Raw genomic sequence first — 144,179 nt, 5'->3', positions numbered from 1 at the left:
AGAAAGTATAAAACAAAACATTTCTGATGTTTCTATAAAGTGTAGCGGTGAGGAGAGTTGTTCACATAACTCATTCCCAAGTACTTGGTTTAGATATCATAACACGTGGTTAAATATAATGCAGTCTAAATCATCATGGTACACAAATCTTATGTGTGGAAGAGGCTCCTTTAGGAACAGGAATCTCCTCCCATAACTACAAGGTGATAAATTAAAATTAAACTTATCTTCACAATTTTTTTTCCACAGCCTGACCTAGATAGTGGTAGGACTTGCTCGTCTTCATTATCTCTGCATTGAATATCATATAATATAAAATCAGCTGTAAAGGTACAAATCTTTCATTACTCTTGAAGAAAGGTTAAGATATAAAAATTTCATTAAGATTGATTTTGGACTTTGCCGCTCTTTGAGTTAATTAATTAAAGGCAGAAACAGCTGAAGGATACATATTAATATTAATACCCTATCAGAAAAAACTTCCTTCAGTCAACAGAAGAGGACGAACCAGAGAGACTTCGCTTAAAACGTCTGACTTGGCCCTCAGGCCGTATCACAGCACTTCTTGTAACATTGCTCACTGAGAGGAGAGATTTTCAGGCTCACATCTAGAGGATCAGCTGCCTTAACATGACGTAACTACAGCTCCTGTTTTGCAATGATTCTCTTGTTCATAATGAATGCTTTGCAGTATTAAACCTAGATAAAATGCACAGTAGTAATAGTTTCATATTCAAGTAGTATGAAAATAGATGACCTCTTGTATCAGTGTATCATAATGCACTGATGCATGTTGTGAAATTTCTCCCATTATATTTCATGCCTGATTATATACATTGGAATTGGAATAAGCCCAGAACAGCAAAGTTTATGTAATCAGAATTTAGTGAACAGGAATATAATGCAGAACCAAATGCAGGCATTGTTGGCAGGCATCCTCAAGCCTTACCTAAACTGCTGTATTTTCCATCTTGAGGGAAATAGTATACCGGGTGCCTTTAGTTCACTGTTGAGAATATTTATTTCCACAGCTGATGAAAAGCTGTGATTTTCATGGGTAAGATAATTTGAATGACAATTTTATGTATCAATATAGAAAACTTCATAACATTTTTTTCTCCAAAGAAATTCCCTTGTTTTGATAGCACCAGGAAAGAATAATACTAAGGTTTTTATGCCTCTGGAAAGGAAATAAAGGGAAATCAAATCCAAAGTTATTTTTTTCCATATATTAGTTAAATTACAATTTAGGATAAATTAAATTTGATTTGATTTTAACTGCAGTTTCAAACTTACATTTATACTATATTTTTAGCTGTTTAGAATCACAGTAGAAGTCCTTCAGTAAATCACTGAAAAAAAAGAGACAGTTGTTTTATGTACTTATATCACTTGCTTTATGCTAACATATTTTGTTTTTTAGCGATAAACATTTTATTCTTTAGGCAAAGAAAGCATTATCCAAGAAAGATTGAGAGGTTCACCTTAAGGCATTTTCGAAGTATGTTTCCCTTATGTAAGATTCGAGGGAAACAAGAAGGAGATAAACTAAATGTCATGAAGACCTGCAAAGCACACAAATCTGAGGGAAAGAATGCTTAAATGATAGCATACTATCCCTAAAGTCTCCTGTATGGTAACTACTCCCCTAATGACACAGATCCTTCTGCCCAGCAGGGAGCAGGGGGGGGCACATGTCCTACAACTGCTTTTTCATAAGAGGCAGAGAAGCGTACATGAACATCTTTGCAACTGAAGAGTGTGATTATCTTATAGCACACTCTTGTCTGGGTAAGAAACTTGCTGGATGGCCCGGCCCAGAGAGTGGTGGTGAATGGAATTAAATACAACTGGTGACCAGTCATGAGTGGTGGTCCCCAGGGGTCAGTACTGGAGCCTGTCCTCTTCAATATCTTTCTTGATGACCTGGATGAGGACTTTGAGTGCACCCTCAGTAAGTTTACAGATGACACCATTGGCTGGAGTTGTCGATCTGGCTGGGGGTAGTGAGGCCCACAGAGTGATTTGGAAAAGTTGGATATAGATAATGGATATTTGGGCTGAAGCCAATGGGATGATGTTCAACAAGACCAAGTGCCAGGTCCTGCAATTCAGCCACAATAGCCTCAGGCAACCCTACAGGCTTGGGGGAGAGTGGCTGAAGACTGCGTAGAGAAAACCAACCTGGGATATTGGTCAATGCTCAGATAAATGTGTGCCACAATGTGCCCAGGTGGCCAAAAAGGCCAATGGCATCCTGGCTTGTATCAGAAACAGTGTTGCCATCAGAAGCAGGGAAGTAAATATTCCCCTGTACTCAGCTCTGGTGCGGCCGCACATTGAGTACTGTGTTCAGTTTTGAGCCCCTCACTGTAAGAAGGACATTGAGGCCCTGAAGCAACGAAGCTGTGAGGGGTCTGCAGCACAGGCCTTATGAGGAGCAGCTGAAGGAGCTGGGATTGTTCAGTCTAGAGAAGAGGAAGCTCAGGGGAGATCTCATTGCTTTCTATAGCTACCTAAAGGGAGGTTGTAGTGAGCTGAGGGCTGGCCTCTTTTCTCTTGTAACTAGTGATAGGACTAGAGGGAATGGCCTCAAGTTGCACCAGGGGGGTGATTCACACTGGATGTTAGGAAATACTTATCTGAAAGAGTGGTCAGGTGCTAGAATGGGCTGCCCAAAGCAGTGGTGAAGTCACCAATCCAGGAGGTATTCAATGTTCAGATGTTGTGTTGAGGAACATGGTACTATTGAGGAGCATGGTACATGAGAACTATCGGTAATAGGTGGATGGTTGGACTAGATGATCTTGTAGGTCTTTTCCAACCTTGTGATTCTATGATTCTTTGAAAATGTCTAACTTAGTTCTAGGCCACTCAGAGATCTGAGCACTCAATGCAGAGAGATGAGGGAGAAGCACAGAGGGGGTTATGGTGTGGAGGGGAAGGGGAACCTTTTTTGGTTGCTGCTCCCTCTGCTTTTCTCAAAATCCTCACCTCTTTCGTCTGCTCTCATCTGCATTTCCTGTCACACAAACAACAAAGCTGTAGGTTCTTAGCATGTATGAGTCTCAGTGTGGAATTTATACCTTTTAAAAATATTTTTTATGCATGGAATGGTGCTAGTTTCATCTAACAAAATTGATTTTAAACCTTGGCACATGCAAGTATTTGAATTAATCTTTTTCCATCTGGACAAGGAAAAACTGTTTGTTGCTTCATGAACATATTCTGTATGAGCCTTTTCTTAGAGGAAAAATAATTTCCCAGTTAGGCTTTTATACATGTCCCAAGAGGTCATAGTTATTCTGTGTAGGTGTGTGTGTGGATGCACATGTGTAATCACTTCAAAAAAGAAGGCAGCCTGGTTCTGGTATCTTTATCATACTGTAGTCTATGGTCAGGTTACTGCTAGCCTACAGAGTAATACTGGTGTTTTTTGAGTGCCATCTTTATTTTGAGCACTGAGGTGCTTGGAGCAATAACTGAATTAAAAACCTTCGTGGCCATACATAGTGGCCATAAACATTTCCTCAATCTCAGCCTTTACATGTTCAGTTTTTCTTGTACAAGAACTGATTTAATTCTGTCTTCCCTTGCCAGAATACAGCTGTTTTCTTATCTTTGACTCACAAGGTATATCCGTTCACCTTTTGAAACAAGGATGAACATTTCTTACGTAGCTATCCACCTCCCTTTACAAGTCACATCTGCATTTTGATGCTAGGTGGCAGTCTGCTGGTTTTAAAACATCTGCAGTGGATTTTGCTGTCATGACAATTTTAAACTGATATAACTATACTGACATTAATGGACTTGCTCCTGGTTTATGGTTGAGTAAGTAACAATAGACTTTATATTATTTTAAAGTTGTAAAACCGAGAACAGCTTACACTGGAAACTTAAGCAAATGATGGTTTTAGTGGCCAAATTGGGATTATTTCATTAATTCCTGACAATGTGAATATAGCTCATTTCATAGAAATGACCCAATGAACTGATGAAATGAACTGGAGTCTGAAATTCATAATTGTTATTTACACTCAGAAGTCTGCATAGAAGCAGATCCATGACTAGTGTTAAATAGGATGGGTGTATTAAAAGCATTACTGTATGTGTTAAAACTAACTTCTTCACTTAAAATAGGTAATACAGGGGTCCCATAGAAAAATATTTCTATTTTCTTTTACATCCATGTGAGCACTCAAAGTATGTAGAAGTTTTCTTTTTAAATTTCAATACTATAATGTTTTCTAGTGATTTTATGAAAAATGCTATTGTATATCATCAATAATTTCTCTGGAACTTTCTTGTATAGACTACCCCTTTTTAGTGCAAAATACAAACGGTGTTGCTTATCCAGAGCTCAGAAATGTAAAGGAGTCCAATAATGAAATAATGGTTTTTTTTGTTTGTTTTGTTTTGTTTTTAAATGCTAGCTAAATATTGCAAAGTTTTATATGCAGTTTGGCTTTGATTCAGACTTAGTAAAGGAAATGAAAGTCCTTCCCAAATGAGGTGAAAATCAGATGAAATGAAAGAGTAACAAATCAGACTCATTTTTCTTCTGTGAACTGATATGGAGATAAAATTAGAGATAAGGACAGCAACAGTGAAAACTTATCAGAATTTTTCCTTGCATTCTGTGTCACTGTATGAAAATCCCTAGACTGCATTAAGGTTTCAAATCAGACAATGTCTGTGAAGGTTAGAGATTTCTGGAAAATATCTCTGTATAGTGGAGTGGCATTAAGGAGTGATCTAACAAAGACAAGCTGATGTTGCATGTTCCAATTATCGAGAACTCTTATCAGGACTTTTTGCAAAGCACTTAGATTTCTAGATAAATAAGGCAGACACAGTGCTATCTGTTATTGTAATTGTTAATGACATTGATTTCTTAGCATGACAGCCAGGAAGATACAAAGACAGACTGAACTGTGTGCCATCTCTGCTTTTTACAGTGGTAGCATTTTGAACGATTTCAGTTTTCTGAACTGTACAAAATAGCCTCTGAATTATCTCAGTCTTTATACTACAGTGTAGCTTCAAGGAAAGACAGACACTTCTTGGAAAAGTCAATGCGGTTAGTGGAAAATTTCATCACAGCTTGGAAATCTAATGCTATTTTGCTTCTTCAATTCAGAATGATATTGTGATATAAAATTCTCTTCTCAAATAAAGTGCATTTTTTTTGTGGCTGAAATCAGTAATATTTTGGATGGTTTAGGGGATTTGATTTGATCTCAGTACTCCTCAGGCAAATTTTGAGTGCACTGACTTCTATATGCCAGCCAAAAAACAAAATCTAACAATTACTGGCAGTTTATGTTGAAAACCTTGCTAAAAGTGCTTATCTGTGAAGAACAGATAGAAATTAAAATATTTGACCAGTGTAATTTTCTTTTTCTTCAGCTCTTTATTTCTTTCCCTTTCATTGTGTTTCTTTATTTATGAAATGCTCTTGAAATGCTGCTTAGACTTACTCAGCTACATGTTTGTTATTGTCTTTTGACTCCTGAAGAAAGAATATTAAGATGGGCAGTATAGAACTAAATAAAATAGGATTCTAGACAGCTACATCCGTAAATCCTCTTAAGGATTATGAATTCTTATTTCCTAAATACAATGAGTGGGATTCTATACTGCATCATTCTAAAACACACTTCACAGCCTGAGGGAAGAAAAGAGATCTATACTGATGGTAAGCTTGTCTTACTATTATCTCTGGTCCTGCTAGTATTTCCTAAAGCCTGAGGAAGCAAGTAGCATTTCTGTCTGTCCATTGGGATGCAGCACTTTGGGGAAACTCAGCTCTGCAGAGATGACCATAACCTAGCTCTGGCTTCACCTGTATGTTGTTTTGCTTAGTGAGTTGCTAACTTAAAAATTATATAAGGATTTCTTTCCTTCAGTTCCTCAGCTAAAATTAGCCTGGACAAAATAGACTGAAGCACTGGAGACCAGATAGATCATGCTAAACTTCTGCCTGGCAAAAGAATAAAAAAAATTAGGGGAGAAATATGGGATAAAATTTTACTCAGATTTTTAAGAGGACTACTAGTTAATAAAGCTGTTTTAATATTATTTATTTTCTCTGAACTCAGCTTGTTCAGAATTTGGAGACATTTAAGTGTTTCTTGGCTCTTATTTATTGCACAGTGCAGTCTGAAGTTAAGTCAGCAAACTCAGATCACTGGCCCACTCAATATAAAAAGACAACTAAGAGACAGATGTTATGAGTCGAATGAAAAACAGTCAAACTAAAGAAAAGTATAATGTAGTGGTGAATGTTCTCCAGTAACATTATACATTTTTTGCTGAAATAAATAAATGTGGGAGCTGTCATTATGCGAATACCAGCTTATTCTACCTGTCAGTGTGGAGAACATGTGAGAGGGAAAAAACTCTTTAAGAAAAAAGAAGTTAGACTATAATTGGTAAAATTATCTGTTACCTTGAAACTTGAAATGGACTCCATTCCCTGAGAAATAGGTATATAGCATGTTCGAATTATTAAAAATAAAATAAAGTAAGATAAAATATAGAAAGGCAGCCAGTGAAAGTTGCTGGGATATCTTTTGACTGAACGACAGTCAACATTAAACACTGTCAATTTTAAACGAGGAAAACTTAAAAATTATTAAACTTTAAAAAGTTAGCAAGCTGAACATCTGATTGCATGTGTTCAAAAACCCAGTTTTATCCTAGAAGCATTGAAAGTGATGAATCAAGGTTCAGTGTGAAAGCTATGGCACTTCTTTGATTACCTATGAAAGAGCTGATCAGAACCAGAAGATTGCGATTTTCCTATTAGTTACATGATATTCTATAAATAAATAACAATGTATGTCACTCCTGCATCAACCATTAGTGACAAACAGATGAAAAGAGTTAAAATTAGTTCCCAAGTGCACAGAGGCATATTGGGATTAGAGAATGTATGCACACCGATTTAGATACCTACTTGCTTTATCTTCAAACATAAATACTGTGAAGTTAGCAAAACCTATTACATAACATTCTCCCTTCTTCTTTTACAAGGTTAATTTCATTTGGGCAGAGATGTTAACTATTTACCTAACAAATATTAAATCTTAATTCACCAGCAAATTTTGCCTGATAAGTAATATTTCACCAGAACAGCTCCGAACTCAGCTTAATGGAACCCTTGAGCATCCAATATATATGGACACTTTATACAGGGACAGTGATGCAAATCATCAAAATAGATCACTTTATCTACACCATCATTAACTTTAATAAATATGTACTAATGTACAATTTCTGAAAACTTGGCAATTCTGTCCATGTTTATTAAAACACACTGTTGATACCACCTTAAAGAAAGAAAAGGTTTAACAAGCAAGTATTCTTATTATGTACTGTGAGAAGCAAATACTTAAACAACTTAATTCCTGATGCCTTTTGTTTCTCCCTTTTCACTAGTGTATTTCAGAAACTATTGACAAGACTGTAATAAGTAAGAGCACTCAGTTTCAGCCTCCTTTAACAACTATATTTCCATTAGTGGTTGCTCTTCTGTTTACTGCCACAAGTGAGCTATTTATTTTTACAGTACTTTTGCATTTCATTATTTTCTGTGAAATCAAAACCAAGGACATTACCCTGATGCTCTAATTAACCTTCTGAATTTTTTGTTTAGTCTTTTGGAGCCAATTGTTTCATAATGTTTATACACCTTCATTATACACCTTCATGTGGCATTCTGTGGCAGTTATAGAAGAAAACTACTAAATCATAGCATCATACAATGGCTTGGCAAGAACCTTACAGACAACCTCATTTCAACTCCCCCATTGTGGGCAGGGTTGCCACCCTCTTGATCAGGTTGTCCAGGGTCCTCACTGGTGGTGAATTTCGAATATTTTCCTAAATAAAATAATATTAGTAAGGGCCAACTGTGGTACAGCTGTTAATGTTGTACTAGCCTGTCATGGGATACATTCATAAGAGTGAATCAGCAATGGATTTTGTTGCTATAGAGATTTAACAAAGCTTACAGAACTTAACAAGAGCAGTGATGACAAGGCCCCTTGATAATGTACTGACTAGAGCATTTCCACATAGCTTTAGCATGAAATTAGAAGAAAATCATGAAGTTTGTACTGGAAATTTATACTATCTATTCCGAGTGAAATGGCAGAATCTGATCACTGTTTTTTAAATGCATTATTTTTTCACTAAGTGGTAGCATTCATTCAGCTACACTGCTTAATAGATAAACTTGTGGGAATGTATTAGTTCAGATTTGACCTGTGCCATTTGTTTTAATCGTAGATTTATAAATTAGATGTACCAATTACTAATTTTGTTTTCTTTATTTTTTTCCAATAAAAATGTTACTGTTTTATGTGTTATTATAAATACTACTAAAAATCAATCTGAGCAGAACTATTTCATAATTCAGACACTCTGCATTGCAAGTATCATATTTAATAGATTTTCTAGGATTCTGTCATAATGGTCTACAGTTATCTCCTTTACCTGATACCGTGGTTTAATGCAGCACGTAGCTCAGCACTACACAGTTGTTAGCTCACTCCACTCCCTACCTAGTGGAATGAATGAAAGAATTGGGGGAAAAAATAATAATAAAAAGTAGAATTTGTGGCTTTGCTATTTACTAAGATAGAGAAAAAGAAAACAGTTATGACAATATATATGAATATATGCAACTCAAGCAATTGCTCACCACCAACCAAGTGATGCTCAACTAGCCCCCAGCAAGTGGAATAGAGAACATGAATTCCCACTCTCTTCAGAACTCCTTCCACATGAGGTCCTAAGGTATATGATATCCCAGATTAAGTCAGCTGTCCTAATTCTGTTCCATCCCAGCTCCTTGGTCCCTTTACTGGGAATGTCCTTGGCTCTATACAACACTTCTTAGTAGCAACTAACATCTTTGTTATCAGCATTGTTTTTCTCCTAGAACCAAAGTATAGCATCATACCAAACTCTCTGAAGAAAAAAAAAATTCAATCCCAAATAAAACTATGACAACTGAAAAAGAATAAAATCACATTTTGACATTCCAAGTAACATTTTTTATTGTTGTTATAAATATATTGTCTTAAGGTATTAAGGAAATGGGGTGCAACACCAAAGCTCCTAATCATCTAATCATTTCATGAGTCTTTAATATTCATCACCACAGAAAATGTCAGACTCTCTTTTTTCTTATATAGTTCTAATTATTGATGTACCTAATGTTTATTTTATATCATAATCATGCAAATTAAAAAGTATATGAAACTTTAACACTGAATCTTGCTTCCTGTGGGAGAATAGTGAGGTACAGCATGTGAATTTAAAAGAAATAAGCATATTCAAATCAAAATCTTAAGTTTGCCTATAGCTTTCAATTTATTAACATTACTTTATGCTGTGAAAAAAGGTTTGTTATGTTGGGTAGGGACAGATTAGAGAGGAAATGAGATTTGAACATATGAACAATTGGTTATATTTTTAAAAAGTAATTTGGTTCAGCTGGAAAGTGACAGAACATAAGCAATCAATCCCTATAACAAGTAAATAAATAAATCTTAACAGTGGGTCTCTTAATTTACTATAGTTTGCAGGTTGCATGTAACAATGTTTACCATCAAATTTCAAGCCACTCTTATGCTCCTTTAACTACATTTCTGCTCACAGTGTGCTTGTTAATGTCACAATTTGCTCTTATCATGTACATTAACATAACAGTAAATACTAGAAGATGAGTATGATCAGCATGGTCAAAGTGAAGAAGCAGGTTTTGAGATACCTGCAAAAGGGAAGTAGCAGTGAGTGTGTTGATAGTGGAAATGTTTGAACTTATTGTTAAACACCTAAATCTTAGACTTTAATTTTCTGCACTTTAAATAAGGTATATTACAAGTATAACTACTTCATAACCAAAGTTATCCTCCTTACTGGAAGCCCTTAATTATACTTCCATGACAGTGGACAGGATTTAGGATTTTTAAAATGTCTTACTGTATTGCATAATAGACCAGTTGGAGCCATTATGGTCTACATGAGGTCAATAATCTCCATTCTGAAACTCAGCAAATAAATATTTATAAATGATAAAGAATCATTGCTCCTTGGAGTCTATCAATAATTCATATTTTAGAAGGTCTTAAATACATGATAAACCATAATGGCTCCAGTGGAACAGTCAACTCACATAAACTTCTAGGAGGAATCGCTTTTTTATTTCATGCAAACCTCCATTACTATTCTACAGAAGAGGAACTGTGCATTAAAATAGTTCTGAAAAAAGTGATATCATAGATGTGCATGATTAAGACTAATAATCCTTGTGGCTAGGGATAAATTACCATTTGGTGTAGGGAATATCTGTTTTTCTGTTTTCTATATAATAAATGTTCAGAGCAATTGCTTTTACTCCTAATAATTATTACTGTTAGTTGCCTTGCAACTGTTTTGAAGAAGTCCCCAGTGCACTGAATGCCATACAGAACATAGGAAACCTTCATCTACACTCAATTCTTGTGTTGTTTAAACTGAACAACATAAATGCTACAAGCTGCATGACATGAAAACATTAAGTAGGAATAGAAATGCTTAGACCAAACTATCTTTTCAATGTAAGAAAACAATTACACGTGCAAATTCTGCTCCTGAATGAAATCATTACATCTATGCAAAGCCTGCCTGTGGATATGGGCTGAACGGTATTTCCCATGCTGCTTACAATTTTGCCAGGTAAGGAAATCATAAGGTAAACCTCATAAAATGAAAGACTTGTGAGGACTTGGAATGACTTTCACATACTAAAAGAGCAGGTTAATAATAATAACAATGAATCATTAATAAACAGGGAAAATACATGCAGTCAGAGTGCTACATATGCGTGGTGTGGTTCTACTCTTACACTATTCACTTAATAATGTGCACATTAATGAGTTTCAGCCTTTAAGTGTGATTTTCCCTTCTGGGTCTAAATCTTAAGCTGATTTAGTGAAGCATGATACTGTGGTATTTCCTTTGTGACTCTATCCAGCATCAGTAGAAATTAATAAAGGCAAAGAAACTTATGGATTAGATCAGGAAATCAGTAGCATGGAATGATAGACACAAGGAAAAGGAATATTTTTATTATTGAACACTGAAGTTCATACCTCCTTCTCATCTAGAATGTTACTAGTACAATGAGCCCTCACAAGAACACTCTACATGATCATTTCAGTAGCTATTACATTGCCTATAACTAAGGAATTCAATTTCCAGTGTACTGAAATAAAAGATAAACTGTTGTGTCCGCTTAGTTTGGAAATAGATGTTTATTTAAATCATTCTGATTTAAAAAATTCTAAATTACTCCAGTTGTTCTTTGGCTTTGCTGGCTTTGTTCTTCCATATTTCGTCCAGTGTCAACAAGAGCAAGTTCTATTATAGGTAATCCCATAATGGAGGGGGAGCATGCAATGACATTGAAGAAATTCTTGTTTGTAGGGTCTAGCATCTCAGAAAATAGATGAAGCTGTACACCATAGTCTGAACTTCTCCCTGTCCTTTCTCCTATGTCAGTCTACACGCTTGCAGGAGTATTTACCCAGAGGAACCAATCAAATGGTGCAGGAAAATGAAGTGCTTGCAATTACTTTTCTACTAAATAAGTGATTTTTCTAAAATAATAATTATTTCTGTCACAAATGGTCGGACATTGAGTTCATCATCAGGACTTATTTACCCTGGCCATCTCTCCTGGTACCTCAATTCCCTCTCCCTTGTTCAAGAGCACAACTGAAGCTCAGGTCTGAGACCCCAGACCCAGCTGTGCTACATCATGTGCAGGTGGGGGCCAGTGCCACCCCAGAGGTTCCCTCTGACCACTGGCAGCCAGCTCTTAACTTGCATGCAGCTCCATCATTCAAATAGGGGAAGAAAAGAAAGGGAACAGTTCAGGTGCTACTGTTTTTGAGCCTTCAAAGCAGAATCGGGAAGGAGCAGTTGGGAACTGCAGTTCCTGCAGTCCTTGGACTTCTAGTCCATGCAGGATTCATATGGTGACCTAAACAGTGCCCATGAATTATAGACCTTATGTTCTCACATGCTAGCTGCACCTTCCCTCTCTATCTAGAACAGAGTCTTCAGAGAAGATAACTGTCTGCTACTGGCTAGATAAAATATCTGAAGACATACAGCTTCTTGCGAAATGCAATTGCACCCCTAGTTCTTCATCCACATGACAGTATGACATTTAAGTACCTTCAGTCACTATAGCTTGAGAATAAGGTCATTGGCAAGACAGCCCTCACTTTTACTTTATTCTTTATTTTTCTCATTTTTGGAGTAGGAAGAAGTTGCATGGTCTTAATATTCCTATTGATTTTAATTAACCTTCCCTTAGGCTCACAAACATAACAAACAGGACTCCTAAAAGCAAACAAAAATTATTGTGTTACATGGGAATTTCAAAGGATTTCTAGCTCTCAAAGCTACAATTAAAGGTTTTAGGAGGTGGCTTTTAAAGTGCTATAGGCTATTATCATGGATCACTAATATTTCATTGATCTGGCTAGCCCATAATTCAGCATCATTAAGGTCCATGCCATAAGCATCCTATAAAATTATAAAATGAATTAAGCTGGCATCTGTTTTGCAGAACAATTACATTGTATTTTTCTTGACCTTTATATGTTGTTTACATGGTTATAAACTACAATCAGAACACTTTGAACTTGAGAAAATAATTTCCACTAGATATGTGAAAACTGAAGCGGTGATACAGCTTACAAACCTAATAATACTACAATGTAGCTAATCACAATTTTTTTTCCCAACAGTCCAGCCACAGAGTAAAGTTTCTGGGATCAGAAGTAATTTTGAAAAAAAAAAAAGTAAACATGGAGATCTTGGTCGTTTTTGAAAGCCAACGCTGCACATAAATAGCTTCAGCATCTTCTGTAACAACAGCAGCAAAATGTTGGTGAGATAAGGTTACATTCTCATAAATTAGTAGAGCAGCTACAAATTTTATTAAGCTCCTGAAATGTTACTACTATCCAAGTACAAAATAGTATTTAGTATATGTTCTTCTTCTATATCATATATTTCACATGGCTTTAGCAGAGAAATCTTGCATAAAAATTATTTTAAATTACACTTTCTTTTATTCAGTGATGTAAATGTAAGTAGAAATAAAGTAAATTCAAGCACAGTTTTTCCATAGAAGTCAATTCTGTTTTTCCACAGATTGCTGGCTATCAAGTGGAGTGTAAATGGGAGTACTTGAGTCCTAACTAACACTAATTTCCTAGCTTTGATAAAATAAGTCGGGTTATTCTAGCAGCATAGTCAGTAGTAAACAAATTAACTTAATATTTGGGTAGTTTTTCATGGCTCTAGAGAAGCAGTTGGGTGATTGTACTTACCTCTTCTGTGTGCAGCTGCAAATCTGAATTATACATGGAAATTCTTTTAAAATAAAAGAATGCTCAATATGAAATCATACAGCAGAATTTCAGGTGTCACTAATGTTTCACCTGTACACTCCAATCTTACTTCTCAGAGAAGTTCAACTTAAGTGCTCCCACTGCACTATTTTTTACTGACTGATCTAGATAGCCTGCAGGTTTCCTTAAGCTGCAGTTCAACTGATAGCTCTCCTGAGTTTTTAGCTTCTCATTTACTTGGTCTCTCACAACAGCTGCCAGTATACTAATAAGGTAGCTCTATCGGTGCTGAACAACTGTGAAAGTTGGTGTAAAATGTGGTTGCTCCACCCCATCTATAATTTCATTGTTTCAGAATTGTCTGAGCATGAAGGCAGGATATCTTTTAAGATCCTTCCTATTTTTCTGCTTCAGAAGGCAAAGTCAGAATGCTGGATGTTCCTCATCTACTGACAAAACACTGCATGAACTGCTTGTTTTGTCTCAGTTTTTCATGTTTTATCCAGACAACATTCCAACTGGAAGTACTGTTAGTCTGCATTATCTCTTTTTGTTATTCAGTTTCAGGGACAACACAAAGCACGGAACTGTATGCAAATCTTCCAGATTTGTATGTTAGGATTATTTGATTATCTTCCCCTAAGTAAAATTTGATATCTCATCTTCATCCACAATAGGTAATGGAGCTGACTTGCATAAAATGATGTGCTTTTTGTGTTTTCTCATGGAGGTGACTTTAGTCTGAAAGGGACTAAAACCCTATGGGGCTGTTCTTCACAGCCTAGGAATCTTTAATGAGTGATCATTTAAAATGCACGTATTTTTCCAGTCAGCTAATTGAGTTGTTTTTTTTTTTAATTTTAAAGGCAATAACAAAACTTGTTCCTGAGATACACATTAAGAAAGCAGTACTGAAAAGGTTAACAGTCACAGTTAAAGCAATTAAATGTTTTATTTATATTTCAGGGATTAAGCAAGCAATTCAAGCATTGTAGCAAATCAAGCTGACAAGTCCTATTCACGTAAATGACAACGTGCAGACAAAAATTAGATTAATTTACAAAATAACAATAATTCTTTTACCCAGAATGCTATATTTATGGAAAGTGTTCAGAGCAATGCATCCAATTACTTCCAACTTTGCAACATTAGATTATTACAGAACAAACTTTTCTTCATAAAATCACCCTATTTTGCTGACCCATTGTACTTTTTCCATTCTTTGTATAAATGGACATTCTTCATTACATAGACACAGAAAGGATATAGTTGGAAAACAAAAGCAAGACTAAGAGGAAATGAATAGTTTTGTTTTAATGTAATCACATGTTTATGATAACTTTGCTAGCTGCATGGTTCACAATAAACCTATGTGTACTTAACATCTTACCAGATGATGCATAGGTTGTTTCCCTGGAATTAAGTAGTCATGTGCATTTATCTCACAGTAATGTCTTCTGACAGACATGCACATGTGTACAAATACACTCACAATAACACGTGAAAAATATCTGGGACCTAATGTAGTTGTTTTTGTTGTTGTTTTAGAACTGCTGTTAAGTAGAAAAATTAACAAACATTATCATAAAATATATCATGTAAGAGTGGTCAACATAGCAATGAATAAGACGTGGCAGGGGAACTATTTCCTTATAAACAACTCTTTGGTTATTGATGATTCAGTTTTAAATGACAGAATTTTGAAGTTTTTCAATTGTCATTCAGCTGTCATTTTATGGTGTTCACATTAAAAATTATGACCATCAACTCCATACCCTTGATAGCTAGGTGTTACATTAGTTCTGCTTTTAGACCTAGGTGATTACAATATTTATTAGTCATGCATAGAAGACAAAAGATCATGAAGGTGCTTTTTTAGGGAGATCTGTGCTGAATATTCATAGTAGATGGTCTTTGCCTTTACAGTCCTTATTCAGAGGTTATCTGTGAGCTTCTTTGTTGCTCACCACAATACATTCTGTCTTCAAAATCAGCCTTGTAATCACTCCTGGAATTTTGTGACTTGGTTTTATAAAGGAAAATAAAGTCCAGAAAAACTGCCAAGTATTTTTGTGTCTATGAATTTTTTATAGTCAGCGATAATACTGGTTTTTATTTTAGAAGACAACAGACAGTGACAATATTGGATTCTGTATTACTCACTACCTGGCTAACCTGAGTTGATTTGTTCATGCTGAATGCTTGTTTGTTTGTTTGTTTGTTTTTTAAATCCTGTGGACACAGAATACCATTGTAAGATTAAATAGGAGACCCCAGAGTTCCGTTTTCTTTTTCTTGACACAAGTCCGAAGAAAGGAAGAAATGCTGGGATGATTACCATTTGCAATGGCCATTTTTCTGCTTTACCTTTTCCTTTATTTGCATTCTTATAAATTATTACAAAGCTTGATATGCTAGCTAAAAGAAAGAAATATTCTCATTTTAAACCATCACACAGACAATAGTCAGATGAGTCAGATGATAATCTGAACAAAGATAAATTGTGCTTTTTCTATGAGTAAATGTTTCTTCTCAAAATCTTTTTTCTTTCCTACTTATTTTAAAAAACAGTTGTCTCCTTCTTATCTATAACAATCACAGTAGTAAAAATTATCCACTTATTTAAGGTATTGCACATCTTGGAGTTCTTGACTCACTTTTTTTTCTGACCATTTTCTTAGATATACTAAATGAACAATGTTATATATTTCTCCTGCTACATACTTCCTCTTAAGAGCTCTGTGTGCCTTTAACCCTGAGCATTTATAACATCTTTGATATTCCTATGTGATATCACTTTCATTTCAGTCAGCAATACCATATTGTGTAGAGAGCTTTTTGTACTCCTACTAAGCTTTTCAGGAACTCACTGCCTTTCCTAAACAATTCATAAAATAGATTACCATCCTATATTCTGTATCATAATAAAAGTTCTTTATCATATAAATGTGAATATAGTGGACCACATAAGCAAAGAAAAGAAAGACTGTACTTGGAAGTCTGCAATTTCTAAAGTACCTGCTCATATGCTGTAAGAGAACGATGTCCTTCATTGCCATAAATGAACAGTGGAAACCAAAGGGCAGAAAAAAGAAAAAAAAAAAGATCATGAAGCTGATAACAGTTTAAAAAAAAATGTCAACTGCAGCTGCTGAGGGGCATTACTAAAAGTGACAGATTTTGGATCTGCTCTTTTTTCAAGTCACCTATGAGTCACACTGCCATCATTTCTTCATCTGTAGGGGACAAACTCTGTCCCTTCTGTGAATTATGTCAGCAATCTTCTATCAGACACATGCAATATTGCTAGGTGACACCTTGCAGCAGGTGTTCACTTCTTCCATATGGTGCTTCACACATTTACTTGAACAATCATATCTGAAACATATTGAATTTGTTCAGCCTACAGAAGGTGTCAAGCTAGATGGACGACATTCTTTTAAGTATATGCATTCATCTTGGCTTGACAAGAGTCCATTTGACACTGAATGGAAAGTCTTTTCCTGAGAACACTCTAGAATACCACATTACATGTCACTATAATCATTGTGCTGCCATAATTTTGCAAGAAACATTTGTGATTCCCAGTGGTAAATTACTTTTATCTGTATATGCCAAAGTATAATGTATCTAGATCTCCTTTTCTGAATTAGGCAAGTATTATAAGATTATAAACACAACTTCTTAAAAAATTTTGTTTCTTAAATGAGAGTTTTGGGTTTGTTCTACTGGTTGCTTGAATAAAGTATTTTATCTACAATGGTCTCTATGTTATCTACAATGGTCTCTATCAGAAAGGGCTTTTGTTTCTTTGTTTGTTTTCTCTTTTTGATTTTTCTTTTCTAGAACACAGCCTATTGACAGGCTATGTAATTATTTCTATTTATTTGTTCAACATAATGCTACCTACAGCAATGAATCTTAACTGTTCTTCCATTTAGTGAAATAATCCAGTCTTTTATGATGTGTCTGCAACGTTTGGCATCCTGATTTAATTGAGACAGGAAAATCCAAGACAGTTTAGTAAGAGTACTTACTGACTCAGGCAAACAAGTGAAGGATAGCACAGTCCTGAGTAGTGGAATTGGAAACAGCAGGCTGAAGCTTCATTTTTAATCTACCAAAAAAATACACTCAGTAAAAGCAAGGAACCTTTTTTTAGCTTATCATATCATGAAAATAAAAATAAATAGGCAAAAATTTTGTCAGTCTACCTTAGTATGATACATATGAAAAGGCTGAGACATATGCAAAGGTGTCAATCCCCCCATCTTTACTGCTAAAGATCATCTAGCCAACTTTCTAGTATTTTTCTACACTGAACAGACTCTTGGCATAGCTCTAAAATTAATGAAGCAAACGTGTATTCTACAAAATCTCTTCAAAAATTCTATTTTTCTATATCAGATTTCACTTTAACATGCTGGTGCCACGGTTGTACTTTACTGCTATATTTTCCATTTTTTTACTTTGTTAGTTCTCGTAGCACTGGAATATTGCAAGCTGAAGGGAAAATATTCACAAATAACTTTTTCTTAATCAGAACTAAAACTGGATAGAGAAAGATTTAGACTGCTTGGTTATGGAAATCTGAGTTTTGTAATTCATGTAATTGGTGAAAACTAGATGTTTTCAACATCTAGTGCCATATAAGTGCTAGCCGTATGAACAGATTCTCTTGCACTTCCTTTGACTTCACTAGAAATCTGGTTCGTAAACAAGACCATCCAGTAGTCGTCACTGGAGGTTTTACAAAGAAACAGTTGCTCTCCAAAAATCAGTGTTCAGATTTCTCAGGCACTCCTGGCCTGTCTGCAGAAGCTGATGGTTGGGTGAACATCTGTGGGCATTTTTCTGCCTGTCTTATTCAACTAGTAGCCTTGTAGCCCTTAGAGCAGCCCATGAGAAAATGCTTGAGTGACCCATATACTTCAGTTTGCATTTTCTGGTCCTAGTAAACTGTCTAGAAGATAATTATGTTTATGGAGAATCAGATTCAAAAGTCCACTTAGCTCAATCCCCTGTCCTTCATGCTACACAGGAATAGTTTTTATTTCATCATAATGCCACTGAGCCACAGTATATTCGGAAGTCTTTTTAGAAGATCTTGCTATCAGTTTCAGTTGAGCTCCAAATAATTTATTTTTTTTTTTATTTAATGAACTTTGTCACATTACTGATCACTTGTGAATGTTTATCTGACCTTGTACAAAATCTTATTGTACAATTATGATTTCCATCCTTCCATTCTTGCCTGTGTGGATACCTCACTCATCTACTGAGTAGGCTATGGTAGCCTTTGTAAACATTACTTATTTTTAAATCTAATTTTCCCTTATGCTAAGGCCAAGTTAAACAGTAGATTACACACCATAGAGAGCTTTGCAATCTTATATTTCTTTAAAATACTTACAATGTTTTGCTATAAAGTTTAGCAATTTATTGTAAAATATATTTTTTTCTTTTATATGTTTCATTTTTTTCTTCAGTTTTAGATAGTTTATCATTGTTAGTATAAAGGAGAAAACCTCCTAAAATAAACCAATGAAAAATGTTAATTAGTCTTGCAAAGATGCCGGTTTCTTTTTGAAACATAATTTACAAATTTAGGATCCAGTCCTTTTTGATTTTAGTTTATACTTCTGAGATATTTAACAGTGTGTTGGGATGAGGAAGCTACCCATAGTTTTCTTCTCATGCACCTTAATATGCTTTTATCTTAAGCTTGTCAAAGTTACTTATTTTCAGTTCTCTCTATAAAGGCAGAGATTAGTATTTCTTAGGGACGTCTTTGTACTTGTTCTCATTTTCTAATACTTCATTTTGATCACATTGGAGTATATTGAGTTTTTTTAAAGTTATACTTAATTTGTGTGTTATAACTCTGATCTGCCAAGGTAGAATTGTTAATCTTCTACAAACCAAACAGGTCTTGTACTTCCTGACTGCGTCTTATTCTTCCTCATTATGTTCATTCCCCTTTTAAAACTAGACGTTAACAAGATGGTAATTTTCCTGGTTTCTTCCATGAAGGATTAGAAATTCAGTGCATTATTATCATTGTTATAGAGCTTTACTTTGGAAGTCTCTTACTGAATCGTGATCTGCAGACTTGTCAAAATTGCTGAAAAGCTGTTCCAGATTTTGAAGTCTCTAACAGTCTAGTTCAAGAAATAGCTATTAATGTTGTCATAAAATGTTCTCATTGTACCATGAGCATTATGAAGTTGACTCAGTCCACATAAAGTCATCATAATATCCTGGTTTTTACATTTATAGCTTCCAAATGTGTCTTAGCATGTTATCCTCCTTGTCCAATGATTCTTGTATAACCCCAGTACTATACTTGTTCCTCTTCAACAGAAAATTTCATTTCTATGTTCTCTTTTACCATACCAGCATTCCACACATATGACTTAATGCTCTGTTAATGTGATGCAATGTGTCTTCTGGCATGATTATTTCTTAGTCACAAGTATACTGTGTTTCACTTGCCGTCTTGCTTTCATTAAACTTTGGTCAAATCTGCTGTATTTCAATTAAATTTTTGAGACTTTCACTAACCTTTTGAATTTTACATTCAGAACATTTTTAAAGAAGTGCATACACATTTCATATTTTCCTGTCTATTCTTATATCTAAAATATTGCCTAATACTTTTTGAGGATGTTCTGCTGCAGGAAGTGAGAACTTCCTTCTGCACCACCTTCAGGGAATGCAGCAGTTTTCTGAGTGGATTCTGATATTCATTACCTTAAACTGCATGCTATTTTCACTATTTTACATTCTCCTGACTTCTAGACATAAAGAAAAAAAAATACCTGAAGTCTGAGTCATTATTGTTATACTCTGCTGCATTGTCAGTAAATAGCCATTTTATTGCAATGTGTTTTTCCACAGACTGTAAAGTTCTCTGAGTTCTCACAAACCATAAGCAATTCCCATGCCTTGTTCCATTACTCTGCCACAGCTCATTCTTCATCTCTTAAGTCACAGAATTACAGAATCACAGAACTGTAGGGTATGGAAAGTACTTCCAGAGATCCTCCAGTCCAATCCCCCTGCCAAAGCAGCTCCATAGCCCAGGTTGCACAGGTAGGCATCCAGGTGGGTCTTGAACATCTCCAGAGAAGGAGACTCCACAACTTCTCTTGGCAACCTGTTCCAGTTCTCCCTCACCCTTACTATGAAGAAGTTTCCATGTACATTTGTGCAGAAATTCCTATGCATCTATCTTTGACCATTTCCCTTCATCCTACTGTCACTGCAGAGCAGAGTCCAGCCTCATCCCTTTGCCTCTCACTCCTTAGGTATTTTTAGACGTGGATCAGATCCCCTCTGAGTCTTCTTTTCTCAAGGCTAAACAGACTCAGGTCTTTCAGCCTTTACTCATAAGAGAGGTGTTCCAGGCCCTTTAGCATCTTCGTAGACCTCTGCTGAACTCTTTCAAGGAGATCCCTGTCTTTTTTGTACTGGGGAGCCCAGAACTGGACACAGTACTCCAGGTGAGGCCTCACCAGGGCAGAGTAGAGGAGAAGGATCACCTCCCTCAACCTGCTGGCCATGCTCTTTTTAATGCACCCCAGAACACCATTGGCCACCAGGGCACACTGCTGGTTCATGGCCAGCCTGTCATCCACCGGGACACCCAGGTCCCTTTCCTCAGAGCTCCTCTCCAGGAAGTCATCCCACAACCTGTACTGGTGCATGTGGTTATTCTTCCCTAGGTACAAGACTCTACACTTCCTCTTCTTAAACCTAATCCTGTTCCTTTCAGCCCAACTCTGTAGCCTGTCCAGGTCTTGCTGAATGACAGCACAGCCTTGCGGCATGTCAGACATTCCTTCCAGCTTTGTATCATCAGCAAACTTGCTGAGGGTGAACTCTATCCCCTCATCAAGATCACTGATGAAGATGTGGAACAGGACTGGACCCAGTACCGACCTCTGAGGAACACTGCTAAGTACAGGCCTCCAACTGGACTCTGCACCACCAATAACAACCCTCTGAGCTCTGCCAACCTTCTCAACCCACATCAACGTTCCCTCATCTATTCAGCGCTTCCTCAGCTTTGTTATAAGGATATTGTGGGAGACAGTGTTAAATCCCTTGCTGAAATCAAGGCAGACTACATCCACTGTTGTACCCCCGTCCACCCAGCCTGTAATGACATCATAGAAGGCTACCAGGTTATTTGAGCAGGACCTCCCTGTGGTGAACCCATGCTGACTACTCCTGATAACTCTTTTTTCTTCCAATTGCCCAGAGACAGTATCCAGAACAAACTGATCCATCACTTTTCCAGGGACAGTCCCAAGCATGATAGTGCCAGGGCTATCATGCATATTTTTATTTTTGAGAAAGACTTACATATTGCCACAAGGTCTTCTGTTTCACCTTTTTATCAAATTAAAAATGCTAAAGTATATCACTGAGATATACTCAAATACTGGTATACAGCAGATAGAGCCCCACAGTCTACATAAAGCTGCTTTAGCTGTATCTAGAACTGCAGTTGCAGGTTTCCTCTCACTGGCTGGCTGGCTATCCAAAAAAATTGGTGTCGGGAACCTTCTCAGAAAATTATCTTTTTACAGTAATGAGACTGGGAAAAAATCCCATAAATTTCATAATAGAGTATTGATACCATAAAGGCTGATCTTCCAAGCTTACAAGGAAGCAGATAATAATTAAATAATTAAGCATTGTTATTATCTGCATTCCTGATGGGAATCTGGTAGTGAAACTGAACTGTTTTGTAGGACTGTTCTAAACCTTATAATTTGTTTTACTTCTTCACTTTAACCTGCATGAGTCCTTAAGAGAAGCTGAAGGGATCCAGGAAAGGCGAGAGTTAGGTACACTTTGACTGCTGCATCTATCTGCCCTTGGGAAGAGACAGAAATGTGCAGGTGGGATTCTGTATGACCCATCAGAAAAGCTAATACATTCACCACAGCATCACATAGGAATTCAAGCCCTTAGTCTCACACTATCCTGTAGTCTCCAGCACAAGAATGAATGTTGTTGCCCTAGTGATAAAAGTAGTACAAGGACACAGTGAGGGAAGGGAGAGAAAAACACAAAACTCTCATCTGTGATCCAAAAGATTTGACATAACTACAGTAACTAGTACTATGTTGAAAGAATCAAATGTTTTTGAAAACATTAGAAGAGCCTGTGTCCTTTGCATCCTCAGTCTTCTTCAGCAAACATGGCAATAACTAATCCATTCCATCCGCTCATTAACCACGCCTTCCTGTATGTTCTCCTTCTCTCCCACAAGTTATGAAAGTGAGTAGATTCTCATTTCTTCAGCAAAGTCTTATTTCTTAATTAATTTTAAATCACACATCACCGTTTGCCATGAGAGTGTATGCAAATAAAGAAAAATCATCTATACATTCTTCCTCACACACGAAGACTGCAGCTAATCAGAATTAATGAGCTGGTTTAAAAAAATGCACAAGAAAACAATAATAGCCAATATCAGGGAGCAGGATAAACTGTTTGGAAACATCTCCTAAGCACAGCTGTGGAGAAGCCCCTTCCTGTCTCTCAATTAGAGGGGAAAGGTTATATTCTGAAGCATCAAAACAAGGAAAATTTCTTTCTACTTAGTTGGATTCCAGTGATAAAAATGATGATAATTAATTACACGTGTACAATGTTTTCCAATTTGACAATACAGAAATCACTTTATTCCTACTTTGTAGAGGGAATACACGAGAGCTCACTCTTGAACTTTCTCTACGAAGTGTTATGTGCATGGAACACAATCTACATTGTGACTGATAACTGGGAAATAATCTGCTATCTCAAGAAAAGAGTGCAATAAACACAAAATATTAAATTAAATCCACAAATGCTGTTACTATGAAATTATACCAGTATTATAAATTAAATGTTTTAATCCAGTAGCAAAGTCAAGTTTTAGAAATTAACAAAAGGGAACCATCGAGCAAGTGCTAGGATATCTGTAGTTCTGATCTTAATAGAACTGATCTTGCATTTCAGAATCTGGCAATCAAATTGTAGAAAGACTGAAAAAGACTTCAAAACTTCTTGTCCAACTTACTTTTTCAAGCAATTAGACTGCCTGTTAGCTTTTTGCAAATTAGCCAAATTATGTTCTCAGTCTCCCCTTAGATTTTCTATCCTTTTATTTCCCAAAAAAGAACCTGTCAGCAGACTCTTTCCATGCTGATGACATCTCTCCTCTGCTTGGGGTGTCCACATGCAGCCTCATCAAGTACCAGGTGGAGGGAAAGATTCACTTAACTTTCACCCACAGACTGTGGATGTGGTTACTTTCAACAATGGCACACAGCTGGCTCATGTCCAACTTGCAGTCCACTCCCACTTTCTCTGACAGTGCAATATATGTATCCAGAATGTGCCAATGCCCAGCATTCTTTGATTTCCTCAGATATTTTATTGTTTTTTTTTTATTTCTCAAACTGATGTCATACATCATCAACTGTCATACATCACTCCTGAGCACTCCCTTTTGAAGGCAAACAGCTCCAAAGAAATGCTTTCAAATGTAAAATTGTCCACAAAGTGATGCTGGCCACCACATGGGGACACCCACCACTACTCTCCTAGATAAGCCAGAGTCTTATCTCATGAAATGCCTCACAAAGCGAGCTTTGAGACAAAAAGAAAAAGAAGGGTTCATACACCACAGAGATGAGACTGACTGACTTGTAGCTCCTCAGGTCCTTCTTTTTTCCCCTGTTTATAGAAGCAGCTTATGTTTATCCTGTTCTAAAAGCTTCACTGGATGGTCACCACATTTTAAACAAGTATGACAGATAGTGACTTAGTGATTTCATCCACCGGTTTCCTCGAGACCCTTGAATGCACTTCATCATGTCCTGGGGACTTATTCCAGTTCCTTAGATGGTCTCACACCTGATCTTCTCTTACAGTGGGCTGTACTTCATTCTCTCAGTCCCTGCCTGTGTCTTCAGTGTGGTTAAAGAACATGCCAGTGAAGACCAAGCCAAAAATGTTGAGTATCTTTGCCTATTCTTTGTCAGTTGTAGCCAGGTCTTCTATTTCACACACTGGGGGCAAGACTTTTTTCCTATTTTCCATTGTTGATCTATGTATTTGAAGAAACACTTTGTGTTATTTTTTATGTCTCTAGCAAAACTCTGCTCCACCTCTGCCTTGCCTTTCCTGTTCCCCTCTCTGCACTCCTAGGCAATTGCCCTATAATCTTCCCAGGAAAATTATTCCTGCCTCAGCTGCACTTATTTTGCACTTGTCTTTGTTCAACGACTCTTTGAATGTCTCATCCCAAGAAGTGCTCAAGAACAGTTTGGATGGGGCCCTGAGCAGCCTGATCTGCTGGGAGTTGTCTCTGGTCATGATAGAGGGTTGGAAATGGATGGTCCAAAATATTCCTTCCAACAAAAATCATTCTATGATACTAATGCTGACAGCGTTATTAAAGGTAAACAATACCCAATTGACTTTCCTTTGCTCTCAGTTCTACTAGTTTTCTGACAGAATATAGACAGACTGATAAGGAATGGTTTTCACATTGGAATTTTGTGATATTTGTTTCCATCTACCATTTTGTCCTTCTATTGCTTTCAAATGGCTTCCATGGACATGTTTGCAGCAACATGATATCCAAGGAAATGAGGTAAATCTGTCTATTATGAACTTCCTTAAATCTTTCTTTGGGCCTTTTTTTGGAAACAGGTGTTACGTTTCTAATAATAAGGACCCACCCTCAAAGCTACAACTCTTCCAAGATCTTGGATAGTGATTTTGAAATGTCATTAACTACATCTCCATTTTACTAAGAGTTAAAATGTAATATTAAGTAACTGAAAGAATTTGCAGCAGGATGGTCGTGGTTTTTTTTTTCCTTTTCTCTTTCTCTGTACTTTTTCTTTCTTTTTTTTTTTTTTTTTTAATTTCCTTCTTATTAACTGTCCTTAACCGAACCCAGAAGTTTTAATATTTTTCAGTTTTCTCTCCCATTGCACTGTGGGGGTTAGCCTGCTGGGTTAAGCGACTACATGTTCATAGGATCTACCACATATTCACACAGTGACATTTGGACAAAACACAAAGAGCCTTACTGCTGGTTCACAGACAGACCTTTATGAATCAAGCTTAAATTAGAGCCTGGTAGTTATAGAAATAAAATTAAATTTAAATGTAGAAAACTGCATGACAGTGTCATTTATTTTAAGGGCACATTTGTTGTACAAAAGCTGTTATCATCACAGTTTTTGAAGATATTTAAGGTCCTCCAGGCTTTGGTAGGAAGGGCTAAAGAATTCAGTTTGTTCTCTAACAGCATCATCAACAACAACAAAAATCTTTCATCTATTTCTGACTCCCTTTTCTGACATCAATTTTTTGTGTGCACACTAAAAGAAATCACTCAAGACTGTCATTGCTATTGATCCTGTTTCTCTCAACCAGATGTTCTTTTTGTCCATCTGCTCACACTTGCTTTGCACAACATGAAAAGCAACTGGAGATGGTGAGGTGATACTGCAATTAACCTTGTAAATGATTTCATTTTTGCAAATGAAGACAGCAGTTGGGTCCATAACTTACACAATTAAGAGCATTGCATCTTAGTCATTTTCTGTAATCCCCATTTAATATTTGATCATTGATTTAATGTTTAATACTGTTAAATCATTGTTCTTTGTCTTTAATTTGTTGAATCCCCTTGATTTTAAGAATAGTCAGCAAGATAGTAACTTCATTCTGCAAAGATTTTCTTGTGTAAGAACTTCAGTGAAGGCCAATGTGATTATTTACATTAATAAGTGTTTGCATGAGTAAATTCTTTTTCAGGCACCGCATCCCTGTGCCTTAGTAGGTCTCTAACTTTTATTCTTTTATTTTGGGTTAGTTTAAAACTAATTGTAAGGGACCTATTGGTGTTAATTATGATTATTTTCAAACTAAAACTCTGTAAAATTTGTTTTGAATTTTTTTCTCCTTTAAAACAATATTCTTTAACCATAGAAACTCTAAGCCCCCTGTCACTATCATTTGACATCATTTGAATGAGAACACCCATATGTTTATTTGATATATACCAAAGTGAAAAACTTATAAGCATGAACATTTTAGGAAGATACTTTGCCAATCTACCTCAATACTCAAATATTTTAACCCTTAAGGGTAGCTATCTATGTTATTCTGGACCTCAGACATCTTTATGTAAAGGCTTTCAGCATATTGGAATTCTGTGAAGAAATCATTTACTGAGAAGTAAATAGTCAGGGTCTCATTAAAATGGCTAATTCAGATGACTGGTTCAGAAGTTGCTGTTAGGCTTCCAGAGGTGAAAGCACATTCCATTAAACTATTATATCACATATATTTGATGTTATTTCATTTCAAACTAGATAGAACTGTTTTCTTACTTAGATGAAAGTTAATAGATTACTATAAAAAGCAGTTATATTATATGACAACTGCCATCTTGGTCATGACCAAAGATTGAAATATGGGTCTTCAGTTCATAAAAGCATTAGGTACTATAGCTGTAACTGCAGAAATGACCTCTGCATTTTGTTGTATTTATAGCAGCATGACCCTAAACACAAGTCAAGAGGTACATACATTGTTAAAAACCTAAAAACACAAAAACCAAACATTGTGCTAGATTTTTAGAAGATGGTTCCAGGTTGCTTGATGTAGAAGACCCTTGTTTTGTTGGAAAATAAATAGTACATTACTCAGTCAGCTATGAATCACTTTTGAAATGTATGTTTTCTCCAGAATGTCTGGGGAGTCTCTTCAAATTCAAATAGTTGAAATAATGTACAGAATATTAGAATTTTGATAAATATAAACTATTAAACAGAAAATTATTGATAATCTTCTGTCAATGTAAATAATCTGTTTCTTTTTTCCCAGTTGTTTTCCATCACCCCCTCTGAATTTATTTTATATTTTGAATTTATTTTAAATCAATGGAAAATGTTCACCAGTTGTGAACTGTAACAATAGATATTCCTTTTTCCTACTGTATATGCAAGCCTTCATTTTGAAATTCACTGAATTCTTGTCTCATTTCTAGTTGTCAAGGCTCTCAGGCATGTTGCTTTTTTACACACTACCACTTTTTATAGTACAGGTTTGGAGACACTGGAAAAAAAACAAATGAGGAAACTTCCAGATTTTTTTAAATTCTACTTTCTCTGCATGGAGATGATCAGATTAACACAAATTTAACCTGAATCTGTCATGATTTTAATTGTTATTAAATGAATCAGTTTTGTCTTCTCTCAAGAAATATTTAGTTATGAGAACTTTGGAATTCTTTTCTCATTCTTCACAAATAATTGACAGATTTGCGTCTGCTGTGTGCCCTGTGCATGCTTACATAGCCTTATTCTGCAAGTAGGATATTATCCAAGAAAAGCTATAGTTCATGCTGAATAAGCATGAGTAGTTTAGGACTACATACAGATGTAAATTACTCTATGGATGTGTTCCTGGATGATTAATGTTTAAGAAATATATATACTTCAAGCACATAAATAAATATCATCTTCTTCATGAACTATTTTTTCATAGTATATATTTTTCAGTAGTTGAAAAATGTGAGGCAAGAATGTGACTGGCAATTCTATACTGCTCTACTGTGGCTCAAAGGTAGTGACATTCAGGACAAATGAATGCCAAAGCATATCCTGATTTATTGTTACTCAACAGCAAGTGAGCTACTCCTCCACAGAGTAAAAAAATATGACCCCTTCAAAATATGTGCTGCTGCAATTAAAACAAATGAACAAACAAACAATCAAAACAAAAAAAAAGGAACTTCTTTCATTTCTTTCTACCTTTCGCAGTCCTTTCCCAAAAGTGGAAATCCAGTGCTTTTTTTCTGCTTAACCAATAAAGCAGGATTCTTCATGAATCTCTGTTCTATGTCACCACTACTGTTTGTTCCCTCACCAATTGAAGGAAAAAGCAATCTGTAAAAACTCCTGTTGGTCACTGTACCTTTTCCACTTCACTGACTTGCTACCAAGACAGTAAAAGTTGCCACTTTTTTTGCACAAGTTTGTTTATCTTTCTTTCTTTGTGCTGTCCATTTAATTAAAGGTCAGGATCTATGACTATAATCTTCTTCTGGGATAATAGCTAAACCTAATAGTGTATCTTCTTTATAACACTGACAGTCTATCACTGTTGATTCCTCTTGGTAGCTGTTCTGTGCACCTCATCATTCTGCTGGATCTTTCAACAGACACTCTCTTTAAAATCCCATTTGTACCATTTGGGTCAGGTCAAGAAGAATAATGGCTCTAATCTCATTGGAGTGATATTATTAATCTTGAAGCAGGTGAGGAGCAAGATGCTTTCTCCAGCCAAAGAACTTCAGTTCTATAATGGGTAATCCCAGGCCCACTGCATGTGACAAAATGACAAAAAGATTAAGCTATCATTTTAGTTAATAGTTAAACCTATATGCTGTATTAAATCATTTGTAGAGGACTAAGATGGAGAACGAAATTTTCCCTTCAGTTCCAAACAGCTTGTTTAATTTTTTTTAATATGTTTTCAGCAGATTATAAGCAAAAGAAAACAGGAATAGCTGTGAATCACAGCAGTATTCCTCTATGATCATAATCATATGCTGAGCTTTTTGCTTCTGGGCATAACAGGTGCATATTTGCTGATGTTTAGAAATTTGAGAAATTCACTTCACAATTAAAATGATATTCAGCAATTTGACTTGTTTAAATTTCAGGACTAACCTGTTGGTTATCAAAGACATTAACTTCAGCTGCAGTCACTACGTCTTCTGAACATTCAACCAGGATTTTCCAGAAATAAAATTTCAGATATGTTCTACATGTACATCTGTTCCACATATTCATTTTAATTGTCATTTACTTGGGGACAAATATCATTGTTTTGTGAACATGAAAGTTAACGAAGAACGAGATGAAATATCAGTATTTAGCTTCCTCTTGGTATAGGTCTCTATGCTCATTCAGTTGAAAATTTGATTGACTAAGCTCGCCATGCCTGGCCAAGGTGTTTCTGTAAACCATACCTGCATATGACAAATATTGGTAAAACAGCAACAGTGCAGCATTATTCCAAGAACAAAATCAAAATCGTCTACAAAAGCAGATGATATGTTTGCAGGCAATCTTATCAATACCCCTTCAAAATTTTTATATTTATAAGCATCTTTTACTCTTTTATTTTTGTTTCTTCTTTTGACTTTAGAAACTGGGGATTTTAATGTTCAACTGGTGGATAAATGCTGCAGACTAGGTCTTGCTTTTGTTGTGTGAACTATTATAGATAGACTGTGCTGAGAAATCCATGAGGACAGTCAGAAACTCAGTTCAGGTGTAAGCGAATGCGTTAAAAAATTGTGTAGAGATGGTTTAAGAAAAGGTGGCAGAATTTGTCCATTATGTTAACCTGTCCATTATGCTGAACTGTGACATATAGCAAAAATAAGATGGAGAACTGATTGTTTCTCTTTCTTGTTTAAGTTGGCCCATTTTATGTTTCTAATGGATGATGAAAACTTAAAAAGAAGTAGTTTTGGATAAAACATCCATGGTTCTATCTGAATCAAGTGAATTTTCAAGGAACTCCACTGCACTTTTTAAAATATATTTTTAGATTTATATTTAAAAAGAAAATAATGTAATGTATGAATAGACCACTTTTGTAGATTTTTTTTCATTAAATACTTCAATTTCTCCCTTTTAAAATTTGAGTTTGTGGTGATTTCTGTCACTGTCCAAATATACACACAGTCTTTTTTAGGTTCTCACCTGTAATCCTTCAGAACTATTAACTGCTACAAAATCTATTTTTTTCAAACTGTCCGACAACATTTTATAACAAATCTGTGTAAAAGTCAATGTTTTTTTAAGATAAAAGAAGGCAACCAATCTATGAACAATCATTCTTCCTTCCAGTTCTATGGTATAATTAAGTAAAAATTGCAAAACACTTGAAAAAAAGCAACCATTCTTCTCTGTTTACTGGGACCAGTAATTTGGATATAAAATGTTTTCTGGCTAAATATCACTTCAAAAAACCAAACCAAACCAAAACAAACAAATAAAAACCCAACATGAATTACAGATGAATAGAAAAAAAGGCAGTACATTTAAAAAAAACCCTTATCCTTAATTCATAGTGTCATTATCATGAAGCAATAGATATTAACAAAATAATAATCAAGATCAATGTAATTTGTAATTTCATGAGCTTAAATTTTTGTTTCAGACTTTATACACTTTCCAACTTTCAACCCAATATATGGACTGCTTTGGTTTCATTTACCTGAGAGGCTTCCAATTATCTTGTTGGATTTTCAATGAACTACCAGAAAGATAGACTAAGAACTTTGCAGGAAGCTCACAGAAAGTGCACAGGTAGAGAGCGAAGATGTCTATTGCATCAGACAATGAGCAGCATTTCATACTTACTGCTATTTCCATTTATGGAATTTAGCTTTTTCTCTTTGTGGTTGTATAGAGGCTCCTCCCTGTCCCATGTACGGATTTTCAGAAACCAAGGACCATCTTCAGCTGGTCACAGTTCTGTCTAAAGCTTTCTGCCCAATGACTTTTATTATCTTACTCCTAGGGATGCTTATTGGGCACTATTTGATCAGGAACTCTATTGCGTTTTGAAAACTGGTTCAGGTACGGAGTTTTTCTCTCTAAGGCTCAGTTCGGTTTGGAGATATGTTTCCTTTTGAGCAAAAAAGTAATTTATTGTATTTCTCATTGTTCTGTTGAACTGGTATAACACAAAAGAAGAATAAGCTGTTTTCTGTTCTGTTACTGCTGCTTTGTCAGAATTGGTTTGAAAGACTCAAGAAAGGGTATTTAGTAATGATAAAGAAAAATGATTGCAAATGTGAAGCAAAAATCTCTCCTTATACTTAAACTGCCACTGGGAAGAAGCAGAAATGCAGAAACCTATTGTGTACAACATATTGGAATAGAAAGCTTTTACTGATGTTAAAAACATAGGAAAAATAACTTTACAGTTATAATTCTTTTAACTAATAATATTTTCTTCAGTGTAAATTCATGTTTTAAGAATTAAGCAAGTTTACTTTCAGAGTCTTCTTTTAGTCTTTACTATATAGTTACTACATTTCTAATGTTGAAATTGGCAAAACAAATTCCCCATAAACTCAATTGAATATATATATATTTAATTTGATGTTATGTATGTTTATAATGTAAACAGAACATACTTCTTTTCCTATTATGGTAAATTTACATATGTTTGGAAATTTCAAGTTAGGTTTGCTCCAGGCTCCTGTTTCTTGAAGTAATGCAAGACTTAATCAAATTGTCTGCAAGTCTTCTTCAGTTTCCTTGATGTTCTCATTCTTCATTGTAAAGCCTCAGTGCTTATTAGGCTCTTGAGTGAACCATGCCTCAGCAATAATAGCCAAAAATGTGTCAGCAAACCATAAGGAAATTCAAACTGCTGCATGCAGATGAACTATTAAAAGCTGCTGAAGTGGGGAGCTATATTATGTATATCACTAAAATGTTATCATCTTCTCAGTATGTTGGGAAATGTGAGGAAAGTTCAAAGCCATACTGATTCAATTTTAAAAGAAATCGGGCTATTGTCTTCTATCTGTATATATGTCTCATTTATTCTTTAGAAATATGTGTATTCAGAGATTTGAATCCAACCAGAGGAGAGACAGATGAACATATCATTGAGAAAATTGTAGGGTTATTTTATTTTATAATAAATATTCTTAAAATAGCAATTATATTGAGAGGACAGATGAACCTTTGTCTGACCTTAAAATAAGTATTTTGCCCCAAAAGTTATGCCTTCTATTAAATTCCATGCAAACTACAGCAAGAGGAAAGTAACACTATCTGATAGAGCAAATTCTCAACTACAAAATCTGTTTTTCAATGTAGTCACCATCATTGGATGATTTTGAGAGGTTATAAATCCCTTTCCAGTTCATGACTTTATCCCTTTCCGGTATATGGCTTTAGTAGCAGCATAAGTATTCAAGGACTGTGTAATTTTAGTAACTTTTTCCATATAATTACTGAGAAATTAACTTTATATGCAGGATCAACAACAGATGAATATTTCATGACTGATTACAAGTATAAAAAGAATTTATTCCTGGAAGGTTGTTGTGACAGTGCTTTTAATGAATACTTGACATTATTAATACTGCAATTATTTATTTATTTCACATTGGTGTTGTACCTGGCATTTTGTAGAGATATAAAAATAGATGATCTCTGACTTGAGGATCTCATATAAGATGACAATAGGCAAAAGTGGAGAAAAAATTAGAACAAACAGGTTGATAAAGCTCTTGGGAAGTCTAAAATTACTGGCTCTGGTTGATATCCTAAAAATAATTATTATTCCTCAGAATAAAAATGGGAAATACTTTTTTTCATATCTACTGTGCTTTTGCTTTGATTTCTGAGGGGAACTGAAATATTCTTTTGATCTCATAATTTTTGGTACTGTTTAAAGAGATTTATTCAGGGATTTAAGTTATGCTATTAGTTATTTGCTATACATATCAGACTTTCTGCTCCTCCAGATTTTTCTTCCCCCTTCTCTGAGCTCTAGTCACTTTTTTCTGACCATCATAGCTGTAATAAAACACTGAGAGTTTTAGGGAAACTTGATATTTTGACAGCTGGCATTTTAAGGAAAATATCAAATAGCAAGAAACACGATAAAAATCTTGAGAGTTGACAATGCTGCCATCTAGCCCTTGAAATGTAATCAACAGGAGTCATCTGATAGAAGGCAGTGAGATTCTGAATGTCTGCACTCCCTAATTATCAGGCATCTAAGACAGTTTTCTGCAAAGACACAGCATCTTGACAATGGAAAATTTGTCCTCTGACATAGTTCTGAAGAGCAAGACTGTGTATTTCTTGACATAATGACATCAGATGTCAGAGGTTTAGAGGATGCATATCTTGGACATTGCTGGAAAAAATCTCGTAAAAATAAAATAAAATAAATAAATAAAATAAATAAATAAATAAAATAAAATAAAATAATAAAATAAAATAAAATAAAATAAAATAAAATAAAATAAAATAAAATAAAATAAAATAAAATAAAATAAAATAAAATAAAATAAAATAAAATAAAATAAAATAAAATAAAATAAAATAAACCACCAAAAAGCTAGAAAGATCCTGTGTGTTATCCTATGAAGAAGGATTATGATCTCTGGAGTACTTCATATCCTCTCAAGATTGGCTTCCTCTGTTTGCAAGTTGGGCTACTGTTCTGAAAATCTAAAATACAAAGACTTGAAAGATATGTTTCTATGTCTAATTACATTCCTCTCATTAGTATTTCTTCAGTTTAGACCACAGTTTTGGGATCTTTCATATCACTGAAGATCAAAGAGTATTCATCCTCTAAGATATATTGGTAAGACTAGTGGTAGATTTTAAATGCTGTACTTTTAAATGTGTTTTCTGTGCATACACAAATCTTTCTATGACATACAACATTCTTATATTATAGACTTTTATTAGTTATGTTTAAACTCTATTTAGGTTTTAAATGCTATATTTTTTTCCTGTTCTTGTTTTAAATCTGGCATTTGTCATTGTTTTGTTCTAGCTTGTTTCACAATAATTGATTCTGTGTTCACTTGTTAATTGGTTTAGTTGTTTCTTTATTGAAATTCATGGATTTGCTGATGTCCTGAGGAGGGTGTATTTTCACTGGTAGTCACTAATTGCACAGTGTTAAGCATTCATAAGCTTGCAACTTCTTCATAAAGCATTCAACACATTTTATTAACTTTCCGAGTCTCTGCTCTGCTCCCAGAATTTATAGTATTTGTGAACCTGCTCTTAGCTGAAAACAGGTGCCATATTTGTATAATAAGAAACCCTGTGAAATGAAAACATGTTTTATTTTTAAAAGAGTAATAACTTGGAGACAAATTGCTGTAATTATTATTGTTTACAACAGAAGTGTTGGGAGCTTCAGAATCAGAAATACATTTTGTTACAAGCAGAACAAGAGAATAAAAAACACTCTAAGCACCAAGAGCCTACACTGTAAGGTCTAAATTGTTTCTAACAGTATTAGTCATGCTAGAAGCTTAAAAAGAAAATAAATGTTTCATGCTTGCTAGCATGGCATTCCAAAGGCAGTGAGTGCCTTCTGACTAGGAATCCTTTCCTGGCAATTTCTTTCCAGTATCAGCAGAAGAAACAAGGAAATAGAGATCAAAGAGAAATGTTAGATGTCTCATTCGATGACCAAGTGTGGATAGAAATTGTTAGCGCCATGAGCTAATGTATTAAGAGTTAGCACATGAAAAGTCAGTGCTTCAGGAGAGTACCTGACTGAAAGCAGTGACACGTCCTATTACTGAGCACATCCTTGTGCCCAGTACAGCAGCTCAGACCTTGCTGAGGGTCTCAGCAGAAGCTGAACAAAATCTGATTCCTCTCACAAACTGAAAAATGGGAATAAAAATGAGACCCAGCCTGCTACTGAGGCTTCAAAGCTTTTGAAGTTTCTAAGGCTGTGCTGTGAAAGAAACACACAAATCAGAGATCAGTCACAGATTCCTTAGCCTTAGTTTCCCCTCTTTTTAATTCCACTAATTTTCTTCCTTACATCTTTGATCTTTTCCTCACAAAACCACTGTAGCTGTCTATTATCCTTCTGTAATCCTCTTAACAAGAGAAAATTTAGGCTATATTGTCTTAATATTACTGCCTGTAACATTCCCAAATCCATGCCCTCCACTAGTGGGATTTGATATTGTTCCCCATTGCTCTCTTTGTCTAAATAAAATCAGATTTTGGTATTCAGCTATATATATTCAGCTTCTATCAGCAGCTTTCTAGGTGATAAATTCACAAATAACCACTGTAATAGGTAGTTATTGCTCACCTAGAATTATCAAAGGTATATACATAAAGTATTATATTTATATTATGAATATGAGAGAGTACATTTCAGGAAACCTGGCTCAGGCTCTCACTTTAGCATAACACAGCCTTTCCCCTTGAATGATCAGCTCTTTTTCACTCTCATAGTCGAGGTGAGGACTGTTTAGCAATACTCAAATTATTGTGTAAGAACATTCTTATCTGTTTCAATAATCTCATACTTTCTATAGAGAAGTACATAGATGTTTTATAATTGTCACCTTTGTAGGCAGACAAATCACCCTAATCATAGAATTGTAGGGGATGGAAGGGACATCAAGAGATCATTGAGTCCAACCCCCCTGCCAAAGCAGGTTCCCTACACCAGGTCACACAGGTAGGCGTCCAGGCGGGTCTTGCATATCTCCAGAGAAGGAGACTCCACGACCCCCCTGTGCAGCTGTGCCAGTGCTCCGTTACCCTCACCGTAAAGAAGTTCTTGCGCACATTTGTGCAGAACCTCCTGTGCTGCAGTTTCTGTCCGTTCCCCCTTGTCCTGTCTCCACACACTGCTGAAAAGAGTCTGGCCTCACCACTTTGTCCCCCACACCTCAGATATTTATCAGCTTGGATCAGGTCCCCTCTCAGTCTTCCTTTCTCAAGGCTAAAGAGACCCAGTTCACTTAGCCTTTCTTCATAGGGGAGATCCTCCAGGCCCTTCACCATCTTTGTAGCCCTCTGCTGGACTCTTTCCAAGAGATCCCTGTCTTTTTTGTACTGGGGAGCCCAGAACTGGACACAGTACTCCAGATGAGGCCTCACCAGGGCAGGGTAGAGGGGGAGGATCACCTCCCTGCTCCTGCTGGCCACACTCTTTTTAATGCATCCCAGAATGCCATTGGCCCTCTTGGCCACAAGGGCACACTGCTGGCTCATGGTCAACCTGTCATCCACCAGGACAGCCAGGTCCCTCTCCTCAGAGCTCCTCTCCAGCAGGTCATCCCCCAGCCTGTACTGGTGCATGCAATTATTCCTCCCTAGGTGCAAGACTCTACACTTGCTTTTGTTAAATTTCATCCTGTTTCTGACTGCCCAGCTCTCCAGCTTGTCAAGGTCTTGCTGAATGGCAGCACAGCCTTCAGGTGTGTCAGCCAATCCTCCCAACTTTGTATCATCAGCAAACTTGATGAGGGTGGCCACTATCCCCTCATCAAGGTCACTGATGAAGATGTTGAACAAGACTGGACCCAATACGGACCCCTGGGGGCCACCGCTGGCTACAGGTCTTTAACCAGACTCTGCACCACCAACGACAACACTCTGCACTCTGCCAGTCAGCCAGTTCTCAGTCCACTTCACGGTCCACTCGTCTATCCCACATTTCCTTAGCTTTGTTATAAGGATGTCATGGGAGACAGTATCAAATGCCTTGCTCTTGTGTAAATCCCTCTTCAAAATACCTTCTGAGAAGGAAATATCACTGCTTACCCACAACTAGAAGGAAAAAATGGTCAGACTAAATGTAAAATTGATACAAGATAATGTTTTTCCAATATTTTCTAGACAGAGATTTCTGAGGGGAAAAAAAACCTGTATGTTACTTTTTTGAAATATCTTCATAGTCTGATCATCCAGTCTTCATGTTGTCTTGATTAAATAAGAAACTACTGGCACTGAAATTGTTGTTTTTTCCTTTGTTCCATGCACTGAGAGATCCAGTGGAAAAATCAGAGTAATTTATACCCTTCCATCCAATTAGGATGTCTATGTTCAAACTTTTTTTTTTTAAACTAAATTTTCAGTCTGGATAATACTGTGATGATGCATATCTGGACAGTGCTGGAACTGGGATAGGAAAATGCAGCTGTCCTTGTGAATTACCACTGATTCATCTGAGCATGGCTAAAATAATAAGAAAAAAACAATGCTGTGGTCATTACATATTCCATGATAACTTTCTGAAGAACGCCACTTCATACAAGTGACTATGCCCATTTTAGTTGAATTATATTTGCGTTTTTGAAAAATATTGGTCTGTATTAAGAAAGAGCTACTATCTTCAAGCCTGGTTTGACTTTATGCATGGAAAATTCACTTCATATTCTTTATTCAACTTGCAAGATTATTGTGAATCTTAATTACTGAATATGCATGAGGCATATGTAAATCCTTAGGCAAAAGATGTTCTCTATCATACCTTCTTAGATGCTAATACCTTTAAAAGCAGCTAATTTGTAGAGCGACAACAGTTATCTACTTAGACTTCATGCTATTTCATAGGTTGCTTAAATTGGTAAACTTAATTCTTCAGTTATAAAATAAATGCAGAAGAGATTTCAGCCATATGTTTATGAACTAACCTTAAATGATCACAGAGTCATAGAATCATAGAATCTCACAAAAACAGATATTTATCCTCCTATCATTTCTGTTCAGCAAAGCTGATGAATTTCGTCAGCATTTGTTTTTAAATGTTTTTTAGACTTTCAGTAAGACTAATTTTAGCTCGGTAACAGGAGAACTGGTGAACAAAAAAACAACCCTTTTCACTTTAGGAGCAGCATGAGAATGATAAAAAATCTCTTGATAGATCAGTTATTTTAGGGTGAAAACAATGAATGGACGAATATGTGTATTATTTTTCTGAAATAAATGTTAAGGCAGGTAATAGAAGAGTGAGTGTGGAGGGAATAGGAGTGAAAGGAAGAGAAACACAAAGCTACGACATTTTCTAAAAAGAATTAAAAAAATAAGCATGATCAAAACTGATTAGAAAAGCAGAGAGTTCCTTGTAAGTGAATTATAACCTTTCCTACTGTTAGCTTATTTTATGTCTTTCCATGGATCAGCAACTTCTCTTAAGTAGTGCAGCATATTTCTTAAATGATACACTTTGTCTTTTCTATCTTATCTCAAATTTATCACCATGCAAGTTCCAAATGCAACTACTGACATTGTTTATCTGTAACAGGAGCAAGGAGCAGTCTCTGTAAAGTTACTTCTCCTCTTGTACCCTTAATGTTTGATTTGATTTAGCAATTATAAATAAAATTGTCATGTGACAAAACATGGACTATTTACATGGTCTCTGCGCTGCCAAATTTACATATCTACACAATGTGAGTTCACAGGTGGAACACGAAACACACTACAGTTATATGGTAAAATGACCACTGAATATTTTATTTGAAACACTACAATAAGAAATTCTGCTGGACCAATACAAATATTCCTGTGCAAATTCAACAACACAATCCTCAGTTGACAATAATCAAGTAAAATCCTGCAAACTGTCTGCTAGCAAACCCCTTCAATCTCTAGAAAATATTTTAATCAGTTTCTGATGACAGGGTGTGGAAATGGGTGGGCAAAAATGTTTGAGCATAATTTATTTTTTAATTTCTATTTAAATCATTCCCTGTCCCCACCAATTCCCCCAGACAGCTAAAAATCAATGAGGCAGGAACTCCACAGCCCATTGGCAAGTGCCCATCATTCTTCAGAACTTCAGAACAAGCAGGGTGATTAATCCATTTAAATGTACTGCACAGGAAATATCAGAGGTGGCAGATGCTTTCCTCAGTTGTGATTTGCATTGAGAAGAAAATTAAAACTCTCACCGTAACAATAGCTGACTGCTCCAGTAAATCCAGTGTCATCTCCACCTTTTTTTCTTGTGGAAAATGTGACTGTAAATGCTTCCAGCTTTCATGACATGAAGAGGTGAGAGGCTTGGGGTTTTGTTTTCTCTTGTTGTTTTATTCCTTTATTTTTTAATTATTGATGACACTCATTTACTTGTTTGGGGTTATGATTTTTGGGGTGTGGAACCACCAGGGGATTACTGCTTTAGAAACTGATTAAAACAGTCATTAAAACACTTCACAGGCACTGCAGCAAAACTGTCAGTATCTCTTCATTAGCTCTAAGATTGGAGCTTTATATAAGTACATCTAAACCTCAGCTGTAACATTCTCCTCAGGGTATATTAACAAGTGCAGGATTTTACAACATTTCAGGACTAATTTCCTGCTTATTCAGATACTTTTTCATCACAGGGAATATACACAGCTACAGACATCTGTCTTAATAACACGCGTCACGTTAATATTGGTCTTGAGGACATTAGGTATTTGCAACTGTAGCTAGTCAATTCTCCCCATCATTTCGAAATTATCAAAAGTGAATCCTTCTTGGAATATTTACTAATTTGATTCAGTTTTATTCTATAAATTATACTTTACTTTTCTTAAAATCATGGAATGTGTGCAAGATCTATAAGGTGTACATTTACACTTCAAAGAGGAATAATCATTATGTGAAGTTATCTAACTTTAAGACACTAAAAATTGTGAACTTTCCATTATAAATCTCTCAAAGCCACTCCTGGTGTTCATTAGCAAATGATCAGGATAGGATGTACATAGTTAAAAACATATCATGCCTGACCTTCTTCCACGCTTTCATATTCTGCCCAACAAGTTATAAAACCAAATAATTTCTTAGCATTACTAGTACATATTTTTCACAAACTGGCATTATATTGAGTCAGTGGATTCTCAAACCTTTGCTGAAATAGGCTGCAAAGCAATTAAAGAAGTGGTGTCATGGGTTATCTGCAGTCCCAGTAAAAGTTTCTGAAATTATCTGTACTAAAGTGAAGTGAAAATATGTTTGACTTGTTTGTGCTCTTTAGAATTTTCCTTATAGCTACTATTGGACACAAGATACCAAATGACAGACAAGTATAGGAGACAAGTCATGACATGGCTGTTTGACTTTTATGTGACAGTTTTGTGTTTCTATATTTATAGATACACTGACTAATGATATTTTAGTTATAGTAAACACGTTCTGCTCACCATTATATTGACTGCTTACAAAGAGAAAGCAATTTAATACATATTAACTGCTAATACAGGAAATATTTAGATTGCTTCTTGAACACTGATTTGGGAAGAGGGCTTTTCAGGTGTCTTGGAATCATCATTGAATTTCTTCATTTTCTTAATGCCTGTGACCAAATGGCAAAGAAATCCTATCACAACAGTTGTGTCCTGCTTGCATTTTCATCAGCGAAATTAAAAGAAGCAGAAAGATAAAAGCAAAACAACATAAACAAACAAAACAGGCAATCAGCCATTGGGATCAGACATATGCCATAGACAGACCTGGTGAACCCAGCAAATTTTCTGACAAAACCTCAGTAGGAGTGCTGAAGAATAACCAAATCTATAGAACTGAGTGACATTCTTCAGCTCTACAATTTTTTTGTTCTTCAGTTTTGCAAGTGTCTGTGAAAATTATGATAACTACTTCTGAAAACCTGGGCTTCCTGCTTTTGTAGACATATGGAATTATCTATGTTAAGCTTTGGGTAAAAGCAGAAATAGAGAAAAAACATCATGTAATTAATCTGAGTGTAAAATTCTGTTCTGATTATTATAACATAAATAAGATCTTTACAGAAGCTCCTTTTATTAATTTAGCAGAAAGTATGATATACATGCTCCTTCTTGTATTTCATGTACAAGGACTGCCATGCCTAACAGAAGTTAAAGACCAAATGGCAATCTTAACCAAGATTTGCTCTTAAAAGCCAAAAATCAGACCTCTTTTGGAAACTTTCTCTAGTACCTGGTAGAATAATTAAATTGGCTTAGAAAATGCAACATAATCTCATAGAAACAAAGGTTTAATTTAGAAGACTTTAATAAATATTTGTAAACAATGTTAAATTGTTACATTAAAAACGATCCATTAATTATCACTATTCAGCTTATATAAATGGAGAAATAAACACACTACAAGAGTATGATCAAATAACAGAAAGAAGAATGTGGAAGAAAATGCAAAATCCCTTAAACCTCCTTAATAATTGTTGCTACTCAAAATTAGCTGTGTAAACAATTATACATGTTCTTTTTTATGATTGTTGCAATTTTTTTATTATTTATTTATTTATTTATTGTAATTCATCAGGCATGAGGAAAGACCATTGGCTATTAGGTGAACATGGCTGTTTTGCTGCTTAACTTCCACCATAATTTCTGATCTAACTGATGATGAAAATTTTGGCAGGTGTGTTGCTGCCACAGAATCATTCAAATGCAACATGTCTATTTGAACAGACTGTCATCAGTGGAGAAAAAAGGACTTCATGCCCACTTTTTCCATATGCACTCACATTGGTAAGGAGTAGTAAGTTTGGGAAAACTCAGTAAATAACTGACCTTAGTTTATAAGAGGCATAAAATGGTTTATGAGGAAGAATGAACTTACACCTCCATCCGTGCAAAACAAAATCTAGGAAAGACTGTGACCTTTAATCTAAAACGAACCTTTAATCCTTGTCCTCCTACTATACAGTTCCTTTGAAATGCTGCTGCTCAGGGCAGATATTTGTTTTCACAAGTGTGATGTCCTTATTTTCCTGACACTTAAAACTGGTAAGGAGTTTAATTTAATGTCAGTTTGGTCATCATATAACATATCCATTAATCTCTGTATGTCTTATCCAGACTTACTTTATTTATGCAGATTTGGATTTTATATTAATATATTGATTATATATATTAATACTCAGTTTTTATTGGGTAATTGCCATCCTTATATGTAAATAGTTATCTGTTGCTCCTTTGGATGATATTGTTATGAAAAAAAATGATTTTCTAAATAAAAGTGGATTATTCTCCTTAAAAAATCACCCAACAAACAAACAAACAAAAATTCCTTTCTGGTCCATAAGAATTGTTTTCAAATTAAGTATGCAATTATTGAAATGTTTTTTAATTTCTGAAACAACTCTTACTAGTTTAAGAAATTTTCTTACACACAAGTACTATCACTGAGGCTATTAACTGGTATGTAATAACTTAAAGAGGATATGGACCTTTTCTCGTGAAATGTTATATCAAGACCATGGAAAAATGTGTCGTCTAGGTTTTGGAAAGTTTGCCAAAAAACTAAAAATACATATTGGCAGCAAATCTGAGACAAAAAAAAAAAAAACAAACAAAAACAATAAAACAAAACAACAACAAAGACAAAGACAAAAACAAAGAAGGAGAGGATCCAAGATAAGGTTATCGAGGTTATTTATTATGGTATTTTTTATGGCTCTACGTCATTGTAAACTTCTGAAATAGGTATCAGCAGTCCCCATTGGCCTTTTACCTAGCCGTTGTCAGTTGGCTATTTCCAAATCATTTGGGTCTCAAGACAGGAGCTGAAAGATGAGAGGTTAATGGCTTTATGCACTAAGGAGTGCATTCTATTTGTAAAAGTGCTAAGACCCCTGTGGAAGAAACTGTCAAGTGAATAGTTTGGGGTACTATCACTGATGGAGTGGAAATGTCAAAGAGCAACTCATTAGATTCAGAGAACAAATAGGTAGGGAGACTTGGAGCTTTGAAAAGCATGAAACAAGTGGATGAACTAGATGTGATGATAAAAAAAGAGCAGTCAGCAATAAGGAAAAGCAATACAGTGATAAGGAAGATGACCTTGCACATAACAAAGAGTAAACAGAGATTGTACACCATCATTCTCCTTGTGTTAGTGCAATTAATGGTCCTCAAAAAGTTTTCATATATTTAGATTTGAGGAATAAGAGAAATTCTAGGATTCTAGTGGAGGGCCACAAAGATCATTAAGGGCCTGGAGCATCTTCAATATGAGGAAAGGCTGAGTACCCTGAATCTCTTCAGCCTAGGGAAAAGAAGACTGAGGGGACCTGATAAATGTTATAAATACCTAAGAGGAGATAGGTTACAAATGGTTTAGGCCAGGCTCTTCTCGGTGGTGTGTAGTGATAGAACAAGAAGTAATGGCCTCAAACTTGAAGATAGGAAGTTCTGTATTAACATGTGAAAGAACTTTATGGTAGGGTTAATGGAGCACTGGAACAGGCTGCCCTTCCCAGACAGGTTGTAGATTCTCCTTCTATGTAGATATTCAAGACCTGACTGGATGCTTACCTGTGGGACTTATTTTAGTGTACCTACTTTAGCACAGGGGCTGGATTCAATGATTTATTGAGGTCCCTTCCAACCCCTGTTATTCTATGATTCTGTGAAATATTGGCTGCAAGAACATTTAATGGAAAACTAGGAACCCTCCTACATTAATCAGGACCACATTCAATAATAAATCAGGTCAGATGCTGTTTTGTCTCATGATGTCCAGAGATGACCTCAGTAGGCAATGCAGGAGATGACCTCAGCAGTTCGTCTGCTGCCCTTATTTTATAACAAATAATTATTTTCTGATCTCAAATTATGACTTTGAATCGTACTCTATATTTTTTCACATCACGAAAGAAAGTATATTGGTTCCAGCTGGTCTTAGGCTTTTCTGTTTTCTTCCCAAATTACCCAATATATACTGTTGCGCTCCTTTTTCACTGCCTGTTCTCGATTCTATTTCTTATAACCTCTCCTCAGTTTCCTGCCACAATGTCTTGTGTTTCTTTAAGACAGAATATGTTGTTTCTGAGTTCAAGTAACATTTTATTTTCAATACAACAAACATTCAAGACATTTCTGCTCCTTTTCACAATATTCCAGGGGACTCTGCCCATCACATTACTGAAGTCTGTGATCCTAAAGTCCAGAGCCTTAACTTTTCAATCTCAGAAAAAGGGATGCACCTTCTTCTCCCATCACCTGGTGCAGTGCAGTCAAAGCAAACTGTAGACTACGTGGTAGAAAATTCCCTGTTTTGTGCTTCAACAGCAGCAAACAAAAAAGGAAGAGACCAAATATATTTCCTTCTATGTGTTATTTTCACCAAAGCTGGTTTCTCATCATTTAGTATCAGGGATGTTTATTTGTGTAGCTATGTACATCAGTGATCCCAGTGTAAGTGCTATTTTGAAGACCTGTATTATGTTCTCCCATACTGAATAGCTATAGTATGAAAGATGGGGTGATCATACTCTGCATCTTTTTGTGATAATATGGTGAAATGTCAACTGTTGGATCAGTTTCTGCTTTTACTTGAAAGCTGGCCAAGTACTTTGTACCTGAGCCTACAGCAGCATCTTCCACTCCATACCCTAAATTGTAGCTGAAGATCTGAAATCATTAATTTTAACTGAATAAATTCTAATCAACCAATGAAGGTCTTTTTCATTTTCTTCATTTCAGTAGATGATGAATGGTGCAAATTTTATACTCTTATAAACAAGATTAAATGATTTTGTAATTTCCAAAATAGTATAAGCACCAGTTTTGTCTGAATGACCAACTAAGTAAACTTTACTGTTTGGAAGTTCTAACCAAGAAAGGTAGGAAATGTATCTTAAACTTATACCATCCAAAATTACTGATGCAGCTAGGCTATCTTCTGCCTCCAGCAGGACAGTTTTTGTTTACTGTCTTGTTCCGTTTTTTTTCTACAGGCATATCTGGCAAGTAGCCATGCTTCAATAAGATCTTTTCTAGTCTACCTCTTGATTAGAATAATTTATTAGGAATAGGCAAATGTCTTGATTCTCTTGAACTGATAAAATGAACTCATCTCTATTTTCTTCAGCAAATGTTCTAACCGCCTTTTTGTAGAGAAGGAAAGAAGCAGCACTGTCCTTTCAATTGAAGGTGTGTTACATAGTCAAGGTACGTTCCTCAAGGAAAATTTTCTAGGTGTGAAATGCCCACTGAGTTACCACACTGTCTTAGTTTCAGCTGGCATTGAATTGGTTTCTTCAGAGTGTCTGGTAATTATGCTATGTTTTTGTTTTAGGAGAAAAACAATATTAATAACAAAGAGATGTTTATAGTTGCTGGTAAGCAGTATTGTACAGAGCCTAGGACATTCTCTGTGAAGGGCTCTAGGAGCTAGGTTGTAACACAGTCAGAACAGGTGATATGACTTAAACTGGGATATTCCATATGACATCGTGCAGAAGTAATTTTGAAGTGAGTTCATGTGTCTCTCTTCTGATCACTGGGGGCTAATTGGCATCACTTGGAGGGTGGTGAGCAATTGCACATGCATCACTTGTTATATACACTCCTATATAGGCACATAGGTATGTGTTGTTGTAACTATCATCCTTTTCCTTTCCTCTGTCTTACTAAGTAGTTTTATCTCAACACATGAGTTCTACTTCTTTAATTTGTTTTTATTCTCTCCTTTACCTCACTGGGAAGGAGAGGGAATGAGTGAATAAACATGTGGTGCATAGCTATCTGCTAGATTAAACCGCAGCACACACTCAAGAAAACCAGCATGTTGGTGCTGCCAGTCCCAGTAATGGCAAATTAATGATGTGACTTCAACATCTAAAATTTGATGTTTTATTCAGAAAAAACTGTTTCACAGTGACATGGTCCTGTTCCTTATCTGGTGTCAAACTAATATATCAATTTATTACTACGTGATGGATAGACACCACACAAAAGCTAAGACTTCCATAAGCATCTTTAAGCACATTGCTGAATTGTTCTAATACTTGGAATACAAAAGCTGTTATCTAAGTTTTTACACTTAGGTTGATGTTATATCTAAGGACTAAAGGAATTGCTTTGTTTATAATAAACCAGACCAATATTTTAAAGCCATTGCACTGAAAACTGTAAACAGACATAAGGATCATTAGGCTTTATGCAGTATAGTAAAATTCCTTATAAAACATTGAGGGAAATTACCATAAGAGATCAGTGCATACTGCAGACTAATTACTTCACATTTAGATTTTCTTAAATTAAATCTGTCTTTGAAATATATTCTTATAAAAATACTTTAAAATATGAAAATATTTATTAAATTAAACAAATTTGAACCTCCAAAATAAGAGCATTTATTCTCAACTTGCACTAAGGCCACATTAGGTTGTTATGGCAGGAAGTACATCTGCATCCATTTCAAATTTTATGATTCTATGAAAATGTCTTTGTACCTGTAAAAAGGTATTAAAAGAACTTATTGTAAATGAAAATTAAGTTATAATCTTTGGGGATTCATAACTTATAAATAGGAATAATTAACAGAAACACACTTTTGTCTTATTCTTTTCAGTCCATTCATTCTTATTTAAGGACTTGCTCCTTTTCATTTTACTTACTTGAATATACATTTCCATGTGAACATCCTTTTCAAATTAGGATTGTTATATAATTATTTTCCTAAGATGTAAAGATAAATTTCCATTTGACCATTTAATTTTACCAATAATCTGTGAGAAGAGTGGTGGCTCTGTTTTCAGAGAGCACATCTCTTTGAAATCTGAAAGAAAAAAATTAGCTCCTCTGTGGTTAGAACTATTAGGTTTGTCTAAAGGCTTTCAAGCAGTTTGGAACTCCTCCAGTAAGTCCCAGTAAATCTGAAAGCCTTCCTCAAGCACCACTTGGGAAGGCATATCTAGTATACTCCTGACTGTCTCCAGTGAATTTGATTAAACAATTTTCACTGATTTTAAGGCAAGAAAGATTTAGATTTTATGATACATATTCCTGTGCACATCAGGAATGTTCTTGTTCTCAGGTCTCTTTACAGTCAATACAGAGAGACAGATATTAAAGCAAGTTGTTGTATGTTAAATGAGTTTATTTTTGAACTGCTTTTGTGTCTCCATTGACTACCTTAAGACCTTAAATGCAAGGAAATCATTACTTTTTCTGACATCTGATCATTATTCTGAAGGTAAGGGTCAAACTTCTGTAATTATTTATCTATGTATAGCCAAAGTATAAAGCCATTTTTCATGAAATTAAAGTACATTTTTTCATGTGATAATTTCAAAATAATGAAAGATATAAATAAATTTGTATGTATGCAAACACAATGGACAAAGGCTGAATAGGATTGAAGAATGGTATTACTTACAGCAAAATATATCGTATATTGTAAAACCTTTTTTTTATTCCTATTCAAAGATAATGATAAGGTGATAAATATATTATTGTAATGGATACACTGTCTGTCCAATGAAAAAGACTGGAAGACCCCTAATGAAAGCAGTCCCTGTCCAAAGGTTTAGTGTAGTAAGGATTTACACAGCAAGAGGGAAAATTATTTCTATGGGAAAACTTAAGTTTTGACGGGTAAGACTTGTAAAAAAATCTTTGTGACATAAGCTACCATAAGACTCTTACTGTCTTCTAAACCGTTCCATTCACTTGAAGGCCTGGTTTGAAAAAACTAGCCACATGAAGCAGGGGAAGTTAGGTAGTAGATAGACGTCAGTTATATCTTTTCTCTCTCAAATTGATTTCCAGATGCTGTAAATAAAAAAGGCTAATAAGTTCCCTTAACCATCACTTTGTCATACTTCTTTTAGGAAAACACAAGGATGAAAGGAGTTTTGTTTGTATGACTTTCCATCTGAGGCAATCTTATTATAGTAGAACTGGCTTTGCTGAATAAAGACTGTTCATCTCTAGAAAATAGCTCAGCATGATATGTCTGTTCAAATAAATATAAAGGCCTATCTTTAACAAGAGAAAAAATATAGTAAGTGAAAATTAATGTTGTTCCATCTCTGAAGTCAGTACTGGTTGACTTTATGTTTACTGGAGTATAGACCATGCACAGACCAGAATCTAACATACCTGTAAATACCACCTTCTCTTGGTGGGAGTAATCCTTTTACCTCTGAAATGATACAATTAGTGGACATGTTCTCCAAAACCAATGCACAGAACATACAAAAATTATTATTTTTTCTCACTATTACTGAACATAAACAATCAAAAGATTATCTCACATTTCAGCACAAGGCCACCAAGATGGACAGTGACTTGAGTTCTTGTACTTTGAGGAGAAACAGAGGAACTGGAGCATATTCAGCCTGAACACAATTTGGATGTGGGTAAACCTAAAAGCAGCTCTCCCAATATTTGTGCAAGGAAAATGGAGCTAATCTCTTCACAGCTGTTCATGGATGGAAAAAAAAGGGGGAAAAAAAAGCTTAAGTTGCAAAAGGAGAATTTAAGATTAGATAAAAGGAAAAACCTTTTTAACAAAGGACAGTAAAGGAGTGGTACAGGCTTTCCATCTTGTCTGTGTAATCCCCATTCCTGGAAGGTTTCAAGATAAGATTGGTCGAAGCTTTGACTTACTTCCTTTGATACCCTGAGTAACATTGACCTTATAGCTGACCATGCTTTTAGCTTGGTATCAGATTAGAGACCTCTTGAGGTTCCTTTCGACCTGAATAACGTTATAAACCAACCTAAAGAGACATTTTAAAATGTAACACTAAACAATAAAATCACTCAGACATCACGTAACGTTTTTATGGAAGATGGTGTCATCAACGGAACTAAACTCTGTGCACATACTTTCAGCTTAGAATCTTGTATTTATATTCACTTGCCAATAATGCAATTAAAGGAGATTGTAAAAAGTTTTGCCTTCTGCTTTTCCATTGCAGCTTAGTCTGAACTCTGTCATCGATACTATGTGAAAAATCCTGCAATGGCCAGTGGAAGTACATTCACAGGTATTCACAAACATTCCTTTCTGATGAAAATGGGATTGAGTCAATTGAGCTTTTATTTTCTTTTATTTGAGGGGAAGTTATTTGAGCCAGAAATCTCACATATACAGAAAAATCTCACAGGCAATTAATTCATACGGAATTCATATAAAAACCAGATCTAACAAAAGCAACAAGATTTATCTTGAAATGACCAACAAAAACCTAGTACTTGTATGCCCAGCAAACTGTATTTGTATTTCTGTATGTAGTACTTAGATAGTTGTATACATAGATGCATAATCTTTAACTCTTTTCCTTGCGATAGAAATCTGAATTTCTACACTTTGTTTACTGTTTGAGTCATGTCCAGGCTCAGGAAAAGATCTTCCATATACAATTCTGATATCCAACTTCACTAAAGCTAAACATCCCTTCATAATCTTTAAAGATTTAAATACGACTGACAGTCCATCATCAGTCCATCATCAGGTGCTGAGATTATGAAAAAATAATAATGAAATAATGAGACAAAAAACTGTGTTAATTCCACACTATTCAACATCTTGCTTATTCCACAGATAATTCCTGTAAGGAGGTTGAAATGTCCTAAATACTTGTACAATGAAAATCCCTATATCAAAAGTGTATTTCCAACTGGTCACACAGAAGTGATTCACTCCTATTGTCAACACTTTAGAATTAAAAATGACTTAAAGCTATAAACTGAATCATGATTGAAATGGAGAAGACTTATCCTTTTCAGAAGTGGAAATCCACTGAATTTCATTTGAGGCTCCTGAAACTAGACTTTAGAACACTGAAATAATTATAAACAGAAAGGACGCCAGTGTAATAAACAGATAATTCTTTATTTTTGCTGTATGCTTATGTAAGTGTGCAATTTGTTTGGAAACATTTTGGCTGATAACAGGAAGTGATTTTATTTCATTTTATTTTTAACTCATAATTTTGCCATAAGCATAAGGAGATTAAAGGATCAATGAATGTACTGGTTTCAAAGCAAAAACTGCAAAGGTTCTGATTCCAGTCCTTGAATTCATCACTTTTCAAATTCTTTTCCAATCTATAACAAACTCCAAGCCAATGAGATATAACCAGCCAATATTTAAATAAATGGAAATGAAATGTAATGGGGAAATGCTTTAACAACAGTGGAATTAGAAAGCACAGCCACGACACAATGTGCAATTATTCTAATACAATGAAGTATCCTCCTGTTGTTACCCTGCTCTACCATAAAAGAAGTCAGTAAACTGTGGAATATGTTGTGCAGATGATTAAAATTACTATGTGTTCAACAACATTATTGTATATAAAGGCCATTTCATCTGAAAACCTAATAAAAGCTGACACTACAGGTTAGTCAGGGTGTTGAAAGTGACTTGTTTTATGTTTGATGACAGTAGAGGGAATGCTAGTAGAAGCTTAGATTTTGACACTATATAATCATTAAATATAGACTTAATTTGGTTGGTAATTAACTCTGGAATATTATGTCGTGAGTAGCCTAGGAAAAAAAAAGAACTTGCAAAATGACTGAAACATGGAGATGAAGGCACAAGTTATTAAAATACAGGTGAATATATGAACAAAGATACAGTTGATCAGTTTTAGCACTTAAAAATCTCTGCCTCCACTGTTTTACCCAACATGAGCTGAAAACGTAAGTTGCTAAAGTCTACTGTAGAGCCATTATCATCTGTTCACTTTATTTCCATTGCCAATTACCCCTAATTACTGGAAACCTTTTTTTATGTATAATAAGTACTGAAATGTAAGTATGCTCATTAAATTGAATCTCTAGCTCAAGAAATAGATTTTGATATGCTACATTATCTTATAGACCTGCATTTTCAAGCACTCCATCCTCCGTTAATTTGAAGTTTGTCTTTGCACAGCATTTCCCAAAAATATATTTTGTATTTATTTATTTTTACCAGAGAAAGGAACAGAAAGCCAGATCTTCTTGTTGAAAGCTAATATAATTAGTATAAAATGAATGATGTGATCTGAATTGCTAGCAGATAAGGAATAAATATGGATAAATATTGTTTCTGGAGGGCTAAGTGTTGCAACAGGAGGTTGCAATTTACTTGGAACCTCTAGAAAAGCAGGAAAAAAGTAAGGAAGATGGCAAGTAGTCCAGAACGGAAAAAAAACTTGGCATGTCATATGCTTATTTATGTGGATCACACTATTGACATCATAAATCATGTTTGGGAAGAATAGATGTTCTGGTATCCACTTAACTCGCTGCCCTTCCCCAAAAGCAACCTCATCATGCCCCCCACATAGGATATGTGTCTTTGTGTACTGCCCCTTGCTTTCTTTTTGTGTCTTCCCTGTCTTCTGACAACAACCATGATTTACATCTCCTCTGAAAACAGAATATTTTATAGTAAAATCTAATCAATATGAAAGCAAATAACAAATAAGATGTGCATGTAACAATGCATGTCATTGTGTTCAAGCTTATAGTTTCTTAGTTTTTTCTTTCTTTCTCATTCCCCATCAGTCTAATTTGTTATTTTTTTCTCTTTCTTAATTTTGTCATCATGAGGAGAACAAAGAAACTTGGGTGTGTTGGTTTTTTTTTGGTGTAACTTGTTTGAAATCACCCCTGCCCTCACAGCATGCACACACATATATAGCATCATAAATATAAAAACAAATATTGAGGTGAAAATTCTAATTTCTGTAAGATGTTGTGACTGTCTTGCTAGTTCTATACTGCCTTGTTAGGCAAAATTTGTGACAAACATAGGTTTAAAGAGCAGCCTGATCTTTAAGTCTGACATTTAATGTAGCTTTCCTGTTTCAGGCATCTCTGTCATACTGTATAGTAACGTTATAAAAGAGCAAGAAATAAAAATTTAAAAATCAGACAGGGACAACAGCAGTCTTTATAATTTATTTCTGTTAACTTTTTATCTGTATTGAAAGACACACTAAAATTGGTTAAAACTGAGTTAAGACTTGTTTATTTCGCTGTACATTTACATAGCTTAAACATGTAAATGCTTTGAGATTTTATACGTACAAATAAATTCCCTCATCAAGAGGGAACTTTTGAGATTTTTTTTTAATAACATTAGATAATGGCAAAAAAAGCTTTAATAATATTCTTATTTTCACAGAGCACTACCTATGGTGGAGAAAATTCATCCAGTGTTTTAGTTGCAGAATCTCAGGGAAACCACCTTTCTGAATCAAGAGTATGAGACATAGAACCATGCTACTAAGTTAAAGAACCTTCACGAGGACTATGAGTTATCCTTTGTAACTCATTCATCAGACAGAATTTCTACTCTATTCTAGTAGGGAGAACTGTCAACAGTACCTTACTGACTGCCCATCATCACTTCTCATCCACTGAGTTTCTCCTTGTTGCTCCTAAGGACCCTGTCTGAAGATTTGCTAGGGACAAGAATTTCATTCCAGGTCAAATAACATACTTTTTTCTTCTTCTTCTTCCATTAATAAAGATTACATATGCATGCTTTGATATAAAATCTGAGCTTGTGAACTCCCTCATAACTTTGCTGCAAACAACACTGACATTTTAATGAAAGTTATTTTCAGAGTGTTTTCCACCTGATCCAAGACATAAATTACTGGTGAGATGCCTGGGCTCACAAGAATGCAAGCTCAGTTTTGAAGTACCATGAGATTCCGTAGAGGTTCAGAGAAACATTTGAACTTTCTATGCTTCATCCAGAACAAACTAAACTGCCTGGTCATTTAGCTGTGCACAACACTAATCATCACATGCAGTAAAATCTCTGGAATCAAAAGCTGTCTGACAATTTTGTCGATAATATGTGAGGCAGAGTGCAATTCAGTTTGCTCTTTAGCAGTTATATTGGCTGTGCTGAACTGACAGTAATGACAACTTGTTTTTGTCAGTAAACTAAGCAGATATGATTACAACAACACATGGGGTAAATTTTTATAGAGATTCATAGGGTTTTAGCCATGCTTTTGTCATTAAAGTCAATAGAAACTGGGCAGCTGAAACCCTAGGTAACTCTTCGACAATTTATACCACAGGGAGAAGATAAGTGAAGTAATAAAATGATATTTTTTTCCTTTGAAACTTAGTACTCATGAAATTAGCTAGACTGACAGCTTTGCAAAACATAAGTTCTTTGCTGTATTTATGCACACAACAGGTACAGTGTAAGTAACAGCAATATGGATTTCTTTCTCCTGCTGTACAAATGTGTTGCATATTTTTCAGTGGTAGTCATTATCGCCATCAGGATCTGGGGCACTATTTGTAACATGTGTGAGTTTAGTCTTCTTTCCTACTTGTTAGCAGTAGTAAGAGACTATTACTATTTTATACCATTGCCTCAAAGTTTGCTGATGAACACGTCCGAACATGTCCAAGCAAGTCCTGGACAAGGGTTGCAAAATCCTTTGTCTAAGGGACAAGCAGATGGGCATGTCCTGGGGCAACCAAAGAGAGATAAGCTGCAGCTCAATGGCTGCTGAACACTCTTTTGTGTGGTACTCATCTCCGTGGGGAGATAGCCATCTCAGGAGATGCTTGCCTGGCATCCTAGCACGGGATTTGTCACATAGGCAGGAAAAATGGAGGATAACAGAGGGATCGACCACCATGAGATTGTTGGTGTTCTTCCATCAGAAACTTCATGAGCTGATCCCTGCTGCTGAACTCCCTCCTGGGCCTGCTGCCTGAGACATGCTGTTTTCTCCTGGACCTCGCCGCTCCTTCGAGGTGTTCTACCATCTGAACCCTCACGAGCTGATCACTGCTCGCTGCTTCTCCGGTGCTGACTGACGCTGTTCCTGGACTTTCCCCTCGCTGCTTCTCCTGTGCTGACCCGGTGCCGCTTCTCCAGGACAGCTGCTTGCTGCTCAGGGCTGCCCGTCGCTGCTGCTGTTCTCCCCGCTTCTGCCGCCCCTGCTCTTCTGCCTCGGATCGTCGGAGCCGTTTGCAACCGGACCGCCCCTGGGAACCTGGCTGGTGACTTTCCTGCGTTGTACAAATGCTTGCTTCTTTCCTATCTTTCCTGTAGCTCGCCTTCCCTTCCCCATCACCCTTATTGGTAACAGTGTCCGCCTTCCCCTTCCCCATCTCCCTGGTCAATATTGGTAATAAACTGATCGGACCAACATTTGAACCGTTGCTTCTTAATTTCACACCGGGTGGTATACATATAATCTCGTATACATATAATCTCAAATAAAGTGGTATACATATAATCTCAAATAAGAACCTCGTCTCCCTCCTTTATATTGGAGCGTGACAAGTACACATTCCTATGCATAGATCTCCTGGCAATGAGCAAGATTTCTTTCTGCTTTTACATGCAGACATGTGAGCCTGTTATACCACCCTTATACTAACTATTAATGTTATCACACGAAAAGCCTCCCCAAAGCCAGTTGCGACATCAACTATTTATTTTTATGGTCTGGATATGCATCCTTCTTAAGAGGTGACATGTCCTACATGAACCATCTAGCATGCAAAGCACTAAAGAAATAGTTATAGCTGCTATTGATAAGTAATAGTTACCTTCATGCTGTGCCTTTTTCTATCCTTCTCCATTTGCTTTGTTCTTTTCCTCATTAAGTAAATAGCCTATCAAAAGAAAGACTTAAAATGCTAAACTTGGCTATAGAAAAGAATTAAAAATAAAAAAAGAAAAAGAAAAAAAGAAAAAGAAAAAGGAAATAAAATACTTTGGACATTGAATTTCATTCATCTTTTGCATACTGTCCACCAAAGCTCCTGTATCTGTTTGCCTTTGCCTGTCTGCTGCTTTCTTTAGTGGAAGTGCTTCTCCAAAAGCAAAGGCTCTGAAACAGTAAGAAAATACAACTGAAACAAAAACAAAAATGTCTCAGATATTTTAAGTGTCTTGTAACATTAGCTTAATACATCAATTAAACAATTGCAAAATACCTCCAAAGAGAATGGGCTTCCAAACATAATAATTAGTGTAAGTAATGGTCTACAGATGCATGAGATGAAAGTATGGAGAGATATAACTACTCCCACAATAAAGCTTAGCTTAATGGAATAGGTAAACTCCTTTAAAGGAATTATCTATTTAAAACCTTTACCAAAAACAAACATACATAAAACCACATTTCCAAAAATTTACAGTGTTTCTTTCATGTGTACCCACCTCTCTGAATATGTAACTGAGATTAAATAGACAGAAAAATGTGAATATCTCATCTCTAAAGCACTATTTTTCTTTTGAAGTAAGAACTGTTATTCTTTTTTTAATTCAAAGGTGGAAATTATTATTCTATAAAGGAAATTATCTTTAAACAAACAAACAAACAAAAACAGTTCTATAACTAAACAGTTGGAATTATAAAGCTTTCCATGATGATAGTTTTCACTGATGCCCATCAGCACAAGTGAAAATTGTTTTGATTAAATCATGTATCTTTTGAAACTGTGTCAAAAGTGATATTGAATAAGTCCAAAAATCTATACTCATGGAATGATTCATTGTTCTTGCATGTTTGCCTTACATACTAATAAGCAGTACAATCAAATTCATTGTTGCAAATATTTAGACATAATATTGACCAGATTAAAGGTCATGAGGAAGGTGGGAAGGAATTGTAGGAATCCTTATATCTCTCATATGAAGAGGAATACTTAGGAATACTTTCCTTATGCAAAGAATATAACTGAAGGACTTCATCCAGCAGTTCAGATGAAGGTAAGATTTGTAGCATGAGAACAAAAGATATGTAAATATCATGCACTATACAAATCTACAGCTAATCCACCACCACACTTAATAGTAGTTCCCAAATTGTCTACATTTTTTCTATGAAAGTAAACAATCAGCTAATCAAAGCACTCTAGAAACACATTAGAAACACACAAAAATCTATGTCCAGTTTAAAATGCATTTCTTTCAAATATTTCTAAAGATAGCTCTTTCCTCACAGAAGAAAATATTTTTCCAGACTTACCAGAGTAAATAATCTGATACTATTTCCTGAAAGTTTCTTCTGTGATTTTTCACACCTACTTGAGCACTAAGATAATGCATGGACACCATGTAAGTGGCAGAGACATTTTATTTCTCTATCAAAAGAATTAGGTAGAAGTGGAGTCTTTGTAATGTGAAATTATGGAAATTATTAATAACCCTAATTCAGGTGGGGTTGAAGAGGGAGTCAAGAACTACTTAAGAACTTTTTGTGCTACCATGCTGCTGCCAAGGAACTTGTATGGCACTTTAGTCTCTGGTAAAAATGTTTCACACAGACATTATTTGTAGCTCCCAAGTTGGCACACTGTGTCACCCTTTGACTTCCTGAAAAAATATTAGGGAATGTTGTACACTGAAGAATAGTGAGCTGCAGTCTCAAAGGTTATAATATCCATTGAGAGGGAATGTTCTGTCATCAATCTGTTCTCACATCTTGCTTGGGTTTCATTAAAGTCTGTTCAAATTCAAGTAATTTCCTTCAGGACTACTTCCTTGTTGAGATACTATAAGGAAGTAGTGTTGATACATTGCCCTCTGTTTCACAATATGTTGAATATAGACCTCTAGTATGAGCTTAGAATTTGTATGATTATTCAGTTTTTTACATGATTAACACTTTTGAGATATAAATGGTCTATTTCGGAAAAATTCAAAACTTTTTCTGGAACAGTAAACTCAGAAGAGCTTAAAAAGACAATTTCCCAAAGAAAAAGGGAATTAGGCCTATAAGAAGGCAAGGAACAAACTCTTCAGCAGGGTCTTCATCCCTGGGGACACTCATGGTCAGACTGGACCAGTCTCTGAGCAACTTGTTCTAGCTGTGGATGTTCATTGCAGGCAATTTGGACTAGATGACCTTTAAAGTTCCCTTCCAACTCTCAGGGTTCTATGATTCTATGAATTGTAGCTGTGTTTGTCTCCCATAGGCAAGTAGTACACATGTAATTAGAGCCAGGCACTAATTACATATAGGCATACATGTATTAGGAATAATACTTATCTTCCAGGTGCATCTGAGCATCTAAGCACTGATATTTTACATAGAAGTCTGCCTGTACAAGAATGTATCAAGCGAAGGTATTAAATTTCCTTCCAGGAAGGAAGACATGAAGTTGAGAAGCTTGAATTTCACATTGCTGTTAAAGTAGTGAAACAGTAGAAACTTTATAAATAAATCCACTTTCCTTGTCAACCTGAACAGAAAAAAATTCTCTAAAACCTACTACTCACTTGCAAAACTGGAGGGGTGAAGATTGATTCTATTGCATCCAAGATCACAAGGAGAGAAGTATGCTTTTTCTCTCCTCTCTCTATCTAGTAGAGAGAGGAGAGAAAAAGCATAAATCAACAATTGATCCTCTTGAAGTGACAGCAGGAGAAATGGAAAATACTTGCAAGGTAAATGGGGAATTGATTAAGACAATTTCTATTTTGTACAAAGTGAAGCCTCAAAAAATCAAAATCAAAAGAAATGATTTGAGTCTAACAAATTCTTCCTTGGGCTCAGAAGACATAAGAGGGATGCAATTATATTTTCCCTTTTTTTTTTTTTTTTTTTTTTTTTTTTGAGAACGAAATGAGAAAACTACAATCTGAACAATATCAAATATAATAGTTCCATAAAATTGGATATTAAATAATGACTCATAGATTTCTACTGAAATGGACACTAAAACTCATACAAAAATTCACTGAATAAATGATATACATTATAATTGTTACTTAGCATTAATTATTGTAATGCAATTGAGAATGAAAGTAAAGTTTTTTGTTTGGTTTTTGTTTTTTACTATTAGAAATTATTTACAAGATATAGGATTTAGCAGTGAAGAATATTTAAAATAAGCACTGTCAAAAAGGTAAAAACCTATTTCACAGTCATTCTATATCCCTCACATCCAAACAAATCAGTTTATGTCTTAGCAAAGCAGTGTGGAAGGTAGTTTTTCCTAGGCCAATTTTGTATTTAATTTAAGTGACATTATATATATATATATATATATATATATATATATATATTACAGCTTACAGCTATCAAGGACATAAAAGAACAGCGACGTATTTAACTGAGTTTAAGGTACAGTAATAGCCAAGTTGCTTTTCAAAAGATGATATTAAAAAAAATAATTATCAAAAGGCTGAACTTTGATGCTATGGATATTTCAACAGATGGTGGTTTGTACTGCAGCTCTTTCTAGCAGATTTTTTGAAAGAATGTTATGAAATGTCATATATTTTTGACATGTTTTCATTAGAGAACTATTTCTCACTGATGCTGTTTGTCTCTTCAGACAGTTTCGATGATTTGATGGCAATACTGAACACAGTTTTTATTTTATTTCTTTTGCTATCTTGAATTATTTTCCTTTTTAGTCTAGTATTACAAGTTCACTTATTTTAACCACTTCTCCATTTCAATTCTAAGTGTAAGCATGGTGTTACATTCAACCTAAAACTGCCTAGTATCAACCTAATTGGTGTATAACAGATAGAAGCCCTTCATTTGATGACTGGTAGGATCCTATCTTGGGAGAAACTTGGTGAGCATTTGGCTAAGTATTGTGGATTGACCCTGGCCAGCAGCCCAGCACTTCACTGTTTCATGCTTATGCCTTCCTTCCCTGCAGGCTGCAGGAGAAAACTGTGAAGAGATAAAGGTCACTGGTCAATATAAAGACAGGGAGATCACTCACTAGTTACTGCCACAGACAAAGAAAACTCAACATGGGGAATTTCAATTAACTTATTGCTAATTAACATTAACATTTAGGAATAGATATAGATACTGGGGGGAAAAAAAGGCAACTATTTAAGCATGTGGCCAAGTACTTTCCCAGACACAGCTGTACTTCACACTCCTCTCCTCCCTTAGCATTATGCAGTAGGTTATACTCAGTCCTCTCAGTTAGGCAATAACCAGTGCGCAGTGCTTTCTCCATATCACCTTCTTGCTTATAAGCTCTAAGTAATGTGAGGCCTCAATGAGGTCTCCCCAGAGCCTTCTCTTCTCCAGAAGAGGCTAGAGCGCCTAGAGGACAGGCTGAGAGAGTTGGGGTTGTTTAGCCTAGAGAAGTCTACAAGGAGACTATAAGGAGCCATCCAGTACACAAAGGGAGCCTATTGAAAAGATGGGAAGGGACTCTTTATCATGAAGTGTAGTGATAGGACAAGAGTTAACAGTTTCAAACTAAAAAAGGGTAGATTTAGAATAGATATTAGGAAAAAATAGTTTACTATGTGGGTGGTGAGGCCCTGGAAGAGATCAAAGAAATTGTTAGTTTCTCATCCCTGAAACTGTTCAAGGCCAGGTTGGATGAAATTTTGGACAATCTAGTCTCAATATCATCATTTTCCTGTGATCTAGCAAGAGTCATCCATGGGCCATGGTACCATCAGGGGTATAACTGCTCTGTCAAGGAACACTTCCTCTTCTGACCTTGTTATTCCCTTCATTGTTTATCACTTTTTTGTTCTTTCTAGTCTTTTCCTAAATATATTATCACAGATGTGATATCAGCTTTGCTGATGGACTCAGCTGTATCCTGCAGCGGATTTGCTGCAGATCAGACTGGGTACAGGCTGTGTCTAGAAAGGAGCAGCTTATGACCGCCTACAAAGATAACCCCCACAATCCAAGCTCCAGTCCCTCCTCCATCCCTCTGCTTCCAAAACCTTGCATTTTTCTAAACAGAAAGATTTTTTTCCTGTATATATAAACAGGTACATAACAGTTATAACTAACAACAGGTATCAGTGACAGTGGTTCTCTGAATCTCTAAGGCACTGTCCAAGAACATGACACGATAGTTACAGATTCCTCATAAATGCTTAAAACAGAGAAGCTAGTCTCCTGCATAGAAGGTTTCTCAACTTGTAAAAGGAAAGTTGCTGAAATAGCTGCAGTCCTAATAGACTTTATACCTCACATATTTATCATGAGGACAGAGACAGCATTGTTTAGTAAACTACCAGAAGTTACTTTTCTTCATTTGGAATGCTTATTTCACCACTTAAAAGAAAATGGTAGTCAGAGGAGCAAGCTGCTTTCTCTCCTGGCTCATCAATATGATTACCATACTTGCTCACTGCTACTCTCTGATGAAGTGGGATGCATACTCTACTAAGACCACTGGGAGCATAGATGGGGATGATAGTTATATGGTACTGAAATATGAAATGAGTTATGAAAAAACAGAAATCAAATATAGACAGAGTGAGGGGACAAGTACAGTGAAAAAGGAAAGCAAAGGGTGCGTTAGAAATATGGATATTGAAATGTCATAGTCATTTGGATGTGAATCGATTCCTCTAACACAGCTGAGCATATAAGCATGAACAGGTAACACAAGTATGAAAAATGAACAAGTTGGATAAAAGATAAGACATTTGCATATATTTTTCTTTGTGATCTAGTGAACTCTTATGACTATTATAAAGGGGCATACTTTTGGTGCCCTAATTTTAAGAAATACCAATCACTACAGCATTATTTAACAGATAAGGTGGCAGTACTTAATCTCACATACATGGAGTCTACATGCAAATACTCATAGTATTGCAGCATTAATCAACAACATAAAAAAAATCTTAAATCTTTTCTGACCTGAAAAAAAAGAAATAAATAAAGCCCTTCCAGATTTTGAGACATTTCACTGACTAGAACAACCTTTGTTTTCGTAAACAAAATAATGAAAAATAAAATATTATCCGTAGCCCTTTCCTTTGAAAACATATGGCAAACACCTACAAGACATCACTTCTAAAACAAATGTATTCAATACTTAATCTTCTTGCTGAGAAGTGGAAAAATTTGATTACTAAGCAATTAAGAATTATAGCACAAATTCACTGTTCTGGGTAGAAATCAACAATGATGGTTCTTATATAGTCATTAAAATTAAACATCAGTAGATGTTAGATGATGAAATATCTAAAACAAAAAAAATGTAAAAGTCTACTGATGTTTCTAAGCTAATCAAGAATTTATTACTCACACAGAGCACAGGACATGACAAAGAAGAATGCTTATGCGTGTTCATTGATGTATAGTTTTATTTACGTGATAGATGGTGGGCTCATTCAATCTATCTTTGTAATCTGTATTTAGCTAGTTTCAAAGGAAAAGTTTTGAATTATGGATTGTAGTGGCACTTTGGTGTGATACAGTGCTGTATATCAATTCACTTTATGGAGCTGTTATGAAGCTAACCTACATACCACACTGACTGTGTGAATATTAAAATTCTGATTAAAAATGTTGACCTGATTCTTTCTTTCTAGCTCATATTCTACAGGTCTTATACTAATGTAAATCAACTTAAATGAATGGATTCCAACTAGAATAAGATTGGGATAAGTATTTAGAACTGGCTCTGACATATATTCAAGGGGGTAACTTTTCAGTCTAGCGCTAGGAAAATATTACAAGTTTATAACTTTTGATTATATATACGTGTACAATATATAACATTTTCAGTCATTACCTCATGAAATTATATGAAAGATTTGAACTGAATGAATGACTGCAAAAAAATTATAACTGTTTTAGAGGCAGTTATAAATGGTGGATGACTATCAAGTTGGAGGAAAAAAAGGTATTTTCATGTAGTTTTTGAGAAAAGAATGGGATTTGCTGTTCTCTGGAGAATGCAGGTTTTATGAACCTTTTAAGATATTCATAAATATTTGTCTTACAGTCACATTGCAAACAGCGAGGTGTTCATGTAGTTATAGATTCTATACTGAGCCCTGTGTGAGCACGTTCATACAGGATAAAAAACCCTCAGAGACTGCAACAGGGTTGCATAATGCACTTCTGTTTCTTCAGCTACCCCTGTTTCCAATTCCCAGCTGTCCTTGCAGCAGATGACATCAGAGTTCTTCTAGCAATAATCAATAGTTATCTTTTGTGTCCAACATACCCATTACAATGCCACTGTAATGGCAAAAAGAACAGGAGGCAGTAATTTGAAGAGTCAGATTGTGCTGATAAATGCTGCATCCAATATTTCAGGCATCATATATTCCAACATTTTTCCCGTGTCTTCTCCAAAATGTCACACATGGACTGAAGATTGTAAGTGTTTGTCATATTTAAATATAAACTAAAGGAGTTAAACATAGGGCTTGGTAAGTAACAACCATAAATTCAATATTTGTCAGAACTGTGTTTACTCCCTTCACTAAAATACTAAAAAGCTTATCAGATCCACAAAAATGCAACAGGATCAATCATATTTTATTCCTCACTAAACCAAAAAATTTCATATATCTAATTACTGAGTTGTTATTGTATGATCACAGATAACTTTCCATTTTTGCTTATAATTTCATATTTATAAAAAGGAAAATACATGTAAAAATATTGCCCTCTTAATACATGCAAATTGTATTTATACATAAGCATACATATACATACACATGTGTTTGCTCTTCTCTATTTATATAATATTTATGTAATTACTAGAATTTGTGTATATTTATGCATAGCAGAAGTTCAGTCTTAAGACCTGAAGATGCTTTTTTAAATATGTGCATATTCTCTTTTATGTATGTGTTCATGATATCTCTCTTTACATACAGTGTGGTTGTGAATGTACATGTTTATGTTTGAAATCATTCTTTGTACACATTAGAAATGCAGTGATTATATGACTGAAAACTACATTGCTTTGCTTATTGAACCATGGTGATGTAGGGTTTTATCTAACTACACTATTAATTTTATGTTATTTCTAGTTTCCATTGAAATAGAAATTAATTTATGTGCAGTTCTGGAAAACTAGAAGTTCTTTCTAAAGGATAAGGATGCTCTTTCTAGAGGATAATATGACATGGATTGAATAGTGTGCATTCCTTAAAATTTTGTAATTCATTAGTTTTGATTTGTTCCTAACCAGAAGCTGTAATTTTTACCATATGAACCTTTCTGTATGTCTACCAAATGGAAGGCAAATTTTCCACATCCAAGACTGAAGAGAATTTGAATCCAAGTCTCTTGATCTCATTTACTTACTGTAACATAGATATTGTATAGGGTATTCTTCAGTGGGACCAGCTTCCCACTGGATGAAAATGTGGGATGAGCCATTTGTTTTTGCATCATGACAGATTCTTTTCATATATGGAAATATATAAAGAAATAATGAAAGGGGTCTACGGGACTGCTAGTGGTTGTTAGTACTGTCACTAAACCTGTACTTCTAAAGCTTTGTGGAGGGAGTATAAAATGATGTAAGGGAGAAAAGTCAAATTTCCACCTTCAATTACACCTTCCTTGGTCCTCATTCTGATTTTATCATTGCTGCTTTTTTTTGTCACCAAAGTTATATTTTGATACTATGCAACATTTTAACTCTATCATCCCTTGTGGTCATCTTTCCTCCTCTGACTGACATTTGTACAGTACACAGTGCAAATTGTTTGACATGTATTTTGAAAATCAATGTCAAAAGAACAACCATGGTATTGATGTGGGTATTCTTATGCCCTGTGGCTCTTAAAATTCTTGGAAAGACTCAAAAATAACCTCCAAATACTTATTTGACTATTCTTAACCATTATGAAACTTATACATTTCACGCCTGCTTGTTTTTCAGATGTTGTCTTACTCACACTGAGTTGGCTTTGAAAATTCACTTTTAAAGAATGTGTATGATTTCTAGACAAGACAGAGAAATCCATTATTCTGGAAATGAGGGGGATATAGACATACATAAATTGCTAAATTATGTCTATTTTGTACTAATGTATTAGATCTTTGTTAACTATTAAAATAAAAATAGGGCAAGGAACAGTGTCTTTGCTTCCTTAGTCCTTCAGTAGACCTTACCTTCAGTTTTGATCTATGACAGTTCAACTCATGTTTGCTTTGTGATCTTTCTCAAGTTCCACTCTTTGGCTGCCTTGCATGAGGGATGTTCAGTGGGGAATGTCTTAAAAAGGCAAAAGTGGCAATTCAAATTTACTCAAACTCACTGTAAATATTCCTCATGTCAGGTAATATTTTCAAAAATGGAATCTTAAATTAAGTACTTAAAACTACATCTCAGCATTTGCTTACCTTTGAAAGAATATTTAGCAGGCATTTTCTTTTTCTCATTGGTATGTTTATTTATCAGACCTGTCTTACATACCAGAAGAAGCAGTTTTCAAGAACAGTACTTGAAGAATCTTACAAATGAGGACAATTTTTATGCTTTCAACTGGTCCTTGATGGTTGAACTGCAGACTACCATGCAGATTTTTTTCACCATTTTAAATGAACAAATAGTTATGAATACACATACATAAAAAGCATGTTTTCCTTTTCCCAACAAATTGGATTTTTCATTCTTAAATTATTGTGTAGTAATGGAAATTTCCAGGTGCTATTTTGAATTACTACTTAATCTGAACTACTTCATCACTTTTGTGTAATCCTATTACTTAAATATGAAAATATGGAGAATATATGAATATTTCTGTGCTCTTGTTTAGATTACAAAAACATCTTACAATGCAATTATTATTTTAAATCAGTGTAATAATGCCAGGCCTTAATACATGTGTACTACATTTGCATTTGAAGTTTCTGACGCAGTATGTAATGAGATATCACTGAATCCTTTTATTTTAAACACATCTCAAACATACCGTTAATGTTAGCAAACATACATTCAGAACCTCAAGATGAGAATTTGCTATAGAATATAAATACTCAAATGAGTTCAGAATTTTTTCCTCCATTGTTATTAGCAACATAAAAGAAAATTCCTTTCTTGAACTAGTGAAGATTCTTTTTCTTCTTTCTCAATTAGACCTTCTGATTTATCAGAATAAGTTAGAAATTATTAATCAGAAAAAAATTATTATATAAAAGGGAGACCTAATATCATATTAAAGCCCCACAATCAAGCTCCAAGTTTTAATATAACTTAATTTACAATACCAGGAGTCACTGAATCTTTTTTTTTAATTACTTATTTAAAGAGAGGTTGAGAATAATTTGGAATTTCTTATAAAATAATGTTACATATGTATGGTAGTAACCCCAGTAACTCTAAATGTTGTGGAGTATAATGGACCAAATGAACCTTTTTGGATATGTTGGTCAAAGCCTGAACTACACTTGTGTAGATGATTAATTGCTGGAAAAGACCTCTAAAATGATCTAGTCAAAAGGATTAAAGTGTTTCAATTGCTGTGTAAAGCAATGTTTTATGTAAGCTTTTGCCACCAGACTCCAGAAATCAAAGCCAGAGACACCTAGCGCAATTTCAAATCCCTTGTGAACACTGAAGCTTAAATTTTCATATATTGGCCTGTTGTGTGAAGTGTTGTCACTAAAAGTTCCCAAATGTGTAGGTATTGCTTCTCTCAGATTACAAAAAAAAGAAAAATTGCTGGAAATCTGCTTTAATCATGGAAAGAGAGAAAACACAAATCTGTAGGAAAGGAATTAATGGATGTTTATGATTGCACAGTGACTTCAAAGCTCATCAATGACATAACACATAAATGAAATCACAAAAGCTCTCACATCCATGCTATACGTCCAGTGTGGCTACAATAGCTAATAATACCTAGGTACAAAAATGATCTAAGTCTCTATATAGTTCTGTAACTGAAAAATTTATCAGAAGTTAAAGAATTCCTAATGTTATTTTTCTGTAGCAGATTTTTCTAGCTCAGATGTCAAGAGTACAAGGTATATGGTAATTTTAATAAAGTCAGTTAAGCCTCTTGCTTGATGATCTCGAGATCAATTGACTGGAAGCTGTCCCTGTTGCTCATCAGATATGCTTTCAGGTTGTGCTAGGTACATCAGAGTGTAACAGTGCTGAAAGCATCTCCAATAATAATCACTGTTTTCTGCATGAAAGACAAAGTTAAGGGGTCTATTCAGTACAAAGAGTCAAAATTATAGAGATTTTAACAGAAGATCAGCATCAAAATCACTGTAATCAGAAGACTCTGACAGTAACTGAGCAGATTCAATTTGTACTGCAAGAGAATATTTTTGTCTTTATTTTAAAGATTTTGATTTTAATCCGGATCTACAAGAAACCTATTTTGAAATGCATTTGTCAAGCTTACTTTGTCTTTCTTTTGTAACATAAATGAAAGATTATGTCCTATAAGTGTCTATTTGTATATTCATGGTCAGAATGCTTAAATATATAATTGCATACCAGTGGTAAGGAAGGTGATTTTCTAACAGAAACTACATATTTCCATTACATTAATTCATTTATTTATTCATTATAAGAGTTTATTATTTTATTATTTAGGATGTAATGGAGAGAACTAGGGGAGAAAAATGCACTTTTCTGTTATATACATATTTATGTATGCATGTAACATATATGCACATATATAAAGGTTTGTATGTGCATTTACACATAGTAATACACCATAATATTAAGTGCTTATCATCATTAACAGAAATGATATCACTTTTGCACAAAATGAAGAAGAATGTCCAATCTAAATTTGTGCCAAACAAAACCTTTGAAAGGTCATTCAGAAACCTGAAAACTGGTACTTATAACTAATTAGGATGCCTTATAAACAATTAAATTTGGAAGCTAAAAACATTCAGAATCAGCTCTTTCCATTTCTGAGACAATAAGAAGGGACCAGCTGTTGATGGCCCACTGAATTATATTCTTGATAAATCTCATGCTGAGAGTAATTGTTTCCTGCAGGTCACCCATGTATGTCACTTCTATGTTGTTGCATTAAGCTTCCATTTATAACAGAATCAAAACGAACAGGCAGACAAACAAAACAAGCCAAACCGATCATAAAAAGAAAAAAAAAAGAAAAAGAAATAGAAATACAGAGAAAAGAATCAAGTTTACAAAAGCCAAGACTTCAAATTTTTGAAAGTTTGTCATTTAATGAAAGAACCTAGGAAAAAGGGAATAGTAGTGATAATAAAATTAGAAGTTTAGAGCTGAAGAAAGACTAATAGTTCTTGTGAAAATCTCACAATGAAGATCTGGAACAGATTTCTTGACACACAGTGGAGGAATCCTGGGGAGATCATTTGCACTGCCTTACATAAGTGATCATAAGAGTAACTAAGTAAGTCCTTGAAAGTAAGAGTCTCATGAAGCCTAGAAAGTCACTAAGACTTTTGGATACAGACTAGCTCTGCTTAGAGAAAGTTGATTTTAACAGTTTATAAGTTTTTTCCATGGCTTAATTGTCTTCCTCTGAAGAGTTATCACTTGCAAGAACCTTAGATGACTAACAACTTCTGATAAAAATAGTAGATGTTACAATATATTATGCCCAGTTCTGACACACTATTTCAGATAGCTACAGATTCTTCATTTAAGACCAAAATAAGAATATAAATAGGAAAACAGGGAGGAAATAAAGCAGGTATCTGCAAAGAGGACTTCAGATAATTTAAGTGTTTGTTTAAATTTTAATATACTATGGAGAAGGAAATATATATACTCCATTTTATTTATTACATAGAACAAAGTGCCTGTCTACTAATTCCCTACCAAAACCCTGCATCAACAAGTGATGCAATCAAAATTTATTCACAAACCAGCTCTGATAGGGTGCCATAAGAACTCTCGTTGTCACTGAATGTTGGTAGGAATGAGTAAGATGGGGATGAACTAGATCAGTCAAGTATTGTTTAGACTAAGATGTCTCCTTGAACAGCCTATTTTGGTGCTGAAACTTCAGGAATGATGATGAGCTCCTTTCATTGATCAAACTTCTAGTGAGAAGGCAGAGAGGAATTTGTTGTCTCCCTTTGTCTGGTAATATAGCATTCATCCTCACACGTGGTCTTGTGATATATATATATATATATACATACATACATACAAACAAAACAAAATGTCAAAACCCACCATGCTATTGTTAAAAAAAAATTGATCTAGAAATGATACTGCATGGCAGTATATAAAGAAGTATATCTCCAGCACATATGCATGCAAAATCAGAGTTAGCTGTAATGCAGATAGCACACCATACAGTTGCAGGCTTCACACATACCACATCCACTGACTAATGCAGGAGTAAAAGCTCACTGGCTTTTTTGTTAAATCCAAGCATCTCTTTCATTCAGTAATCCAAAGTAGCAAGGAACTCCTGTTTATAAAATCAGCTTTTTTACACTGAAAGCTGACATTTTTTATTTTTTATTTTCCTTGTAAAAATGAATAAGTACAGAGTACATTATAAATAATGCCCCAAGATTTACAACAGAAAAACAAGGAAAACAAAACAAAAAGGAGGAAAAGAAGATAGAGAATTGGAATATAATACCCTATGGTTATAAAATGTTTCTATCCAAAAGAACCCTCCAGCAGTGTGCCAAAGGCAATATTTTCTCATCAGATATGGGAAGCAGGGGTGAAAGCTGGCTGACATTCTCATGGTACCTATGCACAGCAATTTCTACTGCATCTTTTAATATAGGAAGAAACAGAGGCCATTTTAACAATGAAGCTGAAGAATGAGTGAAAAAAACCCAGCAGTTTTCCAAGCTTTAATTCAGATGGACCTTTCATGGCGAGGTGTTTCTAATGTTGATGATAATGTAAGGGAGAAGGAGAAGAAAGAAGAATAAACAAAACTCACAACAACAGGAGCTCAAGTAAACCACATCTTTTGAAGGAACTCAGGTGATCTTGGCTTATTTAGTTGAAATAGAGGCACAACAGATCACTGTTCTCCCTTGCCATTTTTTAGAAGTAGAAAGTGATACTGAATCAAAGTCAGGAATTTCCAAGTGTCCAAAATAATTTCCTGCAATCTCTAGGATTTCCTTGGAGATTTTATTTCAAACTGCTGGATCCTGTTTGACTGAGAAGGCTTGACAAGCCGACAACCCAACTGCAATTGGAACTGTGGAGGTACTGATTATAAACATTAGGGAAATAGCCCTTTGAATAGTGTAGTAGCAAAACTTTGCATGTGGGGTGGCAGAAATGTACAAGAATAAGCACAAAAACACAATGCAAATCCAGTGCAGTATGATTTAAACATTACACAAACTGTGGTTTTTAAAATATCTGCCTTTGGAAGTAATGGATTTCATTTGCTTTTAAGCTCTGTTGTGTAAGACAGGAATCAATAGTACTCACCTCGATTAAATCAAGACTGTTTCTACTCTCTAGTATTCCTTTCAGTATTGCCCATAATTTTATTACTCTGAGCTTTTCTCACAGGTTTCAGTAATTGACTGGCAAAACTACAGAATTTAGGAAAGTTTTTTGCGCTTGGCATCAAGAGACACAGACTTCCTAAGCTCATTTCATTTGTGCCTCCTGAAAGCTTGCAGTCAAGTCATGTCTTTTCAGCATGAAGCTCTAAGGAATTGCATAGATAAAGCTTGAAGTGCAGAGGAAAGCTAAAAGAGAAATAGAAAAGGCAAGGGGGACTAGAAAGGGATTCAAGCAACACAGAAGTAAAAGGCAGCATAAGTTTCAAAAAAAGCGACATGGAATCTCGTGGTACTCAGAAAAATAATAATAAAAAAGAAAACAAAAGGTAACATTTTGGTGCTCACCTCACTTACAAAAGGCAGGCTACAGAGGCTCTGAAAAGAGTGCTTAAAGATGTGTCCACTGCTGAGATTTCATCCCGTGTGAGAGATATCAATTGAGATGAATAAACAGTTTGTATGAAATGACCAAGACTATCAATCAGGTTAAAAAAGAAAACTTTAAAAAAAAAAGCTAAAAAAGAAAAAAAATTCAGCAACAAAACAAAGCAAACAAACAAAAAAACATTTAAGAAATCTTAACAATCTTAAGTTTAATATTGATTCAGTTAAATAAGCATTTAGCTTTTTTTGTTTAATGCTGCTTTCCTTGTTTGGTTGTGCCTGTTTAGCTGTAAGACACTCAGTTCTCTTTAATAGAAAGCATCCCCAGGACACTTATCCTTTACCTAGAATATACCCAAGATACCTGTCCTTTAGAATACTAAGCCTTTACAGAATATCTTCCTTTCTGTTGTGGAAAATGAAACTTACTCCTTTCTGCTTGTGCCATAATATGTTCTGATCAGTAGAATTCACATGTCATTTTCATCTTCAGCACAGTAAGGTACACAGCTGGTGCCAGGAAACCAGTTTCCCATTGCTGTTCTTTGATGGGATCTTATTAGTGACACTGCATACTCTTTTACTTGAGCCACTGAATTACAATGAGCATGTGGAGACCAATTCTTCTCCCAGTGCTGTCGATGACAAGACACTCACGAACTGTACAGAAACCGATGTAAAACAATTTGGCAGTATCAAGACCTTGACTTTTTACATTCAATTTTTCTCTTCCTGAATCCATATAATACAACAGAAAAATAATAGCCAAAATATGACAAGAGATATTTGAAGAAAGCAGTATAATTTTTTTGTTATTAGACAAGTACAGCTAAGTGAAGCTTCAGATGGAGTTATGGTCAAGGGCAAGGACCAAAAAGGATGCCATTATATATCTCTTCAAATGTACTTGGAGCCCGATTGCCCCTCTGACATCATGAGTAAAGAGTTATCCCATCAATAAATACATGTTCTCAGAGCATTTTCAGTCAAAATAAGAAAGAAATTAAGGGAAGAAAAAAATGGAAGAAACAGAGAATTGGAGTTTTAGGAACTACTTCTCAGAAATCTCATAAATGGTAGATAAGGACTGAATTCTTATTCTACTTTCCTTAAATGGAACTGACCTGCAAATATGTCCTTCATTTTGAATTATACCCTGCCTTGTACTTAACACTGTGAAGGTCTCTTCAGTGCATTTTACATCTCAGCTGTGTTAAAATGTCTAAACAGTGTGACTATTTCATACTTAAAATAGAAGTGAATTAGCACATGTGATACTCATTCTGCTATAAGAAGGCAAGGAAACTAGTACTCACAGAAAACAATTAAGATTATTATCTCAAGATGGTCAAGCCTATACTTCTGAGTATGTCTCACCAATTTACAAATGCTCTCAGTCCAGATCTTCTTCCAAAATAAGAGAATGTGATTCTTAAGAATCTATGTGAAATAAATATAATATTATTACATTAAAATGCCTCAGTAAAACAGATATTAACGTATACCAAATCTGTCATGCCAGAATCATGTAAAAATATAACATGACAAGTTCACTAAAAATCTGAAGACAAAAATATGTCATAGACAAATTCATGTAACTTGCAGATAAGTAGAAGTTTAAGCACATCAGTGCTAGCATTCATAATGCCTTTTCTGGTAGGTCAACAGAATTTGTAGGTTGGATAAAATTTGCTAACTTGTCTGTGGACTAAGGCCCTGATTAGTTTTTAGCATTGACACTAAGAAACAGCAGCACTGAATTAAGAACCTCTAGCTGTCAATGCATTTTTCAACAGAGCTGAAAAGATCAGCATCACTGTGAGAAATTTGATGTCAGAATTACTGGGGATTTGCATATAGAAACACAAGGCAAGACAGAAGATTAATCTGATTTGGGATTGAAGGGTCTACCATCATGTAATGAACATAATATCAGTATGGCTACAAGCAGAAGAAAAATCATACAGTAAATTCTTAGAATCAAATGACAATTTCACCACGTAAACATAAGTTTTGGGGATCTAGACTGCAATTTCCCAAATACTAAATGGGATATAAAAAAAAGAGTCAGACATTCTCAGGCAACAGCTCCAGCAATTTTAGATATCTCAACCTCTTCAATGTGTATAAAATGGGAATAACAGACTTCCTACTGCTTCACAGCAGTGCTGTGGCCTCAGGAAAGATTTTATATGTGGATCTTAGAATCACAGAATTATTCAGGTCAGAAGGAACCCTCACCCCCCGTCATTTAATCATAGAAGGCAACCACATTCATTTGGCATGATTCACCCCAGACTGACCTGCACTGGTCGACCCTGAAACTATTTTGTTCCACAAACTCCTCTTTCTTCATTTTTTAGAAAAGACTTTCAAGAGGAAAAATTTTACTGTATGCACAAAACATTTCAGAGATTAATTATGGTGCATTATGCCTTTAAAATCCAGTTGGTATTAAGAAATGAAGATACAGAAATGCAAAGAACATTTTAATGCAAATAGACTGAATCAATAATCCTCTTCTCAGAATAAGATAATTTTCAATGCAGTAGCTTGGGGTGCTTGTATAGTCCTCAAGGGAGTGAGAAATGGAGAGTAGCTCAGAAAGCTAAAAAATCTCATCTATTTTTTGTCTCTTATTTCTTTTTCCCTTTCTGCTTTTTTTCTGCCCTTCTGAAGAGAGTTAGTATGCTCTTCGGACCAGTGAAACTGGGAAAAACATGTTTAGATTCAAAGCAAGATTTTAAGTTTGAGGAAAGACTGAAGGATGGAAAAAAACATTTTTGCAAGCTAGCTATCTGTGTGCTGGCACAGAGATTGAGAGAAGCTGTTATTGTCCAGGAGCACTGCCATGGCTGGGTTTTCTCACAATGTTCATAGAGCTCTTTAGGCTCCTCAATAAAATAGGGTGAGAAAATTGGCATTAAGTTTAGTTTATCATCAAATCATAGAATATTCTTTGTTGGAAAAGACCCTCAGGATCATTGTGTCCGGATCTGGGCTCCACACAAGACCACTCAAAAATCAGAACATATGTCTGAGAGTGTTGCCCACATGCTTCTTGAACTCCAGCGGCTTGTGGCTGTGACTGCTGCCCTGGGCAGCCTGTTCCATGGCTACTGCCTTATGGCAAAGAATCTTTCCCTAACCCCCACCTGACCCTTCCCTCACACAGATCCTGTTGCTGTCACCAGAGAGCGGAGCTCAGCACTACCCCTCATGAAGAACTGCAGTTGCCATGATACCTCCCCTCAGTCTCCTCTGCTCTGGGCTGAACAAACCAAAGGACCTCAGCTGCTCCAGACTATTCACCATTTTTGCAGCCCTCCTTTGGACACTGTATTAGTTTTATGCCCTTTTCGCATTGTGGCACCCAAAACTGTATAGTGCTTGAGGTGAGGCCACAGAGCACAGAGCAGACCAGAACAACCCCTTCCCTCACCTGGCTGGCAGTGCTGGGACTGATGCACCCCAGGGTAGGGCTGGCCTCACTGGCTGCCTGGTGAGAGGCAGGGTCAGATTTTTTAACATTCTGCTGAAGGGAGAGGGATTGCAGAGTAAATATGTCGCTTTTTGTTGGACAGTCGAGATGTATGTCTATGTGTTTGTGAGTGTGCAAACATGGCATAGGTCAAGTACTTGAAAAAAAAAATTTAGAGCCACGTGTAGAGGAGGAAAACACGTTTTTTGAAAGTTAATCATGCAATACTCAATTTTTGAATTTACAGGCGTAAAGCTGATGGAATTTGGCACTCTGTGAGAGTTTAAAACTTTTAAGATGCTTGTAACTGGCTTTGCCTGCACTAACATTTTGATTCTGCCATCTTTTCAGCAAATGAGTGGGTCAAGTTCCACAAAAATACTGACTGATTATACTTTTAAGTAACTCTCTGGTGCACTGCTGTACCTTTTTTGAATACTTTGCACTGACAGAGCCAAGCCACAGAACACAAGCAGCCATGAAGCATCACGGACTTTGCCATGAGGAGGCAGGGACATGCTGCCTCCCTCAGATGGGACCATGTCTTCCAAGGGCTCCCTGTACACTTTCCCTATGGCTTTCCTGATCATCTTGAGAGGCAGTGATGAGTGACATTGGCCCACTATGGCCTCCCCTGGCTGAAACACTGTCATATTCAGTCTGAATTTACCATGCTCCATTGAATTTCAGTAAACAAGTTTGTTTATGAGCCTGGCAAACCTTGAGAACAGCTTAAAACAATGGTCTATGAAATTTATTCACAGTAAGCCTATCATATGCCAAGGAGTCCCATATATTGCCCCCATTCATGACTCCCAAGTATCCATTTAATTCTTGTCTCTTGAGGCTGTGTATCTCGAAAGTATTCTCCTCTGTACTCTGGATTATTTTGCAGAGAAAACAATTAAAAAATAGGTTTGTCAATGCCTTTTATTCTCTGAATATTCCTTTCAGTTATGAATTGTTCTTTCCCTCTTTCTATGCTGCTGCTATCCAACCAAGTATCAAATAGCCCAGTTTCTCACCACAACTTCCTCACCTCTGTCTTTATCATATTCCCTGATGATTCTTGCTCTTCTTTCCACTGTTTGCTGCACTCCTGCATTTCTCTTCTACCCACAACATTTTCTGTTTGTAAAAGGTTTGACGTTGCTCTGCATATGCTCATGTACACACAGGACTTAATATGATTGCTGCACTGAGCAACTCAAATATGCTGATCTCATATATGCTGCCTACAACAACAAAAAAAGGAGCATCAGAACAGCAGCAGGAGCAATACCAAAGAAAAGTTTTTTCATCTTTTGAATACATTCTATTAATATTTTAAGTTTACATATGGGATCTTTTCAGTTGTCACAGAAATATTATTGCCACAAATTCCAGTGTTCTATTGCTAACATTCATCCTGCATGTAGAACTAATGTTCAATGAGAAAATATAAGGGCTAACCAAGTAGATGTTAGCTATTTTTCATTTCCTCAAATTTGATCTTTTTAATTTTCAAAAGCTGATTTTTCTTTTGGATAATGCAAAAGGTAAGACATAACATTGATGCAAATGTGTCTTTGAATAAAGTCTGAATGACTTTCCAAAGATCTCTTTGTCACTTAGAAACAACTTTTCTTAATAGAAACACATTGTTATCTGTACCTGAATTCAAAACTTAGTGGTGTTTTCAAGTCCTTGTAGTCAGCTCCTGCTGACAAATTTCTTATTCTTTTCATTATCAGCCATTATTAATACTTATTATTATGAACACACTCAAAAGTATTATTAAATGATTTAAGGAAGTTACAACTCATATCTTAAGGGTTGTTCTTATTCTTATTATTATTATTGCCTGTTTTTCCTTGCAGCGTATAGAAACAAATACCTCAGAACAATCACAACTTTGTATGGTATAAGTAAACCACCGAGTACAAGCTAATTCACTAAATGCAAATTAATTTCTATTTCAATTGTTCTGAGCTGTTCCTTCATTAGTATATTACTCCAGTACAACTGGAACAATAATTACAACTTATTTTTTAAAAGGGAATCTCCATACCTGCAACAGGCATTGCATATAATTTCCATACAAATATGTTGCACAATTATAGGAATATAGCTTGGAAGCAATGATGTTTTGTTTTCTTTGCAAATCATTGCTCTACCATGTAAAACTGAGAACATCCCTTGCTGACAAGACCCAAAGGGAAAATACTCTAGACTATGAAGCAGAGTTAATCAAGTGAGTGTATTAAACTATACTGGTGACACAGATAAAATGGACTGGATGAACTGTAAAAAGGCTTTTATTTCATTATGAAAGGTAAACAAGCACCATGGCTAGCTAGGACATATTCCAGGTCATTATTGTGAAATTCTTTATCAAAGCATAAAAACAAGAATCCTACAATAGACTGGTCTATTGTACCAGCTCAAAAAATCACTGTGTTAGTATTATGCATAAATAACACATCACCAAGGTGAAAATGTATACAGAAAAAAATGTCTCCTGTCTGTGATGAATTTTGATGTCTTAAAACCTGAAATTCTTATTCAGTAGGACATTTTGGTTATATGTGAATATAAAAAAGCTCCTACCTTTCTGCAGGACCTAAGCCAGCCAAGGAAATATACAGCTCTGATATAACAGAAATGGGGAACATACAAGTTGTTTTATTGAATTTTTCCATTTTTATGTTTGTCTTAAGATTTTCTTTTGCTCTTTTTTTTTCCTGTATTTAACTATTTCGTCATCTAAGATACTTTATTGATACAATACAGCTGTTGCCAGAATTTCGGCTATCTTTTCCTTCCTTTTTTTTTTTCTTTTGACTGCTTTAAGTGCTTTTGGAAGGGGGTAAGTGCCTATGATTATTAAACTGATCAGAGCTTTAGGGATACAGTTTACAAAAATGTCTATAAAAATAAGATTAAAGAGTCACATTTTGTGTAGTGCCATGGAAAGGGTCCCTTCTCTGGTAAACTAGAGGAATATTAGACCTCTGTATCTCATTACTATATTCTTTACAGTAAATAAGGAAACCAAAAATTACATGCACGATCATTAGTTTGAAAATCTTTGCAAGATTTTCAAAGATCTTTGCAAACAAGAGAATCTTTGCACTTCTGTCAAAAAGTAATTCTTAGCCTAGGTGATTAGTTAGAGAATATATAATGACATCTATATTCACAATATCAAAGATATTACTAAAGTTTTACAGATATTTAAAAAGCATATAATTGGAGGTTTTTCAATGCTATGTATCACATAATGTCATTATGCTGCAAAGAAGGTAAGAAACAGATGTAACATTTAATTTTAATCACGTTTTCGTTGCAAAAAATCAAGTAATTGATTTCAAACAGTGCTTGTAAAACTAATAAATGTCTGGAGTCATCTGCAAACTGAGGTGATAATAACTTAGTAATATCAATATCCATGGAGTAAGATTTTATCCTTAAAAGAAGAAAACTGGAAAATCTAAAGTAGAGAAGACATGTTAAACATATACTGCTGTAAGAGGTGGAAAGTGAAGAGGAAAAGCACTAAGAAGATATTCAGAAAAAGAATTACAACAGTGAAGAAATTTTCCTCCTGAAGGCTTTTGGTGCTGCCTTTAGTTGAATAACACGATGTATCTTGAAACTGATAAAGCACTGCAGTCACAGGCTTAGTCACGGTCCTCTGTTAGCCTTTCGTGCCTGGGTCCTGGAAATTTTTCCATCTCTTTGAAATGTCATTAATGGCCATCAGTTTTTGCACACTCAGATATCAGAGAATAGTGATCGAAATATCAGAAATGATATTCCTTTCTCAAGATTGCACTTCAGGGTTTTTCCCCTCTCACAGAGGGTCTGGTATTTAATTTCATATAGAATGGATAAATGCTGCAGTAGGCAAGCTGTATACACCTTGGCTGCTGAGCTTGCACTACTCAGAAAGGTTTAAATCAAAAGTCAACAGAGCAGCAAGAATGTCTGTTTAGAATAATGAGAAGAGAAATAATGAATACATATTTCTTGTAATTTTATTGTTCTGATATAACAAAATATTGAAGGATATTAATAAAGTCTGATCCAACATATTACATTTCCCATTTTAGAAAGTTATTTAAATATGTCTACCAAATATAAGTTAATCAGAAGAGGACAGTATGTTTACAGTGGAAGAAAAAATGGTGAAGTGATACTCTGTAGAAAATAAAAAATATTTTTCAAAATACAAATTGAATAAATATGCAAGTCTGTCTCATTGTATTTATTCAAAGTACAGAAATTCCAGTGTATTAAAAAAATAGCATGGCATAAAACAATAACTTCTCACATGACTGAAAAATGAGGAAGCAATAATAGTCTAATTTAGAGATGCCATAAGAAGTTCAAAAATCTTCCATGTACACAGAGAGGGAGTAAAAGGTTCATTTCAGGTTGAATTGGAAAACATTTAAATGTCTCATGGTTTTATTATTTTTGTTATTGGTATTCCACATCATGATGTCATATAGTGCATTTGGGAGTTAAAGAGTTAATGCTTCAGCTCCATGGATCATCGATAATTATGGGTATACCTATCTCAGAAGAGAAGAAGAACTACATATCCCAGAGGACTTTGCATTGCTTTGCATTTTTCTGTTTTCCACTCAGAGGGAAAGATAAACACTGTTTGTGTCTCATGAGACAGGGGCTCTTTCCCTTTTGGATCAACCCAGCAGTGGGTGCTCACTGCCCCCTCGCCTTCAGTGTTTAGCTTAAGGCCTTTGGTTTATCGGACAATCTCTTGCTCGCTTGATTTATCAGCTTCAATTCCAATTATATTGTGTTATTTTGCATTCTCATATCTTATTTAGTAAATCAGCTTTTCTCCACAGATAAGCTGGTGTTTTGTTTCTAGGCCCTTCTCCCTTTTCCCTTTCCACCTTCTCCTTTCCCAGGGCATGGGTCCATGGGACCCCCATCCCAGTCATCACAGAACTCAGCCGAACCAGCCCATAAACCATTGACACCATGATGTTTGGTCTAATGTTATATTTCTAGTTCCTGCAGATTTAAATTAGTTAAGGCCTGTAGGGAACTGTAGGTTGCAGCTTGAACTGGTGATTGAGTAACTTGTGAAGGAATGTGGTTGGTGCAGGGAGCACAGATGCAAACATTTTGGATGTGCTCCCTATGTGACCAGGAGGGGTAGAGCCATGCTGGGCTCATATAAGGGCCAGCCACTGGGGGCAGAACTTTCCACTGACCTAGGTTGCTTCCTGGAAATGAGTGTTGCTTATCCAGAGATCTCCTTTGCCATCTGAGAAAGTTTGACTCTTCTTTCTGCACGTGACTATTAGCCTACCTTTGAATACTTTACCTGTTATTTCTAGAACCTGTCAGATGCAATTTTATTTCTTTGTGAGCAGAATGGGGCAGAATCATAGAATTGTAGGGGTTGGAAGTGAGCTCTAGAGATCATCTAGTCCAACTCCCCTGCCAAAGCAGGCTCCTTAGGCCAGGTTGTACAGGTAGTTGTCCAAGTTGGTCTTGAACATCTCCAGAGAAGGAGATCCTGCAACCTTCCTGAACAACCTGTGCTAGTGCTCTGTCACCATTACTGTGAAGAAGTTCCCACACACACTTGCACAGAACTTCCTATGCATCAGTTTGTGACCATTTCCCCTTGTCCTGTCACCTACGTGGACCAGATCCCCACTGAATCTTCTTTTTTCAAGGTTGAACAAACCCATGTCTCTCAGCTTTTCCTCTTAAGGAAGGTGTTTCACACCCTTTATCACATTTTTAGCCCTATGCTGGACTCTTTCCAGAAGAATAGAAGAACAATATTTTCATGAGAAAATATTATCTATGTGCCTGACAGATAAAGAAAGGTTTTACTGAATTCTCATTAGCAGCTGCACCACGCAGAAGTGATATTTTAGATAGCATGAGGTACTTGTTTAAAAAATAGATCTTGTGGTTGTAAGTGCTCTTTGCTTCTTTTTAGTCTTCGTATTACTTGAGTCCTGTTAGCTAAAATTCCTTATTGTATTTTCAACTCTTGTATCAGCAAAGTTTAGTTCTGCAGTAACTTCAAGCAAACTCCCTGAACATGTTTCTTCTTACAGCATTAAGACCAAGAAAGTCCAATGGTCACAATACTATATCCTTTTGATGCTGTTACCAGTCTGTAAAGCACCTCTAGTCACATGGACTCTGCTGCAGCCAAATGTGAAAATTCGGAAATGCCCAAACATGTGTACTACTACGAGCCATGAGAAGATACCTTCTTCCCCATTCTCTTCCTTACTCCCTTTTTCCTACACTGTTTCTTAGTAGTAGAGAGAGAAGAAATCAGAGGTGTACATCAGTGTAGCCTATGAAGTCTTGGGTGTCTTAATTTATGCCCAGAGCACATAACTGTTTATGGATGGTGCATGTGTCATGTAACACTGATTTTGTCTCTTGGCCTCCTCTTTTTCAATCTGTCTTGAAGTACTTCCAAAGATGTGCTGGACTAGTACTTCACAGTGCTAATTTAAAAACATGGCAATATTCAAGATTTGAAAAGTGACAAATACTGCTGGGATAGTGTTAGAAAACCCTCGGGCAGCCTGGTATGGTACTCTATTACTGCTACTGCCTTTTTGGGCAAGTTCTTGTGGAGAGCTATCACATTATGCCCAAAGTTATGCCTGAACTTTGATTTGAAGAAGCTCTGTTGAAGTGCTATAATCAAGAGACTCCTAAAAAAAATGAAGCAGTTTGGATGAGTTGATATCCAGTTCCCAAGACAGTACTTCTTACTTTCTTTATTCTTTATTTTATATTTCGTTTAGTGAGGTAGGTGTATCAAAAAGACCTTCCAGTCTTTCTTAAGAATGTAATTTTACTAATCGATTTTTCTGTCCAGAAGTCTTGCTTACTTTTGATATGGAGCACATCAAGAACCAAGTCAGTGCTGAATTTCTGACTTAAAATTTCAATTTTAATCTGTGAAATCTGAAGTTTATGTCCTGGCTGGGGTTTGTCACTCCTGCGCAATAGGTTCATGCCCAAGAGCAGAGCAGGCCACTCTCCAAGGAAGAACTCCTTTATTGCTAGGCATCATGGGGTCAGGTGAAGCCAGAACAAGTGGACTGAATTAGGCAAGGAATTGTTCCTTACTACCTGACATCCGTAACACCATAAAGGTGTGGGGAGTCAACCAGGAGCTAACTGTTGCTGGGAGATTGTTGGTCTGTTGGTTGGTGGTGAGTAGTTGCTTTATACACACATACATATGTATGACTACATTTTCTTTCTTTTCCTTTTGTGTCTAAGTTAATCTTTTTTATATCAACCCACAAGTTCTATTTTATTTCTAATTCTTTCTCTCATTCTACTACATTTATGAGCAAATGTCTGTGTTGTTCCTAATTGCATGTCTGGTTAAACCAACAGCATCTGATATTCTGATGAAAACTTATCTCCTTCTCTTCACTTTTCTGTCACTCCAGCCTGGTTTCCCTCTCATGGGTACAGTCCTTCCCATACTGATCTAGATCTGACATACGTCTTTCCCACACCGGTTTATTCAAGAAATTTTCTATGAAGGACTGTGCAGTGTGGTATGGATTTGAGAGTGGATTCTCCCCTGGCTGCAGCTCCTGCAAAGTTGGCTGTGCCACTGTCTTGGAGTTCTCTCCACAAGCTGCATTTCCTTCCAGGAGTCCCTTCCTGCAAGGTCTCTCCACTGGCTTAGCCTCTTTCAGGCCAAATCCAGTACTATGCTGTGGACTTCCATGATTGCATGTGGAGATCTCTCTGCATGGTGCCTGTGGTCCGCAGGGGGACAGCCTGATGTACCATGTGCCTCTCCTGGGCTGCAGGAACCTTTGCTGACTTTGGTGCATGCAGAGCTGTTTATTTCACCTTGGTCTCAGTCCTTTGTCATAACTGCTGCATAGCATTGTCTTTCAACTTGCTATCACCACTGCTGAAATGCACCAGCCATCTCCTCATTGTGCTTGCATCTACAGTTAGGTTTCGGATGTTTATCTAGCATCAGTGAATGCCAGTAGGTGTTATTTTCCTCCATGGAGGAATTCAGTGGCACACATTGTTTTTGACCAGTCAACTGACTTCTGTGTCAGTTGGTATTCTGTCAGACTGCCCCTCTGCTGTTATCTGTCCCATGGCAACAAAATGTAATGGAATATTGATAGGAAGGTTCAACTCCTGCTGCCATACCACTGACATTCACCTCTGATGTGGACCAGCATAATAAAATAGGTGGCGTTACTTTTGGAACAGCCCTCATACTTAATGGGAGAAAGAAGGAAAAAAACATCACCCTTTGTAATGCTAATTGAGCATATAAATCATTTTGTTAATGTGATTTAAAGTATAGGCTGATGCTGTTCCACTAATGAGCTTAATTCACTTCTATTTTTTTGTACAATCTTAGTGCTATATAATAATTTTATTCCTGTCGGTCTTGCTCTCATAACTTATTATTGCATTTGCATTTGCTATATTATGAATCGTTCCCATGGGTGTAAAAGTAAGATATTTCATTCACTTTGAATCCTGTTTTTTCTATTAATCTTGGGATACCTTATTTTTTTATTGGTGGAGTGTGAAACATAACTGCATTATGAAAATGCAATAACACACGCTGTATTTTATTGGTTCATATCTATTTCAGTTTTAGTCACTGTCAAATCACAAGCACATCATATCCATTTGCATTACAAGAAGTTTTTCTTAACCTTTGGGAATTAAGAGGGCTGCTCCAGAAGTAATGCCTTCTATTTTATTCTGTTGGTCAGCGAAGTCTGAGGGAGATGGTGGTGGCATGGCAGTAGGGGTTGAGCTTTTCTGCCAATATTCAGCTGCATATTGTTGCTATATGACTGATGGCAGCAAAAACGCAGTCTGGCAGAATGGCATCTGACATGGAAGTGAATATGAAGCAAAGGTGTGCCACTGAATTTATCCATGTGGGAAAAATTGGACCCATTGACATTCATCAACACTTACTGAATATTTATGGAGACCAAATAGTGGGTGTGAGCACAGTGAAGTGATGAGTGTTGCATTTCAGGACTGGTGACAGCAATGTGAAAGTCAAGCCACCTTCTGGATGGCTATGCAAGTTCTTATGAGCACAGAATACAGGCTCTTTTTCTTAGCTGGTAAAAAATGCATAGCTAATGGTTATGACTATGTTTAAGAAAACAGTGTTTTGTAGCTTAGAATTTTCTCTATCAAATAGTGTTATTTGTAGTCCTTGTGTAGCCTCAATGGAAAAAAATGAGACACTACTTTCAAAGCAAAAGATTTTAACTATTCACTTACAAATGCTGATAGAAACACTCACATTGATTTTAATTTATTTTACTTGTGGAATAGCTGAGTTAGGAATTACAATAAAAGGAAACTGCTCTTTCCTTCTCTATATCAGTATGGTGGAACTACAGCTTTCAGCTTTACTAAAGAGAGAAAATGAAATGCCATTTAGTTTTAGTTGTGTTAGGTACCTGATTCTTTTCACACAGTTACTGACCAAAATATTGTTCACACCAGTGGAAAAGAAGGAAGGCATCTTTGTGTACAACTTTGAGTTAAACTAAAACTAACATTTATGCAGTTTCTGAAACATATTTCTATTTGACAAATTTGCTTATAGTCAGAAGCAGTGTTTATTGCACTGTGATCATGGGTTAAAATTAATACAGACACATAAATTCAATTTCTTAGGAATCAATTTCAACAAAAGTGAATCCTGATATCTGTTGCCCATTTACAATAAATAGAAGTAAAACTGAAATAAATAAATTTTCAAACAATTTGACCAAATATAATGTTTCATGAAGACTGATGTTCTGTTAGCAAAAAAATTGCAGTCTGTAACAATGTTGTAATTATAAATTCAGTGAGCTTAATTATGCATTTTCTATGTATACATTCTATATTCTGCTACTACAGTGTTTTAAAAGAGTACAAAATAGGTTGAGTTCAATTCTGATTTGAGTCTGTAAGATCCAGGAATCACTATTACTTGTATGGTTGATATTAGTATAATTTTATGTAAAATATCTGTATATTAGTTTCAAATTCATCTTGGAAAAGCAGAGAACAAGCAAAGAAGATAAGCGCTATCATTTTTTAGTTCTGCTGGAAAGCAGATCCAACACTAATGGTGTACAAGTGAGAACGGAGCTCATGGACACTATGTTATTGGTGTAGTACAAAGACCACCTTTTCATCTATGAATCAAGTGGAAGACAGCAACTTAGACCCTTTATCTAAGTTGTCTCAGGTAGACAAGGCCTTTAAGAGACACTTAGTTCATTTTCAGTAAATTATCTCATGAAGATAACAACTCGAATAAGTACCACCAGAAAGGACCCATTCTTCTCAAGGCATTCTGTAAACTACCAAATGAAGAAATATTTCTTGCTCTTTCACAGATTCTTAGTTTTTCCTGCTGAAGCTAGTTTACAAATTAGCCTTCCAGTTAAACAGGATGAAATGCACACCTAGTAAAGCCTAATAGCACTTCTGTGGGCATTCATTTGCTCACCTGAAATGCACATATTACTTGTATTCCTTTGTTAGCGATGGAAGGTTACTTATGCTTCTCTAATACTATAGAAAGACTTTTTTTAAAATGAAAGTTCTTCATTCTTCTTGAAAAGTTCCTGTTGTGTACATGTCCATTTATTTTTATTCTAGAGGGGATGTATAATCCAGAATTTATTCTATTCATTTTGTGGAAATGGGGCATTTTATTCAGACATGTAATACATGCACCTGTAGTATATAAGACTCACACATAGTACACACAAGAATTTTTAAAAAGTTAATTTTCTAAGGTTAGAAATTTCACTCTTCTGTATCCTGAATTTAATAGCTAGACATTTTCTCATTTCCTGTATTGTTCTTCTTAAGGATGTTTATGATATATATAATTTGAAGAACTCTGAAAAATCTTTTCCAGTTTCAGTGTCTGGATACAGAACTCTTGTTGGAGACATATAAATTTCTAGGTTGGAAATTTAATAGAGCAGAGCAAGTGAAGGGAAAAATGTGGGGGGCTAAAGAAAAAATAAAAGAGTGAGTCACGAGAGACTGTGTAACTGAAAAGTTAATAATGGAATTATAGACTTTTAAAAACCTACATGACACCATGTCAGAGAGCATGTTGTATCCACAAAATGAGGAGAAAATTGATCTCAAGTCCAAGTGCAGTGTGATTGAAGTTATGGTTATATAATGAACAAAATGTCATAGCAACTTCTAACCCCAGTTGTATATTGACAGATTAATCATTTTTCCAGCATTGTTACCACTATTACTCAACTCTAGTAATATAGATGTGATTTGACTCTTGAATTCATTGCAAAAATGATTTTCATGCTACTGAACATATCCTATTTTAAGAGGCAGGAATTAAAAAAATGATATGTGAGATTTCAGGAAGAAATTGAGAATTCTGTTTTAGGGTTTTTTTTGTTTGTTTGTTGTTGTTGTTTGGTATGTTTTGGTTGTTTATTTATTTATTTATTTTGGAGGGAGGAAGAGAAATTAAACAATAATAGGAACAGCCAATATTTTACAGGATTTTGAGACCTCTGAAACTTATACAAGATCTAAAATTCTTAGATTTTTTTTCAAAATTCATATATAGGATTTCAATATATATTATTACAATAATGAAGCTAAACAGAGAATTGCATCTCTGAACTAGTGTATCCATTTAAGTAGCTTTGGACTTCTGTATGCTATCAGCATGTATCAGCATGTAAAAAGAGTGGAAAACAGGAAATACATATACTGCATGTGCATTCTTTCATTTTTCTTGGCCCCAGCACTTCTGTAGATTTTAAAGGGGTCAAATTAAGTTAAAATCTAGCATTGAGATGCAGAAAGATTGTAATCAGTTCTATAATAATTTTGTACTCTTGGAGAACCTTATTAATTTCTTTTCTATACAAAAAATATTGAACTAATTTCATGGTGAAAAAAATCATCACCTTGTACTGTTTAAATTGACATCATCCTGTGGTTCAAATTAATACTCTGAAGAGAATATTCCATTTTGGAATCTGTATGCTTGCTGAGAAGTGACTGATTAACTAAAGTAGTGGCAAATTGCATAAACAATAGGTATTTTGCTGGATCCATTTCATCTGACATAATGAACTATAATAAGGACTAAACTGTGGTGAAATTTTGAAAATTGTTATCTGTAATACGATCCTACTGGTTCGTTTTGTAGTGGGGAGAAGTTAGAAATTTTAAGTCTTGATTTAAAAAAAGTAATAAATTTCTATAAAATAATGTAGGTGAAGTGATTTTGATGGTTGTATCACTTTGATTTATTTTTTGTTTTCCTGCACTGGATATGGTACTGAATATGAAGCTGCATTCAGAACATCTTGAGAGTTGGTCTCTGTGTGAACAGAGTAACATCAAAATTAATATCAGTTCAACACACTGGCCTGTGCATGCTATAATGATGGGTTGTGTTTCGTGGCTAGGTGAGCTGCTCATTACTGTCTGGCTTTGAATTCTGAATATATTCGCTCAGTCTGGTAATCCTGAATTTGAAAAAATATAAAATATTAAGAAATCTCAGGGAAGGCTACAGTTAGTTTTGGTACATATCACAATAATAAAATAACTTCCTTGCAGTGAAAGTAACTTTTAATGGAAAAAAAAATCACTTCTTAATTCACTGAATGGTAACCTAAAAGCAATTATCTACTGATTATTGCAGTAGTAGGTGGTACATCTACAGCTTCCATTACAATCCCCATCTTTCCAGGTCCTACAAATCTGCAAGTTATTGAAAATGGCACAAAAGTTAAAAGATTAGGGACAACCTCTCTGAAAGAAAATCTTGGTTTCCAGCCACTTGCAGATTATTTAACTGAAAAAGAATAATTGTTTGAAATTTAAATACGTACTGTGCAGGCTTTGCAGTTTGTAAGGACTTCACTAAAAATAATGACATTTACCTTACATTCAAGACTCCCTGTATTACTTAAAACATAATGTCATGGTATTCTTTAGAATATATTCACCAGAAGAAAATAAACATTTCAACAGCATTCCAGCAGCTCTCTGGATGATGTCAAGGGAGATTATATTTTAACCTCAAGTATAATAACTGCCCCTTCTGATTGCTACTAGTAATGATACAAGTTCTTTATTGCATCAATCCGAGTTCCTGTGCTGCTGTCTTGTTTCTCATGAATCATTTTCTAATGTTTGTGAGATTTTATTTTCTTCTTGTCATCATGAAGGCCAAATAATTCTGTATTATATGCAGGTCTGTATATGTGAGATGTAGTATGGATTTTTTTTTTTTCAGAGGAATCTTTTATGCTAAGATCAAAAAGTGCATGTTTAATAAGTAAATATTCAGGGATTTGTATATTGCTTTTTGGATGCATTAGACTGGCACAGAATGAAAACAGTGTGACAGATTTGCTAAAAATAAAAGAGCAAAGCAACATCTCATTTTTGTATTTCTAGCGATGTTTTTTTTCTGCTTACAATCAATTTCAACATATTTTTTTGAACAAGTCAGTCTTGCTTGTATTGTCTGTAGCATGTTAAGCCTAGCTGTAGAAAGCAAGAAAGAAATGTTGGAATGTTGTATTTCATCTTCTGTTGATTGGTAGCTGCGGTCACTCAGCTCCCTGCAGTTGTAACAAGTACTCCACAAAACAGCTGTCTTGTGCACACAAATTGACCATACCACATTGTTTTGATTACTGAGTTTGGCAGAGACAGCTGATGGAAGTTGCAGTACTTTTTCAGCAAGTACTTAGGAATGTATGTTTGGAAGATTCATTTTAACTTTTTGCTTCCCTGCTTTTCATTTTTAAAAACTGGGTGCTTAAGAGAGAACAGGGATTTTTTATTATGGTATATGCTTTATGGAATAGTATTACATTATTCCTTATGATCTTGGTCAGCTTACTGTGGCTACACTTGTGGTATATCATTTTGCAAATTTCATGACAGATTGCAAATGGTTGTCTTTTGGCTCCTTCATGAGCACTGTGATCAAATGAAATTATTTGATAATTCTGTAATTCAGACTGCAACACTGGAGCTCATCAAGAGGATACATGATTGATGCATATAATTAATCTACTGATTGATCATTTGGCTCAAATATAATCTTTTTTTCAGAACTTTCAATACAGTTTTGCTGTCCTAATACTGTATAATAACCACAAATTGTTTCCAAAGTATGAGAGACTTAGATGTGGTTTTACTTATATAATTGTGTTTTACTAATATCATTGTGGGCAAATTTTTGAAGATAAAAATCAGATCTGGAGCTGGGATGTTCATATCATAGTCAGAATCTAAAGTCACAGGAGTAAAACGATTCTGAAGAATAGTGTAGTTACTATTATATACAGTGTATGCTTATAACAACTTGTAAAATGTCAAGTACAGCCAGGTTTTTCTCTCCTGGAAATGATCTATCAGATACTTCCCTTTTTAATTTTTAAAATACAGGTAAAAGCTCTGCAACTATTACAGAAAGGACAAAATATCACTGTAGGTTACAAATAGACTAGTTATAAACTGTCAACTCTAAATGTAATCCAAAGGTAATCATCCTTCAGTACTGGAGTAAAAGCTACTTCACAGTTCTTCTCCTGAGATCAGCAAGTTGTAATGCATTTAAATATTCCTGTTAAAAAAATGAAAGTAAGGAGAAGCTAATTTTGCAGTTATCCATATATTGCTAATTAAATTCAGAAGAAAAACAGTTTCTAGGACTCTATAAACCAACAGTTGGCCATAGATGAGTGGATGAATGAATACTGGAAGCAAAAACTTGAAATGTAAGACTTCATCAAAAATATTGATGCAGATTTTGAGATGAGTGCATGAACATAATCATCCAAGAAAAACAAATATGAACCTATTGAATTATAAGACAGATAAGACGAAAAAGAACACTGAGTTGTGTGCCTATTTTCTCCAGGTCATGTTCTTTATGAGTTGTATTACTTGTATGAGTTTCCTCCCAAATGGATTACTTGATATTTAGGAATGTATGGTCTGATGCTAAACCTCTTCTTCAGATGGTACAACTTCTTGTACACATAAGGATGCGAGGGTTGTATGTGTTTGTTTTCTTTTTCAGTTTCCCTGTAGTTTCTTTTAAACACCTAGAAATATGTTAAAGTACAGCTGAAATTGCTAGGTTTTAACTCTGTAATAATTATAGGACTTACCATAAGGCCAGTTAGGAGCTCAGCAGATAAAGTTAGAAGATTGCTATCCTCTTATCACAGATGTCCAAAGACAACAAAAAAGACAACAGTGCAGATAATGTATTGTAGCGAGTATTACAGATATAAGAATGTCTATTTGTTTAGCCTGTGTTAACTGATAAAATATTTGCACTTATCATACATCTATTTCTAGAAACACAATTGTGGACCTACTAACGAAGACAACCTATTTGAACATTATCTTTCTCTACTTTTTACTGCAAATTAATTTATTTTTTCAAGGGTTGAGTACTTCCCACTGAACACTTTTCATTTATAATAATGCAATACTGTCAGGTGATATACTCGCTGAGCTTTTTTTTGTTTTGTTTTGTTTTACAACTAGGGTTCATAGAAACTTGGCACAGAGAGAATGTTCACAAACAGCACAAATTTAAAGCGTCTGGAAAATACCATAAAATCTGATTTTCAGATTTTCTTCAGAGAAATGTTTACTAATACTCTTAGTTTCATAGTCCTTAAAGTAGGAAATACAGAATGAGAAAGTCAAAGCTCTGCCTCGTTAAAATACTGCTTCAAAGTCAATTTCAAAGATATAATTTCATTTTACTACCATAAATAGAAGATATGTATTTCTTAACATCTTTAATTTTTATTGCTATTATAGATTATCTGTCCAAGAACATATGTAATGGTTACATTTTTACAATCATTCCAAATACTGCAAAACTTGTGTAACCATGTGATCATTATTTGTGCTGTTTTTCACAAAAGTAAGTTTGTGGCTCCTTCAGCACACTAGGGACATACCAAAAATGTTGCTGTGCAACATTCTTCATGAGAACATGAAGAAATAATCAAAACTTGATGAATTGTATGCTATGAATACTAAAAGTTAACTGTTTTATGAGAGTCTGTAAATGATCTATTTTTATTTATTTAAGCTTTTTGTAAAGATTTGTCCATAGATTTTTTTTTTAACTGAAAATTTTAAATTTCTTTTAGTTCAGATCATGTTGTGTTTGCTAAACATGTATGTTTTATGCAAATCATTTTCTCAAAACTATTAAAATTGTATTTTAAGTCTAAGGGAGATATTGTGACAACTTCATGTTATCTTTGTCTTCTGTTAGCTATGATAAGTAGTAACTTTAGATTACGCAGCAGATACAAAACATAATCATAGGGTTTTTGAGCCAAATAAAATGCTCTTATTAAATGCTTCAGAACTTTTTGTTCATTAGTATCAGTCATAATAATGCAGCATGGTTTATGAAGCATGCTTTTATTTCCAGTGAATTAAGATGTATCTGGCTTCAGGTAGCACAGTGACCTTATCTAAGGAAAATAGGAAGCAATTCAGTTTACATTGCTGAGCTGAAAAACATAATAATGAAATAATAATTAAACAAAATAGTGACTTTAAATCTTTTATAATGTTTATACTAAACCAGATGATGGGAAAACAAGTAATCACAGGTTTTTCCAAGAGCAGACAAAATATTTTGGAACCCTAACCCTTATAGCCTTCAGAATAGCCTTTTGATAAATTTAAGGCAATTTACATAATAGCTATATATCATACCCTCTTTATACACAACACTCTTAATATTTCATACCTTAAATAGAAATTTCATCATATGTTAGTTTTATCTCTTTCTGCTATACTATCCTCAGATACTTTCTTATTTTCATTTACAATCTCAGTGTTTATTCTATATTTGATAGTCTGCAGAAAAGGATTAGGACCACTATCACAAAAACACATTTCCAACTAAATCACAGAATTGTAGGGGTTGGAAGGGACCTCTACAGATCATCTAGTCCAAGCCCCCTGCCAAAGCTGGTTCCTTAGACCAGGTTTCACAGGTAGATTTCCAGGTGGGTCTTGGATGTCTCCAGAGAAGGAGATTCAACATCCTCACTGGGCAACCTGTTCCAGTGCTCCGTCACCCTCACTGTGAAGAAGTTCCCATGCACACTTGTGCCGAACTTCCTATGCATTAGTTTGTGGACATTTCTCCTTGTCCTCTTGCCACACACTGCAGGGAAGACCCCAGATTCGTCCCTTTGCTTCCTGCTCCTTAGATATTTATAGACGTGAATCAGATCCCCTCTGGGTCTTCTTTTTCCAAGGCTGAATAGACCCATGTCTCTCAGCCTTTTCTCATAATGTAGGTGTTCCATAACCTTTATCATCTTTTTAGCCCTCCTCTCTATGTTTCCAGGAAATCCCTGTCTTTTTTGTACCAGGGAGCCCAGAACTGGACACAATTCCCGGTGAGGCGTAACCAGGGCAGAGTAGAGGAGGAAGATTATCTTCCTTGACCTTCAAAAGAGATGTCACTATTCTACTCATTCAACAGATCACTGAAAAACTTACAGGACTGAAAGAACGTTATTTGATGTAGCCTTTCTGTGTCTAAAGGGTAGCTAAAGGAAAGAAGGGTACAGGATCTTTAGCAGAGACTGTGGTGATAGAACAAGGGGAAGTGGTTTCAAGCTCAAAGAGGGGAACCTGAAATGAGGTTTCAACCTCACTGAGGTTAGATATTAGGAAAAGAGTTGTTTACAGTGAGGGTGATGAGGCACTGGAAGAGGTTACCAAATGATGTGATTGATGCCCAATCCCCGGAGACTTCCAAGATGAGGTAAGGCCCTGGGCAACCTGATCTAGCTGTGCATGTCCCTGTTCACTGCAGAAGAGTTGGACTAGATGGCCCTCAGAGGACCCTTCAAACTTCAAGGATCCTATGATCCTGGAAATAAGAACAGGTAAAGCAATTTATGAACAAGGCTGAATAGAAGTTCCTTTCATCATTCTCATTTATTCTAGATGAAGCTGAAGTCATCTAAAATATATTCTTACTCAAACTTAAGAATATGATTGTATAGTCAGTTTGAATTAGAATCTAAAGTCTATGATTGAAATGATATTAAGGTCTTCAGTGCCAGTTGAAGGTCTTAACCTTTACTCTGAAGGAGTAGTTCTGGCTGTACTTCTGGATGAAGAACTGCTCAGCAAAAAAAAAAATACATGTAAATTGTTTAAAAGTTAGTTGATGTCATTGCATACACTCAATTATCAGAACCAGTCATAAATACTGAATCACCCTCCAAACTAGCTGTACTGTCTACATAATCTGAGAAACAGGAGAGGTGTCAATGGTTTGCGGGACAGTTTGACCTGGTTCTGTGACAATTGAGGCAGGGGATCCACAGGCCCACACCCTGGGGAAGGGAAAGGGGGAAAGGTTAAAAGAAGAAGGAAGATGAGCCTAGGAACAAAACAGCGGCAATGATCTGAGAAGGAAAGCTAATTTACTAAATAAGATATCAGAAAGCAAAATAACACAATATAATACAACTGGAATTGAGGCAAATGAATCAAATAAAATGAGCAAGAGAGAGTGTCCAATAAACCGAAGGCCTTACGCTAACGCTGAACCAAACCATGACAAGAGGACATGAATCCTTTTAGATGCAGTATATTTGACTAGGTAGAATATCCTGATAAATAGTACAAATGAAATTATGACACCGGTGAATGGAAGCTAATAGAGTGGCAGGAGAACTCAGTGTACGTGTCTGTATTCCAGAAAAAAATTGAATAGTATTGCAAAGATGATCAGTTTAGTTTATATATTAGTTTTATGTCGTGTGGTTGATATAACATACTGAAAAGGGTCAAGCCCATAGTACTTCAAAGTCACATTAAGCACAGGTGGTAAGAGGTAAAAAAAGAAAAACTTACTGAGAGAAAAAGACATTAAGAAAATTGAAAAACAGCCTGCCTGATGATATTTTAAAGCAGAGATCTGGGTATTTCCCACATGACTTTATCCATAAAATAGTGAAGAAGATTCTAACAGCCACATTTCACTCACTAATCTATGTGTATACAGAGGCACAGTCCTTTCAGAAGAAAAATGAAAGAATAAAATTATCTAAACAAATAATCCTATGCCAGGTTATATATTTTCACGGTCTAGAAAGCTGTTGAACATTGACAGTCATGTTGCATCCCATCGTATTCACATGTCCAACATTAAAAAAAAAGGATAAAACCATAACATTTAAGAACCAATAAAAAATCATATTAAATTTATGCTGATCTGTGAATAAAAGAAAACAACCTTGTAATTGCTAGTACTTGGAATGCTCTTTCAGATGTTTGACTTTTAAGAGTTCATATGTACCTTTGTCCTTAAACTTATAAATTCAAGCTTTCTTAAATGAAGGGAAGGAAGGGAAAGTAAAAAAAAAATGTCAGCTGCTATGTATTTTGACTTACTGTTCTTCTCTTTCCTATTCTTAACTGCCATTTAGTGGGAGTTTGTATGATTAAAAATGGTATTGGGAGAGGTTGTTTTGTTTTGTTTTGTTTTGTTTTCCTTCAGGGAAAAAAGATGGATATTAGCTTCTTATTTTCTCGAGTCACATTTCAAGCTGATGTTTGGGAAGCCTAAAGTTTCCAGTATCCTCTCATTTTTGAGGATGCTTTAAGCAGCAAGCCATTCTCATTTAATTTTAAGTAGAGAAATATCCTTGATGTTCTTTGATAGCTGTTGGAAAGTTTCAGCATGCAACATTGACATCTACCAAAAGCAGTGTTGCAGGAGTCATTATGTTTAATGCTTAATAGCTTTGAAAGAGAGGTAATGGTAGAAGAGTTAATTTTCCAGAAGTATGACTGCGTTCATCAGTCATTTGAGCCCTTAAATTACTCTGTAACACATATTCTTTTTAGCAAAAGTCACTACCTGCTTCACCCAAACTCTGCCACCCAGACTCCAGGCTGTCTTTGCCTGAGGCAAGTGCTAGCATGGTGCAGTTTGGATCTTCTTAATGGGGTACCAGGGGACAGCATCCATATGCCTGAGCTTGTGCAGCCATCCTAGGATCCCAGCACCCTGATCACTGTGGCATAGGCTGCCTTTGCTGCTTCCCAACTTAAATCCTACTACAATATATGAAGACCTTAAATATGTATTTTCTTATGATTATTTAAAATACCACAGAACTACAAATACAGAGTTCAGTGCATGAATAGAGAAAATAAAGGACATTAATCTAATGTCAATGTGAGTGTCCAGAGCATTGCAGAGACATGAACATCCAGTGATTTTTCTCAAACCTCAGCATGAAGCTTAAAAGTGAATTTAAAAAATAAAAATAAATAAAAACATCCTTATCCAAAAATTGAATGAACTGATCTTAGCATATATCCTAATCTACTTTGCTTTTCAAACTTTTTTTGAAAGCAGCATTAATGACTTTATCTATAAATGCTAAAGAGTTTGTTTTCTTTCTACTTTTTCTAGATTGTTGTCTTGAGGGGTAATGGTCATTAAAAAATCTTAACGGTCATGTGTACAAAAAAAAAATGTATTGTTGTCCATTGGAAATCATCTAGCAGGACAATCAAACACGTATGAAGGAATTATTCTTTCTCTAATCTTTGTAAAGAGGTAGAAACAGAACATGAAAGCAAAATAACAAAATAAATGGACAGAAACATGCCAAATGAAACCAAGCAAACTAATAAAATCTCCATAGAAAATGGAATGAAGATTTGATGAAATGGAAATGGGAAGAGAATGACTCTGGACTTGTCTATAAATTCTAATGTGAGCACTAAGGGTAGATGATGATGATGAAGAATATATACAGATATGGATACTGATGCTACTCTGCTTACAGCTGCATGTCAACTGTACAATATGAACTGCAATTGTTCTGTGAGCAGAAGTCTACATGTTCCATCCACCAATTTTCAAGAGTCTTTATAAAATAAAATGTGAAACTAGACTGAATTTGTTAAAACAGATGTTTAGAGCACACATGTTGATGATAGGAATAACTAAAATAGCTTGTCCAATTTTTATGAAGCCTTCACAAAATCTGACTCTTTTCCAATAATTTCTTTTCAGTGTCCTGTTGACTTAACGTGACTATTGCAGCAACTCTATATATCTTACAATTCACTCTTTATGGAATTACTTCCAAGTTCACTTCTATAAAGCAGAAATGTCCATCTCCTTTTCAAATTTTTAAATATTACCTTTGAGTTTCATGCTGGACTCTGAAAAACACCTCTGGATGTGCATGAGGGGACTACAGTGGCCTAAGCATGCCTATCCTACTGTAATGCTTAGGTGCTGTTCAGACAAAAATATCTCAGAAATCATGTAGCCAGACGGCACTACTAAAAGCTGGTCTCTTCTGCAGGCTGAGAAACATTCTTTATGAAGCTTAGGAGTTGTTCTGTTTCCTTTAAATTTGTTGAAGGTTAGTAGCAACTGTCTTGGCAAGCCAAATTTATTAGGTAAAAATGATCCGTTTTCATGTTCTTTTTGATATGTACAATTTTAACTGTAACTTGTTATTCTATGTTGCTTTGTTTTTGTTTTTGTTTCTGTAGCAATCGTGAGCCACTGAAACATCTGAATATTTTTTAATTTTTATTTTTTCTTTAATCTAATCTTCCTATCTGAAGCATGAAATTCTGGAACTTACATGCTGTCATCTTCTTATTTTCCATTCTCAGCAATTTGACATCTGAACCTCTGATATTTCTGTATCTTACCTGAATGTCTGAAAGACATCAGATATAGCTCAGGCTTAGCAAGAATATGTTGTGAAATTTCAATGATGAAAAATACTGCATAATTTTTAATCTTTGTCCACCGATACAAGTTTGTTGGACATCTCGTGATGTAAACTGTCAACAAGCAAGCATTGATGAATGTCAATGGCTGCAATTTCTTCCAAACAGAGAAATTCAATGAGAATTCTTTTCTTCATACTCACTTTCATGTCAGTTGCCATTTTGACACACTGCCTCTCCGCTGCCATCTGTCTCACGACAACAAAACTGTGTGGAACTGTGTGGAACTTGGTGAGAAGGTTTGATCTCTGCTACCATATCACCGACATCCATCACTGGCATTGTGTAATGCCATGATAAAATAGGAGGCATTACTTTCAGAGCATCCCTCATAGTTGTGATAAAGCATGTCTTATGCTGAATCAAGGACTTTTGTTTTATCATGCTGCCTTGTTAGTGAGGAGACTGGTGGTGCAGAAGAAGTTGGAAGGGGACACAACCAGAATAGTTGGCCCAAACTATTGCTAAACAATGTAACTGGGGGATGTTGGCCAAGGGGGTTGCTGCTGCTCAGGGCCTGGGTGAGCATCAGTCAGCCCATCTTAACTGAGTTGTCCATCACTTTTTACTTACTTGTTTGTTTTTATTAAACTGTCGTTAACCCAACCCTTGTACTCTTGCACTTTTTCTTTCATCCAACTGAGAATGAGTGAGTGAATGTGTGATGCTGAGCTACCTTCCAAATTAAATCACAACGCTTAAAACATCATATGTCTTCTTAAAGATTTGTTTTTGATTTCTGAAAGGTGATACTATCAGGACAACTAACATTTTCTTAGTGAAGTCTTCATCCCACTCTAGAAAAAAGTTTCATTTTTATAGGTTTTTGAATCAATACAGACATAGTAAAGGCCAATATCAGCATGTATATGAGAACACTTCTATGTGTACATATGGTTCTTCATCACACATGCAGTGAGATTTTCTCTAGAAGTAGTTCATATAATCCTATTTTGCAGCTGCATTAGAAGGAAAAAGACTATGGATATTATAGACTGTAGCAAAAGAACAAGGAGCTGCAGACATGGTTTATAAATGGCAGCTAAATAATTTGGTTGACAGTTCACCAAAACTGAAACGACTCTGAGATTGAAAGTGGAGAAAAAATGCTAGCAAGAGATATCATACATTAAATTGGTTTTATTTACCTTGATCTGGTACATGTTATTACAACACTTAAGTCTGGTGACTGACAATTAACAGCAATAATTAGCAACCTGCACACTCTAGTTACTGAGCTACCAAGAGTTTCTTTCTTTATTTTTTTTAATACAAGCAAATGAAATCTACTCTGATTTCTGTGGATTACCAGGAACATGAAGTTATTTGTTGAAGATGGTATTAAGTTATACTAGTAGAAGGATTTGATTTTGTATGCTTAATATTTACTAAGTTTTAATAGTAATTTACTCAGAAGAAATGTGATGAAGGGATATGGTTGTTTAGATAATTATAAATTACACTGCAGTTTGTTTACAAATCAATTTTAATAGAAAAACTCATGTTCTTCAGTGTGTAAGACTTGACTTCTGTGAGCCACCTGCTAGAAACCCTTGGATATTTCTAGGGCTTCAATCAAGCATTGACATTTCATATGAGGGTTCCAAACTTCTGAGACTCATGATACATATTAAGTACATAATGTTTTCAAAATATAATGACTTTTTTTTTGTCCTGTTTTGGCCAAGAGAAAAAATTGCCTACGTACAGCACTCTTGAGTTTAGATGCTAAAGAACTGAAAATTAAAATTCCTCACTTCTGTGCCTTTTATATGCATAGAAGGGGAAATTGAATAGTGCATATTTGGATCTGCAAAAACTTTCTAATATTTTGATATGACACAATATGGCATAGAAACGTGTCCTTTCTGTGGCTATTTGCACATATCCACTGAGGTCCAAAAACTCCCATCTTTGTATTGTTCCCATTTATAAAAGCTGACTGAAATCAGGTAGGGAGAAGTCTTCTCTGACTTACATTAATCACATAGTAAGGATCTGAAACTTTCCAATCAAGTAATGCAAGCATTTCCCAATTATTAATTCAGGAAATATTTTTCCTTAAACTTGAGATACAGTTCAATGCCTATATCAGCTGTTTCTTTTATCTATTAAAAAGATGTTATCAAAAGAAGTGCAGAATTTGTGAACACATATCAAAATTAGCTTCTGCAGTAGTGAAATACATGTCTTTAGAAGGTCTGCTTCACTTTTCTTTAATAAACTACTGGCGTGTATGCCACACTTACAGAGAGAAGGGATCAACAGAAGGAAGTGACTCTTGTTTCATCTAGTAAACTGGATACTAGATCAAATATTGCAACAAGGAATGTACTGTATTTCACATATGCAATCCTGATTATCACAAGTAGTTTTAAAATCAGTATTGGATACTCCACTGTCTCAAAGACAGAATGATAATGCTAAAACTCACATATGAATTTAAAGATATTTTGAATAATAGAAAATTAAACTGTGAGTCTAAATTAATCTGTCACATTGGCCAAACTGGGAGAATATACTTTAAATTCAAACCTGCACTGTTTGAGTGTAAATTTTTATCATTGTGAATTCTCATTGTATGCAGGATAGTGAAGACAAGACAAGAAATACTTCTGTTTCAGGCATGTCAAGGGCTAATGCTCATTAGCCATCTGTGCCTGGAATTAGCTTATTCCTTGCAAGTCTTTATCTAAAGCTGCTTTTCAGCAGGGTCCTTAATTTGAATGACTGTTAGTGGTTTGATCATTACATGGTGAATCTTTGTCTCTTAGATGTGAATGTTTTTTTTAAAAAAGTACTCTGAATTACAACAGGTAGTCTGCTGCAGAATGGCATTTTGAAAAGAACACTTCAATTCTACAACTACAGTACTCTGGGTTCAATACATTTTTTACTCTAGAAGTGCCTTTAAAAATCAACGGTTTTGATCTTTTAGAAAAGTGGTGAGGTGTATAAGGATAAATTAAAAAAGAACATCTCCAAAAGAGACATCAAAAGAATTATCCTTTTCGTTATCAGAATGACTATGCATCACAAGTACACACAAACATACCATGCTTCAGAGAAATACATCAATTTTTGCTGCTAGTCATTGATTTTTTTAATTGTGTTCCACCTCAAATAACTCCTGAAATAAAGTATGTCCTCTGAAGAACTGGTTCAATCATTTATTATGAATAGCGTTCATTTTAATTGGCACAAATTTTATTAGCTAGCTATTTTGAATCTTGTTTGCTTCTGTATTTGCCATTTATAAACATTCATTGAACAGATTTGCAAATAACTTTCAATCCACAGTTTACATAAACTTCATTCTGATTGTTTTCTTCCTACTGCAGGAAAGCTTAAGACCACTCTACAGTGGTCTAATTCTGCTCTAAGTCAAGGTAATGAATGCATTTCAATTTGAAAATTTGAGAGTATCATCCTACGTAACTGGATTCCTCGATCTCACTTGACAGCTTCTCCTCAGTTTGCAGACAGAAAGCTTTTAGACATTTGAATGTAATTCTAAGTTGTCATGGCACCATGTATGATGGAGTTCAAGAAGTGTCTTGGCACTGCTTGTAGAAACATGGTTTGAAGTTTGAGTGGTTTTGTGTGGATTCAGGAGATTAATTTGATGATCCTGTGGAGTCCCTTTGAACTCAGTATATTCTATGATTCTGTGGTGAATAGCAATATTAGATAATTGTTGTAAAGACACGCACACTTAGACATTTTTAGTTAATATTAACTTCTGTGAATCTCAGAATTGTAATGGCTCAGTTATTAGCGTTGTATTAGTGTAAGCAAACTTTAAAGTGGGCATAGAATCATAAAATCCTTAGAGTTGAGATATATTCTATTGATGAGCAGTTCTTCTCTGGAAGAAGTACTCCTTCAGAATAAAGGTTAAGACCTTCAACTGGAAATGTTGAACCTTAACATCCTTTCAATTATTGACTTCAGATTCTAATTCATGCTGATTTTATGATCATCCTCTTAAATTTGAGTAAGAATACATTTTAGATGCCTTGAGCTTCATCTAGAATAAATGAGAATGATGGATAAAACTTCTATTCGGCTGTGTTCATAAATTGCTTTGCCTGTTCTTATCTCTTAGAATTATAGAATCTTTGGAGTTAGAAGGGACCTCTGTAGTCCAACTCCTTTGCAATGAACAGAGACATGCACAGCTAGATCAGGTTGCCCAGGGCCTTATCCAACCTCATCTTGGAAGTCTCCATGGATGGGACATCAATCACATCACTTGGTAACCTCTTCCAGTGCTTCATCACTCTCACTGTAAATAACTGTTTTCCTAATTTCTACCTTCAGTCTACCCTCTTTGAGCTTGAAACCACTTCCCCTTGTTCTATCACCACAGGCTCTGCTAAAGATCCTTTACCCTTCTTTCCTTTAGCTCCCCTGTAGATACTAAAAGGACACTATTAGGTTACCTTGCAGCCTTCTCTTCTGTGGGCTGAAGAGCCCCAGCTCTCTCAGCCTGTCCCCATAGGAGAGGTATTCCATTCCATGGAAGGGATTCCATGTCCCTTCACTGGACGTACTCCAACAGATATATGTCCATCCTGTACTGAGGACTCCACATCTGGACACAGTACTACAGCCTCACCAGTGCAGAGAATAGGGGCAGGATCACCTTCCTTTCCCTGCTGGCTACACTCCTTTTGATGTAGCCCGGGATATTGGCTTTCTGGGCTGCAAGGGTACATTGCTGGATCATGTCCATCTTATCATCCACCATCACTCTCAGGTCTTTTTTGACAGGGCAGTTGTTTCATCCACCTCTACATGCATAAATTACCTGTACTGTTATTTCCAAACCTATATCTGCTGTAATATACTAGTATAAAATTGCCTAATATAAATGAGAATTGTGCTCACTATTTTTTTCACTTATGTCTGTTTAGTCTTGGGTTTTGGTGACTTTTCCCTTAATTATCAAAATTTTCTTGCTAATCTGAATTTTGTTATAGTATGAATAAGTTTGATTTAAATGTTGAGTAGTATTACTAGCCAGTATGACATTTAGCCTGACCTCTAAAAGGTTCAAAAGGCAGTACATCAAAACTGTAAGATTTATTTCTGCTATTTATTGGACAAAAACCTCATATTTTCCTTTCATGTTAATGGAACTACAAAACAGACTCAACTGGTTCGAACAGCCAGGCTTTGATTCCCTTTACATGCAGGTTCCCTCAGGTTACAGAGCTGGCAAATTTTGTTCTCCATCACATCTGCTCCACAGTGCCTGACTATCAGAGAGCTCTTGTTCTGGCTGCCAGATTAGTCCCTTTGGGTTAGCTGCTGCAGGAAACAAAGTAGAACTTTAAGTTAGGAAAAGGTATGCTTTTGCTCCACTAGTTGAGAAGTTATAAGGATGGTTGACAGTTGACATATTCCACCTCCCTCATGTTGATCTTTCTTGCAAGCGGGTCCTCATTAAACCTCAATCACATCCCCTATGGAACCATTGCTCTTGCAGAGCTGTTAATATATAGCCTAGAAAAAAAAGTATCCCCAAAGGTATGTGGTAACACTGTATGGGGGTAACATTGTATTGTTAGATATTTCTTGCCTGAAGTTATAGAATTAGTATGGGGTTATAAATTACCCTTTAAGCCAGGAACGTAATTGTTGTTCTCTTCAACAGTGGGGACTAAACATTATTTTAAAAAATTGATTGCATTTACCCATAGTTATGCAAACAGATTGATCCGATGACGATGGTAGAAGTAAACTCACCTCAGTAACAGCAGAAAACTTGTGTATTGCCATGACAGGAAATGCTTTACATAGGCAAGAATAATGAAATATTTGAAGAATTCCATGGGATCAAGGACAGTATATCTTCTATGTCTCAAAACAAGATATATGAGAAAGAAGCATATCAGATCATCAGGGAGGCTTGGTGGGGGAGAATTAGTTCAGCAATTCAGAACATGTTTTACTGCTTGTCCGCAAAGACTCCAATCCTTTTTATTTATTTATTTATTTATCTGTATTTTAAGGGCAGTAAACATTTATCATGGAAAACATGTCCATCTTTAACCACCCCTGTAAAGACACATAAAGTACAGAAAGGGTTAATATAATGCTAATGTCTAATAGTCAACGCTCATCAGCCTCTTCCTTCTCAAACTTTCTGTTAAAACAATCTTTCTTATCACCCTAGGACTTCTCCATTGTTACTTGCAGAAAATCCCTTTATAATTACTCTTAGCTTGGTTGATACCCCTTAAAAATTGCCTGTTTTTATGGGCTATGCTTCAAGAATGGAATGCACACAAATGCTTTAAATTAGGGGATTATGCCAAAGAAGGGCAAAAATAAACCGAAGAGATTTTCACGTTCTTCTGTGTATCCATAGCCAAGACATGGATTACTGTTGCATAATATCTGTAGATCTAATCACAGTGTGGAGTGGATCAATTTCTGATTGTTTTAAATGAATGGGTAGGATATTAAAACCCTTTCAGAAAATCTAAATTTCAAATAAAGATTGAATACCATTGTTTTGACTTTGTGTATAATGACCCACAAGGATTTATGTATTTATATATTCACACAAATCTGCCAAGCTTTGCTAGTTCACTGCAACTAATGACTGCTCTCAGACCACAAGTTGTGTTCAAGGGCTCCTTATTGGGCAGCAAATGTATCTAAACTTGTTAAAGGAAATTAAGTCAAGTTCTCTTCCTTCTCCAAACCTCTTCTCTTCATTATATCTACAAATAAAAATATTTAAAAAGCCAATTAACAAGAGCTGGTTATTTTTTAATTAATTGTTTTGCCTTGTATACTGAAAGGATACATACACAATGCAGTGTTGCACTTCTTCAGCTGATGATGTAGAAACAGATGAGTCTCATGTAGATTCTATGCTATATCTTGTAACACCATACTGTAGTAACAGACTTGAGAAATATTAATTATAGTAGAGCATCTCAAAACATATACATGTTCACTCAACCGAATCTATACTTGTCTACCTAATTATGGAGAGAAACTTTATTTTCCAGATCACATTAACAATATTGGATTAATGCTGCTTTGCATTTGTTGGAAGCCTGGACATTCAATGCAGTACAGTGACACATCCACTTAAAGGGGAAATTTGAATCCCACTCCTTGCTGTTAGAGATGAGCTGTCCTTCTCTCTTGGCTCAGTAACTGATATAGATATCTTGAATGCAAAGTGTTGTAGTATTCTCAATTCAAGTTATCAGTCATGAGGTGGAGTATATGCATAGTCCAGCATTTGTCTCACTTTGGAAGAGTTGGGCAAAAAGGATGAATTCAAGTAATGCATGAAGTACACAAACTAATAGTTTGTTTAGAATTCTGAGCTTCTCATGTTTTAAGATACCAAGAGGCTGTCTGGCTGTTGCAAAAAAGCATAGGTGCTGAATTTGTTAGTGATGGGATTTGGATCTTCATTCTGCACATAGATAATGCAATGAATTTGATTTAGTGGAGAAATACACGTCTTTCCCTTCTGAGCTCAAAGACACTTCTTGTATTAGATGAACAGATTACTAGAGACAGTTTTTATGAACAAACCTGTTTGAAGAATAGATCTTTAATGCATAACTCTCTTGAATGCCTAAGAGTGCGCTACGAATTCATGAATTGAGCCAGCAGTTCTATGCTAGAGGTCATGACATGTGGAGTCATGCTGGTTACAAATTGGATTACTTGCCTAGAATGTGCTTATTTATTCATAACAGTATTTAAATCAGTATATTCACGGAAATAGAAACCATGTTACAAAAGTGATTCCACAGCAAAAAAAAAAAAAAAAAAAAAAAAAAGTCTGCGAACCATTAGTAGAAGCTTCTGTGAACAGTTGCAAATATTTGACTACAGAAGCAGGTTGAGAGAAATCTGAAAAACTCATAGGCAAACTAACTAAACTCTGAGGTACTAAATAAATGATAAAACTGAGGCATCAGTGAAAGGTTTGTGGAACTAATGATATTTATGCAAGTCTTTCTCATTTACTTTTCACTGGCTTAAGTTTAAAAATTTTTCCTCCTTTTTTATGCTGTCAAATTAGACTGTAAGTCTTTTCAGCAGGGATTTTTTTTTTCTTTCATAAGTCATTGGCATGTACACAAAATAATCAGTACCACAGTTATCAACATTATTGCTGTTAATAGCACTGTCCATATCTGTTTAGCAAAGTTAACTCCAGCAAGAGAAAAAAAAGATGTTGATAGAATCTGCAAGCATAAATTAGAAGCATTGACTTATTTATGGCTAATTAACATTTAAGCTGCAATCAGCTCCTTGGAATTGTGGTGTTTTTATTTTTCTTTCATAAGAATTTAGCTTTGCTTTAGCAGATCATGAGTAAGGATCAAACTTGTTACAGATTAGTGGGAACGCAGGAGAGATCAATGCATTGAGCTTTGAGACCCCTGCATTTGACACTTTTTTTTTCTTTTCAAAACTTGTACTACAGAATTGTATAGTGAACCTGCAATGTTCCAGATTAAAAAAAAAATAAAAACCCTAAGATTTTTTAATCTTTTTGTATTTAAGTTATGCTCTCTATTTGAGAAGAAGGCTTTTAATATATATATGCATACACATATATTTGCACAAATATAAATACATATATATATTAATTCTGGTCTCTGATAAGCAGCAGTAATTTATACCTTTGTGGTAATTGGATGTAGATCATTTGCGAGTTTAACTTAACCATTTTCTTTTTTGCCTCTGACAGATTGCTAGAAAAGTTGGGAAAACACCCAGAATGAAACATAAAAATAGCCTGAGCTTTAGACAGTGAATAATATCAGAATATTATTATCCTTTGTCTAATTGCCTTTAAATTATTTACGGATAATTTCTGCAGAAAGGCAGTACTGATGTTTTCAGAGTAGTTACCTTCTGTCAGATGATTCAGAGTAGTTACCTTCTGTCAGTGTATAGTTAGTCAAGAGAAACAGGGACATTTAAGTAAAATACATATATAAATAGGAACATATGAAACAGAGAATTTTGCCTGAGATCTTTTTTTCTCACAAAAGGCCTACACAGAAGATGTTTTCTTCAACATGTTGTTTGATATATCTCACTTCAGGTGTCTTAAAAACTGTTGCTCTGTATTAGCAAGTAGATAATCCAGGAAATTAGATGAGATCCTCACCTTGGCATTTGAAAAGGGGCAGAACATCATAAAACATCATATAGTACGTCAGATAATCTTGGGCATACATGTATATCAAAATTTAATATCACAATTTTTTCTTTCTCATTAAGAATAAGTCCTTGTCATATCCTTGTTGCAGATCCTAGCCTTCCCATACCTGAAGAATAAATTATTACAGCAGTATGTACACGTGTATCTCATCTAAACTAATGGCAGTGCTACAAGTTTGTAGGTTCATTTCCAGATAATCTTCTTGACATCTTTCAAGAGATATATAGGTAAATTGAGTTTAATGCTGTTTCATTGGTATGGAGGGAAAGTTGATAGACTCCCTGCCTTGTTTTTAAGGAAGCACAAAGCTACTCTGAGAAAGTTCTAAATTTAGGCTCCTTCTTGAAGCAAGACAATCTAACCAAGACAAAAGAACCATTTCAGAACATTAAGATACAGTAATCAAAGAACACTACCTGACAAGGGATTACCACAAAACACAGCGAAAGACAAATTTGGAACTAAATCAGTATACAGAGCTGCAAAGGTTTTCATAACACCTACTGAAGGGCTGATAGCAGTTTGAGTAATCCAAAACTGTCCCCCCTACCATCTTAATCATGCTGAGTTACTGTATGGAAAAAGCGAGGCCAAGCAAATGCCCTTTTCCTCTAAAATATGAATTTTGTGCAAAGTGTTTGAGAAGTGTAACATAGGTTCACACCAGTGATCTTATGAAATTTTCAAATTGTCTAAAAATCATGCAAATATTGGAAAAAAAAATAAGATTGCATCAATACTTTCAAGAATTTGTGATTATTTCAAGTGATACATCAAGTACTTTAAATGGATTTCTTTGCTAGGAAAGTGAACTTAACTGTTTAATATCCATGTATGTATGTAAGAGAAAATTTAAAAAGGAACATAATTTACTTATGGAGACTTTTTATCAAATTTTCTTGTTCTCAGATATGGTAGAAAATGTTCAATTATTAAACAAGGATCAAATTTTGCTTTCTGAATAATCTTGTAAACTGAAGCATAACTGACTTCTTTGTGAAAAAAAGAGTCTAAATATGATTGTAAAACTGAAACATATTGAGAGATAGACAAGTGTCTGTGAAGAAGGATCAAACAAACATTTCCCTCTTAATGTGATATTTAATATATTTAATTTTATCTTCTTTTTAACATTAAAGGATGTATAATTTCAATTTGAGTTATGAATATAAAAATGATGGTATATATATTTCACTCTGGCACATAATTTTTTACCCAAATATCTTCTTCCAAAGAGGGGCTTCTGCATTTTAATGTAAAATTTGCCAATGCACTTTTTACTATTTAAAAGGAAGAGGCTGTCCAGAACATCACAAGAATTTTAAATTATTGTTTATGTGTCAGAACGTAGATAGCACTGTCAAATCTCTTTACAGATATCGGTGTTACTTTTTAGAACTGGAAAAAAAAATTTAGATAATCAGAATTTATTCCTGAATATGCATAATAGTGTATCAAATGTGCCCTACAATAAATACCACAGTGAAGTGCCTGAATGCATAACTAGTCACTCAAAACATAAATTAAATGTTGTATTTAGAGTATTGGAGTATCACAAATTTCAGTCCTTTTATAAGCTTGATGGAAAGCCTGAATTTTTATTTTTGTATTTCAAGAATCTCTGTTCTTAAAAGAGTGAATTATATATGAAGCAAATTTAATCACTGGTTTTCATTTATTTGTGTGAGAGTGAATGGTGGAAGAAAAAGGAGAATTTCTGCAAAGTGAGATGGTATCACTTTATTTCTGTTAACTTTCCATATATTCATAATGCATGGCTATATTTATCATTAAAATAATGATCAATGCATCAGATACACTTCAGGGAAAAAACAGTGGACAAAGTGGGGGAAAAAAAGTGAATAATAGCTTGTCTAGCAGTTTCTAACACAGGTTTAAAAGCATCAGAATTCATCAGAATTACACTCTCATGTAAGACTTCAAACAGAACCATTAACAACAAACTCTACTGTCATATTTATGCCCACAAGGGTATGGCAAAATAGTAATGTCAACTGGAAGGTGTAATTCCTCACGACAGCTGATATGGCTATCCTGGATACACTTTTGCTTTTCACATAGAATCACAGAATGGCCTGGGTTGGCAGGGACCTCAAAAATCCAACCCACTCTGCCACAGGCAGGGCCACCAACCTCCCCATTTAATACTAGACCAGGTTGCCCAGGTTCCCATCCAGTCTGACCTTGAACACCTCTCTGGGCAGCCTGTTCCAGCACCTCATGACTCTCACAGTAAAGAACTTTCCCCTGACATCCAACCTAAATCTTCCCTCCCTCAACTTAAAACCATTTCCGCTTGTCCTACTGTTATCTATGCTTTCAAAGAGTTTACTCCTCTCCTGTTTATAGTCTCCCTTTAGGTACTGAAAGTCTGCAATTAGGTCACTCAACAGCCTTTTTTTCTCCAGGCTGTACAAGCCCAGCTTGCTCAGCCTGTCTTCGCAGGGGAAGTGCTCCAGCCCTCTGATCATCTTTGTGGCCCTTCTCTGGACCCTATCCAACAGCTCCCTGTCTTTCTTGTACTGGAGGCTCCAGACCTGGACACAGTACTCCAGATGGGGCCTCACAAGAGCAGAGTAGAGAGGGACAATCACCTCCCTGTTCCTGCTGGCCACCCCTCTTCTGATGGAGCCCAAGATACCATTTGCTTTCAGAGCTGCAAGAGCAAACTGCTGACTCATGCTAAGCTCTTCATTAATCAGGACCCCCAAGTCCTACTCTGCGGGGCTGCTCTCAAGGGCTGCTCCTTCCAGTCTGTATAAATGCTTGGGATTCCTCTGGACCAAGTGCAAAACCTTGCACTTTGCTGTGTTGAAGCTCATTAGGTTCACATGGGCCCTCTTGCATGTAAAAACATGGACTAAACATAACTCCAGGTATAGTTTAACTGTGAGTACAGTAAATACAAGAATCTATTTAGCTTTTTGTAATTTCATGCTTTCTTGCAATTTCAGCATTTTTATTGCTATGATGGAGGAATTAAGGTCTGCATAAATGAAAGTCAGTCAAGTCATATGCAACTCTCATCAAGGTTTCAGAATCAAACATATGCAAAAACAAACACTGCTAATGACAGAAGTGTTTATTAGCTATTGGATCTTCTACTATAGAATGAAGGGTAAAAAATAATGAATGCTAAGTGTTAAGTTCTTCACTTTCTTATCTAGGTCTACTGAACAAAGTAAAAACATAAGTAAAGTGATCTACAGGATAAACTAGAAAGAAATAAATGCAAAATATTTAATCTATATTATGCATGACGTGTGTGGATTCCTGGCTTGGAATTAGATAGCTTTCCCTTCATTTCACATAGAGTAAAAAAAATCATCTTTTTTTTTTTTTTTTGTAATTTGTTAGAAGTTGCATTGTCTTGCATTGGCGGTTCATTATTTAAAGGAGTATCACTGCTGTTCCAAAGCTATATGTAATAGAAATCAGAATCAGATGGGAAGGTAAAAAGTTAAGGTCAATTTTCAGATTCATATTTAACATTCATAGAGAACTATTTTGTAATATTAACTTAAATGTTTATCAGACACGGTCTTAACACTTGGCTATTTAAACTGCCTAAAGACCATATGTCTTAATTACAAGTTTGAAATGACCTTTTGTTTAAGAAGCAACATATTTTGTTGTAGCATTTTGTGTAAAGATAAGGAGTCATGAAGTATGCTGCCAAGTTCTCACTGGTTCATTTGTTATGATTTTTCTTTCCGACGCAATGTCACGGGTTCAACTTTCAAAGTGGCACTCTGTAGTGCACTACTGATAGAAGAGCTATCTGTACTTTAGGTGACATTTTATAATAAGCTCTCTGGCAGCTATCCAAATGTATGCTAACATTCATAATAGACATTTTTGGATAAGAGCTGGAGATAATAGCAGTCTCATGGGCAGCATCTCTTGTCTCTATAAAACTCACTCTCATACCTATGATTGTCTGTGAGCTATTGCTGAGCATATATGTAATGGCTGAATCACTTTCTGCACTGTCATTCTGTAGCAAATAACTCATTATCCTTTAAAGATGTTCTATATCTAGGGTTTGAGAAACATTTTAAAATCAAGTTCTATTCAGAAGTCACTAATCTATGTCCCCCAGCTTAGCAACTGTTTCCCTTTTTATTTAAGCTGAGAAAGTATGAGCATACTCTCTCAATAATAGAATATTCAGTTGTGAGTTTAGTAGTTAGTAGTAAAGTATCACACCTGGGCATACAGTGGTGGGTTACCCACATGTTCTCTTAGGAATCTATCAAGTACCAGAATGCTTTTCCTACACCTTTGATTAGTCCTGGCAAAAAAGGAAGATTGTTTCATTGAGAATAACAAGAGTGAATAAGATCAGATATGTGGACAGCTTTATAGTAATATTTTTGTAAAATGATACTTTATAGTCTTGACACATTGCAATTTTTTCCCATTCAAGTCAGATTTCTTTTTTTTCTTGAATGAATACAGGTTGCAATTAAATAAACAGTGAACATTACATGCCACATATTTGAATATTATATAACCCATAAAACATTCCAGAGTAAAGGAAAACATTTTACTGTTCTAGGTAACAACCAGTAAAATTTTGGCAACTTGGATGTGTGGTATTATTAGGACACATTGTCATTTCTTCCAATTCTCCTTGAATTTATAGTGCATTAAAAGCATACAGTCTAAAGTAGCTAAAGACAGAATATGGTGGTAGCTGAGATGAGGTATTGCAGACAGGCTTTGAAAGTTTATTTTTTAGAAGAAACAGCAACCTATCAACAGAAAAATTTTAATGGTAGACGCCGCATGTCTGATTCTCATTTTCAGTATAAACCCATACAAGAACGAGGGCAATACTTCTTTCCAGGCTTTGGATGCTTTCTGCCATTTGGGCCAGAAAAAAAGGGTTCACCACTATGACGTTTCATGAAAGTGATGTGCCACAATAGCCACAGTATGCTGCTTTATTTCATCTCCACTCTGCTAAGCTTCAGGTATAAAAGTGCTCTTTACTTCTGTTTTTCCATTTCTTAAGCTTTTCTCTGGGATTTAGAAAATGAACATGTTGTTGCTTAATTTATTTTGTCAGTGTGACTTTTGGATTTAGATGTCCAAAGCTGATTAGGGGATTAAGCTGAAAAACTGCCATTAATGTTAACCACTTTTTAGGTAGTCTGAGAATTAAAGCATGAGTCTTTGGGTTTTACAATTTAATGACAGTATAAATTTTGTATATAATTATGAGATTGTGTAACAAGGAATATTTAGGGCCAAATGTCAGTTCTGAAAGAAAATTCTTCTGGACAACTTGTGGAGCAAGCCAAGGTGTACAAAGAAAGTAGAATGTGTCTCCAAACAAACAAACAAATTAACTGAAGTCTCTGAATCTTAGTAATACATACATATAAGTCTGGAATAACTCAACTTCATATAAATAAAGACCTGAAAACCTCAGATGGGAATGAGAATAACTCAGTCTTTGGATAACTTTGAAAAAAATAAAGAACAGATAGAAAATTGTTTTTAATAAAAAATTGTGTATATTTGTACAAATTGTAGTCCAAATGAGACCAAAAGTATCTTCATTATTCATAATAAATCAATATTTGTTTTAATTTTTTAAATATTATTCTGTTGCATTGATCGTTATTACAAATGTTAGACTAGAATTTATATTTCTAGCATCCATATGAAATATGTATCAAATAAACAGTGAAAGATCTGGAGTCAGTGTAGGCTTTTGTTCCTAAAGAACAGAAGAATAATTAATGACACCAATGCCTGGAATGTCTGACTTTTCATTTGAAATGTTGTTCCTATTATTTCAATTGCATTTCTTATCATTTAGACTGCCATTGGATTTGAATGCAAAGACAGATAATTCTGTTTTGTTCTTCTGGTCATCATTGATATGAGTTACTTCACTTGTTCTCTACATACATTTTTACATATATTAATTTTCTTTAGGTCAATTTACCAAAATAGAGCACTGAATTATAAAGAACTCTACCTGAATTTCATTTCTTCTTTTCACTTTCATATTCAGTGATGTTGAAATAGTACATGAGAAAACATTGCAACATAATTGGCATTGAGGAATGTCAACTTACTTATCAATGACAGTTTATGAAGTGTCACATTATGTAATGATTCATATCAAATACTACGATGAATTTTTTATGTAACACCCAGAATACATTTCTAAGATCATTTTAGGAAAGAAAATAATGAGAATGCTTTGACTTTATAGCGGAAACTTGAACATGCATAAGTTTTTAAGAAAAGTCAGTCTTTCAAAGTGTGGCATCCATTTCAATCCACAGGAATGTGGAAAGTGATGACATTATTGGTATTTGTAATACATAAAATACATAAAATAAATTGATCTTGAAGTTGTCTTCAATAAGAACTTATATTCATTGATTTTAGGATGCTTTTGGATCAGTATTTTACCAGTATATTGAAAATCATTTTATTGTTTAATTTTGATTTACAGTCAGCTTCCACAAATTGCTACAATAGAAAATAACCCACATTTGCATAAAATAAATTTTCTGAAATAAAAATGTAGCCATTCAAGGCAATAAAACACACAATTATAAATACAGTTATTTCAATTGCTAGTACAATGGAAAAGCTTATATTTGTCTCTGGAAATCTAATTTGAATTCTGTGAAGTATGTCTTCCCTAACTTTGATTTTCATTTTCGTAAATAGATATTAAATCTTGGGTTTAAAATTAAGAAACATGTTTTTCATTAAACTGGAGGGAATCAAGTTAACAAAAGAACAATTTTATGCATTATTTTAATCTGACATTTTATTTCAAATGCAAACAAAAAAATCTTTTTGTACTCTCTGATGTAAAAAATCTTTGTTGTCAGTACCACTGATAGAATAATGGATATTACACTGTATTATAGTATAAAACAATGGCAAGCAAAACCAAATCGAAAATCAAAAAGTTTGCAGGTGAATGTTTTTGTATGCAGTTTCATAGCAAGATATTATTTTCTGAAGGAAATATTCTTCATAAAAATCAAACTATTTATGCATATTTTCCCAGTACTCTCTAAAAAAAAAGCAACATTAATTAAGAGGGAAAAAAAAAACCAACAAGAAACACAGAGCCCAGTATGAAACTTATTTATGGTAAGTGTGTTTACTCTTGTGGGGTTACAACTACAGTTGTAGTTTGCTGATTCTAAATGTGGATTTGTTCTGAAGTACTCAAGATTTAATGAATCCCAGAAGACTGTAAGCTACTTTCTTGTCATGGGTGCCCACGAAACCACCAACAACCTGGAACTCTGGAACCAGAGGCAAAACATTCAGATCAGCCTGTGATAGCGCTCTAATCTGCTAAACCCTACACACCACTGAGTACTTTCAGAACTTGAACTTTCAAGTCAGCCCACTTTGATGGTCCATTTCTATCAGTGTTTTCCAGCACACTTAACAGTCTCACATATGCTTGCTATGCTTAACACAGTGTTTGTTTTGTGGAGAATTTTCACGCAGAACCTTTTGTTCTACCTCTGTCTTGACTGTGTAGGAAAACTAACCAGGCAGAATTGCTCTTCTGTAGTGCTCAAGTGTTAATTAAGCTGTGTTTGAAACATTTTTGCATTGTCAGACACATGGCACAAAATTAGCTTAGGCATCTAGTGATCATGAAAACATATTTACACAGTTACCATCATCTCCATTTTTCCCTTTTCCCTTTTCTCTTTCTCTTTTCCTGGGGCATGGGTCCGTGGGTTCCCCGTGCTAATCGTCACGGAACTGGGACGAACCAGCCCACAAACCATTGACACATCTCACTGTTGTTTCAAATCTGTGCAATAAAACATGTAGCTGTATATATATGCCTACTATATTCACTATCTTGGTCCAGTAGGCTGATCTCCTGTACATATGTTTGAAGTAGATCTTGTTTGCACTTTCATTATGGAAAATATCATTCTAGTTTGCAATTTAAAATAGGTGTTCTCAGAACAGAATTAGAGGGTTTTTTTTTTAGTTTGGGTATAGAAATTTTTCTTTAAACTAGAAATAAATTCAATCTCAACAGTAAAAAAATCAACTATTTTCAATATATTTTCTTTATTTTGTGTTCAAGCTCTATTTGAGTTGCTTGAAAAATTCCCTGTCATCTTTAAATGACGTTTTCAGATATCTAATTGCATAATTAGAATTGTGGCTCAATTTGAGAACATCAAATGAAAAATTCCATGTTTTGTACAGTACCTTATTTGAGTACTTGAGGTATTTTAAGCTCAAAATCTAATAAAAATGATTGTTCCAAATAAAATAATTATAATGCATTCTTTCAGTCTGAAATTTTTGTCGACAAAAATAAAAGTGAAAAAGGAATTTTATAGAATTACCTCTGAGCTGTAACACCAAGATATGTAGCATTTCATTAAAAAAAGATCTCTTACCTTTTTACCTTTATCTACTGCAGTATGAGGCTGTTGCTTTCATTCTGTTATTTAGAATAATATTTATAGCATGACATCATTTGTGATGTTAGTAAGATATTAGTGATTGCTACTTTACTTGTAACCTGATATACAATACTGTCATTCAGTATTCTTTATTTTGTACATTTTCTCCAAAGATAAAATGTTAGAATCATTTTAGAAACAAGAATTTAAACTAAAAGATTTGTGATTGTTTAAAATTGGCTGCTTGACATAATAAAATGGTCATTGCCTCTGCAATACAGATTTTAATGAAAAATAAAGAAAACATGAAGCTCAATTTAGATACTCAACTTTTCATTTTATTTTTTCAAGTTATCATTTTGGAAAAGAAAAGTAGTGGTTTCAAAAGTAGTATTCTGTACTTCATCAGCTTCTATAGTAAGTCATCACTCATATTATAAAAGGTCTGACAGAAATTCACAATGTTCTTTTTACAGTATATTAAACCGGAACCTGATTCTCTTGAAGCTATACTGAGGTTTTCAGACGATATGAATATCATGCTCTGTGAAGATTGCTCACAGGAAGAATAAAAATCAGGGTTTGGGTACATATATTTCCAAACTACACAGTTGCCAATCCAATCGTGCCTGATGACTATCTATCCTCCTTAAATAGACCACTTGTGATAACTTTGACTTACTCTGGGCGTATAAACAAATTCTGCATCATTGAAACCAACATTATCAGCTCATAGTTCTATGCTTACTACTCACCTTTGCCAAATTTCACATTCTGCAAACCACAGTAGTATACCAGTTGTTCCAGGTTTCTTCTTAAGTAGCCATTATACTGTACATCCCATTATTGTATCAGGTCTTCTGAGGAATGCAATGCAAAACAAACAGATTTTTATTTCCCTCTAAGTAGTCTCATTTGGCACGAGAGACTATATGCATGCTAGTACACAAAATACATCTAAGCTGTTTCTCTGTCGACGGTGCTGCATGACACAGCACAGCCTGCTTTCCCATGTCTCATCTTCTCTTCTCTCTCCCTATTCTCATCCAGGCAGGACAACTTAAGCCATGATACTTCCTGAGGATAATGCTTTTTCTTTCTGTTTCCTGAAATGTTTTTTCTTGTTGTCTAATTGGCCCAAACTCAAGTGTTAGTGAGGATGTGCATATAGTTAAGTAGGTATGAACCATCACAAGCCTAGACCCTAGAAACACAATTTCATATCCCATACATTGCCTATCAACAAGTTCCCTTGCTCTACTCCATAGTAGAATATTTTTGCTTTCAAATATATATATATATATAATTGTTCTATTTGTTGGCTGATTTTCCTAAGGTTTTTTTTGTTGTTGTTGTTGCTCATTTGTTTTGTTTCCTCTGGGAAACTATTCTTTCCAAACTGCTTTCTATTCTCCCAACATCTGTTTTCTCTGTTCCATAAACTCTAATTCTCCAGAAATCCTGAGAAAAATATAGCCTAACCTCCTTGTTTCTCCCCCTTGATGTTTCTCTCATTCCTCTTCCAAACTTGTCAGAGTATTTTTTCATCCTCTGGGAGTAAAAGTATCTGCATTGACAAGCTGATTCCCAAAACTAGACTAAATCATAATAGGCAACAGATTGTGAAGACATACAAGAAAGCAATTTGGAATGACTGCATCCTTTACTTTTGTAGAACATGATTAAGGTCCATAATTGGTGACTCATTTGAAATACCCCGAGGTAATATAGTATAGTACTCAAAATCTTGTTTATGGGCAAAGTAGAAGCATACCTTGTATACAAATAAAGTGAAAAATATTATCTTAGTGTATTGGAAGTCTTAAGAGTGTAGTCATTATTAGTATATATGAAATGTTTTTCAGAAAAAGAAGAATAATGTAGGGAAAATTGATACAAATGTACTTTGTTCCTACCCCATTTCCTGTTTTTAAGCTTACCCTTCCCTTACTCCCCTGCATCATGTAGCTGGTGTGTTTTTACTCTGGCTGGAAGTGCAATGATGAGCTATTAGCAGCTGAGCCCTTCTTCCTCTAGAATCTTACTGGGGTCAATTTTAGACTTCTGCTAATATGCTTTTATATCTTCGTTTATTCTTCGTTCATCTGCAGCTCCGCACCACGTCTGAATTCATTGTAAATGATGCCTTTAATGGACCATTTGACTTGTTTATCATTGTGGGGGTGTTCAGTGTCAAGCCTGTCCCCCACTCTATGCCTGAACTCCTCTAGTCTGTATCCTGTGTCTCCTTGAATGCCAAGCCTGTATTTCTCCATGCTTCATCATGTGCAGGAGTCCTATCTCCATTTATATAGGTTCATAGGTTCATAAGGTTGGAAAGGACCTACAAGATCATCTAGTCCAACCATCCTCCTATCACTATCCCTACCCAACTACTAAATCAAATCCCTTAGCACCCCATCTAAACGCTTCTTGAACAGCACTAGGGATGGTGCCTCAACCACCTCCCTAGGCAAAGAATAGGCATAGAATAACTGTTTCTATTTCTACCTATCTCAAGCCTTCCCTGTATCACACAAGGGCAAACAGAAGGAAAACAAATTAGACAAAGGTCAATTAGAGACTGGTGTCTCTAAGCCAAGTAGAACAAAGTGGCAGGCAGCTCAGAGGAGTTCAGATGGAGCAGACCTGACAAAGACTAGTCCTGAGGCCTCGCAAATTCAGCACAAAGTTTATTACTAACAATGGCAATACTGCATATGGTTTCAATAGTTCTATCAAATCAAGGTATCTATATCAACAGTGAATAATTCATTTGGGGGGAATAATACACAATGTCAGAAATAAAAAGAATATTTTTTTATGCATATAGAAAAGTATACTTCGTATATTCTATACAAAGTATAGATTATAGTATATTATATATACAAAGTATAGATTCACACTGAAATTATCAATTTTTAGCTGTAGTGAGTGATTAACAAGTCCAAAAGTTTATAAGCCAGAAGCACAACAATGATTAAACTAAAATGCTTTTAGTTGCTATGTGGAACAACCTGACATAGCACAGGCACACGACCATCAGTAGAGACTTTGGGCTGCCAAAGCAATAACTCGCAGTTCACTTTCTTTTGTTATTGTGACCACTTCCTTTTTGCCATGTCAGAACATTGCACCATCAGGGAACTGTTTTGTTTTTGCCAGGTTTTCAGCTATGTTAGTAATGCAGATATCAAATATTGGATCTCACAGTATACCAGGGATACCTCATACTGTACCTTCTGGCCTAAAATTACAGAAATATTTCAGAACTTAGCATTTTTTTTTTGTAGTTGTTTGTTTGTTTGTTTGTTTGTTTTGGGGGGATAGGTGGGGGGGTTACTTTGTTTTGTTTTAATTTCCTGTCTGTAATATCTATTTATTTTTTCCAGGAAAGGCTAAAAAAGTCCCTTTAGCACAGTTGCCTGCATATCTTATATACTTATTTATCTGCAATGTGCTCCGATTGAGGTTGACTCCATCCAGTGGTGCAGTCATTGCTCTCTGATCTTGCCTTCAAATCTGAGAATCTTTCATGTCACTGTCTTTATAGAGCCATGTATGAACAGAGAGAAAGATGTATAACAACAACCAAAAATTTTCATTTATTTCTATCAACTCTGAATGCATGCATCCATCTATGTAGCATGGTATTCTACTGCTTTTCTGTCAGTACCAAGCATAGCAAACAGCAGGAAAGTTTTCTTTTTATCTTAGTGGACTTCATATGAACTTGTAGATGCCTCTTAACTTGTCACATGTTGTATCTCCTTATATCATCTATATTACTTAGGTGAGCTAAATATGTATAATTTTCTTGTAAATTTTAGATGCCTTTAATAGATTATACAGAATTCTCATAACTATTCACTATGTTTCTGAATTGAAAGTATGATTTCCTGTTATTATCTGTTATTATCCATGATTTCTTACAAGAAAAAAAAAACCTCAACAATTTAAAAATAAAAAAAAAATTGTAAAACTTGTAACTTTTTAAAAAAGGAAGTACATTTTGGTCTAAGAACTGGGGAATTTTCAGTGATTTTTAAAGTAACACTGTATTTTCCAGTCAGTCAGCGCTGCCACTTCTTTTATTTCTCCCTTCACATAACACAAAGCACTGTCCTGCACTGTCCTTAGACCAAGTTCCTCCTCCAAGTGTGCTTCTGTGATTTAGTGCCTAAATGTCCTTAGAACATGGATTAAAAATGAGGCACAACTTTTCCATCTGCAAAGAAAAATGGAAATCCTAGAAGGTGTTGCTGGAAAGGATCACCTATTTACCCTTAAATGCAGGGTCAGTTTCTCTCCTGTTTGGAACATGACATACAAAAACCCAGCAGCTTGTTAAAGATTTATACTAAATTTTAACTGACCATTCTCTGAAATTTAATAAGCTTTGGTAAATATCTTTCCAGACTGCAACTTCAGTGTGCATTTTATGGACATTAATCACAAAAATGACATGCTGAAGTTTGGTATGGTGAGGTTTTGGATCTCAGTGTTGCAAATTACCACCTGTGAGTTGTTCAGATCTTTGTGTTGAAGAGTCACTGAAAGGTGGGATCAACAGTAAACTCATTTAAAACATTACAGTCTGCTTTTCACTCCAGTAAGTCAATATATTTATGTACTTACTTCCAGATGATGTTGAGGATAAACCTTTATGCATTTTCTAGGTTTTAGAATTCTGGGAAATATTTCTTTTATGTTGATATAGAATGGCAGATTTTGTTCATGACTTGCGTGTGTACTTTTCTCCGTGTTGTTCCAGTGTCAGAGCATTCCCTTTATAGAGTAAAATGTGGAAGGAATAGCATAGCATATCTTCAGTAATCCTTAAACATTTTCTTACTGAACTTTAAATTACATCCAAAAATATCTTTGAAACCAGTGTTCATACTTGGGATGCAAATTGAACATTTATGAGAAATAGCCAAAAAATATGTTACTTTTTCTTCTTTGTATGTATATATTGTCAGCCTAAACAGTATATGTGCAGCAAGAGCGCCTGACAAAACAAACAATATTTGCAGCAATATTTGTTGTCATGTTCAATATTAAAGGTGCTGTCCAAAGAATTTGCATTAAGCCTAAGGATAAAATCATACAGGCTTTTCAAAGGCTTTTTCAGCTTTTCAGGCTTCATATCAATACTAACTCTTACGTCTTAGCACAGAATTATTAAATGTGAAGATAAAATGAAATTTATACAAAATTCCAATTCTGAGATGAGCTTCTCTAGTGCCAGTACATAACAGATGAGAATTTATCCTCTGCCTCCAGAAACGTTTCACTAGACATCCACTTTTCCTACAGCTTTCCCTCTTTAATACCTACTGCACCACAATTTTCAAATACCCAGGGTAGAAGTTTAAACATTTTTTATCCCGACAGCTTCTTACTTCACCCTTTAAATTAAATAATTGTTCATATGCCACTAGTGATATTTGTGTCACAGTTTAAAAGCTGCTGAGTGTTCCTCAGGGTTGAGTGTGAGTTAATTTTGTCACTGCTGACTGCCAGTTTTTGTACTGCTTCATGTGTACTGGAGAGATTTTATGTACATTCCCTCAGTTATCTTCTCAGAACCTCTGGTTTCAGTTGGGAACATCCCATGATCCAGCATTCACAGTGGTGCACAACTATAGCTGGCCTTCTCTTTCACAGAATGGTCTATTCAGAGCAGTAAATACAAACTGCAGTCAACTCCATGTTTTGCACTGCAGCTGCCACCAGTATGCTTTAAATGACACTGGTACAAGCAGACTCATAACTGAGTTCACAAAATGGCCCATGTTACTGTCCTAGAAGAGAAAAAAAGCACATAAAATGTTGAAAGACTTAAACTACCCATGCCTTCCTAGTATTATTTCAATATTTACATATATTTCTGATATGAATATTAAGCAAATCATTATATTTCTCAGGGAATTATATGAGAATTTTGGACTGTTTTTCATTCCAGTGAAAATCTTAGAATGATTAATTCACATTTTTTCTTAACTCATACTTTATAAAAGCTCTGTATGTTTTTCTCATGAATCAAAGGATTCTAACTCGCAAACTCAGAAGATTTAGTTGTATTCTAGTACTTCTGATGAAGTGCCTTAAAATATGAGTATAAGGCATCAGTTTGATATTTTCTATACCAGCAGTCTTAGATTTCCCAGTGCAATTCCAATTGACTGTGATATTCATAGAAATGTAGAGATAGAAAAGGCATATTAACTTGCATGGTCAGTCCATCTTCCTGCCAGTATATGGTTCTATTTTATGGTGACTTTTGCAAGCTAGTTTAAAATGATTCAAACAATAAGATTTCAACCACCACTGTGAAAACTAATAGAACTGCAGGGAAGTAATCTTCTCCTAATAACTTCTTCTCTTTTTCTGAGTTCTGTCCATTCTGCTGCTGCTTCTCCCTAAATCACTGGTGTATATATATAATTTATTCTTTTTATACTTTCCAAGTAGCTACAGACTTCAGTTGAACAATTTCATTCTTTCGTTCTGACTTCATAAATCAGAAGTTGCTGTTTCTGTGCTAGGTCTGTTACACTTAAGAACAAACCATATTTGAAATTTAAGCTTTATGTGTTCTGCTTCATAACTGTGGTAGGCTGAGAAAAAAAAATTGCGATATGGTTGGAGATAATTTGGGAAGAAAAGAAAGACATCAGATTGCTTGTCTGCACTTTGTCTATAAAGAATTCTCAGTGCTAAGAATTTCCAATAATTGTTGAGAGGAATATCACATATTATGAGCTTCAAGCTTTATCAGGAAATAGATACTTAATTAAAAACTGTGAACTTTTCTCTATTTCTGAACATTTAATGGGCATAGTATTGCACATTATTTAGACTAATGCCACAATGAAAAATTACAAAACTTGATAGTACTTCAGTTCTCTTGTTACCTCTGATGTGATTATAGAGATTTTTGACTGAGAGAAAATTTGAATGTTTTGACAAATACATAAATGTGAGAAAAAATACCAAATTCATCTGGTAAATCCCAGACTTCAAATATTATGTGAGATCATACTAAAATAATTTAAAGATTTTTCTTCTGTGAATAATGATGTATTGACTCTGCTAGCCAGTAACACCTGGTTTCCTTGTTTTGTTTTATGATCTGAGCAAACTTTGTGTAGAAAATGTGTATGCATTAATGGAACTAACAATTCAGCAGTCTTCCTCTAGAAATTCAGCGATTTTCCACTGGAGAAAGCTGTGCTCCTCTTATCAGAAGGTGGCCAGTATGAAAAAGGAACAATTAAACACAGGGATCATGTTCAGTGCAGAATAATGATGGAAATAACATTTGATATTCCAAAAGAAACATTTTTTTATTATAAAACTTCCTACTCTCCACTGCGCAATAAACCTTATCATTCTAAGACATGTATTTTAAGTGTGAAGGGAGAAGAGTGAGTGATAGTATGATGCTATGCTGTCTAGAGAGGAATAACTGCAAAAAAAATCCTTTCACAAAAAGTTTCAAAAAGAATTCTCTATTTTGTAAAATAATTGATCCTTTAGTATGCTTTATGAGAATCACAGTGACATTCTGTTTATGCTGTATGATTCTTAGGCAAGACTTAAAGTAAGTTCTCTCATCACCTCCACTCTATCTTTCTCATGACGTATTCACCACAAATGCCTATAAGTCCAGTGACATTCCAGAAGATTTTTGGAGCTTTTATAAAAGGTTGAAAGAATCATATTATTTTTAATCAAAACTAATCAAAACTAATTACAGAATTCAAAACTAATCAAAACTAGTTACAGAAACTCAAAATAATGGATTAAAGTTCATGGATAAGAGAGGAGAAAATATCTAATGTCATCTTACTTAAGTATTTATGATGTCGTTAAAGTCTATTTGTACATTTGTTCAGATGAAAAAAATCCTGGTAAAGTAGGGCTTATTCCGTCAGAGTAAGGAAACATGGGGTGGTGCTGGTGCGAGTGGTTGTATCACTCCTCATTACCCTCAAGGTAACTTTGTACTTCTTCCTTTTTCAGCCTCATTCATTCTACAACCGTTTTTAGTAATTAAAATTTATTATTTATTTATAATTGATCATAGCTAATAATTCTCATTCATTTTCTTTTTAATTAATCCATATTAGTTTGTTTTAAATACGCTCTACAGTATATTAACAAAATTCAGAGACCAAATTTGTAGTGCTTTATATGTGTATATTATAATACTATAATAAATGATATTAAGATTGTGTTTCATTTCCTTGTTCTTTTATCTTTCTAATTAAGGTGAAGTGTTTGTTTTAAGACATATGGTTGGAAGATTAGTGTAGGTGTATGATGTCTTTCTTCTGGGAGAAAATCCAAGGAAGAATTAAGATAAAGAGATGCCAATATGCACAACATTTTGCACATTACTCTGAGCAGAATTACTACCTGACTCCTTATTCTTCAAGGATGATAATTGTCAAAGATACAACTTAGAGTTAGCATTCACCTAAATATACCTTTTCCTTCCAAACTGATAAATTGTTTTGAATGATTTAATGCTTTTCTTCAAAATATTGCATTTGCCAGTGGTTAGATAATGAAGATGAAAGGCTATGTCTGCATGAAAAATGAGATGTTTATTGAATACAAAGATAGACTATATCAATTGTAATGCCTTTACAAAATGGCTTAGCATGCATTTAAACATAAGCATATCAGAAGGACAGGTACGTGTCTTTGTGTTCCTTATCTTGTGTGTTATTCAAATATAATACATGAAAAAGTTCAAACAATTAAGTAGGTGGACATACTTTTACATTGGAGAAAAGATTTTTCACATCAGTGAGATGATCCATGTGTCTCAAGTTAAGCTAGTAAAAAGTATTCTTATGAATTATTTTTTTCCTAACAAAATACAGTTTTAATAATTTGGGATATTTATTAATTTATTGTACTAGAAACGTATATATTATTCTAGAAGAGTAACAGCAATATTTTCTCTATTTTTTTCTACAGTATTTTACTCAGGTTCATTTTACATTTTTTAGAGTTAATTTATGGCAGAATTTGTGAACCATGAGCAAATATTATAAGCTATTCACAGAAATAGCCTGGACGCCTACCTGTGCAACCTGAGCTAGGGAGCTGCTTTGGCAGGGGGTTGGACTCCATGATCTCTGGAGGTCCCTTCCAACCCCTACAGTTCTGTGATTCTGTGAGATTAAATTAAAAATTCTTAGGCTTGATTTTTAGATAATTTTATTATCTGATTTATCTGAATAAAGTTGATTAAAAAGTCTAAACATGACACATAAATCTTGTTCAAAGAAAACTAAGAAATGCATCTAATAATCCACTTGATTTAAACACAGATTATTGTTTCTTTGTTTCAGATATAGCACTTTTTTATTTGTTTTTACACTTTATTTTATCTTACAGAGACAGATGGGGCCATTAACAAAAGGTAGTATTGGACTCCTTGTGTCAAAACCCAGTGAACTGCCTGAACTGCTGCTTATTTTCACTTGATTTTGGAAGCAGTAAAAACTTTTCAGTTATGGCTTTTTGTTGCTGCCGTTGTTTGTTTGTTTTAATCACACAGGAATGCATAATATTAATTTAACTAAAAGTAAAGAATTGTTAATAGTGTAAATAACATCCTATTCAGATGAGAAATGTTAAAAAGTACTTGACAATGGTGATCCAACTGTAGTAGGTCTTGGAGTCTCTTCCTACAGCATTTAAATACTAAGGAAGGACTTGTATCTGATGGAATTGGGAAATTTGGATAGATTCCACATCTGACCTAAGGATGTGTGAAATAAACAGACAGCCAAATAAAGAATGCTGGTGAAAAAAAAGCCTTTTATTTGTCAGTGAATTCTATGTTTAGGAAACAGGAACATTTGCTAGAAAAAGTAAGGGCGCTTAGAAAAAGATTCATTTATGAATTGCTATTATTATGTATTTCAGTTGGTTTCTTATTTTTAGAATTTCTCACAGTGAGATTGTACTTCTTGTGCCAATGCTCTGTTATTGATCAGAGGTATTAGGAGGAAAGGGTTACATTCTGATGACAGAAAAAAGAAATACATAAAAATACTGTAAGCATTGTGTTCAACTCCAAAAGATCTGAAGGGTGAAGAGCTAAATTCAAAATTCTGTGTTTGCCACTGAAACACTGGGGAAAACAATGCAAGAACATTCAAGCTTTTTTTTTCTATCATGCAATCTGTCATCACTGTAAGCACTGCTGTCTGCTCTGCTGTTTTCCAGTGCCAGCACTATGCTCAGCTGCCATCTGCCAGTCTTCACTAATTGCTATCCAGTTTATATTTCTAGTCACTCATATTTTGGGGGGCAACTGTAAGTTAAGATTTGCTGATGTTTGTGAAATATTCCAATTTTAAAACACTTCATGAAAAATGGAACATTATTGACTTTAGGCTCTTAGAATAATGTTTTTATTTTGATGATTCACAGTATGTGAAATAAAGACTATAAGATTACTACAATTTTAAGACACATTTACATTCTGGATGTTTATATTGGAAAGAACAGCCTTGAGCTCCTGACTCTTACTGTATACTTGTATGAGTTATATTTGCTTTGCTGAACACATTACTAGGTCCCGCCTAGTTAATCTAGGACACTCTCAAAGGCCAAGAGCACACTCCTTGCTGCTTCCCTTATCCTGCCAGAACAGTCATAGTGTGAATTTTCTGAAGGACTTAATTTTTGTGTTGAGGAAGTGTTGTGTTACTGCAATTCTAGATCAAGTCAATATCCCTTAAGGAGTTACTGCCAATTGGTGAAAGGATGAAGAAGCCCATAGATTTCTTTCACTTATACCAAAAGCTGTACGAACTCTTGGAACCCTTGGCAGTTCATCTGCCAAGTACTCTAAATTTCAGAATCTGTGCCACAATTGCCCAGGGGGCTTATCTGTTCCAATAGTGCATGAGAATTTCACAGTTTGAGATTACATAAAATAAGTAGTTGGCTGGTCACTTGCCTCTACTCTTCATACCCAGCAGCTACCAGTGAGAAAGGCTGTTTAATACCCTGGCTAAAATTTCAATTTGCTTTTCAGTAGTTTATAGCAAAAGAGTACACTTTTTATATTTCTTCTGTGTAAAAAGAAAAAAAAAGATATTTGTGTGTGTTTGATCAGGAGTGTTCTGCTTGCAATAAAGCCAGTTTCAATAAGATAATCCAAAACTTCTTAATTAGCCACTGAACTATTGATATAACCATCTTTTTCATTTTTATGCACGAGTTTTATAATTCTATGAGATTTTGCTTGAAACTAGAATCAAATTACACTTACACTTTCCAGAAAATCATCTTTGCTTAAGGTGACCTAAAATCTGTCCAAACAGAAGTTAGAAAGCCAGTTACAGAGCTCAGAACTTGCAGGATAAGGGAGCCCTTTCTCATCTTTATTTTCTTAGTCAACAGGCCATGGAAATTCATGACACTTTCTTGCTCTTGATTTCCACAGGCTTTTTATCTTTTCTGCACAAAGATAGGAACCTGTCCAATTCCTGTTAAAAAAGGACCTGTTGCTGTCCAAAGCCGAGCTAGTGAGTGACATTCCTTGCACATCTGTAGGTTCATATTTAAGAAAGGGTAAAAAATGCTATGCAGTAACATCTGTCCTAGAGGACTGAGAAAATGTGAAACAGCCATGCAGACTACAAGGTCGGGGCAGAAGAAGGGCAGGAGGTGCTTTTTATAGTTACTAGTGTATGATGGACTCCTAGAAATAAATAAATAAATAAATAAGTCACCATAAGCAACCTGTTACTGAGACTTTTGGCATATTTTTGCCATTTTAGTTTCAAACAAGAATACTTTCTTTTATTTTCATTATTAGAAATAGCTGTTTCTAATTTGAGAGTCACTAGCTTACACAGTTCGATTGCACAAATAACATTTATCTGCTTGTTGCTAATATTTTGCCTGATGCTCAGACATATCAGTTTGTCTGAATAATTTTTCACCAAGCAGTTGTAAGTCCTTTCATCCTTCTCCTTTCTTCCTTTTCCTTCCTTCCATGCAGCTTTGAATTGATACTTTCTTTAAATGCAATTCAATCTTTTTAAATTTATTTTTCTGATATATTTATTTTCAAAAAGAATGTGTTTCCTTTTTTTCTGACCTCTTCCTCTTCTTTCTGGTACAAAGTCTCACAGATGTATCTAGTTGGTATCTAAATTATTGCCTTTAAAAGCCTTATTTTTGTTTTTGAGATGACTTCTACTATTTTTATTTCTACGCTATGGCTATTCTTGTCATATCTAATCTCTTTCTAATATTTGCTCCTATCTAGGTCAAAGGCTGACCATAGATATAAAGTTGTTCAGCCTTCTCAAGATTTTCCCTTCCGTGGAAGCCTCAGCAATTTTCCTGTAATAAATCTTTCTGGTCTTTGAATGATTGCATTCTCAGCACAATAAAGCTCATGTATTATCTTAGCATAATGGAAATCCCACCTCAAGCACTGTCAATAATATCCTATCATGTCCCATCAAATCCCAATTGGCTTGATGAAATTAAAAATTACATATTGAAGGATAGCCCACTTGTTGAGCAAAGTTGTGATCCTTGTGTTTTTCACTTGTTCTCTGTCCATTCAGCTGAAGTTTCCTACTGAATTTAATTTTTAATATGTATATAAAACTGGATTAAAATAATTTACTAATAATTTACTAATAAGTTACTAATGCTATCAAAGCTTCTTTTAGCCACTGTTAGTAAGAATATTCATTCTTTCCATAGTATTGTCCTGTATTTGTCCATATCAAATAAATATCTGCATTTTTATGCAATTATTGAATTACACTATACCGTGAATTATATAGATACAGAACGTTTGTGATTTGGTTGGTCTTTTTAATTGTGAGTGCTGCTTCAGATTTTAAGAGAATTTCACTTTTCACAGGTCAGTCAACAGTATGAAGAAAAAAGATCAATGACAAACATTGTTTAATGCAATTAGTCAATTTTCACTGTTTTCTCCGGGGAAAAATAATTCTCTTTCTTAGACAAGAAGGTGTTTAAACGTAGTTCTGGTAAACTGTAGTATTCCCCTTGGCCTTTCCTTTGCTTCTTTTCTTCCTTTCTGTTCTCCACCTCCTCCCTCTCTACCCCTGCTATTGCCTGTAAGAGTGGAAAAATATTACTATAGTCTACAATATTGCAAGAATGTTTATTGAAGATATGTCCCCTTCTGAATTGTTGTGCAGCAAAATATTTGCAATGCTGAATGTTCCAAAAAGTAACCATAGAAAACAGTATCTGTCAACTAGGCAAGTCACAGTACTTTTATTGTATGGCAGTATTTGCCAAACTCTCTAAAACACTTCAGTTGGTGAAAAAAGCAATTTACTGATAGAGAAAATTGATATTTACAATATTCTTAATGTATGCTCTTGTGCAATGCAAGCCTGAACCAGCTACAGTTTTAATCCATACTTACTCAAAGATAGAATAAGACTATTTGCTATTTTAACCTGCAAGTTTTCTTGTGAAATTCAGATTGTTGTTTTCTCTCTTGTATGGTCCCTCAGCAGTACTTTGTAGAATCTTAAGTGACAGTGGCTTGTTTCTTGTAACCTCTTCACAGCTTAGAGAATTCCAATTTATTTCCAATTATTTTTTCTAAGAATAAAATTAATATTCCTTTAAAAACCTTTACTTTATACTGTTTACTTCCCAAACAACTGAAAATCAAACACTGGTTTCCTAAGTATTGCAGGATCCAAAAATTGATAGCAGAAATTTTAGGGGAGGTTTCTTTGAAAGGGACAACAAGAATAAATCCATAAATAAGTGGCTTCACAAAAAGCAACATAATAATCTGAAGGTCTCAAAACACCTTTTAAAAAATTATTGCTCAGTGCATGAAGATATTAATTAAAAAATCCTTCATCATATAAAAGTGTGTAAGGTATCAAGAAAGGAACTTTTAGCTCAAGGTTAACTTTTTGTTTGAGTGGATCATCAGATAATCAAATTTGTAAGCTAAAAAATTGTGATAAAAGTACATAAAAATAAAACCCTCGTGAAAAAAAATAAAAATCTTACCTCCTTCTACGCACAATATGTAAACAATAAGACAACACTGATTTTACTAATGAACATATTTGATTTAATGATTCAGGGGAAAAATAAATAAAGAACATAAAGAAAAAAGAATATTCTCATACTTAATAGCTTTTTTATCACAATAGCATTATATTCTATTTCCATAATAATCCACAGCTTCAGTATGCAGTGACAAAAAGTGCAGAAATGTTATTTTCATTTTTTACTGCTTCTACAAAAATTTAACATGGTTTTTCAGATTTTCAGAAAATTTATGAGGAGCTTCAAAGCCATGTAGGATTAATACAGGTGTATTTGTGTAGGAGGAATGGTCTCCTCATACTGGCAACAAAAGAATAACTGGAATTCCACTGCCTTAAGAGGCATACGTTGTCATGGGGACAGCCAAGGCTGTCTGGAAGTGGTTCATTTTACTCAGTAGCAATGCTACTTCACCGCAAATATTGTTAGTATTTTCTTTTATTTCCCCACCACTGTTGGTTTTAGACTATTCTGGTGACTGCTTATTAGGCATCAAGGAAGGCTGCATGAAAATTGTGTTTGTCAAACCACTGTACTTTTACAGTAAAATTCTCGGAAGTACATAAGTTCAAGATTTTGACAGAAGTATTTGTTATGACCGAAAATGTACATTATATTCAGCAGTGAAATAATACACAAGACTCAGCAGAGATTGAAGGCTTAATTTTAAGCCTAAATGATGTTCATTTTAAGCCTATATAATGTTCAATAGGTAAATTTTGAGAAAGGAAATGCTGGAAGGAGAGACAGGATGGAGAAAGGCAGCAAGTAGCCTTCACCTCTATATGTTCATTCATTTTACAAGTTCAACTTGTATTTTGCTGACTCTCCAGAGTGTTGCGTAGCAGTACTTGGATACAATATTGACATTGCTTAAACTCTGTTTAGTAGTACTGTATATTTACATTCAGCCATTGTTCATGTTCTGACAAAGTTGTGGAATAGTAATGAATAGCATTATATTGTGATGACTTCGATAATCAATGTCTGTATTTGAATGACCTGGAGGGAGCAGAACAATCTATGAGTGTAATATTTCAGAACAGACCCAATAAAAGATATGAAATCTTTTTTTTACTATGTCAGGAAGAGAAAGACAACTCTCAATTTACAAGAAGTTTGTTTATACGTTGCACCAAAATTTTGGTTGATAATAAAAAATGTCATAGTAAGTGCCGATTTTGTTTTTGTTTTTACTTTTCTCTTTTCTCTTTCTTTTTTTTTTTTTTTGAGCAATTAAAACATAAAAAGAGATTTAAAATAAAATTCATATATATATAAAGAGATATTTCTTGCGGCCTGTGCCAGTTTGCTCTTTTGTAGATGCAGCGAAACTTGTTTTCCTCCTTCATCTCCCTGAGAGCACAGATTCTGAGATGACGGGTCCTTATAATAGGGAATTCAAAAGAATAGGTGTGTTGAAAAATGCTCTTTCTTATAAAGGCTGCAGGGTTTTAGGAGGACTTTTTAAAAGTTTGGAAAATAGGCAGAACTGGAGAAGAATGTAAAGCACAAGATCTACAGGGCATTCTGGGAGGCATCAGAGAAAGCAACTGGAAAGAGATGAATAAATACACATATAAAAAAAAATGCACAGAAAGACTGAGATAGAGAATGAGGTAGAAATCAGTGGAATGATAAGAGTGATGAGAAAGTGAAAGGGGTGACCAGGGAGGATGAGTAGAAAAAAGAGCAGTAGGGGAGGAAAAAAATAAGTGAGAGATAAAGAAGGGGGAGAAGCAGAAGGAAAGGAAAATGAAATCTAAGTGAGCAAAAAATAAAAATAAAAATAAAAAAGATTAAGAAAAAAATCAATTGCACAGTGCTGGAAGGCAGAAGATATTGAGATACAACAGTGATATAAAAGCTGATTATATAGGTTATATAAGAAAATAAGTGAGGTAAAGCAAGATAAGCTCAAGGGGGAAGGACAAGAGATCAGAAGGAAAGAGGAAAAGAAGCAATTAGGACAAGAAAAGTTACACTGAGTTGCAAAGGCCAAGCGGATGGACTAGGCATATATCAGCAGAGTCAGTCAAATCTGAGGTTCCTTATTACTGGTTAATGATTCCTAACTAAAGTACTGAGAATAACTGATTTTGTGTTTGTACTATGGAACTGAAAAGTGGAAGGGAAAGAATCGGTTCATTTCATATTTAATTCTCTTAAAAAAAGAGAGAGCTGTCAGCACTTGAAAGGACCTGAATCTGTACGCAATGAAAGATGTATGTTTTTTCCAAATATTTAGTGGAGTTTTGTGGCTATTTCCTATGATGGCTGTTCCTTGAACTAAGACACCTGTGGATTCACACTGTCATGTGTAGATCCTACGACATCCTAATCAGAATTATTTTCTCTCTCCGACACAGCAAAGACTTAGACAAAGTAGATTTTGACAACATCTCAACTTCAGAACATACTGGAAGGATAAATTCAGGGCAGAATCACACCTTATGGTTGTCTAACAGCAGTGCTAGTGTTATTCCTCTTAGCATAAAGGATTTATGCCTATGCTGGGAGATAAAGGAAGGTTTCCAAGCTCTCAGAACTCAACACTTACCCACCATCATATCTTATTGCAGTCAAAGGATGAAATCTGAGCATGGTCCTAAGAACATATAATGTGGATAAAAAGGTTCAGGAGCTGAAAAATAATTTCATTTCAGCAGACCTAGAGATTCCTCAAAGATGGCTTACATCATACAGTGCTACTTAGCTTTACAACTTCTGATGGAGATGTTTTACTTGGCAAGAATATTTGAATATATATGAAGAACTGTTTCCAGTCCTGTACTGACAGGATTGTTGTGAAGAATTGTATTGGACACCTCCAGGCACTAGTTTTCCTTACACTCAAAATGAGTATCTCTGAGTTTTTTCTTCTTGCACCATTCTATATCGCTTTATTTTTCTCAAATATATTTAGGAAAATCAGCTTCTATTTGCAAAATGTCTCTATGTAAACTTTGTAAAACAAATTGGAAACAACACATCCTTCACTGACATATAGGATCATAGCTGCAACAGCATGAGAAAGTGTTGGTGTTTTCAGAAATTACATCTCAGACTACCTGAAAAATATAGAAGTAAATTCAACTGCAGAAATTCTTAGAATGTAATATTATGGATTTTTTTTTCCTTAAATCAGTCTTAGATGAAAAATAGTGAAAAATGGGTATGATTCTTTTAAATCAATTGAAATGTGCCTATGAGAATGGAACATTAGCTGTCAAAATGTCAAGCTATTTGGCTTCATGACAAATGAAGAGCATGATAACAGGAACAAACCAAGAAAAGAACATGGATTTGCATGTATTTGTCCTGTCCTCTAGTCAAACAGATGAAAATGTAAATGTCCTGCAGCTTGTTTGTTGCTGGAGTCATGCATTATGTAAGACAAAAAAGATAAGCATATTGGGAATTAAATTTTTATTTGTGCAGTCCATGTCATCACCATAGTCACCTGGTGGAAATATTGTCCCATGAGTCACCATTATTGCCTTGGGCAGTTCAATATTTTATTGTTCTTTTTTTTATTATTATTATTCTACAGGGATGTCTGGGCCAACCAATGCAAGTAGTACTTTGATGCCCTTTCTGATACCCCTAACATTCTCCCATATCTATGCAAATAGAGTTTTTTTCTCTGAGTTGGGTAGAGTAAGTACATCTTCTAAGCAAAGAAGATAAAGTTTTGTAATCATAGAGAAGTTTCTGGAAAATGCTTAAGGTATGATTGACCATAGTAGGATTGGATTCTTGTGCAAAGCATAACATAAAAAACAGGTTTGATTATAACTTTTCCAAAGTGAACATCCTGTAAAATGGCAACTGCTGGTGCTGCCACATTTGTAAAGAAGAGAGAGCAAATTTCAACAATCACTTTCTTTCATCAAGCAAAAGGCTAGAAAGAATGAAATTTTAAGCTGGAATTGTTGCAAATAATGAATAACAAAAGGCATAGAAAGTATGCAGGTCATTACAGGGAAATCCAGTGAATATACTGGAAGTATATGTAGGAGGAAGCTGACAATATATATGCGTATAGTAGGAAAATATAAATGTAATGAGTACTGTAATATGGAGGAAATACAGTGAAAGGTATTGGTAATGCAAAATATTTTTCTAAAAATATATGCAGAATACGTAAGTGTTAATCATACTAAAATGATAAAGTGATCTAAAATCAAAAAGTATGTTAAAATGTGCAAAATTTAAGTCTTGTAAAGATTTGCACAAGCATAAACTGGTATGAGTAGAAAATCTTGGGAGAAAGTGAAAGGAAAATTATAAAAAATCATGTGGATATTTCTGGGAAAGTGATTATATCTTAGTCTGAGAATACACCACCAAGGAGGAAAAAAAATCAGAAACTGGTGATTTTATAGAGAGGAACAGGAAAAAACTAAATATTCATAAGTTCATAAGTTCATAAGGTTGGAAAGGACCTATAAGATCATCTAGTCCAACCATCCTCCTATCACTATCTCTACCCAACTACTAAATTAAGTCCTTTAGCACCTCATCTAAACGCTTCTTGAACAGCGCTAGGGATGGTGCCTCAACCACCTCCCTAGGCAGGCCATTCCAGTGCCTGACCACTCTTTCAGAAAAGAAATGCTTCCTGAGGTCTAATCTAAATCTTCCCTGGCGCAACTTGTGGCCATTCCCTCTCGTCCTGTCATTACTTATCAGGGAGAAGAGGCCTACCCCCTCCTCACCACAACCCCCCTTCAGGAAGTGGTAGAGTGCAATAAGGTCTCCTCTGAGCCTCCTCTTCTCCAGACTAAACAATCCCAGCTCCCTCAGCCGCTCCTCATAAGACTTGTGCTCCAGGCCCCTCACCAGTTTTGTTGCCCTTCTCTGAACACGCTCCAGGGCCTCAATGTCCTTCTTGTAGTGAGGGGCCGAGACAAGACATTCCAGAATATATGGTCTTCTAAGAACTTGTACTGAAAAAAAAAGACACAAACAGTATTGAATGTGAGCACATTTTAAGATCTCAAAAACAATTTGTAAGTGAAAATGAGGTAGTATGTTACTGGGAATTGTGAATAGTAGAGAAAATATAAACCTTAAATATAATCTCAATTTGCAGTTTCGTATTAAAGTCGTGTTGGTATTATCAAAAGGTTTCACGCACCTTCCTACATCAAATCAGGGCCACAAGAAATATCTGCCTGGAAAGTAAAAGGATTAAAGTGAAACTGTGGAGGAATTGCTAAGACACTGGATATTTGAGCTTCTAATGTAATGGTAGTAGCTCTGCCTGGAGAAAGTACACTCTGAAATGTGAACATTTTCAAAGGAGAGCATCTGATGGTACAAATTCATTATATTACAGTATATATTAGAAAAAATATCTTGTTCACACATAACATTTGTTTTTTCAATTCTACCATAAATAAATTTAACTTTCAGCAAACTCCCAGATGATCAATTTCTGAATGTTTTGTGCATTTTCAGCCTTTTAAGGAGGGACTTGTGGGCCAACATAATAGAATAGGAGACATTCTTTTCAGAACAGCCCTCATACATCAGTTATACCCACACTATGACCACTAGCTGAAGGCAGACAAAAGGGCTGTGTGAGGCTTCATGGACGCTTGGGCTCTCTCATATTACTAAATTCTAGAACTGTTCATACCAGGTAAAGCACTATGAGTTTAATTGTAGCATTGATCAGCTTACAGTATCAGTAAGCCTAAATGTGGACAAAATGCTGTCCATGTTCCTACAGCTATACAACTCCTTTTCAGCTTCAGCAAGTGGTATTTTTGTTTCTTTGAGATAAAAAGAAAAATCCAAAAGAACAAACAAATGAAATAAGAACAAAACACATGAAAACTGCAATAGCTTTCAGCTAAAGCTATAGTTTCAAAGTGATTTAAGGAAGCTAAATATATCAAAATTAAGTGAAAATACTTGTACCGAACTGGACGATGGGGGAAAAATTTACCTTTTAGAAATCAGATATGAGACCTGCTCTGAAAGTGGTGCCTCCTATTTTGTAATGTTGACACACAATGTTGGCCTGTCAGATGCTGGTGGTAGAGGTAGAATCTTCCCACCAGTATTCCACTGTTTTGTAGCTGTGTGACAGATGGCAGCAGAAAGGCCATCCGACAGGTACACATGAAGCAAAGGTGTGGACCAAACATTGGATGTGAGCGCAGTGAGGGGGTGGGTGGTGTGTTTCAGCAGTGGTGACTGTGACAGTGGATTTCCTCCACTGAGGCAGATTTTTATGAGCATGGCATTCAGGTTTTTATTCCTTGCTGGCAAAAAAAGCATAGCTAATGTTGGTGACTATCTTGAAAAATAGTGTTATATGGTGAGAATTTTGTCTATCAAGTTGTGTTATTGTGCTTTTTGTAGCTGTTATAATTTCCACAGAAGTAAATAGGAGGCATTACTTTTGGAGTAACTTATGTGTTTATTCTTTGTTGGGTTTTTTTGTTTGTTTTGTTTTGTTTTTTTCACTAAGGTCAAGAATTTCAAAAGAAAGATTTCAAATAGCTGAGACTGAAGGAGTAACAAACCATGCATAATTAGAGTGCTCTGTTTTGAACAGCTCCTATATATTTGACACAAGTGAATATTTATGATATAAAACCACATTTTGTGTTGTGCAGCTTTACTGCTTGTCATACAGGTTTTCAGTACTTCACTTTACAGCATATATTTGCATTCAGAATTCATTATGCACACATCACAAACACTACACAATGGCTGAGTTTAAGCAAGTCTGTTTCTGTACTTTTGGATCAGATACAGCTGGCAGACTAAAGTACAGCGAAAGCAGCAAACCTCAATGATATCTGAGCAGCAGAATCTGATACCTACAGACACTTCCAATTACAAGGTTTCCAAACAGTTCTTTAACTCACACAGCTATTTTAGGAGCTCACTTTTTTGCAAGTTTTAATGAACAGTCTTGCAAAAAATCTGTCATAAAATAATAACAGGGAACTTTTGCTTTTCTCTTTAGTAGCAGTCCTGAAAAAATCCAAAATTAAATAAATTAAACTGAATTCCCAACTTTTCTTTTAGTGTACAGATTATGTGTGAGGATTTGACAGGATTTTTGTTATAATAATAATAGAACATAAGGTTAAAAAATATGATGCATGTTTTCAGAAGCAAATAACGAGTAGGTCTGATTTAAATTCCTGTATGAGAGAAATTGATACTGAACAGTTCAAAAACTTTTCAGAGCTCCAAAGGAACAGCCAAAATCATTTGACATTTTGAGAAGAGAGATTAGAATAAAATTATGATTTCTTACTCCAATAGATTACATCATTCTTCTCTTCCTGACACTTCCACTGAGAAATTATAACATGCATATTGCTGTTGAATGAGTTCAAGTCGAAGGTCAGCACTTAAATTCACCTTAAATTAATTCATTCTGTTGTGTCAAACAGTTTCATTTTCTGCACTCTTTTCCTTCGTGCTCTTCTAATCAGCAGTGCTCCAAGTCACAAAGCAGAGCCACTCAAAAGACCTGTGCTAAAAGGCAGTAGTGAGCACCAAAGGAAAATAAAACCAAAACTAAATTAAAAAGTAAGTAGTCATATGAGGGTTATTCTAGGGTTACCATGCTGAAAATATGTACGTGTTTCTGTGCTTGTGTAGAAGCCTTTAACTTCTTATCTGTGTTAAGGCTGTAAAAAAGTGGTCAGACAAGGTAAGGCAAATTTCTTGGTAGATTGGCTTTAGGAAGAACTGTCTTTATACTAATGACCAGTTTGGTTGCAGCACACTATCTCCACTCAAAAAAAAATCACACTTCAAAAATCATTCATTCAAAAAAAATCACACTTCAGTCCATAAAACATATCTCATATTTTTGAAAATGGAGATTAAAATACTGTTTCTTTTTCTATGGAATTTAGAGCACATCATAAAGAAATCTGGCAGCTGCCTTCAGCCTTTCTTCCTCTGAGAGCTAAATGCAGGAAAGCTTTTGAAGCAGAACAATGACAAGAATGTTCTTTATATACTAATGCAAAAGATATATTGGATGAAGATACCATCTTTAAGAAAAACCTTAAACAAGTTTATTATTACTATGTTGTAGTGCTATGCAGCAACAGGGAAAGAAAAAGAAAGAATAAATTTTCACTGTCCAGTTTAAAATATGAAAAGCAAAACTTTCCTGCCTGCTTAAATGAGTATAATGGTATAATTTAATTTTGAATTACAGTTAAAAACCTCCATATCTGGGATTTCATATTGTAAATTAAATTTTCCTACCTAGCTTGGCAAATGTCAGATAAATAATGCATATATATTTAATTTGCATGTTGGTTTGCTATGGAACTATTGACTGTGATTCACAAATATATCTCTTTGTGGAGGAGACTTCTGCTTAATGCACTGTGTGCATCATTTTAACTGAAGTGATTCAAGATTGTGGAATAGCATCTTTCCTTACACAGCAATAGATTTGTATCTCAGAACATGTACAGAAGCTATTTCCAAACAGTATAAAGTGGAGTTGTTGGATGGTTTATACTACTAGATGGAAAACAGCCATATTCCTGTGATTTCAGGCACAGAACAGAGTTAAGCAAGGGAATTGGAAGGGTAGATTAAAAGAGTCATTGTTACCATACATTTTAAAGTATGATATTTGTAATTTTCTTTGAAAATTTTAGGCATTTTTTTCACAATTGAGGTAAAAGCAATACATGACAATACTTCTTCATTAAACAAGCAGCAGATAACCCATCAACTTCCGTATCATGTTATTTGTCAGTACTGCAAGTACAGTATTGAAAGACCTTTTTGTTTATAGATATATAAGGACTAAAACACATGTGGTACCTATGATAAGCTTTTTATATTCTGGATTATCTTCACTCTTTTGTATTTTGTATCACTTTTTCTAATTGTAGTCTGGGTTGTATTACCAAATGCTTCATTGATTAACTCGTGCTTACTCAACTTCCTTTAGAATGCAATTTCACATTTACAGTGATGATTGTGAAAGGAAAGCATCCCATAGAATGGAAAGCATTCCATAAAAGCTTCTGGTCCTTTCAGTTTGATTTCTCAAAGAAATTATTTTTTTATGGAAACAGAACAGTTTTTTTGTTTTGTTTTGCTTTGTTTTGTTTTGTTTTGTTTTGTTTTGTTTTTTTGGGGGGTGGGGGTGTTTGGTTGTTTAATTTATTTATTTCTCAATCCCTAGAAGTTACAAAAAGGCAATAACTAGAAAAAAAACACATGTAGAGTTGAAACTTGGAAGTTGCTGGAGGTCTTCTCTCCCTGATGTACTGCAGGGTTAAAAGTAACCAGTCAGTCTCTTGTTCAGATCAATGTGAAAGTGTTGAATTTCTGAAGAGGAATAACAGCTTCTACAGTTCCCAAACTTTCCCTGGGTCAGTGTTAGGATTTATTTCATAGCTGAAAGACAGCCCATTTTACTCTTATGAGATAAACAGTGCACTAACATTGTCTTTAGATTTCTAAAATCTTCCTTTTTAGAGAGATACTCTGGCTTTTATACTCTAGAAGGAAGTACAGCATTTTCTAGCATTTCTTGAATGCCACCATTAAGTCTATAGCAGTGACATTCTTGTTATGGCATTGCACATTTCCTCAAGGTTATAATGTTTGGACTTAGAAAGTATGATGGACTTAAAAAGTATTTTATTCATAATGTTTAAGATTTAGAACAACTAAGTCAGGATATTACCTTTTTATATTCATATTGACAACCAGAAATGGAATAATATAAAGCACAGTTATTAGTCTTAACAGTTGCTAATCATCTCATCCTAGTTTACAAATAGTCTGGAAAGTGTAATATGATTCTGTTTTTCCTACTTTCTCTTTTGCATTTAAACATGTGAATGTAGCTTGAATACAACTAAGCTGAAATATTCCTTCTGTTAGGAGATTACTTCTTTGGTGACTCTTAGTGTAGGAGTTATTTGTATCTGGCAGTTCTGATGCCTGTTTTCAACCAATACATCTGTATTAAGTGGGTTCATGAAATTACCAGTCTAAACTGAGATTCCTGAGCACAATTCACAATCTCTTGGTGGATTAAATATGTGTCCCACATATTTTGTAGCTTCAGTGGAACCCTCTCTTGTTCTCTCCCTCTATTACACACATATATATACTTTAAAATACTCTTAAAAATATTCTTTAAAATAACAGATCGATTTCGGTTTATATGAATAATCTGGTTTTCAGTGAATGAGATCGTGTCATTTTTATTTTTATAAAATAATTTAATTTATAAGCATCTTGTTTAAATCAAATAAGCATTCAGTTCAGTTCAGTTCAGTTATTTTAGGCAAGACAGAATTGGGCCCATCCCATAATTGCAAAATTTGTGCCTCTCTATAGAAGTCCAGTGAAGTGCTTAGGTCATGTTCAAGAAGGAAGACCCTAATCAAAAGGTTGGAATTTTCTGAGATTTGCAAGGCAGATCTCCACTCCAGTATTATTCTTTTTCCATATGCATGTAACTTCAAAGGATTATGTATGTGAGAAAGAGGAGAATATCTTAATCAAGATCAGCCATGCACATCTTGAGAGCAAAGTTTGCATTCAAATGAGAACTGGCTGAAAAATGAAATGTTCATTATTATGACCAGAATCTGTGCAAAACTGAGAAATTAATTTATCCTGTCAAGTTAAAAAGCAGAAGGAAAAGAAGCAGTTGAGAACACACGAAAGGGAGCCCTCTTCTGTTGGCATAGAAAAGGACTCAGTAGACAATTGTGAGCTGAATGGTGCCTTGTAAGCGTAGCCATAAACAAGGAATAGTATGTATACCATCCATAATGATAGACACATGCTTCCAGGTACAGTTCTCAGAGACGTAATTGCTTCCTTATTGCTACTCTGTAACAGAGATAAATCATATTGGTTTGTATCAATTGGCAGATGAATTATAAGACAGTCTAAATATGATCAATTCAAAAATCTTGGTTCTCTTACCTCTCTGTTTTCTTGTTTGTAAATATATCAAATTTTCTGCTTATTTTAAGGAAGAAAGACAAAGTGTATCTGACTTTCATAGGATTCTATCATGGGAAAGAGGTTATATGGAAATTTAAGTTGCAATTGGCATGTGAGTGTTTTTAACTGCAACACCTCAGAAAGATTCTTTCATTCTTGATGAAGGTATGGGAGAAATCTGAACAGGTTCAGTTGAGCTTCAGGTGAGTTTCTACTTAGTCACTGAAGCAAAGTTATTAAGGCCGTCCAGCTTTCTAAGGTGGGTTCACTATTGATTTCCCTCAGAGACTGGCTAAAAAAAGCTTGGCAGAAATGCAGCTCCTGAAAGAGAGAAATAGTTAAAACCTTCTGGCTGGTATTTGAATAGCTATTTTTAATATATTCAGAATGAAAAAAAAATATATTCAAAATGCAATGGGTGTGCAGTTTCCTATTGATCAACATGGTTACATGCATGAAGCTATTTATATATACCTGCACTGTGATAGTCAGACCACAGTAAGATTAAAACTAACAAATGAATCGCAGTTAAAAAGAACAATTAAAGAAATAAGGAAAAAAAAAAAAGGAAAAATATTTAGCCTAGTTTTTCAAACTATTAAGTATTTAATTCCCTTGGCCCTGTGTTCAGCTGCATTCAGTTAAACAGTTATTCCATACCAAGAGACCATCTGTTTAGCAAAATGTAATCAATCTCTCCTTTAAAAGCATGACAAAAATCTCTTTTTCTATACTGGCACTCTTAACATAAACAAGGGCATCCTGTGTCCTTTCTGCTCAGTCATGAGGAAGAAGAATGAATTATCCCTTCCTAAAATAATTTTTCCAGTAGAGATTGAAGGCATGTGGGTATACCCCACTGATGTCCAAGAGAGTTTTGGAAAACAGAGGTCCCTCATTAAAGCCAAGAAGCAGTGAGGTGTCACATTCAGTGCCATAGATGTGCATGAGGAGAGGGCATTCATACAGTGCAGCTTCAGAGTAGTTTGGGTTACACAAAGTTTTTGTGACAACCCATACCCAACGATGAAATAGAAAGTGACATCCTAAGGTAACAGACATCATAAAGGAAAAAATATGCAGAGAAAGCAGCTGTTCTCCCACTGCTCTCTCATCCTTCTTCTGCCAATCATAAACCTATCTTACTGTTTTATTTCAGGAATACATTCATTTTATGTTAACCACATTAAATTATCTTATGTTAAGTAAACACAAGCATCTGGATGAGCTGCAGAAAACATTAAAACATAAATAAAATTTACCCAAACTTAAAATTGTTTGAAAATCTAGCAAGTCCAGTCTAAAATTCATTAAATATGAATGTATGTAGCCCGATCATTCGTCACTTTCCCAGATTTGTTAAAATTACTCTTTTATTTAATGTTTTATTTCTTGTTGCCAGGACAACTGACTTGGAAGTGTAGTGGCAGTATAATGTTACAGAAGACTTACAATCTCTGTGCTTTTATGTTTTAAATTTCTTCCCATTTTCTACTCACTTGTTGTTGTTTTTTTTTTATTGCACTCTTGTCCTGAAAATAGACAAATAAATTTAATAATTTCCTTTATTTATACTTTCTAGCTAGACTCCCGGGTTGCTGGGACTATGCATTTTGCAGAGGTGGAACACTGCTCAAAACCCACATTCTTAATTGTTCCACAGTGCTAATTACAGACATAAAAGAGCAAGGAAAGGAGTAGTGGTTTCTTGGAAATATCATGTGCTTTCCTCAATAGTACAGTGCATATCCTGCATTATACACAAGTGTGTCTGCTCTATAAATGATCACCACCAAAACACATGAGAAACCTGTGCTAATTGTCCGAGAATACTTGCTGCAGTTTAGCTTATGAATATCAGACAGTGCATGTAACTGATGCTGAAAAAAAAAAGGCATGTAAAACAAGGCCAAGTTAATGACTTCAGTCCCATTAAAGATAGTAGTTTTTTATTGCAGTTATTATATGTTTAAAAATGAATAAGAAGATCTTTAAAAATTTAGAGAGAGAGATGGGGCTTTTGAAGGAAAAGGATCTGTTTCTGCCTTAAAGTGCCATCATAACTACTCTATAGATATTTCTGGAAGATTCAGGGCTGTACTGCACTGCTAATATTCTTGTGTGAAAGAGCCATGTACTTAAGGGAGAATATCAGTCTCTAAGCCATAAACTTTCTTTGGTCTCTTTGCTGCGACTGTGAATTGTAGCAATATTTCTATTTGTGATACAGAAACTCAACTGAGGGACAAGTCATGAGCTCATGCTATGCATCTGACAAATACTTTTGTACTCCTCTGCTGAGAAATCAGAGAAGTCAGATAGTTTGTAACTCAATTCTGAATTCATTTCCTTTAAGAAACAGGAATAGTCAAAGCATCCCAGTTTTAGACTAGATCTGAGACTGGTAAAGTAACTTGAAGAGGTTCTGGGCATTGTGAACCGCAAGTTATGTCCTTTCCCTTTGTAATCATCAACTTCAGCTGTGTTGAGGACATACGAACTGAGGCTAAGGTTATAGAAATTTTGGTCTTGTCTTTCAAAGTTAGAGTGTAGAGGAAATATTCATTCTTACCACAGCAATGTATGCTAGAAGATAATCTATTCATTGGTGATATGGGAAATAGTTTCTCATGTTTTTATTTCCCTCATTTGAGTGTGGATTCAACACCATATCACAGATGGTAGGAGATAAGGATGTACATCAACAGCATGCTGATTATGTTCTGCTTTTTGTAAGTCTTTCAGCATTCACTGGAGCAGAAGCAGGAGCAGAGATACTCTCTTTACTAGGAACTTGTTCTATAAACTTAGGTGGATGGCCTCCCTTCCATCTCAGAGCATGTGTTCCTACTGAGAAATGGGGAAACTCCTTTCCTGCATATTGCAGTGAAATCTGGATCAGCAACATCTCCTCATGCCATGAAATAAAACTCAGATGTGTTTGCAGCAAACTATCAGTGATCCACTCTAATACCTCTGGACACTGAGATCAAACTTCAGGACCCAACATAGACTACAAAATCTTGTGCATTTATACAGAAGCTGAACATGCCTGCTGAACTGCGGACCCTTCTGTAGCCAGAAAGACTGGTGCATCAATTCTGGTTTTCATGCTGAGATGCTTAGTAGTTACATTTCTTCCTACTAGGCATTTCTAATCCCATATTTTTTTTTTACCAGCTTAAAGTAAGGGACGAAAAATTATTTTTTCCATCCCAAGTACTTCTTAAATGATGGCCTTCCCTTGCCCAGTTTCTCTAGCTTATCATTTATTATTTTTTTCTTTCCATTTGAAAATTAAATATTTTCTATAGAATGATGCATGTGATTTAACATGTGACCTAGAACAACATAGATCTGTAGTGCTTTTTTTTTGTTTTATTTGTTGTTTTTTTTTAATTTATTTATTTCAAATACAGCAAAGGCAGAAACTAGATTAAATTAAAGCTGAATAGATATTAGGCTTTGTTTCAGCATCTGAATTGAAAAAAATGTAAATCAATTTCTCATTCATCTCTTACAGGAGCTTTTTCTAAATGGAAGGCTTAAACTTCTACAGGAAGTCCGTTCTATTTGGAATGCTTGAAGGCTTTAAATCCAGAACAATCTCAAACCCCAGACATGTTCAGGAGAAAAGCAAAGCCAACATCTACACTCTGTCGCCTGAAAATTATTGACAAATTCCAAGGCCACATATTTTCTTTTAGTTCTACAATGTTTGGAACAGACACTGAGGAGTGACATTTTGTTAAATGTATCATAAGCAGCTTGCTTTCAAAAAGGAACTGGGCATAATAACATTGCTAGATGAAGGTGAGAATGGAATTGAGATGAATAAAAACTACTACGACCTTAAAAGAGATCAGAAATTTGGTGCTAAATTATGTAAAAAAGGAAACTCAGATGTATGTCTTCTGAATGAAAATAATAGTAATAACAAAAGTAGTAATAATGATTACGAAGTTTCAAAAATACAAAACTAGTGTTATTTAATAAGGAAAGTTTTAATCTTTGGTCTTCCAAAATATTAGAGTCTTCTTTCATTTCCTAGGAACTAGATTTTGAAATGAATAACTGACATAAAATAAAGTGGAATTCTCATTCAGGGAAGCTTAAAGTGAGGAAGTGCTTGTACTAGTATTTTCATGCTTGCAGAAGCAAAGGTTTCAGGAAAAATTATGGCTAGTGTCAAAATTGTTTTTTCATTGCTCGTTTTAATGGTAAATCCTCTAAGAATTATTTTTATAGGAATATACCATGCAAGGAAAATGACATATATCTCTGAATTAAAGCTAATCTGTTTTCTGAATATTCCCTGTGTCATACTCCCATTAAGAGAATAGTCAGAATTATTCACGGATGCAGTTCATTTAATGAACATATATTCAGGAATATTACAATCTACTCAATTTGGGGAAGAGGTGATTCACTGAATAAATTATTTGTTATGAATTATTCATTTGCAGCTTGTAAATAGGCAATTCCCTCTAATTTTTGGTAAACACTATATTTGGTTTTGAGAGGGCATGAAGTAACCAGTCAACACATCATCTGCTGTCATCTCTCAGCTGAGGTCTATGAGAAGGTCTAAGGGCCAAATTTATAGCTCATTCCCCTTAAATAAATTTTATATTGTCTCAAAGTCACCAGAATTTCCCTGAATTTACACCTTGTAAGAGTGTAAATGTAAGAGAAACTACAATCCTGCCTTTTTCCTAATCAGTTTAATTACCATGTATATTCAATGAAGAACTTGCTACTTTGTTGGAAATGTGCCTGCAGCTTTAAATGTTTTACAAATACATTAAACAAAGTGTAGTTGACTGGTCAGAAGTGATATGAACAGTTTTGGCGTCCACAATAGAAAAAAGATATTAAGAATATTAAGATATTCCTAAAATACCAGCAACAAAGCTGATAAGTGGTCTGGAAATGCACATCCTGTTAGGAGAGGCCGAGGACACTTGGGTTGTCTAGTTCGGAGAAGAGGCCAAGGCATGACCTCATTGCTAAGTGCAGAGGGAGGCACCAAGCTCCCTCATAACCAATAGTAGGATACATGGGAATGACACAAACCTGTGCCAAGGTTAAGACCAGATATAAGGAATTTCTTTTTTTTTTTTATTAAGTGTCAAAGGTGGTTGATTTATTACAAGTATCAGTGTTCAAGAGGCATTTGGATAATGCACTCAGTAATATGCTACAACACTTGGTAGACCTGAAGTGTTATGGAAGTTGGACTTTGAAAGTCCCTTACAACTGTTCTCTTCTGTTCTGTTCTATTCTATTCTATTCTATTCTATTCTATTCTATTCTATTCTATTCTATTCTATTCTATTCTATTCTATTCTATTCTATTCTATTCTATTCTATTCTATTCTATTCTATTCTAGTTTTTCTAATATAAATTGTCAAGAAATATTAAGAGTTGATGTAAAAATGGAAGACAAACATTTTCCCACTGTTGGGAAATGTTGCTGACATTGTCACAAGAAGACCAATTGGCATGGTAATGTCAAAATGTGTAGCCTCTTGCACCAATGAACTGATACAAAGGAATTTAGTGTCTAGAAAACCTAACAAGTCAGACTAACCGCTTATGATAGATCTAAGAAGATAGCTCACTGAAATTTTCCCTTAATGAATGTAGAAACTGGTATAAAGCAATCTACTTTAAAGACTTCTATACTTTCAACAGGGCATGAGGAACAAGAGAAAATATTTTTTTATCTGTAATGATAGAAGGTTATGTGTGGAAAGGCACAGTAATCTGGCAAACGTCTGCAGAATCTCCTTGATGATATAATGTCACATATTTAACATGTTTTTGCCCTTTCTCCTGTACTTTCATCATTTATCAAGTTTATCTTGGGAAGTTCCTTAAGTAACATAAGAAATCTGACAACAGCTTAATTTCTCCATGGAATGTGCTGAAATTGTAATTACATGTCTAAATTAACAAAAATGTCTTCACTTGAAAACAAGATGGAAATAGGGAGTCTATGGTAAAGGTGTAAGGGTGAGAGACCACTGGAACATGTTGCCCACGGAGGCTGTGCAGTCTCCTTCTATAGATATTCAAGACTTGTCTGGACACCTATCAGTGTGATCTATTGTATGTAACTTCTTTAGCAGGGGGATTGGACTCAATGATCGCTTGAGATCCCTTCCAACCCCCGTGATTCTGTGATTCTACAGGTCAATAACTGTTATTAGAAATATACTAATTGAAATGCATAAGAATACTGATATTTTATAAGAATTGGAACTGAATTGTGTTCACACAGTGACTCAAATCCTAGATGAGAAGATAACCAACAGATATATTAGCGCTCCTTGACTGAAGTACTTGCCATTTAAAAAAGGGAAGAAAGGAACATGGTTCTAAGCTAATCACAGAAATTTTATGAGGATAGTGGGGGGCAAACATACATTAAAAAAAATGCAAATCTGTTTCTGACAAATTTTAAAGTTTTACAAGTGGATTTTTTACTCATAACAAGAATAATTCTCAGTCATAAATTTTCAATGTTATTGATTAAAATAAAGTATAATAGTAAAAGATAACTCAAGAAATATAATGAAGGCTCAAGAATTACAGAAACATTTGAGTTGGAAAGGACTCTTACAGGTCATCTAGTCCAATTTCCTTTGCAGGGACGCCTGCA

Source organism: Cyrtonyx montezumae, unplaced genomic scaffold, assembly GCF_038088225.1.
Source record: "Cyrtonyx montezumae isolate F1298 unplaced genomic scaffold, pur_monq_1.0 scaffold_8, whole genome shotgun sequence".
NCBI lineage: Eukaryota > Metazoa > Chordata > Aves > Galliformes > Odontophoridae > Cyrtonyx > Cyrtonyx montezumae.
The sequence above is the reverse complement of the archived record's forward strand: the minus strand, read 5'-3'. Positions refer to the sequence as shown.